Source organism: Episyrphus balteatus, chromosome 2 (assembly GCF_945859705.1).
Source record: "Episyrphus balteatus chromosome 2, idEpiBalt1.1, whole genome shotgun sequence".
Lineage (NCBI taxonomy): Eukaryota > Metazoa > Arthropoda > Insecta > Diptera > Syrphidae > Episyrphus > Episyrphus balteatus.
The window spans coordinates 91,331,412-91,459,631 of NC_079135.1; the positions used below are offsets into that span (position 1 = coordinate 91,331,412).

General features: G+C 31.8%; 1 protein-coding gene and 1 long non-coding RNA gene across 2 annotated transcripts; both read right to left on the minus strand.

Annotated features, from left to right (window-relative positions):
• Positions 1-38,624: 38,624 nt before the first annotated feature.
• Positions 38,625-115,864, minus strand: LOC129910605 (uncharacterized). Its single transcript, XR_008771527.1, has 3 exons — positions 115,778-115,864; positions 38,869-38,940; positions 38,625-38,807 (listed from the first exon to the last, which is right to left on the minus strand). It is a non-coding gene; the product is annotated as an uncharacterized LOC129910605 (long non-coding RNA).
• LOC129910604 (segmentation protein Runt) lies at positions 74,087-78,515 on the minus strand. The gene is made up of 3 exons (XM_055988040.1): positions 77,419-78,515; positions 76,921-77,064; positions 74,087-75,646 (listed from the first exon to the last, which is right to left on the minus strand). Exons 1-3 carry the CDS (start codon positions 77,975-77,977, stop codon positions 74,829-74,831), a joined length of 1,521 nt encoding a protein of 506 aa, XP_055844015.1. The 5' UTR covers positions 77,978-78,515; the 3' UTR covers positions 74,087-74,828.
• Positions 115,865-128,220: the final 12,356 nt, after the last annotated feature.

Consider the following 128,220-nt stretch of genomic DNA (forward strand, 5'->3'; position numbering starts at 1 on the left):
GGAACACTGAAAATATTAACTTTCGTAAAAGTACGAAAGTATTGTTTGTTTGTTGGCCCAACGAAACTTTCGAAAATACATAATTTTTCGTAAAATGAAAACGTTGCATACAGTTTTTCTCCCTCTTTAGAGCCCAAAAATCTATTCTAATGAAAAGATTAATCACTTAACGAAAAATTTCATACTCATTTTAACAAAAACAACAAAAATGTTATTAAGAAGAATTGTTTCGTTACTTGATCAAAATTTCAATAAAATAACGAAAAAATTCATCAACTTATAAAATTTAATTTTAATTAACGAAAATCAGTTTATGAAAATTTTTCATAGACTTAGGTAATGAAATTCTACATCGGCTTATGAAAAAATACGCCAGTTAACGAAAATAAATCGTTGCCTTACCCAAAAAATCATAAAAACACTTTGTACTTTCGTTTCTTGTGTGCATTTCTGGCAGTCGCAGTCACAGTTTATAGACCTAGACCTATCAAAATTAATTAAATTTTCGTTATCTCAACGAATTTTTACCGGCTTCCAAAAAGGAGGAGGTTTTCTATTCGTCTGTATTTTTTTTTTTGTTTGTTACCGCATAACTTTGGACTGAGTGAACCAATTTTGATAATTCTTTTTGTATTGGATAGCTGTTCACTTTTTGCCATAGGAACTATTGTAAAAACCATAAAACCCAGTTTTGATCCATGGAAGTCGGATTTGTTTTTTTTGCTAAAAATGATTATTTCGTTGTATTTACGTAAGGATTTGGTTCAGTGAACATATATAACATTAATCCAAAATTTCCACTTCCCTCTTTTTCCGTCAATAGTTTTTTTTTTTTTTTTTTAATTATTTTCATTGGCTCAAATAGGTTTTCGACGATAATGACGAAGTTTAACTTCAAAATAATTTCATAACATTCTGTGCCCCGAAAGCTAAACGTACGCTTCTCATATTTCATTAATTTTAAAAGACATTGACCTTGCGGTTGCACCATAAAAAAAATTTTCAACAGTCTTAAAAATTGCAATATTAAATTAAACTAATTATTTAATTCAACAAGAAATTTAGAAGCCAGCAAAATAGGTATACAATACATTTCTCTTATACATTTTAAAGGTTTTCCTTTAATCTTTCTCATATAAAAACTGCCTTTTTTAATCAGGCTGACTACAAAGTGAAAATCTCAATTTAATGTCATAATTAGCTACTTAATTTAACACTGCTAGGTGCGGGAGTTCTTTTTTGCTGTTGAAAGTCTCAAAAGGCTTGAATAAACTATAGACATCGGGTTTGTGTTCAGTTATATATATGTACCTCAGCTTTATACAGTAGTGGTTACCCACAAATCCCAACGCAAAAATTTGAACGTATACCTACCTACTTAATTTTCATAAAGGACATAAAATTTAAAAAAAAAAACCCATTTGACACGGTTAAAACGCAAAATATGAAAAAAAGACCTAATGAGGCAAGTGCACATTTTCATATCTTTCACCGAATCCCCCCAACAACGTATACGAGTTATAATATAGTTTCAGCAAAACGAAAAATAAACCGACACGTTAAAAAGAATTACCACTCTCCTACATGCTGAACATACACTCACACACAATGGGTCCATACGCGCAGAACCATATTAACATCAATGGCGTCACGTGTGTTTAACGACCAACAAGGATTTCATATCCTTTTTTTTTTTTTTTGCGTGTTATATTATTTTAACTCCCCAGAAATACCAAACCCCACAGCAGGGTGCCACTGTACACATTTATTTCATCCTTAAGTAGGCAATGTGGGTGTAGAAGTGCATTGTCCTGGGCCAACAACTGTTCGCCAGTTTTTATTTTTATATCAACCAGCCACATTTCGATCGTCTTTTTAAATCATCATTTTTACGCATTTCAAAACCAGGAAAGGTGGCCCATGACTCAAGTGGTTAGGTTACACGGAGTCTCATCATTTCGTTAAAAATGTCCTTTTGATTTATGAAATTAATATAAAGTTCCATCAATTGGGAAAAAGGACTTTTTCTCTTTGAGAGGTTTTGGTGTATTCCTTGACTTACACTTTTTGAGAATTAATTTAAATTATTGAAATCGGCTTTGTAACTCTTCGAGGAATTCACAAAATTAATTGCATCCTTTTTGACGAATATCCTTTTCTTTTTTTTGTTAATTTTTTCTTACAAAGCAATTTCCTGCATATCAGGAATTTTGTATTGGACAAGTGGTAGCTAGCACATTATCAAGTGTCCCGAATTTACATACATCCATATATTTTTAGTCCTTTTTTAGTGTCCCTTTGTATTGGGATATACGGTTTCAGAAGAATTCTTTCGGGTATATTTGCCAGTGAAAACAGAAATCCAATAAGTGAAAATCGGATTTAACCAAAGTCGTCATGAGTTTCGGTGCGGTGACAATGTGGCACACACTATTTGTGTACCTATACGGTGAACAAGCACACACAGTGAAATAATGCATTTTAGCCACCTCTATTGACCCTTTCTTCGGCATTGGTTCACATCCCCAAAGCAAACTAGAGTGAGGCGGAAAGTCCCGCATGTTGATGGGTGATACAATACACTTCATAGTGAAACCGAATACCAAAAAATCCTCTGGCAAACAACAAACAATTTTCAATTGAGTTTCACAGTGTTTTTGGGGACGAATATATCCTGCGGTGTTTGGGATTGGTATTGGGACATTGGGAATGAGAGGAGTGGTAGGTTCCAGGAAGAAATGCCAGTAAAACAAATCCCATATCCAGTGAAGGATTTTTTTTGTTAATTTTTTCAAAAAAACAAAAAAGTACACAAGAACACCAAAATTCAGTTACCTCTTTGCGTGCTGCATATATTTTGGATTGTATAGTAGGTAGAGGTTCTGGTTATATGATAGTGATGCAATAGTAGCAATTGCTGCACACATCATTCTATTCCACACACTGTCAGCGTCGGCGGCGGTGATGGTGGCGATGGACAAAAAAAAATAGGATCAAATGGAAATTGGTACAATCAGGATCAGGCGAAACTGCATTGGATTTGTTGTGGGGGAGAGGTGGGTATTTTTTGTATAGGGTATTGTTGTTGTTGCTGTTGTTAGAGAGAGGATAGAAACCGGAGGCACACAACTAAGCCAGAAATTTGATAAACTACTCGCAAACAATCTCGAAACGATTCTCTTCAACACATTTCACAAAAATTGGTGGCACTCGTGAAGTTGTTGCAGCGTGTTAGGAATGGCGGCAGTAGTGGCGGTAAGGGTGAGCGACTTTGAAGGACTCTGGATATATTGGACATAACAAAAAAAAAAATAGTCGAGATTAATTGACATATACGAAGTGCATTTGTTATCTAGGGTTGCCAATATTGGAGTTAAAATCAATACAAAATGTTCGATAAAGTAACGAGAATTTCAGCAAAATACACTTGAGTTGAGTCTTTCAAGACATTACATGAAAGCGCATCTTCTACTTTGAAATCTTTCTGAAAACCGAAAGCTTGTGAAATGATTCCCCAGAATTTGACGGAATTAAGCGATCTTTTGGAATCTCATATTTTTTTTCCAAATCAACACCACAAATGGCTCCTTGTTTGCATGCGGACAAAACGTTACTATGGTCAGCCATAACTTCGAGGTATTAAAGGCTACACAGCTGCACCATGATCGAAAATTTCTATTCCGCCGCACTACTGCCGCCTCACAGCCGCACCATGATTAAAAACTTCAATTCCGCCGTAGCACCGCCGAACCTCTGTACTACCATTTTCAAAAACGACTATTCCACCGCACCACCACCAAACCAAAGCCGCACCATGTTCAGAAATTAGATACTATTCCGCCGCACTGCCACCACACCGAGTCGAGTGGTTAAGCCGTATTGCTAATTCAAAGTGCTCTGCAGACTCGGGTTTGAATCTTTGGTATTAGTTTTCGATTTTTTTTGATTTTTCAGTCTAAAATTATTTATCCTGGTGCGCCCAAATTTTACATATAAAATGAAGGTATGCGGCAGTGCCTCAACGGTGCACAGTGTGAGAGTTCACAGAATTTAATTCAAAAAATGATTTTTCTCTATTGATGTCAAAATTGGTTTTTCTTTAAGCTTAAATATTGTAAAAAGTGATTACAAAAGTACTTTTAAGTGGTAATCATGTAACAAAAAAAAAACAGCATTGCAGTTGCAGTTAACGATTTTTATTCTTTCGTGCTTGTTTAAATAAAAGTTTTATTTATTTTATATTGTTTAAAAATCAAGATTCAAGAAAATCAGTGAATTTTCATTTCACAGGGTGTTTTAGTTTTTTGGTTTGGTGATTGGAATTAAAAAAAAATGTGTTTTTTTTTTTATTTTCTTACATTTATAAGAGCAAAACATTAGTTATTTCACGTTATTCCGCTTTGAAACAGTATTCACTTAAAAGCTTGACTTATTATCTATCAAGAATCACTAAAATTTGGCACCCCAATTATGTTATAATATTTTTTTTTTTCGATTTTTCTAAGTGACTATTCAACAAAAAGGAACTTTTTTTTATATCACAGGGTGTTTAAAAAACAATAGGCTAGTGAATTTCATTTACAAATAGTTATAACAGAAATACAGGGTGTTCGAATCCAAAATTTAGAGTAAGAGAAAAAAAAAAACTAAGTAATAATAATTAAAAAAGAAAACTACCAAGGCATAAAAAAATATTTTATCGAAAAAAGGGTGTTTCAGTAATAATAAAAAAATTTAAATAATTTCAATTTTTTTTTTTAGTTTTCATAACGTTTATCGATATTTAAACAGGGTTTTCATGTTTGCATAAATAAGTTAATAATCAAGTACTTTGATGGAATTTTTGGTCATTTATAATTTGTTTCTTAAACAATGTGCTGATTTCTGAAGAAAGAATAAATTTATTTATAGCAACTATAAGAACGCTTTGTTAAAAAAAATTTAGTGAAATATGGGCTAAAATCGGTCGAAACTTTGGAAGCTTGAAATTCACATACTTTTCCCGACTCATTAAGAATTTAAGACTACTGTAAATAGTCTAAAAAGAAATCATTTTTCCATATTGTGATAACAGACCCTCATAAGATAAAACAAAAAAGAATTTGATGAGTCCTGCAAAAAAGGCAAAAAAACCCAATGTTACCAGCTAACCTTTATCTAGTTTTAGAACGACGTTTATCAAAAAATTGGCTAATTATTTATAGTTATAAATATTACCAAGAAAAATGAATAAAAAGCTTTCTGCGCGAAATTAATTTTTTAAGACGGTCTATCAAAGTGCCTTAAACGTGCACTTTTAAAGCTCTGTAAATAAAAAATGTGTGTAAATATGTTACTAATCGTACTTCTACTCATTATTGTACTTATTTTTTTATAATGTTATAAAAAAAAAATGGTAATTTTTTTTTGTGACCGTATACAGTACTTTTTAAAATGAGTCCACCGAAAGGCAAAAAACTTGTACTTTCAGGGCTCTGTACGTAAAAAATTTGACGAGATATTTAAATCATTGTTATTATATTTCATAATTGATATATTTATAATTAATCTTGCAAAAAAAGAATTCTCAAAAAGTAAAACTTGTAAGCGCTATTAATTTAATTCCGCTAAATGAGCGAATTCCCACACTGTGCGGCGGTGGTGCGGCTGTTGTGCGGCCGGCGGCATTTTTCCCTTTAAAATTTAATTTTTATTATTATTTGTTGAATGTTCAATTCATTAAATCTTTATTTTTATTCGGGAAAGAAACTGCAAAACTGTATTAAACTAGCTGTAGATCGGGATACAAAGAAGAGGAAAGAAGATTTAATAACTGTTTCGACAGTTTACTGTTGGAATTGAATATCAAGGTTAAAAATATTTCATTAGTTCTAGTAACTCTTCTTTGACAACTCTGATATGGCTTCACAGAGTATAGCTAGCTGGCCAATAAAACATCTTGTATGGTGGCTAAAAGTTTGATTCACAAAGAAAGCAAACAAACAAAAACGAAAAATCTTGGAAAAACAACAACCAGAAACAAAAAAAAAGCTTTGCAATCGAAAACAGCCAACTAAATTCCGGTAGTTGTGATGTGCATAGAAAAAAATTTTTAAGTCTCTTCCTCGAAATCGTATTTTTGTTTTTTGTTTTTTTTTTCATTTTTGTTTTATAAAGTCCGGACCTTGGTGATTCTTTTTGGGTGAACGTAAACAAAAAACTGATATAAACCCAGCAAAATCAAACAATTCGGATTAAAAGCGTTCGGGCGAAAGTCCAGTGCTGCTGTTCGACTCTCACTACTCGTTTAAAATTCTGTGATGTTCTTCTCTTCTATGCAGAGCAACGGAACTACATGCATGCTTCGACACCATCAATAAAAATGTAGGCATGCATTCATAACGACGTGTCCTTTTCGGCTTTGCCCTCTCTAACCTAACCTAGCTACCAGCTAGACCAGCTTTGTGAAGGCGGATTCTGTGAAAACTGATGTGCACTCAGTGGATTTTTTTTTCTTCTATTTTTTTAAGTTTAGTTTAGTTTTTTTTTTTTTTATTTTCTATGCTAGCTATCCTGTATTTTTATCCTCTTTCTATATGTGCGGACTTTGTCCTTGCATATAGCAGAGCCGTTTATCATGCAGTCAGATAATAGTTGTTAGTATCCTGACCATATAAGTTTGAGTGCGGGTACACCACACATTGGGAACGTATACACAGGTTACAAGTTGACGATCTCTATAAGTTTTTTTTATTTTCAGTTTCTGTGTACACAAAAAAAGGACACAGAAAAAATGTGAAAGACTATAGAGTGTCCTCTGGCACTCTAGAAAAAGGAGCTGAAATGTTGGTTGTTTAGGTGAACAAAAAAACTGATGGAATTTTTAGGTATCTGCATATATTCGCCTCTGTAGTCTGTTAATTCTGCAAAAAAATTGAAAAAAAAAAAAAATGTAGGGGTTGGGAAAGGATATGAACACAAACGGAAGGAGGCCGGATATCGTGAATATTGTGCACACAAAATGTCACACAGATACTCCACACTAATATGCTCGAGTACATCTCAATAAAGTACATCAGTTCAGATTTAGATAAAAGGTTTTTTTTTTTGGGGTATTTTGGTTCGGATGTGCGAATATCTAATCCAAATACTCTATTGGTGCTTACTTCTCTAAAAAAAAGTGAAATAGATGGAATTAAAAATATCAATTAATTAATTATATTTTCCGAAAACTAAAAAAAATGTGTTGAAGATTGCGAAGCAATGAAGCTTGCTTTTTGACAAATGTAATTAAAAGCCACACAAAAAATGGCTATTGGCTAATGTTCAATGGTATAAGAGTTTGAATATTAATATCCATTTTATCTAACAAAATGTTTTGGATTTCAACTGCTGTAATAAACAACTGCAAAGTAATATTAATAAAAAAAAACAGTATAAAATTAAAAAAAAAAAGTATTAATTTGTCCCCGTTAGTTTAAAAGGTTAAGTTATTGCTATCAAATTTTTTTCTGAGCGTATTTTAAGGTTCTGTGACAGAAGTTAGTTAAATTTTTTACATTCTGACTAAAATATCCAAACCTTAGAAATGAAATAGAAAAATATGTACATAGTGAGTTAATTTTTTTTTAATATTCATTTTTTTCGGAAGAGACATTTTTGCTGGTGGTAGAACTTATTTCCACAAAAAAGGTGACATACTCTTTTTCAACTTACCTACCCTAATTTAAATTCGTACTATTGTCACAAATATGGGTTCTTGGCCAAAATAGTCAAAATAAAATTCACGACTGAAGTCGCACGTACCTACTTTCTCTTATGTTAAAAATTACTCTAATGTTAAAGCTTTTTACTCAACAAAATTAGGGAAAATTTAAAATTTGATGTTTTTAAGGAATTACATAAGTAGTGAAAAAAATCTGTTTTTATATAATTGACTAAACACAGCTTTAAATGATCTTTTACACTAACCGAAGTATGTCAGTTGATCTTGTATAAAAAAGAATTAAAAAAAAAAATTACAAAGGTAATTTCTTATAATATCAAAATTGATATTTTAATTGTTGGACGACTTTTGTCACTCAAAAATTTTAATTTGATAGCACTGTTATAATCAAATTTTTCAAAAAAAAATTCGTATGCCATTTTGAAGAAATAATTAATTTACACATAAAAATGAAATTTCAAAATTTTTCACTAACACATTTTCAAAAAATTGATTTTTTCAAAAATTTGGAATATTTTTTAAAAACCCAAAAATGTGTTTTTTGAAAATTTTCTAAAATTTTAATATTTCTTTTACCTAAACGCTTTCGTACAAAAATTTTCGTTGAAACTGGGTTAGTCGTGTACGAGATATTCAGAAGGGATCGGGTCAAAATTCTGGCTTCAAAATTCTGCTTTTTTAACGAAAATTCTGTTTTTCAAAATTCTGTTTTTTTCTATTCTGCTTTTCAAAATTCTGCCAGCATTATACTTGAACAAAAAAATTCTGCCAATTCTGTTTTTTTTTTTATAGCATATGCGCTGACTTAAGAAAAATACACCTCATTAATGTAATTCAACATTGGTACTTTCCTAAATTTTTTTGTTTAAGTGTCGCAAATATTTTTTAAAATGCATAAACTGACTTTATTTCAAATAAAATCTATAACTTATTAGAACCGAGGTTGTTTGATACAAAATATTCTTTTTCTTATTCCAATTTTTGAATATTCATCTTTATTTGATAAATTAAAAAAATTTGAATTATTTTCGGAAATGTTTAGTATTAAAATCATTTTCTTAAATTTATTCATTTATAAAACAAAAATTAATATGCATTTAAAGAATGACAAATTATGTAGGTAAGTAATCAAATAAGCAGAAAATTTTTCAAGAAGATGATTTTACAGAATTTTGCAAAAAATTAAAAAAGGGTTTAATTTCTGCAGAATTTTGAAAAACAGAATTTTGAAAAGCAGAATTTTGAAAGCAGAATTTTGTAAAGCAGAATTTTGACCCCAACCCATTCAGAAACAAAAAAAAAAAAAAAACCTTCTATGGCAGGTACCGTTAATAACAGTACAAAAAATATTTTTTTCATTTCAAAAGTTGGCTCTTATGTTATGAATCAAAATCGTGAGAGCCGTTTTTGAAAAAAAATTACTTTTCTATTTCCGTTATATGGCAGGTACCGTTAGTTTTGGTCTTAAAAACAAATTTGAATTTCTCTTCTAGGGAATCACTCAAAAGTGTTTACTGCCAATTTTCAAGAAAATCGCTCCAGTAGTTTAGGCTGAAGCTCGTGGTACATACAGACAGACAGAATTGTCAGACCCAATTTTTTGGCATTCTCCATTATTGTAATATCATGTAAAATTGTTATCTCAAGTTCAATTTTTTTTTTCGGAATCCTAAACTTGCTCTATGTCTATAGTATAACTATATCGCAAGTAAAATGCACCAAACGATAGGTAATTTTGTACTGAATCATGAAATTACAATTTTTGACATTTGACAAGTTGGGCTCCAAAAATTGCAATATTCAGAATATTAACGATCCAACACTCGATATTTGTATGAAACGAAATGATTTTTTTTGTTGACAGTTGGTGAGGTCTTAGCCAAAATATTCCATTTTAAAAATCTAAACCATTTCAAAAATAATACAACACGCTCAACAAGCCAAAAATAAAAACAAACATAAACACAAGTATACCTAGGAGTATATTATGTGTTAAGTGAAACAAATACGTGTTATCAGTCAGTACCGTGGTTGATAAGAGAAATAATAAGATGTTAGAAATATTTAAAGCCTGAAAAAAATAATAAAAAAAAAAAATAAGTTAAGAGCTTGTATTCACTTGGGCGTATACTTACTATTTTGGTTATTTTTTTCAATGAACAACTTTCTAAGACATGAACTGCGTTTTCGTCCTCATCATAAAAACCTCTGTGTTTGTACTGTAATTGTTTTCGTTGGTATGAATACAAACTAGCATTCAATTTTTACTTGCGATATAGGTAGGTCTATATATCAAGTTATGTATTTGTACAAAAAAAAAGTTGAGATAACATTTTTCCATGACATTACGATGGTAGAGAATGCCAAAAAAGTGGGTCCCGGAAATCCGTCTGTCTGTCTGTCTGTAAACGAAGCTACAGCCTAAACGGATAGACCGATTGATGTCAAACTTGGTATGTAGCGTTATTTGGCGACTCTTCAGAGGGGTTTTTGGAATTAATTTTTTTGGACCAAAAATAACGGTACTTGTCATATACGGATTTTCGTAAAATTGAAATATCTCGAAAACGGCTCCAACGATTTTGTTTAAAAAATTCAAATGTTAGTTTTAAGCTAAGGTCTACCTTTTAATGAAATTTTTTTTTTTGAAAATCATTATTAATGGTACCTGCCATAGAACCGTTTTTTTTTTTTTTTTTTTTCAAATCCGATTATCTCCGAAACTGTTTATTCGATTTCAACCAAACTTTTTGTGAAGAAGCATTTATATAATTTAAATATGTATAAACCAATAATGAAATTTTCAAAAAAAATAATTTTTGGATTTTTAAAAAAATTTCGAAAATTTTTTTTTGAAAAATCAAATTTTCGAAAACGGGACATTGAATTTTTTTTGAAATTTTGGTGTTAGATGCTATTTAGTGATTTCTATAAAATGGCATACCAATCTATTTTAAAACTTTTTTCCCAAAAAATTATTTATAAAAAATTAGTTTTTTAAAAAACGAGATTTTGAAATTTTTTTTTGCATTTTAGCATCTTAATATATCAATCAAAACTGCATACTTGTTTTGGAGGCAATTTGATTTCAGCTTTTATTTTATTGTTTTAAAAAACGAATTTTATTTTTTTTTCCAAATTTCTATATAAAAAGTCTTAAAAATTTAAGCAACTTTAACTCTAAGAGCAAGTTCGTGCGACCCAGTCGTGCATTTTATTTCCTGTAGCAATAGCAAGTACTGCAAAAAATTCCATTTGCTATTTCGATAAACTTGAACATTTCATCTTCTTTGACTTTTATTAAGCAGTTTTTGAGATTTAATACTAAGAGACTTTGGTAACATTTTGAATAAAAGTGCCCTTGACAACCATTACAGCCTCGTTAAACTGACTGAGACTGAGTGGGAAACAACTAGTGACTTTGGAAGACAGGTTAAAATAAATGTGATTTAAAAAATATATTAACAATTAAATACATTAAGTGTTGAAGCTGTTAAATACTTCGTTTAGTGAATAGTACACAAGTGATGTAACTGTGGCACACCCGTTACAATGTATAATACCCCTCGGTAAAACTTAACTTTCTAATAAAAATCATATAGAAACTACTTTTTGTTGACTTCCACTACTTAAGTGTTAAATACAAGAAACCAATGTTTTACAAATTCAAACTTAAATAATTTTTGACTCAGAAATTGATTTGGATTTTTTGCAATCTGTTATTAGTGTCGAGCCAAAGGTCTGTAAAATTTTTTGTCTGGTGTGAACGAGATGTGAAACAGCTAAAACATTTTCGATCAACTAATTTTATCATTAAAATAAAAAAAAAATATCATTTATTTTCATTTTGAAGCTTTCCCTTTGTTTTAGATTTAAGATAATCCAAATTGCATTCCCATCTCAATATCAACAAAGTATATTAATTTTCCTAAAATAGCTTGGAACCCGAACTTGTATCTATCCTCACTTAAAAATGATTTACATTCAACTTATGAACCATGAATCAAACGATTTATCCTGTCAAGAATATTATTTTCGTCTGCTAATATAAAATTTGTTATATTAAAACACAAAATACTCTTAAAAATAGTCATCCCATTCAGCCAACACACCGAAACGATCCAAAAATAAGGGGGACTTGGAGGGATTAACTTAATCGACATTTTAACAAATGACAAATAAAACTCTTAAGCACTTTCCAGTTCTTCGGTGCAAAGTCATTACGTGCCTCTCGTCCGTGTTTTTAATCACAACAACTGGATAAGTAGGTATACCAAGAACAGCAATGCTTCCACCATCCACAGGAACACACAATCGAGATGTCGCGTGCTCAACACTCTTCAACCCAGATGTGCCAAGAGTCACCTTAAAAGTGGCTCCTTAAGTGGAGTGTTCCATAAACGACGTCAACTCAACCGTGAAGTGTTTTTTTTTTTTCTGAGATTCCAAGACCCGCCAGCTTAACCCGTGCATTAACACAAAATATGCCATAAAGAGACCCGAGAACAGGCGGTATTTTTAGCTCTTTCGATTTCAAGAGTTGGCACCATAAAAACCCTCTTTCTACCCCCTTCAATTTTTGGTTTGGTGCGTGGGTGTTTTTGTAGTTGTTTGTGTGAGATGTGGACAAAGTTTTTATCCATCGACATTTTTGTGCGTGAAAACGAAAATTGCATTTCCCTTTGATTCATTGTTCTTCGGCGGCCCAGGTTTCCTGGATTTTTTTATTTTGTTGTTTTGGTTTTTTAATGTTTGCACGCTTTGAATCCAATAATCGATTTCCCGGATATGCTACTGGCGTGAATTGCAATCATTGGTCTGCGTGATGTGGAATGGTTTGGTTATGTTGGGAGCAATATATAGGGAGTAAAGGGGGAGAAGAGGTCAACACCATGACGCCAAACTGTGGCCGCATAGGAAACCGCCCACAAAAAATGCAACCAACACCAACCACACACTATATATCGCGCCGCTACAAAAAAAAAAACAAACGCCACAAAAACATATCGAAGTTGTTTGACTATCTGTGGGAGTGTATGGGTGTGTTGAAAATGTTTTTTTTTTTTGCTTTTTTTGTGTTTTTGTCCACAAAAATCAACAATGCAAGGAAATTTATGTGTATATCGTTTTTTTTTTTGTCATACGAACGTGATATTATGGACTCTTGTTGACTTTCGATGCTGGCAAACACTCAATCAAACAAAAAGACCTTTGATATGGAAAACTGACAGTGTCTACGAGATAGAACTTCAAAATACTAAAAACGACTTCTTGAAAATTTTTGAGAGCCGTATGATTTTAGGCCATTTGAATTTTTTTAAAATCAAAAACTGTGTTACTAGGTTCTATCAGTTAAAGTCCATCTTAGATTTTTTTGAAATTTAATCGATTTAAAAACTTTTTTTTCGGGAGCGGGTCATAATTCTACTTGTCAAAATTCTGTACGACAAAATTATGTGGGGTCAAAATACTGTAAGACCATAATTCTGTGTGTCATTATACTGTAAATACAAAATTCTGTACGTCAAAATACTGCATGAACAAAATACTGACATGCAAAATTCTGTTTTGTAAAATTCTTTACGGCAAAATACTGTATTTTCAATACAGTATTTTTCAAAAAATTTAATTTGATATAATAATATCTACATAATACTAATTTTGAATATAATTGTGTTGTTTTTATTGACAGTAAAGGCGTAATTATATATAAACATAATTTGGAACCAAGTTAAAAAATGGAAACTTTCTTTATTTTTTGATCCAGTTAACTGTTTCATTAAAATTGTTTACCTATATTGTTTTCTTCTATATATATTCTTATAGAAATAAAATCAATAATTTGATCGATTTTCATCATTTTTTTAAAATGTAATTCTAAATTTTTGGCGGTTGGTGAGGGTATAATTCATTAATCAAATCAAATTGTGTTTTCATAAAAGAGAGGAAGAGAAATTGAAAAGAGAAAGTAAGAAAGAGTAAACAAAAAATTACTATAATACATTAATAAAAATTTTAATTTACCAAAAAAAGACGAGAGAATTCAATAAATTGTTTAAGAGGTAAAATTAAGTGAACGAAAAGAATTAAATAAGTGTAGAGTTTTGTTTTATCTCTCCATTTCCTAATAAGGTACCTAGATTATGTACATTAATCAGCATTAGAAGCTTACCTCCTTATTAAGTTCATCTTTTGGAAAGTCATACCTAATAAAACCACTTTTAAATAAATTTGTACATATTTCAAAGTTGTTTGATAATGTAAAAAAGTGCGCGCGCACTTTTTTACATTTTCAAAATGATATTTATTACAGCATTTTTACAGAATTTAGATATACAGAATTTTGATGTACAGAATTTTGAAATACAGTATTTTGAACAACCAGAATTTTACTATACAGAATTTTGACTTTCAGAATTTTGCTCGTACATCATTTTGTAAATGCAGAATTTTGACATACAGTATTTTGGCAAACAATATTTTGAATACGTAATTTTGCAACATACAGAATTTCGACCTAAACCCTTAATTTTATTTTGCAGTAGGTAATATAATTATGTTGTGAAGAAACATAAAAACAAATTTTCAAAAAAAATTTATTTTTTTAAAAATCAAAAAATGGGGTTTTCAAAAAATTTTAATTTAATGGCTGCTCTAAGAAAAATTGTTTAGGTATAGAATGTTTACTCCCATATAGAAATTTTTCTTGGAAATTGTTTAGGTTATTTACAAGAAATATAGTGCAAGAAAATTGATTTATGATAAAGTAACTTTAATAACACTATCAAAAAAAAGAGGTTGTCTGTAAAGCCGGTTTACGGACGATTATTTTACGTAACGTCGTAAGAAAACAAGTTGTGTGCTTTTATAATGAGTCAATTGAAGCGTTTATTTATTTCAAACAATCATAATTTACAACAAAAAGCTAAAAAAAATTACCTTTTTTATTTTCTCATTATATTAATTTTTTTTATTTTAAAAGCTTACAAAAAAATTATACCATTAAAAAGCTAAATAATTAAACCATTTTTACATTTTTAAAATGCGCAAAAAGTATTAAATTTTTTTTTTAAACAATCATTTCTTATGAAAAAAGTGAAAAAATCATTTCCCATTAAAAAAATAAAAACTCACCCAAAAATACCCCAAAATAAGTAGGTGCTTTTCAAAAACTCATATTTCGAAACACAGAGACTAAAAAAAAATCCGTATCAGACCCTTAATTTTTTTTTATTATCTTTCGAATGACATTTTTCAAATTGTCAAAAAAAATTCCCCTACCTATAATCACTACTTTGTCAAAGGTCTACCTCATGTTTTAGTTTTAGAAAGCCATTAATAGCTTGGTTTTGAAATTTTTTAAAATTTTTTCAATACCATTGTCAGTCTTGCAATAAATTTATCTGTTGATTAAAAAAAATTCAACTCTTTACATTGTCTAGTTTAGAAAATAGCCAATTTTTTTAAATTTTGTTTTACCCCTATTTACCCTATTAAAAGATGGAATTTTTTAAAATCCTTCAAATGTATTTAACTTTGGGTTATTATCTTTCAAATAAGCTATAGAAGATCTTTGTATCTCTAATAGTTTTTTTTTTTTAATTTTGAATTGAAATTTTTGCCGCACTGCTAAAGTGCGAGAGTGCAACGGTAGAAAATGGCGTCACTTTCTTGTGGTGGCTGCCTTGAATCTTGAATTTTTGCAATGATGCCTGATTCACAATATTGCGAGACGACGAGACGAAAGCGTTGCGGGAATAAAATTGATACCTATACCTAGTTTTCGATGTTTGGCCAAATAATTTCGCATTCTTCTATTTCCTGTCAAAAATAGACAATTACCAAAAAAATCTTAATATACATATTACCAAATGGCTTACGATTTAAATGACCAATTTAAAATCTCGTCTCGTCGTCTCGCAATATTGTAAATCTGGCATGACTGAAAGTCGAAAAAAAGGATTTTTGCCGCTACATTCAGATTTTGGAGGTGAATAGAAATTGGTACATATACCATTTCGTAATCAGTTTGAGAAGCCATATTAAACGTGATGGGTCTCCACCCGAGTATTTTTTTAGTATTAATCGTATGGCTGGTACCTCTACCAAAAATCATTTTTTTCTCCACTTTAAGTCAGCAAGTAATCAACAATGTTACGCATACGCCACAGTGACCCAACGTTTTTTTTTTCAAATTAAATGGCTAAATAGTGAACTGTTGTTGAAAATTTAATGACCGTTAAAACATCAAAGTTAAGTCAAAATTTTACAAGTAGGGGGTCTTATGTCTCGAGGACCTTACGTACCAATATACCTTTCAAGAAAAAAATGAATGTAGTTTTTTTTACAACTAAAGACAGTTGAACCAATAACATGAAATCTTTGCAATATCAAGCTGAATATTTTCTGACATCTTCGGTCTCCAACATATGTAGAAATTGAAATATAGGGAAAAAATGGGTAAAATGAATAATAGAGAGGTTTAAAATTAATTAACTAATATTAGCTTTCTGGAAATCAATACAAAAATATGATCTTTTTCACATTAAGAACAATGCTACACAATATGAATACAGTTATCTTACTTAAGCTTAATTTGAAGTCCAAAAATTTAACTTTTAGTCAGTCACACGTTTTGTCATACACACGTGTTAAATTCATCTCACACCAATACATTCGATTCCTTATTTTGCTTAAATCAAATTCTGAAACCCTTTTCTTTTTTCATCCTTAAAATGAAGGTACGAAACCTCATTTCCGAGTTTTTGGAAAAGAATTATTTTTTCTAATTGACCAATTGATTGCAAATCCCTTTCCATATGTGTACATTTCCATCCCCAATATAACATCAATTATATATTTCGCAACAAATCTACACAAAAAATAAAAAAAAAATCGAAAAAAAAAACAAGAGCAACTCAACAAATCAAAGCCAATAAATTGCCACTTTAAATCTAAAAGAGGTCATCCCCATTTGAATTCCAACACCGATAAAGAGATCTATATGTGTACCGAACGAACCACCACACCACCTATAACAAGTGGCTTCAGTTCCAAAGCCTGTCCCATAGCGATCCCAAAAAAACCCAAAGAGCTAACTGGCCAACCGACACCACCAGCAACAGTATACCATCACCATTACCTCCACCGGCACCCAGGCACACCGGGCAGAGGCACACAATCAAAACCTCGAATGAAATGAAAGCTCTATATCCCACGCCAAGCCAAGCCGAGCCAAGCTAAGGGAATTTACAAGCATCAGAAGCAGGCAAAGGACATTTGGTAATTCATTAAGTTACGGAAGTTGAACTTGGATCTGCAATTTCCCAGGACGAGCTACCAATTATAGCTTTTAAACTCACTTTTCTGGGTGTTCTTCTGGTATAGAAGAGACAGAGAGAAAAACCGGTCTGTCGGACGGACGGACGGACACTTCTATGGCCGAAGGCTGTCCCATAAATTGAAATCGCAACGCTTCACCAGCTCCAAGCCGTGTGTTACACTTCTTTTTTATCTATTTTTTTCCCTGTGTTCTGTTTTGCTGTAGTTGTTTTCTTGTGTCGTGTCGTGTATAGTTGGCACTTTAGAAGGACCAAAGTGGCGCACCCACCATTAACGGAATTGAGCCGGAGTGTATAAACCACCTTGGATACGGTCTACCTGCGACCTGACCCGATGATGATGATGATGATGCCAACAACTCTCCCACTGATCCCAATCAACTATGCATATTTATTGGCCCACATACGGTGAAATATTTCCTGGAGCATACAGAAAAAGCAACTAAAAGGGGGGGTAGCCATCACAGAAACTTTGGTCCATTTGGTCGTTCTGCATCCGTCTGTCTGTTTGTTCATCCATTAATCTTCTCGGAGGCGTAATAGGAAGTTGCATAGTGTCTCGTTATACACTCCTGGGTACATTTGTTGATTTGTGTGAACCAAAGTGTCTTGTTGTATAGCCTTTTGAGTGCTCCCCGTCTATAAATGTGAGGATCTTTGTCCCTCATTCGTCGTCGTCGTCATCTCGTTTCTCGTCGACAACCACCGCACTGTGGATGGATGTGGAACAAAAGGCATACGAAATGAATTCAAGCACGACGCATTGCCAACGAAATGGACCTCCACTGTAGTCAACTTTCTCTCTCTCTCACTCTGTCTCTCTATGACGGAGGATAACGATATGATGGGACAACGAAACTGACTACGGTGGCGGCCGAAGTATACCGGTACCGTTGATGACTACGACGACGACGACAACAACAACGACGACGTCGACAAATAACTAACAAGCCAATTTCTGGCCAGAAAGTCTGGGGTGCTAATGTGGCCATATTTCGAGGGAATGGACATAATAATCGTGCAGTTGGAAGGTTTATTGCTGGGTTAAGTCCCATGTTCCGCTTGCTGGGATGCTCTTTTTACCCTTGAGTGGCGATGGAATTAAACCTTTGGCACCATCATCGTCGTCGTCGTTCACAACGTATGTAGGAGCAAAAATGATAAAGAGAGGGTTGGATGAATGGACTTGGCCAATCTCTGGACAAGGAGTTGAGTGTTTTGTTTTTATGTTTTATTTGGGGCAGGCGTTCAACAAGACTAATTGAATTTTTGTGTGCTATAAGCGGTGTGTGCTTGGGTTGAGTATAGGTCGAGACTTTTTGGCTAAATCACTGAACGAAATTCATTAAAATCATATAACATGTGTTAATATAAATGTTGGCCTTCCTTCCGGTTAGAATTGGATTTTAATGGTTTGCAATGGGTTTTATCGTCAGGATTTTTTTAATTGATTTCCTTATCTTTTTTAACAAAAGTCAAAACTTATTTAAAAAAAAAAAAATCATGTGTGCTATTCACAAGTGGTTGAAGTGAAACCTTAAAAATCATTAAAAAAAAAAAAAAAACGAAAAAATATAACTTTTTTTTATTCCATCACTTTTTTTTTATATAACAACCTACAATAAATTTTATACCATCTGAAAGCTTATTGTTTCAGCTCAAAATATTTATATCGACCATGTCTATACAACATCTACAAAAAGAGCTAGAATTTTTTTTAACCCAATTAGTTTTCATAAAAAATGCAAAACAATCAATCTCTTTTCTCCTCTAACGCCATTAAATCCATTTTTTAAATGACAACCTATAATACATTTTATATCATTATTATTTCACCTTTTATATCATATTTCTATAGGTATTTTAAAAGCCAACGATGTCTAAATTTCAAACTGAGATTACGGATTACTGCTGGTTGGTCATCGGCAACAAATCTTCACAGGTGTTTTGAGGTATTTTTCAAGTTTTTCAATTAAAGATTATATATTTTGTAGAGCACGTACCGTTATGTGTGATATATTAAATGAAAGGTAATATTATCAGCATGCGTATTAAAGTTAAATAAATTTGTTATGTGCTCTAGATTAAAAGATATAACGTGTTTAAAAATTCATTCATCTATCTATTAAAACAAAAAAGTAATGATCATTTAATTTTTCGTGTCGCTTTTTCGTTTCATCTTGTTTCAAATCACTACGATACTAAAGAAGTTTTCACTTCAAAAAATTTCGTTTTAATTTTAGCTTTTATAAGAGGCTTTTACTCTTGATAACTATACTAAAACTAAGGTTTTGATCTAAAGCTTTTCCGTATGGAAATTCGTTCTTATAGATTACTGCTTGGAGCTACCTAAACCGAATTGGTTAAGGTTGTTCTTTCATAAGGTGAACTATGATATACCTTTATTTAATTATCAAATCAGTGCCATACCTTGATTTCGTTATTGAATCTGAAAAATTACCTTTCTTTTTTAAATTTGATAGCGATCTTACCAACATTTTCGAAGAAAGCAAAAAGCTAACATTATTTTACAAGAATCAAAATCAAACAAGCTCTAAATCGATGGTGCTCTTGAAATCATGAGAGCAATCTAAGCGGAACTTCTCATAATCAAATAAATTTCGAATCAAATTTTTGTATTTATTAAAGAGAGCCGATTTGCATCACTCATTTGTACAGAATATGACAATTAATAAACAAAAATTCCAAGTACTTCGACTATACTTGGATAATCTTGGATTTCCATCTTTGAAAATTCGACCCTACAACTATGTTATTAAAAAAAAGTCAGTCAATTTCAATAAAAGTTTGGGTCACTGTGGTGTATGCGTAACTTTTTTTTGTTGAAAATCTTTATTTAAATTTATTGAGTAATTAATAGAACGAAAATTGTTGATTAACCTTCAAATAATTTCAATTGGTCATTAGATCAAGCTTACAAATTGTAAAAGAATAATACTATACTTGTTGTGGCTTAAGAGGTTGTAGTATTTTTTTCCTATAGAAGGAAGAGTTTAAGTAGCCTTAAAATAAAATATTTAAAAATTACACGGTGTTACAAAAATGAGGTTTCAAAATATACGCGGGCGGAGACCTATCAGGTTTTGTAGAGCTAATCGCACTGATTACGAAACGGTATTTGAAAATCCCCTAACACCCCCAAAATCTGAAGTCAAGGGCAAAAAACGGTTTTTTGGACCTTCACCCATTGAAAAAATTCTAGCTTCGACAATTTTTTATTCATTTTCGATTTTTTTACAGTTTCTGATAGAAGATAAATATACCTTTACAACAATGTATAAAACATGTAACTCGGTTAAACCACTTAGAATTTATAAGCTGTCAAAGTTCAAAAATTCCATTTTTTAGGTCATTTGCCCAACTTCGGCATCAATTTAAAGTATATGTTTTCAAAACAACATGCTATTTAAAAAATATATTCATAAACAATATCTATTTCCCAATCAATCGAGGTATTTTTTATGAAAATCACTCCAAAATTGGCTGAGAAAAAAAATTTTTTCGATTTCAACCCAGATACAGAAATTCGAACTTTTAGGTATAGAACAAAAATGTTGTTTCGGCACGTGGTAGGATAACCTGGACGCCAGGATTTGATAACGGATTTTTGTAGAGGAGCTCAATACAAACATTTTTTTTCTTTGGAAGGGGGGTCTATCTCCCCCCGTTTAGGTGGGAGGGGCAGTTTTCTAAAAAAAAATTATCAAAATAAAAAAAAATTATTAAAAAAACAACGGCAACACTTACAGTAATAAATGATACCATTTCCGAAAGGAAAAATTGTACATTTGATTCTAATTTTTAAATCAATATAATATAACCAATAGTTTTTGAAATAATCGATTTCAAAGTTAAAAATAGGCGAAAAAAAATTTTTAAAAACTCATTTAATACTATTTTTGTCCAGACTAAAATCGAAACAGCTTCGTTAGACCCTTGTGGAAGTAAAATTGTTACTTGGGCCGTTCTTATAGATTACTGTTTGGAGCTACCTAAAACGAATTGGTTAAGGTTGTTCTTTCATAAGGTGAACCATGCCATACCTTTATTTCGTTATCAAATCAGTGTCATACCTTGATTTCGTTATTGAATCTGGAAAATTGCCATTCTTTTTTAAATTTGATGGCGATCTTACCAACATTTTCGAAGAAAGCAAAAAACTAACATTATTTTACAACGATCAAAATCAAACAAGCTCTAAATCGAAGGTGCTCTTGAAGTCATGAGAGCAATCTCATAATCAAATAAATTTCGAATCAAGTTTTTGTATTTATCAAAGAGTCGGTAAAGATCTACCGTCGATAGAAATACTCCAGTTAATCAAATACCTAAAAAGTATCAAACTGGAGACTGTACTGTAAGTAGTTAATTGCAGCCAAATTTGGGGGCACAATAGACCTTTAAGGTCGCAGTGCAACTTTCCCCCACAACACATTCATTCATTCATTCATTCATTTATCAAAGAGAGCCGATTTGAATCACTCATTTGTACAGAATATGACAATTTATAAACAAAAATTCCAAGTACTTCGACTATACTTGGATAATCTTAGATTTCCACCTTTGAAAATTCGACCCTACAACTATGTTATTTAAAAAAAAGTCAGTCAATTTCAATAAAAGTTTGGGTCACTGTGGTGTATGCGTAACTTTTTTTTTGTTGAAAATCTTTATTTAAATTATTGAGTAATTAATAGAACGAAAATTGTTGATTAACCTTCAAATAATTTCAATTGGTCATTAGATCAAGCTTACAAATTGTAAAAGAATAATACTATACTTGTTGTGGCTTAAGAGGTTGTAGTATTTTTTTCCTATAGAAGGAAGAGTTTAAGTAGCCTTAAAATAAAACATTTAAAAATTACACATGTTACAAAAATGAGGTTTCAAAATATACGCGGGCGGAGACCTATCAGGTTTTGTAGAGCTAATCGCACTGATTACGAAACGGTATTTGAAAATCCCCTAACACCCCCAAAATCTGAAGTCAAGGGCAAAAAACGGTTTTTTGGACCTTCACCCATTGAAAAAATTCTAGCTTCGACAATTTTTTACCCATTTTCGATTTTTTTACAGTTTCTGATAGAAGATAAATATACCTTTACAACAATGTATACAACATGTAACTCGGTTAAACCACTTAGAATTTATAAGCTGTCAAAGTTCAAAAATTCCATTTTTTTCGTCATTTGCCCAACTTCGGCATCAATTTAAAGTATATGTTTTCAAAACAATATGCTATTTAAAAAATATATTCATAAACAATATCTATTTCCCAATCAATTGAGGTATTTTTTATGAAAATCACTCCAAAATTGGCTGAGAAAAAAAATTTTTTCGATTTCAACCCAGATACAGAAATTCGAACTTTTAGGTATAGAACAAAAATGTTGTTTCGGCACGTAGTAGGATAACCTGGACGCCAGGATTTGATAACGGATTTTTGTAGAGGAGCTCAATACAAACATTTTTTTTCTTTGGAAGGGGGGTCTATCTCCCCCCGTTTAGGTGGGAGGGGCAGTTTTCTAAAAAAAAATTATCAAAATAAAAAAAAATTATTTAAAAACAACGGCAACACTTACAGTAATAAATGATACCATTTCCGAAAGGAAAAATTGTACATTTGATTCTAATTTTTAAATCAATATAATATAACCAATAGTTTTTGAAATAATCGATTTCAAAGTTAAAAATAGGCGAAACAAAATTTTTAAAAACTCATTTAATACTATTTTTGTCCAGACTAAAATCGAAACAGCTTCGTTAGACCCTTGTGGAAGTAAAATTGTTACTTGGGCCGTTCTTATAGATTACTGTTTGGAGCTACCTAAACCGAATTGGTTAAGGTTGTTCTTTCATAAGGTGAACCATGCCATACCTTTATTTCGTTATCAAATCAGTGTCATACCTTGATTTCGTTATTGAATCTGGAAAATTGCCTTTCTTTTTTAAATTTGATGGCGATCTTACCAACATTTTCGAAGAAAGCAAAAAGCTAACATTATTTTACAACGATCAAAATCAAACAAGCTCTAAATCGAAGGTGCTCTTGAAATCATGAGAGCAATCTCATAATCAAATAAATTTCGAATCAAGTTTTTGTATTTATCAAAGAGAGCCGATTTGAATCACTCATTTGTACAGAATATGAGAATTTATAAACAAAAATTCCAAGTACTTCGACTATACTTGGATAATCTTAGATTTCCACCTTTGAAAATTCGACCCTACAACTATGTTATTTAAAAAAAAGTCAGTCAATTTCAATAAAAGTTTGGGTCACTGTGGTGTATGCGTAACTTTTTTTTTTGTTGAAAATCTTTATTTAAATTATTGAGTAATTAATAGAACGAAATTGTTGATTAACCTTCAAATAATTCAATTGGTCATTAGATCAAGCTTACAAATTGTAAAAGAATAATACTATACTTTTTGTGGCTTAAAGGGTTGCAGTATTTTTTTCCTATAGAAGAAAGAGTTTAAGTGGCCTTAAAATAAAACATTTAAAAATTATTACGGCATCCCAGGATTGAAGTGATCTGATCGACAAAAACAAGTTTTGAGAAAAAAAATTTTTAAATTTGAACATGCTACAAATCTTTTATAACAAAATAAATCTGAAACATTAAACTAGGTATGTATTAAGTTATAATATTTTTATTTTTTACTTGCGATATAGGTACTTTAGGGCAAATTTAATACATTGATGCAATTGTTGCTTAATCTGGACTCCAAAAGTACTAGTTTTTTTCGTACAAAATCACATCATTATCATTATTATGTAATTCTTTGCTCAATAAATAGTCCAGTCAAAGCGTCATTTGACCTTGCGCACAGAGGCACTGTCAGTTTTTATTTCATGGATCGATAGGGCTATATTTAAAAGGCTTAAACCTTATTTCTCACCACCTGATCATTCTTTTTAGCGAAGTTATTCACAAAAATTTGGGATATTTTACTTCTAAGCTAATATCTTTGCTCCAGTTCGTCGTATACTAAAAAATAAACATACATTCTCTTTCTTATAATATTTTCTATCGTTGTATGCAGCGCTGCCACCCCAGAGATAATTGAGCGCAGTATATTTCAAGAAAAGGCGCAGTAGATTGCAATATACCGCAGTAGATTTTTAAATATACAAACAACATTCAAATCACAGAAATATATTTTGCTACAACACAAATTAAATGAAATGCACGACTGGGGTCGCATGTACTTGCTCTTATGGTAAAAGAAGATCTTATCTTAAAGCTTTTTATGAAAAAATGAGGCAAAATTATAATAAGATTTAATTAAACTATTTCCCATTATGTAAAAAAGTACATAATATCTGTTTTTATAATTAATAAAACACCGTTTTTAAGGGTTTTGGTTACAAAACGAAGTATGCTTTCTGATTTCTTGTATGAAAAGGAATTTTGAGAAAAAAATTTTGAAAATCGTTAGAGCCATTTTTTTAAAAAATAATTTTTTATATATAAAAACTTTCTAACATTAAAAAAAAAGTTGGCATGCCATTTTGAAGAAATAATTAATTTACATTAAAAACAAAATTTCGAATCATTTCAAAAACCCGTTTTCAAAAAATTGATTTTTCAAAAAAAAATTTTGAAATATTTCTTAAAAATCCAAAAACGTGTTTTTTGAAAATTTTAACATTTTAATATTACGGTTAACTAAACGCTTTAGTATGAAAATTTTAGTTGAAATCGAGTTAGTCTTGTAATAGATATTTTGAAACCAAAGAAACGGTTCTATGGCAGGTACCGCTAGTAACCTTCCAAAAAAATATTTTTTTTAATCAAAAGTTGGGTCTTGTTTGTAAAATTATAGACAAAATTTTTTATCAAAATCGTTAGAACCGTTTTCGAGTTATTTGATATAACTTGAACAATTTCTATGGAAGGTACACTTTCTAAGTGAGATATAAAAAAACAAAAAAAAACAACTTTCAGAATTCTATAAAAATCATCTGAACCAAATTTGAATAAAATCCGTCCACGCGTTTAGGCTGTGGAAATGTGTACAGATGGACGTACAGACGCACAGACGCATAGACGCACGGACGCACAGACGCACGGACGGAATTGCGAGACCCACTTTTTCAGAATTCTCCATCATCGTAATGTTGGTTTTGATTAAAACCTCAAATTTTTTTCCGACACGAAACCAATACTTGCCCTATAGAGCAAGTAAAAATGAGCTCAACAGTAAAAAATACAAAACAGCTCTATCTTCGGTTCCACGTCGTTTCACATCATTTTGTTGGCCCGAAACAGGGGCGGACTGGCCCACCGGGCATTCTGGATTTTTCCCGGTAGGCCCTCGGGCAAGAAAACATTTCTTAAAAGCACTTGAAATTCAATTTTTAAATTCACTCACGTCATGCTTCAAATCGGTTTCTGGCCTTTTTAGTCAGTATAAATCTATTGTGCCCCTTATGGATCTTTCGAGACCTATAGAATTATGTTTGTGAGCCCCCTATGTATGTTTCGAGGCCCACAGAATTATGTTTGCGGCATTTAAGTCAACGTAGGCCTCCTATGGATCTTAATGGGCCTACCGAATTCTGGTTGTGGGCCCCCTATGGATTTTCAAAGGGCCCCATATGGATATTTCGAGGCCAACAGAATCATGTTTATGGCGTTTAAGTCAATGAAGGCCTCCTATGGATCTTTAGGGGCCTACCGAATTCTGTTTGTGGGTCCCCTATGGATTTTCAGGGGGCCCCATATGGATCTTTCAAGGCCCACAGAATTATCTTTGTGGCCTTTAAGTCAATGAAGGCCTCCTATAGATCTTTAGAGGCCTACCGAATTCTGTTTGTGGGCCCCCTATGGATTTTCAGGGGGCCCCATATGGATCTTTCGAGGCCCACAGAATCATGTTTATGGCGTTTAAGTCAATGAAGGCCTCCTATGGATCTTTAGGGGCCTACCGAATTCTGTTTGTGGGCCCCCTATGGATTTTCAGGGGGCCCCATATGGATCTATCAAGGCCCACAGAATCATGTTTATGGAAGGCCTCCTATGGATCTTTAGGGGCCTACCTAATTCTGTTTGTGGGCCCCATATGGATCTTTCGAGGCCCACTGAATCATGTTTATGGCGTTTAAGTCAATGAAGGCCTCCTATGGATCTTTAGGGGCCTACCGAATTCTGTTTGTGAGCCCCCTATGGATTTTCAGGGGGCCCCATATGGATCTTTCGAGGCCCACAGAATCATGTTTATGGAAGGCCTCCTATGGATCTTTAGGGGCCTAACTAATTCTGTTTGTGGGCCCCACATGGATCTTTCGAGGCCCACTGAATCATGTTTATGGAAGGCCTTCTATGGATCTTTAGGGGCCTACCGAATTCTGTTTGTGGGCCCCCTATGGATTTTCAGGGGGCCCCATATGGATCGTGCGAGGCCCACAAAATCATGTTTATGGCGTTTAAGTCAATGAAGGTCTCCTATGGATCTTTAGGGGCCTACTAAATTCTGTTTGTGGGCCCCCTATTAATTTTTAGGGGGCCCCATATGGATCTTTCGAGGCCCACAGAATCATGTTTATGGAAGGCCTCCTATGGATCTTTCGAGGCCCACAGAATTATCTTTATGGCCTATAAGTCAATGAAGGCCTCCTATGTATCTTTGGAGGCCTACCGAATTCTGTTTGGGGGCCCTATATGAATCTTTCGAGGCAAAAAACAAAAAACAACAAAAACCTTATCTGTATAGATTTTTGAAAAATCCAGATAATTAAGCCTGAACTACATCAAAACACAAAGTCAAAAAAGTACAAAAAAGTAAAAACAATGTTTTTTCTTCTTCCCCCTAGTAGTTTGTTTGTATATCTCTCTTTCATTTTAAAAAAGTATTCGATTCAAAAAGTTTGAACAAGACCAAGCTTCCAATTTTCACAAAGTTGTAAAAACAAATACACTCAAACAATATTTTATATCCTCTCCGTAAGGTAGCTCTTCGATCACATAATTCCTGTCATTTTGCGAAAAAAAAAGCTCTTTTGACAAACAATTGAAATTTCAAATACAGTCGATTCCCTATAAGTCGTACTTCCTTTAGGTCAAATTTTTCTCTAACTCAAATTTTTTTACCGTTTTTAATGAACCCGCCTGCAGCAAAAAGATTAAATAAATTCCTCTTAGTCGAATTTCCCTCTAACTCGAACCAATTTTCGTGTCCTGTGACAATTCGACTTATATGGAGTTGACAAAAAGTTTGAACAAGACCAAGCTTCCAATTTTCACAAAGTTTTAAAAACAAATACACTCAAACAATATTTTATATCCTTTCCGTAAGGTAGCTCTTCGATCACATAATTCCTGTCATTTTGCGAAAAAAAAGCTCTTTTGACAAACAATTGAAATTTCAAATACAGTCGATTCCCTATAAGTCGTACTTCCTTTAGGTCAAATTTTTCTCTAACTCAAATTTTTTTACCGTTTTTAATGAACCCGCCTGCAGCAAAAAGATTAAATAAATTCCTCTTAGTCGAATTTCCCTCTAACTCGAACCAATTTTCGTGTCCTGTGACAATTCGACTTATATGGTTTATGTTTACTTTTAAAAATTTTTTTTTTTTGAAATTTCAAAACTTCAAAAACAAAAGAGCTCTTTTAGTTAATTTTTTTCCAATAGATGTCAGGTAAATATACATGTGATTTTTATATTTTGAGCTTTTTTTACTTCTTTGTACTTTTTTGACTTTGTGTTTTGATGTAGTTCAGGCTTTATCCAGATTTTACTTTCTCTCGATAAAAACAGTGGTGCCAAGGTACTTTATCTGTTGTGTTAAGCCTGAACTACATCAAAACACAAAGTCAAAAAAGTACAAAAAAGTAAACACGATGTTTTTTCTTCTTCCCCCTAGTAGCTTGTTTGTATATCTCTCTTTCATTTTAAAAAAGTATTCGGTTCAAAAAGCTTGAACAAGACCAAGCTTTCGATTTTCACAAAGTTTTAAAAACAAATACACTGAAACAATATTTTATATCCTTTCCGTAGTTCCTGTCATTTTCCGAAAAAAAAAAGCTCTTTTGACAAACAATTGAATTTCAAGTACATTCGATTCCCTATAAGTCGTACTGTATCACTAACGATTCTCGAGCTACTTGTATTGTTTCAACCGTCCTTTGCTTCAACAGTACCTAATCTCCCCTAATTAGAGATTTAGGTGACAAAATATGAAATAAAAGTAACAAATTGAGTTTTTAAAAAATATTGAACTCTTAATTGATTTGCAGCAAAAAATATTTTGATTTATTAATTATTTCTTATTATTAAAAATTGTTTTAGTGAAAGAATTGTAAAAAACAAAAATCTATTATGAGCGGAGAGAGCAAAATACAGTTGCAAAGTCGGCACTTTTCGAAATTTCGCAAAAACTGCATTAAATCGAAAACCGTAAGAATTTGAGATGAACAAGTTACCAAGTTCTGATAGTCCTAAAGATAGCCTATCAGCATATTTCGTTTGATCCATTACTTTTGGGAAACCCTGTGTATACAAAATATTTACCAAATTTTTAGCAAACACGAGTTGTGGTATAATTACGGTGACCATATTTCTGGGAGCAAAACCCGGGACAGAAAACATTATAAAATCGTAATAGAATGCATAGATAAAGTTGCTTAGAACTCACAAAAATATTTTTAATTTAATTTTATAAGAATTTTAATATCAATTTAAAAAATGATATAAAATTTAATTAATTTATCGAAGTACCTAATTTACCGGATCAGTAAAAGGTACTGTTAGTAACTGTTAAAAATATTATTTTTTTTTGTGAAAATCGTGAAGTGTTGTTTATTTTATATACATATATCATATCATATATATTATATCATTTTATTTTAAAAGATTTTGAAATTGTGAAATCTTAAATTTTAATTTAACTTTTAACATGTAATTAAAAGTTTTGAAATTTTAAAGGGTTCATTATTCAAAAAACTTTTTCTTGTGAAGCTTTAACATGACAAACAAAAGCACTGCATAAATTCACGAAAACTTTTAAAAACAAATGCTTTTATTTGAAAAAATAAATGATTTTTAGCATTTACATTTTCCAAACTTGGTCAATTAATTAAAAGTAGGTACAATTAATAAAAAGGACTATCACCGACTAATTTCTATAAGTCGGTTAATGTGGTTGCAGTCCTCGTAAAATGCTACATGTTCCGAAAAAATAGATAAAACGTCCTTAACAATTATTCCTGACAGACCAACCCCTTATATTTTAGAAAAAGAAGGTGCAATAAAGACGAGAGTTAATAAAACATCAAGCTCTTCAAATGTCTCTGTAAAAAATATTTCTAATATTTTTTATTTATATTAAGAACAAACATACATTTTGAAAAAAAGAGCTTGTTTCTAATTATTTTTCGACCACTGTATATAAAAAAACAATTTCTGCATATCAACTTTTATTTTTAAATATTTCGAGTAAGTAAATAATTATGTAAGTATTTTGTGGCCCTTTTCCTAAAAGTCCCGGAAGGCCCTTTGACTCCCAGTCCGCCCCTGGCCCGAAATCTTATTAGGTATTGCGATTTTAACTTTTCACTAGTAGCCAAAATATAACTGAGCAAAAAGATGTCGGCAGCTTCTCAAATTACCTGAAAAAGAGTTAAAAATACGGCTTGTTTCCCGAACATGAACAACTTTTCGGCCGGAACTCACAAGTAACAAGTGAAATTCAATTTTTCGTTTGGAATTTTGTTCACGCAAAACTCGCATTTTAATTTTTTAGTGAATACATTTAGAGTGAGTGAACGTGTCTCAGTATTTAAAATTTTGAAATGGACAACAATCAAACTTTGGTTAGGAACTATTAAAATTGTTAAAAGGGGAGTAGATTCGTTTTGCTGCGCAGTAGATTTTCATTTGAGCTAAAACGCAGTAGATCTACTGCTAAAGGAGTAAGGTGGCAGCCCTGGTTGTATGTAATTTCATTGTATTTAAGTGAGTTACTCCAAAATGGCAGTCAGTTAAAGTCAAATTCTAGTTGTTAAAAACACACAGAAAAAAAACAACTCTTTATCGGTGCGAAAACACCCAAAAATATCGTTTTTTGATAATAACTCAGCTTCAGGATGTCCTACAGTAAAAAATAAAGCAATTAATTGTTCGTTATAACATTTTCTATCGATTTAGTGCGCATTCTTTTTGTTTAAACAAATAAAAAATAAATAATATTAAGTCGAAATCGTTCTTTTGTTTAGCAAATTTTTTTTTTGAATTTTCTTACGGATTAATACTTTCTTAAAATTATAATAACTTGGCTTCCGTGAGTCATAGAGAGCTAATTTTTATTTAAAATGTTGATAAGTTGAAGGAGTATTTTATTTTAATAGCCACTACTTGCACCGTTTGCAAAATAATAAGGCAAGAATTTGCTAAACAAAAAAAAAAACGATTTCGACTTAATATTATTTATTTTTTATTTGTAACTCCGCTAAAAAGAATGATCAGGTGGTGAGAAATTGGGTTTAAGCCTTTTAAATATACCCGTATCGATCCATGAAATAAAAACTGACAGTGCCTCAGTGAGCAAGGTTAGGTCCTTTTTTCCGACCCTTTGACTGGAGTAAAATACCTACTTCTTAGCTTGTCCCTCCCTACAAACAATTTTGCTTCTATAAAGCTTTATAGAAGCAACGGTAGCATCTATAAAGCTTTATAGAAGCAAAATTGTTAGTTGGGCTTGCCTTGTCAAAAACCTATTTCTAAATTTTTGATACTGTTATGATTTAAAAAGTTAACAAATTAAGTTATTTTAATTTTTCTATTTTAGGTTCCATTAAGGAGAAAAAAATCTCACACAACAGCTAGAAGCCTTTATTTCAAAATCATCATAATTCTATGCATACCTCTTCTTCAGATATACCCTATCCTGGCCTACTAACAAAGACCATTTAAGTTAATTATCCAAGCGAAATACTGCTAAAGCCCACTATTTCCAACGACAATCCTAATCCCCCCCCCCCCCCCCCCCCCCCCCAAAACGTATTAAGATCCCATTAATGCACCACAAAAACCACCCGTGTCTATAGCGGGGGAAGTGGATCAGGTGAAATCAGTGCCTTTTTTTGTAGAGAGGTTTGGAGAATGGAGGAGATAGGAAGATAGGGTGCGGTAGTCATTAAATTGTAACTAAGCTTATTTATCGCTAGCGACCACCATTATAACCACCAGCCGGCCAACCGGCATACTACCTTTTACCTCTTGCTTAGTGGTGGTATGTGCTCTGATACTAAATATAAACATATATACGGGTGCTATGCTGGCCAAAAGTAAAGTTTCCTCCGCGAAGGCTATACGAAGCGATTATCCCCGGATAAAAAGTGTTTCAACGTCAGTATATAGTGTTTAGTATAGTTGTTGTGCTTTAAGGTTTTAGAGGGTATTGGGTGGACCGAAAGCAGGAGATTAGAATATGTCCGTCGTTAAGTGGATTCCGGTTTTTGGCCGTTTCGTAAACCAAATGAACAAAACTACGAAACTATGGAAGCGTAAAGGCTGTGTCGCTGTCTCACAATAAAGTTTTATATACTTTTTAACGTTTCGCTGGACTTGTGGCATTATCTGAGATTCAAATTGTACCCGTTTATAGGAGCCGTATATAGTCAAGTTGGGTTGGTGGGTTGTTGGTGGTTATCGTGACCATGTGGCATATGGGTGAGTGTGCTTACCACTTGCAAAAGTGGGTAGAGACGGGAACGGGGCTACCATCTAAATCTCATTAAGTGTTGCCTGTGTTGTTGGTTGGATAACTATACCTAACTTTGTGAGTATTAATGTCGTTCTTTGGTCAACATTAAGTGGCAATTTTTGTAAGACACGTTTTGATTTGTGTTGCGTGACTTTTAGATGACAGTAAGATTTTAACTTGGAGGCGCGAAGTTGGTAAGATTGTGGCTGGAACTTAAGCGTTGGTTAAGTTGTCTATGAACAAAACACGCAATGTTCAACTTAACGTTATTTAAAGCTACTTTGAATTTGAATTATACACGAAACGTAAATTGTTGGATGAGGTCAATAGTCAAAACTTTTTAGAACATGTAGGTACTTTAAAAATCATGGCCAAAAAAATTACTTAACAAACAAAGGGTATTTGCGGTCGTTATAAACAATTATCTCGCAGAAATATTTCCATTGATGCTTTAAAACGCTTTCTCGATATAAGCCTTTTGGTAAGAATCAGGTAACTTACCTATGTTAGTATCACGGCCTTTCACTGGTAAGTATCACAGTTGTCTTGGCAAGTATCTGGTAGGTATCACTGGTTTTTAATGTAAGTATCACAGGTTGTCTTATCTAGTAACACGGATCGCTTGCGAAGTATCACGGGTTGCCTTGGCTTGTATCTCGGATTGTACGTTTTAGTGTTATGAGCTGGCCCGGATAAAACATCGGGCTTCCCAGTAAGTATCACTAGTTTCCTTGGCTAGTATCACAGGCTGCGCTAGTTAATAGTACATGCTTCCCCGGTAAGTATCACAAGTTGTCTTTGTAAGTATCATAGCTAGCCTTCATTAGTATCACAGGCCTCACTGATGAGTATCACAGACTGAAATAGTATGTATCACAAGCTGCCTTGGTAAGTATCACGGACTGCACTATTATTTATTATAGGAAAATAAGTTGCATTGGTAAATATCACAGGTTGCCTTAGTAAGTATCACAAGCTGCACTGGTTGCTTTAGTTACTATCACGGGTTGCCCGATAATTATCACGAGTTGCACCATAAAGTATGACTTGCATCCCTGGTTGGTAGGTATCAAAGGTTGTTTTAATAAGTATCACAGGTTGCTTTGGTAACTATCACGAGTAACACGGGTTGAATTAGTAAGTATTTTGGGCTGCCCCGGTAAGTATCACAAGTGATCATGATGATCTTGCCCAGATTGCACTCATAAGTATCACAGGCTGCCTTAGTTATTATAGTGAACTGCATTGCTAAGTATCACAGACTGCACTGGAAGGTATCACATGTTGAAGGTATCAACATATTACGGCCACATATTAGGTGTTTAGTTTTAAGTAGGGACAGTCGGGGTGGCACAAAAAAAAAAAAAAAAAAAAAAAAACAAAAACAAAAAAAAAATACAAAAAAATACAAAAAAATATAAAAAAATAAAAAAAAAAAAAACAAAAAAAACTAAATACAAAAAATACAAAAAAAACAAAAAAATACAAAATTGCTTGCTGTGGCTGTTCTAGTTTTTAAGTAGTTTTTTAAGTAGTTTTAATTAGTTTGTAAGTAGTTTTAATTAGTTTGTAAGTTTTTAAAATAAGAAAAAAAAATGATAAGATTCCAAGTTTTTTTTTAAATTATTTCTTGGTGAAAAATAAAAACCATTGAAATATTAGTAGATAGTTTTAAGTTGATGAAAAATAAAAATAAATTAAAAAAAAAAAAAAAAAAACATATTACCGCCATCCCAATAAGTATCAAAGATTACCTTGGTGCGTATCACAGGCTGTACTGGTAAGTATCACGATCCCCGAAAGTATCACAAGTGCTGAAAATTATAGTTTGTATATCCTAAGATATCTGCTTCTGATTGTAAGAAAAAAAAAATATTTCGATTGTTAGTAATTCAGCAACCAGACGTGCAAGAAACTTTTGGTTTTCAGTTAGGAATAGAGCTTAAAGAGGCCTTTCTTTCGGTGTATAACTCAATGGATTAAGGGGAAATTTTTAAAAATGCCTATTTTTTAGGCAAGGGGTTAACCTTGATTTGTCTAAATATCACAGAATTAAGCTAGTATCACAGGCTGCACTGGTAAGTATCACAGGTTGTCTTGATAAGTTTTATTAGAAAAATTTTAATTATAACCCTCTTAGCTCACATATTTCCGTTCCCACATCCGCCATTAAAGTGGAAACAAAACAAAAAAGAACTTCAACCATTGATGTTGATATGTATGAATTCCCTGAAGGGATATGACAAACCATTGAAATCATCTGCTCTATTAGTATTTTATTGAAAAGTTCCCCCAAGCTAAAACACAAAATACAAAAAAAAGAAAAAATAAGATCTCGAAAAAAAAAAACCGTTTGTAAACTGAAAAACGGATAAAATGTAAAATCCTCCAAAAGCATTTGGTCAAAAATGCCTAAGGCTTCTGAGTCCTATATATCCTTGGATGAAACATTATCGAAAATATATAAACCTATTGCTTGTGTGTATTATATGAGTATATCCTTAGGCTAAAACACTCTCACCCTGCAAACAACCCAGCGTAAAAGACTCACCGAAGCACTAAATTCAATGAAACCTAAAGGACTTTTTTCCATCTACTTGTATGTTTCATGTATCCTTTTTTTTTCAATATGGATTTTCTAATACACTGTAAAAAGATGCTTAAGTGGGCACAAAAGTCATATTGTTGCCACTTGTCACCATCACCACCTCCTTCCGTTGCCAATGCTACTTGAGTAAATTTAAAATTTCCCGCTCGAGCCCCCAGCCTTGAGCAGAGGGTAGTTAAAAACATATAATTCTTTTTATATACTCAAACACCAAGGACTCCACTTATGACTCCATGTTTTTTTTCTTTCGTTTTTACATACGGTAAAAAAGGACAAAGAAATCCGCCATTTGTGTTGCTAATCACCTGCGTTATTTTATTTTTTATTTTTTTTTGTCAAACGACTTGCCACAGTGAGACTTAGAAGCAGCAGGAGTTTACAATTAAGGATGTTAATTTTTAGCACACATGTCATGTTGATAAATAATTATTAATGTGTGCGCTCGGGTTCTATGTGGTAGGGTGGGTGGAATAGAATGTCTTATATATTTAAGTACCAAACAGCTCCTGTGTTATCTCTTTACTTTCTGGCAAATTATAATTTAATCTTTGAACGTGTGCTTGTGCTTGAAAAAGGATCAAATTCTGATGCCAAAGATACTAAAATCTAAGCAAACGCAAATCGATTAAAACATACTCTGCAATAAGACGTCGTCACACACAAACACACACACACAGTCTCTTTGATAGAAAGACATGTGTTTTAATGGGCCACAAATATGCCACAGTCGTAAGGTGTGTACAGATACCGTTTTTAGACAGGAATTGGGGTTGAATTGATGCTTGATGCTGGGGATATATGCGGATGCTGATGCTTCTGTGCCATTATGCAGTAGCGCAATTATGTTCAAGTGCGCGCGGAGTCTTTTACACACAAAACAACGACAAACGAAACGAACGACACAGAAAGAATTGTTTTATGAAAAACAAGAAAGAATGAAAAAAAAAAAAAAATATTAAGTGAAACATAGCTTCACTTACACTTCGTTGTGTTAAAGGATCAAAGTGGCGTAAAGTGCTGCAATTAAGGAAATTGCAAATTAATTTTTAATGAATTTTATGTGGCCGTATTTTACTTAAATTCCTCTTCCATGAAGTGTGAGTTCCTTTTTTTTTTGTTTTGTGTGTATGCGTGTGTTGGTGTGGGTGAGATAACGCATTAATGAAATTGTTTCGAGCTTAAAACCAGGATCAGAGTTTGGTTTCTACTATAATTTGTATATAGATACAAAGGTAATGAAACAAGGGTTAATAAGATCCTTCATTTTGTTAATGCAATTTTTACTTGCGATGTATGTAGGTAGCTTTGTACTTGTACATACTTATTTTTAGTTCTATAAATCTAGTTCTGCGTTTTTAAAAATAAGTTGAGATAGCAGTCAAACATGAAATTACGATGATAGAACAGGCGAAAAAAGCTTGTGCCTCAAGGTCGTCTTTCTATCCGTTTGTTTAAAAAGCTACAGCCTAAATTTTGGTATGTGGCAATTTTTAGAGATTGTGCAGAGAGATTTTTGGGATAAATTTTTAGGACCAAAAATAACTAAAATTGTCATGTACAAATTTTAGAAAATGTAAATTTTCACAAAAACAAAACAAAACAAATGGTAGGTAAAAAAAAAAACAATCATTTGATGACAAATTTAAAAAAAAATCATTATTAAGCGTACCTACCTGCCATAAAATAGTTTTTTTAATTCTGACTTTTTCCCAAACACTTATTCAAAGTCGTCTATATACATACACATGTATTATGTATAAGCTTTTTGACGGGATAACGTCTTATAAATCGATGAACCATGGCAGCTACCACAAAAAAGTGACGCCATTTTCTAACGTTACACTCTCGCACTTTCGCAGTGCGGCAAAAAACTTCAATTAAAAATTAAAAATAAATTATTAGAGATACAAAAATCTTCTATAGCTTATTTGAAAGATAATAACCTAAAGCTCAATTCAAATGAAGGATTTTTAAAAATTTCGTCATTTAATAGGGTAAACAGGGGTCAAACGGAAAGATGAAATTTGGGCTAAAATCTAAACGCGAAGTCGTAGAGAATTGATTTTGCCATAGATAGATGAGATTAATTTAAGAATAACTGCATTTAAGAAAAAAATGTAAAAACATTTGAAACTAAGCTATAACGTTTCGTTGTACACGTGTTGGGGCTATGACAAAATGATGATTTTGGGTAAAGGAAATTTTTTTTGACAATTCTAAAGAAGCCAGGTGAAAGATGAGAGAAAACAAAATTAGACGCCTGATACGGATTTTTTTTGCAACACTCTGCGTTTTGAAATATGAATTTTTGAAAAACACCTTGTTTTTAGGGGTATTTTTGGGTAATTTTTGATGTAGGTTTTGGCCTTATGCATACATGTGCAAAAACTTAGAATCGTTTAGAGAGTTTTGACTGAATAACGGAAGAAACAAGTTTTTAAAAAACATGTTTTTTGACCGTTTTTAACCGATTTTCATCGTTTTATATTTTTATCTTTTTTTCTTTAATAGATACAGGAATAAAGTATATGGAATAATGATAGACCATGACTACGACTATATGTGTGCAAAGTTTCAATCATTTTCGTAAACACAATTTTGAGATAACGGTAAAATAAAATTTTAGAATTCAACAGGATATAACTTTTGACCAAGAGCAGATAGAAAGAAATACAATTACCTTTCATTTGGTATATCGCACATAACGGTAGACTAACTAAAAGCTACACAATGTTAAATCAAGAAACTTGCGAAAAACCTCAAAACACCAGTGGAGATATGTTGCCCCCCGAACAGCCACCAGTGTGGGAAGTACCGTAATCTCAGTCTGGAAATAAGATATAGTTGACTTTAAAAAATTCTAACTTCTCTTGTAAGCATCTTTGAAATGAGATTGATACGTCATATGAAAGGTAAAATAATAAGCTTTCACATGGTATATATTTTTGATAGGTTTTCGAACAAAAAAATTGATAAAATAGAGTGAGGACATAAAAATAAATGTTTTTTTTTTTGCTTTTTTTAATTAAATTTGATCGAGTTCAAAAAATTCTAGCTCTTTTTGTAGATGTCTCATAGATCTTATCGATATATATATTTTGAGCTAAGACAATAAGACGTTGGCTTTGATTTTAAATACGAAAACAAAATTCTGAAAACTCATTAGATCACAGTGCTTCCAAGCTCATGACAATCCATATAAACTTGAAGTAAATAAAAGAATAGAAAGATTGCATTCAGCTGTACCTACACCTACATGTTAAAGGGTTCCAATAGGTACTGAAAATGCAATCTTCCCTTTTGACTTGGCATATTTTTCGTCCTGTCAATCATTCCATCAATGCATCCATTCAAGCCGTCTCTCTACATCAGCCATCAATCAATTAATAACATTACATACCCGAAAAGGGTGGTTGAGCCGCGCCACAGCGGTAGCACTAGGTACATAAATATATGCAATCATGCTTGATGGTGCTCTAGATCTTTCAAACCGAAATTGACAGCCCAGAGTGTTGTAAGTTGTAACACATCAGCTATACTATAGGAAAAGGTATATTGCAAGGACTTTACTATGTCTCCCACCTACAGCCACATACCATTTATAAAATCCTCTATAGCAAACAAACAACGACCTGGGGAACAAAACACGAATTCAAAAAAAAAAAAAAAGAAAAAGGAAGAATTTAAAAAAAAGCCTTTTTCTATACATAACTCTTCCGTGTTCCATCAGAGCGCATAGCAGAGTTAACCACTCGACAACTTTACATTTATTCATATATATCCACATATATAAAGGTATAGTAGAGATATATTAAATTTACAGTAGTGCACATTGGATGGAAATGTCCTTGAGTGTTTTGGAGGGAAGTCCTCCCAAAGCCATTAACCAACAGGGTGCCAATTACCTACCTACCCTGCCTGGCACAATGCAATAAAAGCAAATTTATCCTTCGCTACCACCGCCGACATGCTGGCCGTGTTCGAGGTACATTTATTTACATATACCGAGCATGCAGTTCACAGTACCGTTATTCACATGCCACCAAATAAAAAAGGGTTGCATCTATTTTTCACTCTCTTTTTTCTTTTCCCTTCCGTCGTCGTCTCCTTTACTCTTCGACCATTTTATATATGGGGTCCAAAAATATAATAACAATTTGTCTATCGTCGTTGTTGAAACAAAAGGACTCTCTTCACACAATAATATTTTTTATTTTTTTTTTCGTCATTTTTCCTAAGTAAACACGTTCTGTTTGGATAATGGTACCGCTACGTGACATGCAAATCAGCCAGTTCGTCCTTCCAAAAATGAAACAACGAAACAAGTTGCAATAAAAACCCTTTCTTTTTGGTCACAAAAATGACTTTTATGGTCAATATGTATATGCTTGCTATCACTCCTCAAATCTCTTCCTTCTTCCAGGACGAAAAAAAGGATAATGTCGGGTGTTACTCATTTTCATTAAAATGTACCTACCCGATCCTTGTTTTGCATTGAACTCATTTAGATGACTGATTTAGGTACTCGTTTAGAATCCTGCCGGTTCTTCTAAAACGAAAAAGAGTTGAATATCCTTCAAAATCACACGGTTAAAAATTTAAATAACAATGAACAAACACAGCTGGAAATATGGTCGACGAAGGATATTCATAACGTTCGCGTTTCTTTATTTCAAATGTTGATTGTTATCCCTATTTTGGTTTTGTTTTAAAAGTTACAGTTCACCCCTACTTAATCCTGGTTGAGATGCACAATATAATTCCATTGTCCATTTGTCGGTTACCGCCTTGTGTTGAATTTACTATTCACTCTTTTGTTTTACCAGTAGACTGTCAATAAAACTCTCCCAAGAAGAGAAGAACCAACAAAAAAAAAAAGGATTAACTGCAACTTGGAAACTGATCCTATAAAGCGGAACAAATATTGTTCTATTTGGTAGGAATTTTTTCCCGTTCATAATAATTGAGGGCACACGATCGAGCAGGTATCTGAAAAAGGATCCTTTTCCTGGGAATGCATATATTCGGTGTAGTTTTTCCAAACAAAAAATATTTTCAAAATTAAATTTTGTCGTGGGAGTGGATGTTTAGTATACGGATTAACCCTTTTTCTAGCAAATTATTTTCGTAGGCGGAGGTGTATATGTCCTTGTTTAAAAAGATATCCTATTTCTTTTGAGGGACAATTTATTAATGTTTTGCGAATATAACAAAAACTGTGTGTGTTTGTGTATGTCATCGGGGATATCAATTAACCCTTTCGTTAAATGGGTAAATATTTGAAAATTCAATTAGCCAATGGTTGGGATTAGGCTGTCACGACCGACTACAGCGACGATTGGTATTATAATGGTGATTAGAAATAATCCTATTATGCTCGTATATGTTTAGAAATTACTATTGTTAAATGTATCCAGTGGAGAGGTGAGGATAAATGAGAAGGATGTGTGTGTATTTTGTCATTTTGTGTGATGGACATTCGCCAAGGAAATGTTTAGGAAAATAAAGAATTTGAAATTATTTGATTTCTTTAATTCAATTTGATTAGAATTCAGATTTTATTTAGGTCAAGACTTATTAAAGACGTAAGAAGTTTTTGGAAAATTAATTAAGCGGATAATAATTTTTAATTTGGTTTAATAAAGCAACTTTCCAAAAAAATAGAGACTCAAGAAAAATACGACCGTAACAATATCATACTTTTACTATGCTAATGCCAAAGTTCATGTTTTTACTCATTTTCAAAGTCAAACTGTTTTAATAAATAGATCCCCATTTGTTTTCTTAATTTGAACTGACATTAAACGATTTGCCTTTTTTAGTGTCTTTAATAAATCAAGCTGGAGCAATTCGATAGAAATATGAAAGTCAAAATCATTCAATACTTACTACAAGAAAATGTTAAGTTTAAAAAAAAAAATACTGGACCAAAATCAAGGCTTGCATACATTTCGAATTTAGTGGCTGACTGCATAATGTACATACGTGTAAAATTACACTGGTTTACAAGGGTTTTGTTGGCGAAACAAAAATATACGTTTCGGAAGGTTTTCGGTGTGCTGAACTCAGAAACCGTTAGAAAACGCAAAAAAACGTTTTTTTGTGTTCTTCGGACCTTATTCTTTTTTATAAGGAAAATTGTTTGAGCATATCTAGTAACAGTTACTAGAAGAACTGTTTTCCATCTTTCGATACCTGTTTAAATGTTTTCAATATCTTTTGTATTGCCCGAGATATCTTAAAATGAAGTAAGTGGGTTTGGCTTCATATATCATAAAGGAGATGATGGCGTTATAAAATTTAAAAAATACCAAACAACTGAGTATATCTGGGGCAGTAAAAAAGATATCGGAATGAATTAAACAGATTTAAAAAGGTGGAAAATAGTTCTTATAAAAACCGTTACTAAATATGCTCAAACAATTTTCCTTATGTAAAAGAATAAGGTCCGAAGAACTGCATTTTCTAACGGTAATATTTCAAAAACGGGAGCTGATTAATTTTTTTTGACTTCGGATTCGGGTTCAGCATACCGAAAACCTTCAGAAATGTATATTTTTGTTACGGCAACAAAAAAAAGTTTAATTTTGTTAACCATCAGTGTTATTATACATTTTCATTAAAAAAATTTGAAATAACCATATCAACAAAATCGAACAACTTATTTTTCACAAAAATAGCTTTTATTAACGATTTTGATAAAATAAAAAAGATGTTGGGCTTCGGAAACCAATTTTTTTGATCGGATCGATGATTTTTTTTTTTTGAAATTTAGTTTTTTATGTGTCAACTAAGTTCTTAAGAATGAGATGTAGTTTTTTTATTTTTTTAATTATTATTATTTGTATTAAATAAAAATAATTTAAAAAAAAACAGCTCCAATAATGTTTAAATTTTGTTTTTATAAATTTTTTTTTATACCTGGAATTAAATTGTATACTTCTTTAAACTTTAGAGGATACAAGAATTTAAAACCAAATGCCTACACAATTTTTTAACATTTTTAATAAAATTACTTAAAAATTAGTCTTAGTTTTTACTATACAAATCTTTCAAAAAAAAATTGACTATAAGAATATATACATGCGGCCCAATCCCGCATTTTATTTTATTACTTTACCTACTACATTTATAAAATCTATAATCGATATAGATTAAAATTTTAATATCAACCATGTTTCATGTGTCTTTCACTTTGCATAAATAAAATAGTCTAAACATTTTTTTAAACTCATCAATATTTATGCTGTTTTATTGAAAAAAAAAGAGTGTGTGTACACATGTACACTCGACTGAAGTTATACTTCTCATTCAGTATATGTAAATGAATTTCATTTGATATTTTTAATTTCTATTATTAAATTAATTAATCCACACTTCGTTTTTTACATTTTTATCAAGTGAACAATAAATTAATTCTTTCATCCTCCTTGCGTCCATGTTGTTTTCAATTTTATCTGTGAACTTTACTCATGTTGTGCGGTTCAGAACGTACTATATATGGTTAACTCATTTGAACTGAGCTGAAAGTGAGCTGAGCTGATGGTTGAGCTGAGCTGTTGGGTGAGCTAAGGTAAAGTGAGCTGAGCTGAGCTGTGATGGGTGAGAGGATACATTGATTTTTATTTGGAAAGTATAATGAAATATGAAGATATTTTAAACTTTTATAAAACACCATAGCTTAAGATGTTTGGTTCTAGTTATTAATGGAATTATTTTAACACATAGATATTTTTATAAATAAGACAGATAATTTTTCGTGATCTTTTCTCTTGGTGTTTTTGATAGTAAATATATTTCTATTTTTTTAGTAAAATATTTCTTTTTTTATCATAAAAAAAAAATTCCGGTAGAATCCGGTTTTTCGACTTTTTTCTTGAAAGTTGGGGTAAATTTTTTTTTCGAAAAATTCCCGAATCTTTAAACGCTCCTGGAAGCTAAACCGCTTTAGAGCAAATTTTTGGGAGTGATGCCAAATGATAGCTTGTGTCATGGGCCTACGCTTTGCACATTATCAGATTTTTAAAAAATCGCCTTCCATGTTAAACCACCACATCATGCCTTTTTTTCAGAATCGCGCCTATTTCTTTTTTACTTTTAAGTTCTCCCGGTTTGAGAACGCGTGGACCTACAGGAATGGGAGTTGTACCCAAATGTAGGTTAGAGTCCCCGCTATCTTTTGGCATCAAAAATTTTATTTTCATTTTCTTCAAAATTCCGTGATATAGGCGTTGGAACGCTTTGATCTAGAGACAGGGGAGTGGTGCCATATGAAAGCTTATATTCTCAGCTAGCCGATAGTGGTATAATCCGGTTTTTCGATTTTTTTCAAAATTCCGAGAAATTCGCGTTTGAAAGTTGGGGTAAAATTTTTTTTCGAAAAATCCCCGAATCTTTGAACGCTCCTGGAAGCTAAACCGCTTGAGAGCAATTTTTGGGAGTGATGCCAAATGATAGCTTGTGTCATGGGCCTACGCTTTGCACATTCTCAGATTTTTAAAAAATCATCTTCCATGTTAAACCGCCACATCATACCTATTTTTTCAGAATCGGGCTTAACTTTTTTTTTACCTTTAAGTTCACCCGGTTTGAGAACGCGTGCACCTACAGGGATGGGAGTTGTACCCAAATGTAGGTTAGAGTCCTCGCTACCTTTTGGCATCAACAAATTTTTTTTCATTTTTTTCAAAATTCCGAGATATAGGCGTTGGAAGTTGGGGCGCTCACTTTCAGCTCAGCTCACTTTCAGCTCAGCTCAAATGAGCTTAGCTATGGTACCTAGCTCAAATTTGAGCTGAGCTGAAATGTGAGCTTTTTGCAACCCTGGCAACTTGCCACATGGAAATTACCATATGCAACTTGCCACACGCAACTTGCCACATGCAACTTGCCACACACAACTTGCCACATACAACTTGCCACATGCAACTTGCCACATACGACTTGCCACATGCAACTTGCCACATGAAACATGTAACTTGCAACGTGTTGTGTGTTTTATGTTTGCCGTACTACGGCGTACTGCATTTTTAAATACTAAAGTACTGCCTACTCTAAAGGTGAAACGACAGCCCTGCTACCCAGGGTGATCGCGTCATAATCCCTTTGACATTCTTGTCAAAAAGTAAATTTTCATACCCACCCTCCCATAAGAAGTATAACTTCAATAAAATAAATTTTCATTACAAGATAGAGTTTTTAATAAGCACTTCATTTTTTATTATCAAAATAAAAATGGCATTTACTAAAAATTTTAAAAATGAAAAAACCGTTCTATGAGATACACCGTTTATAATTATAACTTTTTTCCTTTAAAGATAGATCTTATCTTAAAGGTGCATTTTTTTTAACAAAATCATAAGTACTATAGTTTTATTTTTGGTCTTAATAAATTGATTCCAAAAACCGCTAGTGAAAGACTCAAAATAACTCAACGAACTAAATTAGAAGTAAATCGATTTATCCATGGAGGCTGTTGCTCCGTATACAGATCGAAAGACTATCTGAAAACTGACTGACAGAAAGACACACAGAATTGCGAGACAAACAATTCTCCATCATTGTTATCTCATATCTGATTATTATCTCGAGTTCTAAGAAGTTCTAATAAAAAAAAAAAAATTAGTTCAAGTATTTTTTATTAAATTTTTGGAGGACAAATTTGGAGCAAATTTCCAATATCCATATAAGAATACACTGGTCAACAAGATTTTTGCCACAAGAACAAAAGTATACTTTTCAAAAGGTTTTTGAATCTGAAGTCAGATAATTTGTATTGGCCTCCGTTTTTGACATATTACCGTTGGAAAATACCAAAAAATTCCATTTTGGCTATTCTCGAGGTTATGTTTTTATGTGGGGTAATTCATTATGAATAAGTTTGCAACGGTGCCTATAAAAACTGGTTTTATTCTTCCAAAAAATGTTTAAATCTTTTCGATATCTCTTTTATTGCCTGAGATATTTTTTTTTTATAACGGTTATATTTCATGAACGAAGGCTAATAGAATTTTTCTGATTGCGGATTCGAGTTCAGCAACCCAAAAACCTTTAAAAGGATATATTTTGGTTCTTGTGGCAAAAATTCTGTGACCAGGGACTTAAACTTTAGATTCAGTTTAGTTTCTCTTTGGCTTATTAACTGATCTCTTGCTAGATCTCTAGCAATAAAAGAAATATCGGGAAAATTTAAACAGTTTTTGAAAGAAGAATATCTTTTCCTATAATCACTGTTACAAATTTGTTTATAATGCATTACTCCACATAAAACCAGAAACTCGAAAACAGCCAAAATGACGTTTTTTTAGCATTTTATAGCGGTAATATTTTAAAAACAGAGGCCAATCAAATTTGTTTGACTTCAGATTCGAGTTCAGCACTTTAAAAACCTCTAGAAAAAAATATCTTGGTTCTTGTGGCAAAAGAAAAGTTCAATTTTGTTGACCAGTGATATTTTTGATTTTTAATCACTTTAAGTTCTAAGATTTCTTTATCAGCATATTTAAATAACACATAAAAGTATAATTTAGGAATGCCGTATCTTAATTTAAACTTCTTTGTTTAGTCTTCATCCTTTATAAAATATTCTTTTCTTGTATATTCTTCTATTTTCACCTGCTTAATATGAACTTAAATCATTCTAAAAGAAGACTATCAGAAATGCTTTAGAATTCTTAACTCCTTCTTTAATTAATTATATGCTACTTCTGCAGTATGTATTGCATACAAACACCAGACAGAACCACAAAAAAAAAATCGAAGAAAAATCGGATCGTAAAAATTGAAAACAAGCCCTCATTCGCACCTCCAAATGCGCCACAAAGCATTCACTTTTATTATCACCCACATCATCATTGCGAGTTCAAAGGCACAATAAGGACAATAAAAGTGCCCAAAACGTTTGTGGATTCAAAAAACCCCAACTTGCAATATATCCGTCCAATTCTTTTGTACGCGATTCTGGTTAAACGAAAAAAAATGCATCCTGAGTCAATATAGCATGGATAACAAATGAAACAGTACTCCAGAACAGAAAACAAAACAACAACAACAAAAAAAAAAAAAAACCTTAACAAGTTGTAAATGTGTCCTTCCCAGTATCTACTGTGGGGCATGTTACCATTGCACCGTTCTCGTGTATAAAAGAAGAAAAGTCCAAAAAAATATTCTTTTCATTTCCATGCAAATATCCGGAAGCAGATACACATCATCATCATGCATCCAGTATCCCAGCATCATAGTCATCATCATTGTCATATACTCGTCATCAACATAGTATCTCCAGAGCTGGGGCTAGACAAATTTAATATTCACTACAAACGAGGAGCGAGAGAGCCTACAAAAACCAACAAAGTCCATCCAGATCCCCACATCATATGCAATAGAAAGGGACTCACATCAACCAGATCCACAAATAACAGAAAAAGAAAAAAACAAGAAATCAGGAGCCAGAGCAGGAGAAGAGGAGAATATGCATGGATCCTTGCATCAACGAATTGCTGCTGGTGTGTGCACTTTATGTGCCCGCAGAAATATCCTTTGATTCGTGAGAGGATTTCCATTTATTGCTGCAGCGCTAAAGAGCCCCATCATGATGCATATGGATGGGATAGGGATAGTCAATCCGGCGCGAAGGATATTTTTTTTTACAGTCTTCTTCGTTTTTTGGGGATTTTTATTCCTTTCCTTATGGTCGCCGCATCATTCAGAATCACATTTTGACAGGCGAATCCACCAAATTGAGTGAGAGACATCCTGCCGGCACACACAGGAGTGTGTTTTTTGTGAATTGTAAATGGACATGCCGCGGATGAGAGGACCGAGAGGACGTTGCACTTTATTTTTAACCATCATATCATCTCCCTATCTCCTACAAAAACACACATACAGATAGACTTTTATAGTGGAATCTGTGAATTTGCTTTTTATTATAAAAATCAGAAAGGCTCTGATCCGTACACAAAATGGGGTCATCCTCATTGGTGTGGTGACCAACGGCGGCAGCAGCAGTGCGATGCAGTTCAGGATTGTTGCACTGTGATGACGAGTGAAAAACACAATCCATATAAGGATCCTTAAGCTCGCTTCATTGTTATGGCTTGACAACTGGACTCTCTGTATGGATATGGGGAAGTGAATGTGGTGCATTATATGGTTTTTGGAACTTTTAACCCTCGCAGGCTTAAGTTTGTTTTGGTTTACTTTTTTTTTTTTTTGCAGTTATACTCTCGTAGATGCATATTTAAGTTTTTGTTCATATGATGTGATGCTCTGTGCAATGGATGATGCTTTTCACGATGCATAGGCATCAGCTCCTTGGGTCTGGGGAAGGATAAGGGCTTTTGTAGTGGGTATAGCTTGAGGGTATTCGAAACAAAAAAAACTGTTTGCTATGGAAATTTGTCTGGTTTAGCACTCAATTGATTTTTTTGCTTCTGCCCAGTTAAGCCATGACACGTTTTTTGGGGATATGAGGGAATTGACGGATCAAGTGTATATGCATTGGTGGTTGCATTTAATTTCTGTAAATGTGGTTCGTTGATTTCTAAAAAATGGATTGGTGGATTAGTCTTCTTAATGGTTTTAAACCAAGTTGTTTGGTTGAAATGAATATATTACCTTGGTAACAATAGTTAACCTATTCACTTATGAACTTTCTTGGCTCTTTTACCTATAAATAGCACTAACGATCAATTCAAGTCACGTGAGACAAACAAATTGAGTCAGGTTTTGTGGAGTATTGTTGAAAAAGAAATGAATAGGTATTATATAATCCTTTTTAACAAAAAAAAAAAAAAAAAAAATTGTATGCATCCGAACTTAAAATATTATATATGTTTCTCATGGATGCCATAGTCAAACCTGGACCAAATTAAATAAAAAATCAAATTAAATACAAAAAGAATCATCAAAATCGGTTCATGCAGTCGAAAACTATGAGGTTACAGAAAGTAAGGATACGGTGGTGTATACGTAATTTTTTTGTTGAAAAAAATAAAATAAAATAGAATTTCTATTGTGGACAAATTAATCGATAAAATTAGTTTGTGTGACCCTTTTCTGGTCTTTTAATTAATATTTTAACTGATTGTTATATAGGGGAAGTGGGGGCAAGACCGCCTATGGGGGCAAGACGGTTTTTGAACTATGTTGTATGAAAAAATATTAAATTCGTAGGACTTTTAATATAAAATGAATGGCTTCTGGTAAGATCGATTATGTCTGTAAGTATGAGCAAGTTTATTTGAAATCCCGAAAAGTTATAGTAAATTTTGTGATTTTGAATCAAATCGTCATGTTTTGTGTGAAAAGACATTTGTAGGTACTTTTTTAAATGAAATATTTAAAAGTCTTAACTTTTTCTTTTTTTTGTAATAAAAGTTGGGAACCGATGAAAATATAGCATACGTTTGTGATTATTGCAAAAAGAAAGATTAAAACGGTTTTATTATCAACAGAAGTTGATAGGGCGGTCTTGCCCCCATGTGAACAAAAAATTCGAGTATTAGTTTTTTAAACAAGTTTTATCTTTTAATGAAACAACAATTTGACTGATTTTAACGAAATCATTTCAACAAATATTTATTTTTAATATAATTTAATATAAATCAGAAAAAAAATAATTTTTGGATATTGAAATCCTTTTTTTGAAAAATCGAATTTTCGAAAACTGGACATTGTTTTTTAAATTTTGGTTTAAGATGCTGATTAGTGATTTCTACAAAATGACATATCAATTTTATTATATTTTTATATCAATTTTATTTGAAACCTTTTTTTTCCAAAAAATAATTTATAAAAAATTATTTTTTCAAAAAACGGCTGTAATGATTTTGTTTTTTTTTTTTTTTAAATGAATCTTAATAAAAAAAAAATGAAATAACATACCTGCTCGTTTTGGATTTTAATATTATCTTAAGTGTTGTTTTATTCCGTCGTGTGGTAAGAATAAGAACTTGGTTTTTTAAAGTCACTTATACACATTTTTTTAATGAAACCAATTTCAACGAAAACTTTTGTACAAAAACCTTATTTTTAAAACTTAGAACTTAGAGCAAAATTCGAAAAAAAATCATCGAAAAAATTTATTTTTTTTTTAAACCTTTTCTTAAAATTTTAATTTTTAGTCTCGATTTATAATTTGTTTTTTATGACACACAAATTTTTGTATTGAAAATTTTTATAAATAGCTAAAGATTAAAATGTTTTTTCTTTAAATTCTTTATTACACAAGAAACTAAATAGCAAACTAGTTTTGTTTGTTAAAACACAATTTAAAAAGTGTTTATGTGATTTTAACAACTTTTTCCATTAGAAGAAAACGTGCGACCCATTCGTGCATTTTAATTTCAACTTTCTAATTTCTTTAGATTTCAAGAAATCAAAAAATATGTATACAAACTTTTCGTCTCAAAACATATTTTTCCCCATTTTGTTTTAAAAAGTTCGGCTCATCAGTAAGATGCTCTTACACCCTTCTAAGACAAAAAATCTTTACTTGATGATTTATATGCACATACATTAACTACAACGAATATGCATAATGTACTGTTAACAGTATTATTTTTTTTTTATGTTTTATGTTTTTATCTTCTTTATATCAGGCAGATCATGGCTATTATTGTTTTTTTGTGTGTGAATTTAATATTTTCCTAGTAAAATATAGCTAACATTTAATATTCGCTATTGAAAAAGCAAAAATTTCAACTAATTATATAAGTTTTACGTAAAATCAAAAGGTCACGGTGGCGTATACGTAACTTTTTTTCTATCGAAATTTTATACAAGAAAATGATTAAATCTAGCCTTTTTGATGAACCATTTAAATTTTATAAAATTCCAAACTAAAAAACACAATCTTTCCCATGTAAATCATATGGGAAATAGAAATTTGCGATGCGGCGGTACTTAATGTTAATATTAAGGGCTTAAACTTTTACAGTATTTTTTTTTCGTCGTTTTCAACAATATTTTCGGTAATACTTTGAACAAAAAAAAAAAATGTTTTTTTTTGAATCAGTCTAATTTACAAGGCATACAACTTTCCAAAAATTGTTAAAAATAAATATAAAATTCTCAAAAAGTCTGCAAGCTTAAACTTACAACAGCTGACAAATTATCGTAAACATTCCTTCTTAAATATTTAATATTTTTTTTTATACAAAATTTAGCATTCATGATGTCACTTGACAATTGGAATTTATCACCGTATGAAATAATTTATTCACAGCTCGGCAGGTAGTCAGAGAAATGGCAATGATAAAGTAGAAAATGAAGTATTTATTATTTGAAGGACCACTCATTCAATCTTAATAAAAATGTGAATATAATTCTCTTCCTTTTTGTGGGTATATTTTCTTTTCCTTTGAATAATCTCATTTTCGTTTTTTTGTTTTGTTCTAATAAATGAGAGAAATCACTAGAAAAATGGTTTTCTCTCTTGATAACATGGCAACCAACCTGTTGGCATAGTGACATGGCAAATTAAAAAAAAAAAAGGATATAAAAGATCCTTGTGTGTGTATACTAACTAACTATGAAAAGATATATGCAAAAAAAAGGGACTTTCTATGACAGCATTAAATGCGTATGTGAATCAAATTTAAAGTGGACATACAATACTCCATCAGCATATATTGTATGTGCATGGGTGGACAAATAAGGTAAAAAAAGGTTTGTGTCCAGAGGAGATTTTAACAAACACCAAGTGAATATTCCTGCAAAAAAAAAAATGAAAAAAAGAAAGAAAAAGGACCCAAGTGATTCTTCTTAAAAGTGAAATAAAAATAGATGTTTTTTTATATTCTGTCGAAGGAATGTCATGTAAAAAAATTTTCCTTTATGGTGTAAAATTGCACGAGAAATAAAAAAACAGGGGAAAAAAGAAAAAAAAATACGAGATAGGATTACAAGAATTTAATTTATTATTTTTAATTAGAGATTTTTGCTCTGAATTTATGACGAACATACTTGGAATGGAGAAACAACACGCTTTTTAAGCTAATTTTTCCTTCTAGTTCTTTCTAGCTAGAGAAGTTAATATTGACTGAAAGGATGATGAATGCATCATTTGTTCAAAGTTTATTCACCGAATGAAATATAATATGCAATACATAATACAAAAATTACAAATATTTCTAACTGGATTCAATTTGAATTATGCCATGAACAGCGCTGCCACCCCAGAGATAATTGAGCGCAGTATATTTCAAGAAAAAGCGCAGTAGATTGCAAATTACCGCAGTAGATTTTTGAATATCTTCTTCTTCCTTTTTCTCGGCGCTGTTATGATCTCGATGTCGAGGGGATCATAACTATCCCACGTAACTGCTTCACACTAGTGATCCGCCTGTGGGGTTCGCCGGGTTGACCTCAGAAATCGGCGGCAAGCCTCCCGGTTTTGTATTGTTCCATTTCTAAGGCCAACTGAATGCTGGTGGTTTTGCATTTGCTTGTACCAGGAGTTTTTAGGCCTACCTTTCTTTCTATTTCGTGTTGGAACGTTGTATGATATTGCTTTTTTGACGGGGTTCTCAGGATCTCTCCTTTGAACATGGCAATACCAACTGAGTCGGTCGTGTTCAATTTTTTGGGAGATGGTGTTTTTAACATGAAGGCTTCCTCGGATCTTCGTACTTCTAATTCTATCAAGCTTTGTTACTCCTGCTGTCATACGAAGCATCTTCATCTTCATAGATTTTTGAATATACAAACAAAATTCAAATCACAGAAATATATTTTGCTACAACACAAATTAAAAAATTAGCTCAACAGTAAAAAATACAAAACAGCCGAAATCTTAACAGGTATTGCGAGTTTTATTTTTCACCAGTAGCCAAAATAAAACTGAGCAAAATGATGTCGGTAACTTCTCAAATTACCTGTAAAAGAGTTAAAAATACGGCTACACGGAGAAAAAATAAGGTGTGAACCACCTTATTTCTGGTACATTTAACTTTAATGTAAAGTTAAAATAGGGATGACTCCCCAATAAAATGAAATTTACCTTACTTTTCTAGTAAATTTATAGCTTATGATTAACTTTACAGTAAAGCCTTTTTTGTATGAATTCCTAATAGAAATAACTAGAAAGTTAGGTACATATTTTACCTTACTATAAGGCCGAAAATATTGATTTTTAAAGTAAATTGAACTTCTGTATATGGAAGGTATATAATTTAATTAAAGATTGGATCAAATAAAGTCAATTTCATTTTTATTGATGACATTTTTCTAAATAAAATTGTATGCATCTATCTTACAAAAATTAATTAAAATAAAAAAAGGTTTGTTATTATTGAAAAACATAACTGGGTAACATGTACTTAATCCTCAAAGCCATTTAGGAGTAAGTACGTATGACCCTGTTATATTTTCCAATAATAACAAAAATCACCTTTTTTATTTTAATTAATTTTTGCAAGATAAATGCATAAGATTTTATTTAGGCAAATATCATATAAATATCATAAATAAATAAATATCATATAAATAAAAATGAAATTGACTTTATTTGATCCAATTGTTTGCGAATGAATTTAATTATCCCGCACTCGCCACCTTAAAAGCTTTAACAAAAAAATCATCCAACACAAATGGAGAACAAATGGCGCACTTTTCAATGACAGCTTTAAGAGTCATTGTAGGGTTGGGGTCAAAATTCTGCCGGGGTCAAAATTCTTTTGTCAAAATTCTGCTTTCAAAATTCTGCTTTACAAAATTCTGCTTTCAAAATTCTGCTTTTCAAAATTCAGTTTTTCAAAATTCTGTTTTTCAAAATTCTGCTTTTCATAATTCTGCTTTTCAAAATTCTGTAAAAAATAATAGCGCGCGCTTTTAAACATTTTCCAAACCCTTTTTTAATTTTTTGCCGAATTCTGTAAAATCATCTTTTTCAAAAATTATCTTCTTATTTGATTACTTACCTACATAATTTGTCATTTTTTAAATGCGAATTAATTTTTGTTTTATAAATGAATAAATTTGAAAATATTAAGAAAAGGTTTTTAATATTAAACATTTCCGAAAATAACTAAAAATTTATTAATTTATCAAATAAAGATGAATATTCAAAAATTTGAATAAGAAAAGGAATATACAACATCGGTTCCAATTAGTATACATTACATATTTTATTTGAAAGAAAGTCAAGGTATATGCATTTCAAAAAATATTTGCGACACTTAAATAAAAAAATTTAGGAAAGCACCAATGTTGAATTACATTAATGAGGTGTATTTTTCTTTAGCCAGCGCATATGCTATAAAAAAAAAATAGAATTAGCAGAATTTTTTTTGTTCAAATATAATGCTGGCAGAATTTTGAAAAGCAGAATTTTAAAAATCAGAATTTTGAAAAACAGAATGGAAAAAAAGCAGAATTTTGAAAAACAGAATTTTCGCTGAAAAAGCAGAATTTTGAAAAGCAGAATTTTGAAGCCAGAATTTTGACCCGATCCCGTCATTGTATCGAGGGCACTGATCTCTATTGGGGAAAATTCCTAGAATTCAGTATTATTATTACCTTAGTGTAAGGTAAAACTTATTCATAGAATAGTTAAAATTGTAAATATGTTTTACTAGAATCTTAAAGTGAAAAGATTCAGACACTTTTTTGGTTGAAGGTATATTTGACTCTACGTAAAGAAAATATTGCTACTCGTAATGTATATACTACTTTAATTTGTTCACCATAATTTGCTTGTAAAAATTACTTTACGGATCCAAGAAATGTTCAATACGTAAGGTAAATTTTACTTAAAATCTAGGGCTTTTTACTTTAATTACCTTACTAGTCATATGGAGTATAAAATACTAGATTCATTTTTCTCCGTGTAGTATCCGGAACATGAACAACTTTTCGCCCGGAACTCACAAGTAACAAGTGAAATTCAATTTTTCGTTTGGAATTTTACTCACGATAGGGCTGCATTTGAATTTTTTAGTGAATACATTTAGAGTGAGTGAACGTGGCTCAGTATTTAAAATTTTGAAATGGACAACAATCAAACTTTGGTTAGGTACTGTTAAAATTTATAAAAGGGGAGTAGATTCGTTTTGCTGCGCAGTAGATTTTCATTTGAGCTAAAACGCAGTAGATCTACTGCTAAAGGAGTAAGGTGGCAGCCCTGGCCATGAATCAAATTGATTTTGCTACAATTTTAGTACTGAAAGTAGACCCGTAATCACTGGCCTAATGAAATTTTTTAATTTTTCAGAACCGCCAGTTAATATAGATTTTTTAAAGAATTTTTTTTATTAATTCCGATAAACAAATTGGTAGGTATTGAGGTGAAACTTTCTTTTCTCAGTCCACTAAACCCATCATAGGGAGTCATGGGTCACAACTCACAAATATCTGTATCTGTTGATACAATTTTCCCTGTGATGAATTGCGCTTTGATATGAGCTGTCCATGATGACTTGTCCAACGATTAACTTTGCAGAAAATGTCCATGAAAGGCATGATTTGTGGTTTTACTCAACAATTGGATTATTGGAAGAATTTTGAGGATCTATTAACAGTCTTGAAACATTATCAAGACTTCAATCCATAATAGTTTTATCTGAGAAACGACACGACACCTGAAAGTTTTTGATTTTTACATTAAAGTAACTCATTGTTCATATCCAATCTGGAGGCTCAGAGTCGAAAGCAATTAAAGGAGCTTTTTCAAGCTCGTAAAACAACTCCCATTAATTCTTTGAGAGGAGTTAATTGGTAAAAACCATACACCAGCTTGTTTGTACAATTTATTTGGTGAGATGACCGATAAGAAACTTGGTATAGTTCAGCTAAAGAAATGAGCTTCTCAGAATTCGGGTAGTAAAATAGGTACACGGAGAAAAAGAAGGCACCTTAAAATACCTTAAATCACACCTTCTCAAAATTCACTTTTATTCTGAAAATTTGAACTTCATTTCGAGGTGAATTTTCACCTTGAAAAATAAATAATAAAAAATTATAGTCAGGCAGTTTATCATGCTTATTTCCAACAGTGAGATAGGCTGGATGGTAAAGTACTCGCATAGTGACCCAACAGTTATAGGTTCGATAACCAGTCGCCTCAAGTAGCACAAAAGTCTAAGATACACCAAAATATTTGGTGTATTTTTTGCACTTTCGTGATATGCATTTTGAATATAAAAAATACACCATTTTCTCGTATAAAATAAACTCCGGTGGTTAAAAAAATATACCGATTTTGGTGTATAAATGGCACTAGTGGTATATTAAATGATCTGTTTTTGGTGAAAATTATCCCTTTGAAATTGAAAAATACACAATAAATCTATGGATAAAATACACCATTTAAATTATTCTGATTTAAAATTTGAACCAAAGTTTATTTTTTATCTCAAACAGTTTGATGAATTCTAATTCACACCATTTCTTATGAAATAAATGAAAATGAATTTTTATTCACTTTCATAATATTGCCATAAGAAACCAATGGTTAAATATGATTTTGTTTGCCAAATTTTAAAACGAAACACATTCTATCTACTAATTTTAGATGCTACCCCCTCTAAAAATCGAGCGCCTCAAAAATGTCAGTGAATTATGATTTTTTTTTCGATTTTAAGAATCCATTTTTCAAAAATTATAATTTTTGTGTTGTTTTACATTTTTTTAAGAAAAGTTATTTTATAATGAATCGAAAAAACTAAGAATGCGGGACTATTAGGTCGATAAATATACTATTTTAATAAAATAATTAATCGCTGTCTTCTATTTTTAAATTGCGTCCATTGAAAAATATGGCGTCTCCCACATATGCATTTTGGTGAATTTTATGTCCACAGGGTGTGCTTCCTACACCAAACAGAGTGTACAAAATAAACCGTTTTGGTTGATTTCAGAATCAAATAATTTTATGCACCATTAATGGTATATTATAAAAACAACTGAATATCGGTGTATTTTTTGCACGGAATCTCAAAAAAAAGTTGAAATTTTGTACAGAAAAGACAGTGGTATAATTTTTATACCACTAATTTTGAGAAATACACCATATTTTTTCAATTTTCTCAATTTTACACCAAAATTAATGAATTTACACCAATTTATACACAAGTGTTCTACTTGAGGCTGCCCCTGTTTTTGTTTTTTTATTTAAAATATTTCCACATAAAATTAGTTAATTTAAAACGGAGGTCATTTTGGCAAAAACCATGCAGAATTCCGCTTAGTTTAATGTAAAATTCACTCGTTTTTACCGACTTCCAAAAAAAAGGAGGCATTCAATGCGTCTTTATTTTTTTTTAAATTTATTTTTTTATGTTTGTTACCGCATAACTTTGGACTATGTGAACCAATTTTAATAATTCTTTTTCGTTGTGGTTACAGAAACTTTGAAAAATACCATAAAACCCAGTTTTGATCCATGGAAGTCGGTTTTGTTTTTTGATAAAAATTATTATTAGTTTTCGGAACATCGTGCAAAATATTTTGTCAATTTCCAATTGTGAAGCCCTTTAACCTTTTTCTAATAGCATGAGCTTCAGAAGTAAAGAATCGGAGAAATTGTTAATATCTTCTTTATAAGCTCTTATGGCGGGATTGGATGGATTTATTTTTATTAATTGAGTTCTTTTACTGCTTCCTTGAATAAGATACCCTCCTTTGGTAGGTTGAGTTTGTGTTCAGTTGTTCAAATAGCTAACGAATTATTTGTTTCTTCTATTTTTTTCGATTGCAAGGTTGTCGGATCGAACTTTAAAGTTCTTTTTCAGCAAAGCTTTAGTAGCCTTACGAGGGGTTGGTATGGTAGGTATATGTAGTTGATGATTTTCTAAGACTTTGAGTCACACTTATCATTATACGTGGCTGTAAGCTTCCTATAACATCAAACGCTCACTTCGCAAAAATCGACCAAATTTAAAAAGCTGTATTTCGGGAATTATTGGGTCAGCAAGAAGAATTTTTGAGTTCAAATTGTGAAAGATTTTAGAACGTATCGTATGGCGGAGCTTTAGTCAAAAAGTTGATATCACCAATATATTTGTATTGTAATTTTTTGAGAGTTTTAATAAAGATTTGCAGTCCTTTCAAAGGCTCTTTAAGAATTAAATTTCTTGTACTGCATCTCTATTTAGGTAAGTATGCATACAAACCAAAACCTACCTCATTTTAACTTGTGCTAAACAATTGTATATTTGTGAGTTTGAACGGTACCTATTCTTTCATTCCTTTTATACAAAGGTTTCATTCGGTTCCTATATACGCTTTTAGTTTTTGACCTCATTCATTGGAAAAACCCCGAACATACCTATATTTATACTCTCATATACAATACCGCCGCCGCGTTGCACCTATAGGTTCCAATTACTTTTATTCATTGCACCGCGATTTCGCTGATTGCATCGGAGCTTCGGGTATAAGGATGCATCATTATCATCATCATCATACACATCACAGAGAGAGAATCTCCGTCGTTGGCCGTTAGAATTCGTTAATTATCCTGTCAATAGGATTCGACGAAATTTGGTTGCCTTGACCACATGCGCGGTATTGGCATCCGTGATGCACATCTTTCCTAGGATAGAAAAACACCGACAACATCATTGCATGCATCCTCTCCTATACCAAGAGAGTCCGCAGTCCATCGCTCCAAATGCTATACACCTATAACATTTGTAGACCACATTAAGGGTTCACCAACGTAGACTGTTGCTGGAGCGCTGAGAACAGCTGACGCGTAATGGCAAGTGATTCGATAGGTCTTCAATGGGTGAATATATGCAGCTTTGGTGGTCGGTTGGTATAGTTACGGGTCAAACCGGGTTGGGCGCCACCATTCGGCGTGTAATGGAACTAACGCGTATTTTTCCTTTTCCCACCTTTTCTACGTATATATGTATGATGTTGATGATGATGATGCGTTGGAGGAACCACCTAGATATGTTAAGTCCCTGGAGGAAGAGTTGCATCGTCACAGGATGCAGGAAACCACGATGATATCGGTCGAGCCATGTGGTAAAATACCAAAAAGTTGCAACACTCTTCTTCTCTCTATATCTCCCAGTCCCGTTGCATGTCCCGATTTCTACAAAATAAAAAAGTTCTCTGTTCATCGTCGTTTGCACTGAAAAATGGTTGTTTCCAGAGGAGTGTGGAAAAAGGGGGGGCTTTTATTTTTCCGTTTAAGCCAGAGGTGTGTGGTGGAGGCGAGAGTATACACTTGAAACGCGGCCAAGCCAACCTATCAGCGCGTAGACTTTTTAGTGGTAATGGCGATGGCGATGCATCATCAACGTGTGTTTCGCATTTGGCAAATGTGGAAGTGATAGGATTCGGTGCCTGTTTCCAACCTCAATTTCCCAAATGAATTTTAATTAAATGCGTCGAGGATTTGTTGTGTATCTATGTGTGTAACTATATGGATAGAAAATATACATACAGAGAGTTTGGATCCTGATATGATGCTATTGTGCTATTCCACTGCACTGAAGGGCATATGATGACCCAGGTGATCTGAGTAAGGGTAGGTACCTACTCGTATATATATTGTTTCTGCTGTATATTGGATGGAGCATCAGTAGGACAAAAACAATGGCAAAGCTATATAGCCATGTACTAGAGGCAAAATGTTAACAAAAAAAAAAAATCGTACCCAATTGCTTTGAATTTTATCGTGGATGCATTCGATTTTCCATCCGGGTCTCTAATGATGAGGTAAGGTAGGTATAGATACATTTATGCGGGTGTATGTATACCTATTTTCACTTATACATTATGTCGAAAAGTTTAGTTCTACATAAATTTATTTGGATGCTTTAGAAATGAGATGAGACCGAATATTAGAGGTAGTGTAGGGATGTATTAGGTTTTTAGCTTAAAATAACGCAAGATTTTAGTGAATTATAGTTAACTCTTAAATAATTTCACGGTGTAACACTCAAAATATACGCGGGCGGAAACCTATCAGGTTTTGTAGAGCTAGTCGCACTGAATACGAAACGGTATTTGAAAATCCCCTAACACCCCCAAAATCTGGAGTTACAGAAATTCGAACTTTTAGGTATAGAACAAAAATGTTGTTTCGGCACGTAGTAGGATAAGTTGGGCGCCAAGATTTGATGAAGGGTTTTTGTAGAGGAGCTCAATACAAACATTTTTTTTCTTTGGGACAATTTTTTACCCATTTTCGATTTGCCCAACTTCGGCATCAATTTAAAGTATATGTTTTCAAAACAACATGCACTTTAAAAAATATATTCTAAAACTATATCTATTTCCCAATTAATCGAGGTATTTTTTATGAAAATCACTTCAAAATTGGCTTAGAAAAAAAAATTTTTCGATTTCAACCCAGATACAGAAATTCGAACTTTTAGGTATAGAACAAAAATGTTGTTTCGGCACGTAGTAGGATAAGTTGGGCGCCAGGATTTGATGAAGGGTTTTTGTAGAGGAGCTCAATACAAAAATTTTTTTCTTTGGGAGGGGGGTCTATCTCCCCCCGTTTAGGTGGGAGGGGCATTTTTCTAGAAAAAAAAATTATCAAAGTAAAAAAAATTATTAAAAACAACGGCAACACTAACAGTAATAAATGATACCATTTCCAAAAGGCAAAATTGTTTGATTCTAGTTTTTAAATCAATATAATATTACCAATAGTTTTTGAAATAATCGATTTCAAAGTTAAAAATAGGGGAAAAAAAAATTTTTAAAACTCATTTTATACTATTTATGTCCAGACTGTGAATTTAAGTAAATAAATTACTTAAACAGAAAACTGCCTCAATTAATTTCTTATCGAACAGTGAAAACTATATATTTCTATGTCTTCTAGGTTTTGAGAAAATTGAAAAATAAAAACAAATAAAAACAAAAAATATTTTGAAAAAAGAAAAATCTGATAAAATAATTTTTCAATTTTCCCAAAAACTAGAAGACATAGAAACATATAGTTTTCACGGTTCGATAAGGAATCAATTGCGGCAATTTTCTGTGTGAGTAAGTTTTTTTTACTAAAATTCACAGTCTGGACAAAAATAGTATAAAATGAGTTTAAAAATTTTTTGTTCGCCTATTTTTAACTTTGAAATCGATTATTTCAAAAACTATTGGTTATATTATATTGATTTAAAAATTAAAATCAAATGTACAATATTGCTTTCGGAAATTGTATCATTTATTACTGTAAGTGTTGCCGTTGTTTTTAAATAATTATTTTTTATTTTGATAATTTTTTTTTAGAAAAATGCCTCTCCTACCTAAACGGGGAGAGATAGACCCCCCTTCCAAAGATAAAAATGTTTGTATTGAGCTCCTTTACAAAAACCCGTTATCAAATCCTGGCGCCCAAGTTATCCTACTACGTGCCGAAACAACATTTTTGTTCTATACCTTAAAGTTCGAATTTCTGTATCTGGGTTGAAATCGAAAAATTTTTTTTTCTAAGCCAATTTTGAAGTGATTTTCATAAAAAATACCTCGATTAATTGGGAAATAAATATAGTATTAGAATATATTTTTTAAATAGCATATTTTTATGAAAACATATACTTTAAATTGATGCCGAAGTTGGGCAAATGACAAAAAAAATTGAATTTTTGAACTTTGACATCTTATCAATTCTAAGTGGTTTAACCGAGTTACATGTTTTATACATTGTTAAAAAGGTATATTTATCTTCTATCAGAAACTGTAAAAAACTGTGAAAATGGGTAAAAAATTGTCGAAGCTAGAATTTTTTCAATGGGTGAAGGTCCAAAAAATCGTTTTTTGCCCGTAACTCCAGATTTTGGGGGTGTTAGGGGATTTTCAAATACCGTTTCGTATTCAGTGCGACTAGCTCTACAAAACCTGATAGGTCTCCCCCCGCGTATATTTTGAGTGTTACACCGTGTAATTTTATCAGAACGGCAATCTTTTTTTTTTTTTCTGAAAAATATTTAAATTTTTGTATAGAAAAAATATTTTTGTAAGAAAAAAACCTTTCTATCGATTTTATTTTCTTATATTATCTGTTATCAAAATATTTGTGTTATCAAAATATCAGAAAAAAAAAATATATATGAAATGTTTCCTAAGCTCACAGTACTCTACAATTTTAAGAATATTATTTAATAAAAAAACACCGTTTTTTTTTTTACTTGCTTATTGTTAAAAAATCAACAAAAAATGTTACACACTTCAGTTATTTTGCTTTTCTATTTGCCTTTTATCATTTTTAAGCTTTATTTATTTGCTAAGTTTAATGTATACTGAAAAAAAACGTAAGGTCTCAATTAAATTTTTTTTTAACAAACAGCAATTGTTTATTCATAACAAAATAATCATAAAATTTTTAATTACCGAGATTAAAAAAATATTTGTAAAACATAAATTGTACGGAATTGTAAGATTAAACAAAAGTTTACATACATAATCTTTTTAGTATCATTACGTCAAGTAAAAATTAAAAAAAAATAAAATATCATACAGACTTCTTATTAAAATGCATACTCACTATCCATTTTCTTAAGGGGTATAAATTTCATTGTGACATTTTTTAAAACTTATAAGCGTGCAGAAGACATTTCAATAATAAGATTTCAAAACAGAAATACAATCGACTATTTGTAGAGAGTCGTGAGAAAAAAATAGGTACATATTTTGAAATACCTGTAATTTTGACTAAATCTCATACAAAACCTACATTTTTCTCTTAAACAATGAATTTAGTTCTGCTGATTGGAATAGTTCATTGTTTTCAAATTCGCCGAAAACTGCTACCGTTCATGGCTCTATTATAAAAATCATACTGTTCCATCACTTCCTTGATCATAAATCTATGCATTTCCACGCGACATTCTAAATATAATTTTTTTTTTTTTGTTTTGTTTCCCAACAGCAACACAGGGGGGCTCAAGAAACCCTAACCTAGATAGTCCAAGAAAAATAACACACAAACTTCCCAAAAACAATTCATTCTCTAAAAACTCTCTGGTGGCAATTAAATTCAAGGACATTCACTATATTTTCAGTGGCTTGTGTACCTCAATTTCATTTATGACTTAATTGCATTTACATTGTTTTCGAAGGTGCGTTTTGGTTGGTGTAACGAACCTTCTTTTTCGTCGGTATTTTTTCGGACGCGTTCTTTCTTTCTAAACACATCTACCACGCACCACACAATTTTGTAGGTAGCAACCGATCGCTAGAATATTTGTTTAACAAAACAATTGTTCTCATTTACCCAAGGAAAGAGAGGACTTATATGAGACATCAGACAAACAGGATAACAAAAAAAAAAAGAAGAACAAAATATTGTTCAATTGGAAAAATAGATACCCAAAGACTGACTTCCACAGAAATGCAAGGTGCTAAAAGGGCAAAAAGAGCGTGTCTATTTCTATATTACCTACTACCGGGTCTTATGCATAATTTTCTGGAATTCTAGCGTGTGCATGTCATAAATACTTTGTATCTCGAAAGATCCTTATTTTCAGTTGCGACATGAAAAGTCTTTAGAGTTGCCAGCGGGAGACCTGTTCTTCAAGTTGCCTATTAGAAGACCATGTTTCCATCAAGATAAAGAAAAACACAGTCCTGATGACAGAATTAAAGCGTTAAATTAAAGAAATGAAACGAATTTTGTATGAAGAATCTTCTATAAGGACTCTTTTTTAAGGAGTCCTTATTTCAAGACAAAGGACTCAATAAAAATTGATAGAAAAAATGAAAAAAACAAACAACCACAAAACACTTGATGAAAGTATTAAAAGCTCTTAACTAACAACGACAAAAAGCAATCATCCGATAGGGTCCTTTGATATAATAGTCCCCCCCCCCACTTTTCTTAGTTTCTTTTCAATCCTTGATTGATGCTCAATTAATTTTGCACTGACAAAATCATTTCAACAAAAATTCCCCGAAAGGATTAAAAACCATTGTTCCAACATGGCAAATCAATCCCCAATGACAAGACCAACAAAATGTCTCTCCTTCTTCCTTCGATAGCCAGTCGCCGCTTACCATCGCATATCAATACTGAAGAAGAATGGGTTAAAGCCGATTGAGACAATGGATGGAAAACAGAAAACGAAAAAGTGACAATATACCTTTGGGTCTTATGGACTACGACGAAAACGATGATTGTATTTGACAAGGCTCCCAGCCAAAGTAGAGGCCAATTAAAGGAGTCCCCCTGCCCCCATTCTTCGCCCCTACTTCGAATCATCTACCTTGAAAGAAGAAATTCCAATACCGGTAATTATCGGAACCACTTTTTTGTGTTATGTCCTCTGTCACCTTCTTTATCGTCCATCTGAATATTTTCGTATTTGAATATTGTCAATGGAAATTGTGAGGAGGGGGGGGGCGAATTGAATAAACGAAGTTGGAGATTGTGAAGCTTGTTCGTTGATTGAACCAAATATTCAGAGAGATTATGTGTGCCAACACGAATCGCTGGACTTCATTAGTCTCCCAGTGCCGCAATGGAGATGTTGGAGTTTATTCAGAGGTGGGGTTTCAAGGACCACTATGGACTTGTTGGAAGGTGTATTATGCCAATGCCAATTGATGCTGTACCATAACGCAATCGTTTGCACAATTTTGATGGTGATCATCCCAAAGTCCATACACTATGGAATTTCCTCTTCCTCTGATGGTGGTGGAGAGAGAGAGTTAACATAACTTGAGTTTGCAATGACTCGACGTATAGCTTGTCGTCATCGTCATCAACCAAATGCGGGGATGTTGACAAATCAATTAGCAATCAACGCCGAAGTTCATTAGTAAAAAGGACATTCACTCGTTGGTTTTTGTGTTTTTTCTTTCTTTTTTTCGTTTTTTTTTTCTGTTATTTATTCTGAAAATGGTTTCTTGTCATGGACAACAGAACCTAGTTGAAGTATCGTAGTCGTCGATGACATAGACAGGACGTTATTTTGTAAAATTTTAATTTCCAAAAGATCAACAACCTATTCGCCTCTGTCGGTGTGCGGCATTGATGGAGGTTAACTCTTTTGTCTTGTTTGACAAATACAAGCAAAGGCATTTTGACTCCTGCTAATTAAGTTTATTCAAATGAAATTAATTTAGTTGACTTTTTTTAATCTTTTTAAATACATATTTGAAAAACAAAAATTTTTTTTTTTTTAATGCTCTACCAAGGACTCTTATGTGGTTCATTTGTTGAGGTTTTTGCTTTTTTTTTTTGCTATTTTTTGTTAACACTGACGAGACTATTTGACTATTATTCAAAGCTTACCTATATGTTAAAAATTCAAGTTCAAAGCGATTACCTTACCTACCTACAATGTAATCGGAATTGTGGTTTGAAGGGATATTGGATTTCTCTATTTTTTTTTTTTTTTTGGTTTTTATGTAATAGTGAGAGTTTGAAGGACTCAACACGTGCTCGCGGTTAATGCGGTTGACGGATGAAGTTGACGGCAGGAAATTTTGTTCCTTTTTTTTCGTCGGTGATTCTTTGTGGTAATTTTGGTAAGTGATAAGCTTAAAAGTATGAGGGTGCTGAAAATAATTAAGAAAACTGAAAAAAAAAACTGTTCTGGGTTAAAAACCAGCAGCCACTATGTCAGTGAGACTCAGTGTCGTATTGGAAAGCCTTGAATTTTGTGGGAGATTTTGGAAAAACAAAACAACCACACTGATGTCTGACCGCAAAGCAATACTGCCAGTTAATTATAAATTTACTATGGAAATTGTTGGCAATTAAAATACATTACTGTGGAGATTCAATGTTAAATTTATTGAAAAAAGAGGTTGATTGCTAGTTTTTGATTATGTATAAAAGTTTAAAGCACTTGAAAGGTTCCAAAAATTATTCACAATAGATATAATTTGGTAGCCATAGGCTTTGTCATCCATACGTTTTGTTAATAATAATAAGAGAGAAATTAGTTAATTTGTTGATATAATCCTAACATTTGTTGATTTTAAACGTTATGAAAGTTTTTATCTTGTATGGACTTAGTGAAGCAGTAATAGTAATAGTAATAGTGTTTCTATTAGAGCGTGTAACCCCCACGTTTTTCTACAAGCTACAAAGCTGCATAGTTAAAAAAGTGTTAGGCTTCTGGACAGTAATTCTTACAAAGATAGTCGGATTTTATTTAAGTAGAGAAATAGAAAGGTATAAAAAACCACTTTTTTTGGTAAGGGACAGTTTTTGTTCATTTCGGAAACGAGTAATTGTTGATGAAGTTGTTGAACCTTCGTCAGAGAAGACTGACAACCATGATCTTAAGCTTTCAGAGGTAATGGCTGGATTAAAGTCGGTCAAAATAATTAATAATATTGGTGTCTTTTTGCTGAGGTTGGTATTTTTCCAAATGACCAAAAATTGAGGAAACAATTATAGTAGTAAGAATGTTAAGTAATTTTGATACAAAAACATATGAAACCACCTCGTCATCAAGTAATAGGCATACCTTCACTTATTTCAAATGACACTCTTGTGGTAAGTTGGCAAGAAAAAGTCAGTCAATTTATTGGCAGCGTTGTTGGCTGATTGCTATATATCTAAATCTACTGATTCTTGTTTTTCTTCTTATTCAGTTGAAAACTGACGGAACTATAGTATTTGCAATGTTTTAAGGTCTAAAAAAATCGTTTTTTGCAGAGATACCCAGAAGGAGATGATAAACTTCTGACGTCATACTGGTTTGTCTTCAAGCTCGAATTGATACTTTTGGCTAAGTATGCGTCCCGTTTCTGCTTGAACCTCGTAAGTACATTTTTTTAAAAGATTTAATTTTCTGTTAAACATTGCTCTAAAACTTACAAAAATAATAGATACAAAGGTTCAAGTGCAGAAACAACTTAATCAGTATGTCTTAAACATAAATTGATTTCCCTTAGTTCAATTCATATTTCTAACTTTACGTGTCAACCTCTCTACTTACAGGTTACAGTATGTGGCCACAAGATTATGACCGATAAAAATTTTCACAAATTTGTGACGCTTAAAACTAATTTTATTTTATTTTTTCTGTACAGTTATTATTTTTACAGCTTTCTACTACAACTCTATGAGTGTCACGTCCTTTCTAAGTAAGAACAATTAAAGAATAAACAGCAACAGACTTGGTAATTTTCCGGGGATGAATTTCACAAATAACGCTCTTTGAGGATTCTTAGCGAAATGCTGCAGAAAATCTTATACCAATTTGTGGAATAGCTTAGTGGTGAGGGGCTGAAATATTACAAGCACACTGGGGAAAAAATAAATTGAAGTTGAAACGTCGTTGTTTCAAAGATGAACTACTTTGATTTAATGTGACTTTAAGATACGAAATCAACAAAAATTAACATTTTTTCCATCTTCAACACAAAATCATTCCGAATTATAGTTAAATCAATGTGGTTTTCATTGATTTTATGTTTTTTTATGGTGGCTTTTCAGGTAAAAACAGAGTTCCTGAAAGAATAAAGGTATTTTGCAACAAAACGAAAACACACGATATACCTATTGAAAAAATCGTTATCAATTTTTTTGATTATGCCTCTTTAAAAAAAAAAATTCGTAGTGGAATAATATTTTATACAACCGTAATAATACTGTACTGTACAGAAAAAACAAAATAAAATTTGTTTTTATCATTCTAGTTAATCATCATGTGGCCACCTACTGTACATAAAAATAATTTCAAATATGCTCATCATGCTGATTTTTGGTGTATTATTTCTCAAAGATTGAATTTCACGGTTTTGACTTTTCAACTTCCATATCTGAAGTAGCACATCTTTTACATAAATTTTGGTTGTATGAGTGACTTTCATAAATTAACAATATCTATCGATTTCTATATCAATTTTTGTTACTATCATTTTTTATTCAGAAAATAACTACTATTACAGCAACTGTTACAAACTCATTACCTCGCGTCTCGATAGCAATATTTAATAAGTAATTAAAGCGCATGTTAAAATTATTCCTTTTGGCCGTTAAACTTAAATTATTGTTCTTCCATTACCACTGTTCAAAGGAGTCAATTGAATCGATGATACAGAACAGTATAGCGTTCTGAGCAAGGCAATCCCTCGAAACCCTCTTTTCCACAAAAAATTTTCTTACTTCTATAATCCTATCTTTTTCACAGTAAATTATATCGTTTCATACACGACCTTATAATATTAATTGGTGAAGTCTATTGAATTTGAACATTTGTTCATATTTCCCGAAATTCAATAGATAGCTCTGAAACTGTCCCCTGGTCTTTCTTAGATTTTTTTTTCAGTGCTTTGAATATTTAAGTCAGTTTTGGGCAACTATGTATGCATGCTCTACCCTAAAATACTTGAAAAATAGCACTTCTCAAAAAATAGATAAGGCACATTTTTTGGCATATACGAAGTTTTTTGAAAATTGTTTATGTAGATATTATGTGGTTGTAGAAATTTCATAATATTTCATATTATGAAAACATTTTCTATTAGACCCACGTCTAATTAACAAAAAATAAAAAAAAAATAAAAAAAGGTCACCTCATATTGCTCACTTAATTTCTTAGTTAATTTCCAATAGGCGAATTTTTCAATAAATATTGAACTTTAACACAAACTTATGAAGTAGTCCAGTCAGATTGAAGCTTTGTTAGGACCGAACTTTCTCAGTTTTCTTAAAAAAAAAAATGTCAGACAACTTGTGTAGAAGTATAATCATCAGGACATGGTGTTGGATTTTGTGTCTCTTTTTCATTGCCAGGAGGTGTCTGTCTTATGCAAGCCACAGATTTCCGGCAACTGAAAAGTATCGATAACTATTCCTATATCAATTATCTTATTTCTGACATTGAAAAGGTCAGGTGTATTCTTCCACTAACTTACTTCAATGGCACCAAAGTATTTCAATTTTTAAGCTATTGTTATAAGTTTTCAGTCAGAACTCAAAGCCATTATTATAACTTCGCAAAATTTAGTTTTCTCATTCAGCATAAAACCATGCAACTTCAAATAAAAATATTTGATAGAATTTCGACCAGAACGGTTACACATCAAATTAAATTCTCAGTCGCTGTCATAGATAAGTTTACGTCCTGAAATATTCATTCAGAATTCACATATAACTCCTTTCTCATCAACTGATACAGTGAAACCCATTACCAATTCATTTCCAGTGAATTTGCAAAACCAATCTGAAATACCGCCTGTCTGCCGCAAGTCAACGTTCAAACTTCTCATTAAGGAAAAAAAATAACACTACTTGAATCAAGTTCTGGCCAGTGACCTCTAGACAATGTGTACAAATACAAAAAAAAAAAAAATTAAACAAAAAGAAAACACAACAAGAAGAAAGCTCTTTCGCGTAATACAAGTTTTCGCTTTTTACATCGACATCTTTAATGCATTGCCATATCTCTACACTATATTCTCTGGCTCATGGCTCTGGTTCCTGGAACCTGGCACTCACGTCCATCTGTCCATTCCATATCAGCCTTATGGTCGCCATATCCACATTGACACTACACTACTCTACTCTACCCCATTCCGCATGGCCAAGCCAAAAACCATGCAATGCATTTTTCAGCCAACCATAATGCTGCACATTCTCCATGCTGCGGCTAACCTCCTCCTGAATAACACACACTTCCCACAAGTCCACACCACCACGATCATCATCAAGCCCCCCTCCCTTCTACCATTCTACCAGTTCCGTACAGCCGTGATGCTGATGGCTACACCAGCTCCACAAGGACTAAAAAAGACAAAGTGTCGTCCACTTGCCACTTTAGCTCTTTTGACAACGACACAGAGATGTGTTGTTGAGGCACATTAAGTGCCAAAATATAATAATTATATTGCAACAGCATACACACATGCAATATCACACCAAAAAAGCAACAACGACAACAATAAAAAAAAGAAAAAATAATAATAAAAGTCCTGCCTCAAAACAACGAGTAAATAAATTTGAGAAATGGCCAAAATTGCTTATACTACACAACACACACTCTTGGTTGTTGTCCTGGATGGAAATGGCGGTGGTGGTGGCGGGAGAGTATAAAGTATAATGGTGGCCACTCGCATATGAGCCTGGCATACATACTCGTTCTGAGACTGATGGTAGTGTGGTGGAGGCACCGCATATACTCAATCCAATGAAACGAAACAACACAAAACCTAGTGCCGCCATTGTGATTGACGTTGAGATGCCCACAGAAGTGCATTAGCTTTTATGCACGCCAGACTTCATCCAACATTTAGTTTATTGCAAATGCCACCGAAGCAACGAGTAGCACCGAGAGCTCTGAGGAAGCATCAGCAAAGGCATGATGGCTGCAAGTTGCTCTCCATTTCAATCAAAACCCCTTATAGCTTGGCCGGACCCGAACCGGGGACCAGGACCGGAACGTTTGTGTGTTTGTTTCCTCCAATGTTATTCACGCGTGTCTGGTACTTTACCACTATCCTTTTTCTCCCACGATAGGCTGCTGTGAGGAATAGGAGAGATTGGGTAAAATATGGGCTCCTGAACGAGGTGGGCCCTACCCTAAAATCATTTAGAAGAGTTTTTCTCGAAAAACGGTTAAGGGCTAGTCAATCGAAGAAGCCCGGAAAGTCTAACTGACTAAGAATTTACAAGTCCACGGATTATCCAGAACGAGTGGGGCCCTACGCTAAGAACGTTCAGAAGCATTGTCTCCAAAAAAAACGGTTAAAGGCTAGCCAATCGGAAAACCCTACTGACTAAGACTTAACAACTCCAAGGACTTTAATCGAGTAAAAATGGAATTCCGCCGCACATAACCGCTGCACCACGTCCGGAGCACTTTTTGACCACCGCAACACCGCTGCACCACGTCTGCACCATTTTAAAAATTTCTAAACCGCCGCACCACCGCTTCACCACGTCCGCACCATTTCATTTTGAAAAAAAAAGAAAAAAACATGAACAAAATTTGGTGCACCACGACAGCACTACTTCTCTTTTATCGTGCTTATACAAATGTTTAAGTCGTCTTCAAAGTTATTTTGACTAAAGCAACAAATTGTCAGTTCGTACAAACATGACTTGGTGTTCGAGTGGTTAAAGCGTTGGACTTCTAATTGAAAGTGCTCTGGATACTCTAGTTTGAATCTCCTTCTCGTGCGTCAGTAGTTTTATTTTTATTTTTCAATAATCCAAAATTATGTATCGTGGTGCAGCGAATTTTGCATACAAAATGAAATGGTGCGGACGTGGTGCAGTGGTGATGCGGAGGTGGTGCACCGAATTTTTCATTCAAAATGAAATAATGCGGACATGGTGCAGTCATGGTGCAGCAGTGGTTTGCCGAAATTTTCCACTAAATGGCGGTGGTGCAGCTGTGGTGCGGTGGTCAAGATTTTTCAATTTCTATTTTTACTCGGGAATACAAAAGCATCTTCCCTGACCCCAATGAACATACAAATTCAGCCCTGTTCCAACGTTTACCACTTCAACAAGAGTTTTTATGTTTGGCTGTTTTTCCGGAAGCCCACCCTCTCCCCTCTCCAACGCCATGGACGAAGAAATTCGAGTAGCAATGCAAATTTTTAGCGATTTTCGCTTCAACCCACTCACAGTTAGCGGCCGTTGTGCAACAATTCACTTCTATCAACCGGACATCTCTTATCCTGGAGCCAAAAATATTCCTCCACCTCGATACATTGCATTTGTTGAATCAAGCGATTTTCCAATGCAATAAAAAGTAAAACACAAAAAAAAAATACTGAAAAAAAACAAAGTCAAAGCTATATCAACTTTAATGCTGAGGAGTTTCACATTGGTGGATATCATAGGAGGATATTGTGAGTATCGTAACCGCCACTATCTATGCCACACCGTACACCACCACTGTTGCCACCACCACCGTCAGCCGCGCTGAGCCACAAAAATAACAAGGAATAGTGAAAACACGCTTGGCAGTCAGTCCAGTCCAGGTCCACATGAATTGTCTATGTTTACTCTTTTCGGTAGTAGCTATAAACGTTTCGAGAATCGAACGAAAGTTCGGAAGGTAAAAAACTTTTTTGGAATAAAGGCTCAATAAATCTGCCAAAGCATGTCCTCTTCAGCTTGAACTGCGAATCAGAGAGGCAATTTCGCGCAGGATATACACACTTTTCGGCGGACATACCATCGGACAATGGAGAGACAAAAAAAATACCTACTTCTGGAATAGAAAGCCAAGCAGGACTCGCACTCACGGATAGCCACTACTATAGAACTTGGGTTTCTATTGATTGCAGCAACTCATGTATAAAATAATGGTTCAATATTTACCCTCCATTGTTGGGTGAACGATGCATATGATGGTTGATGGTGGGTGTCCGCGGGAAAGGAGGAGAGGGTAGGTACTTGAAAATTGAACTACTTTTACGAAACTAGAGGGTTAACCAAGTTGCGTTTGGAGTGAATGGATCTGAATTGTCGTGGATATGAGATGAGATTTTGCGTTCGTATGATGAGTGTGCCAGCCCTTTTAGTGATTTGCGTGATGCAGATTTTTATTTCGTGATGAAATCTGATGAATTTTATCAAAAATAAACGAAATTTTAAGGTACAGTATCCCAGACAAGAAACAAAAAAAATATGATATGATTTCTTATGTTATGACTTCCATTCAAAAAATCAATAAATTTATACCTAACTAAGTAGGGTAGAGTTGCCTATTTGCGGCCGTCCCCAGTTTCCGGCCACCTTTAGGAAAATCATTATAACTAGTGATTTCTTAGGCTTTATTCCAAAATGTAGCTCTTATGCTGTTCATTTATATGTATGAACAGCATAAGAGCGAGTTTTAAATCAATTTTCCAATAAATGTTAAATATATCAGATGTTAAGTTATCCTTGTGTTATTTTTTTTCTGCCATTTACCTTTTTATTGAAGAAAAAATCGAGATGCAACACAGTTTACAAAAAAAAAAAAAAAAAACGTCAAGGCCAAAAATTTTTTTCAAGCTAAGAGTTCAATGTACAAAAATACCTTTAATTAAAAAAAAAAAAAAACTATTTATTGACATTTATTTCCATTGTTTTTTCTTACATTCTGCAGTGAAGTTGTTTACCTACCACACCTAACAGTTAAGAGGTAAGGTGTTTATTTACGTTGGGTTAATTGATGGCCAATGGACAAAAAATACAATTTGTGAAATTTTAATTTAATGCAAAAACTTATTTGTATGCAAGGTAGCTGTCTAATAATAATTAATTTGATGAGGAGGGGGGGAGGAAAATATAATAATATATGTATTTTTTTTAAACTGAAGCTATGCCCTTACACTTTAAAAACAGTTCAATATGCTAGTCAAAAGACACAAATTTATACAAATCTTAAAAAAAGTATATATTTATTGCAAATACAAAAGTTTTTCATTAAAAAAAAATTTTCAGCAAACCAAACATTTTCATACATTTTAGTTGACATAGAATGGTTATACTTTAATCTATTATAAAATAACATTTGCACCAATATGTTTGGAATGATATTTCTATATTTAAGACAGTTTAAACAGAAAGTGATCAAAACCAAACAACTGCGTTACTTTACTGCAAATCTCAGTTTTATTTGTAAAATCATATAATTAAGCTCTCTGATATTCCTATTTTAAACTTTAGGAACAACGTAAGTCTCCTATAAAATTAAATCACAGAAAAATTAATTTCAATTAAATATTCTTGCGTTACTAAGATAAACCACAATGTTACCGTGATTTGTAAACAATTCGATCCTAATTTGGGTTTTAAACTTGTAAAAGTAAATAATGTTAATTTTATAACTCAATGTACTTTTTTTTCAAGAAAAATGAAATTCAAGAAAAGGGATATTTTTTTAGGCACTAAAAAGTATTTTGGCCCATAAAAATTAAATTATTAATTAAACGGAGTTCGATACAACCCAAATCCAATTTGTTGTTGTTTTTTTTTTAATTTATTTTAAAGAAAAATCAATTAAAATCATTTTTTTTTATCAACGTTAATGTTTTGTTTAACAAGTCAATAATAATATTAAAAACTTTTTACTGAAGAAACTTGTAGGTACCTACGGACAGTTCCTTTAAAAGTTAATTAATACTTAAAAGATCATCATGCTCTTTTTTACCTGTTGCAAAATATCCCAAGTACAGGTATCATAAAGTATAGGGAAAGGGCTTTTGGAAAAATGAACTATCTTTGAGTTTGTTTTTTAATTATTTGTTCATTAAAAGAATACAAAATAAAAAAGGTTTTTTTAACCAAATACCTACAATATTAAAATTTTAAAAAAGGGTTATTTTTTTTTTCTACCAATAAATTTTTTAACTAACCTTAAAGTTGGGCTCTTACAGCAGAATATTTTTTTTTTTTAGAATAAACCCAAGAATTACTTCTTAAATTTCCCTTGAAATATTAAAAGACAATTTGTAGTGTATCGCAATTAAAAAGCTAGATATCCGGATGCATGCGAACGACAACTATTTTGCAGAAAAAAAAGTCCACAAAAATCTCCACTTTGCAAGTCGCGATTTTCAAAGTCAAACCGCAATTTTGGGATATACCAAAATTAGCAAAAATAGACAATGGTATTGTGTTTACTGTATAATACATACGAAACGTTACATAATGTTAACATCAAGTCAATTTGAAGTCTCTAAAAGAAAATAAAACATCTGTCAAACCGTATTTTCACAACAGCAGTAAAATTACAACCAAAAAACCTTTAAAAGTTATTTTATTGTTTCCAAATGTAGCTTTAAAGTTGTAATATCAAAACAATGGCCCGTATGCATAAAAAATTGTAAATACGAAATGTGGATAAAAATCGTTCATACTTTACAATTTTTCATGTATAAGCATTTACTATTTTTTATACATATGACCCAATGTAGATAATGAAAAACTGGTATTTTTTTAGGGAGGTAGGAATTTAAGTAAATGTAGGTAACTAAAACACATCCTTGTACAGCCCCGGAATAAGTGTTAAAAGTCTAATTTTTTGTTTCAATATTTGTTTGGAAATGAAAAAATGTGTTCCAAAATTATCTACATATGTTTATGCATCTCCTACAAAATTCTGAGTTAACATGAAAATCTCTGAAGTTGACAAAATTTGTATTTATAGTAAGTTAATTGCCGGCTGCCGCATACCTACTTGATTGTAGTTAAGTCAGCCTTTTGTATTGCTTTGGTTTAAACCTTATCCTACAAATATCTCAATTTAAATTTCAAACCTTCTTAAAATTATGACATGAGTATTATACTTTATACTGACGCAATGTTAATTTTCTCCTATTGTTGTTGACATCTATCTAGTAAATAAATAAAAGAATTTGTCTCAAGTCCATCTCCAAACTTATCGCTACAACTTTGCACCCCGTTATTGATCAAAACGCTCTAAAATGTCATTTTGATGTGTAAACTATAATTGACTTCCCAAATCACCAAGCCATCAAGACATCATTTTCCAGACGACAATCAGCAAAAAAATAAATTAAAAACAAAAATAAATAATTTTTTTTGTAAAAATTGTTTGTATTTTTTTTTTCTATAAATTATTCTTAAATAACAAAACTTATAAACTAATAACTTTTATACATTGTTTTTCAATTTTTATATACAGTGTGAGTTTTTTTTTTTTTACATAATTTTCTTTTTCATTACCAACAAAATATAAATAATTTTCTTTCTCTCTATTTTTTTCATTTGAACTATTGTTTGTTTTATTTACAATATTGGAAAATAATATAAAAAAAAAATAAATAATTTTAAAGTTTAGAATTTAATTGTTTGTTATTGTTGGAAATAAATCAATTTTTTTTCAAATATAGGTAGGTACTTTTCGTTTTACATAAATGTGCGTTTTTCTGTAATTTTAATTTCTTGAAATTTATATATAGATTTAGCATTTCTTCAAATTGAAACCTTTTAAACGATTTCATGGAAAAATCATTGAATCCAATGTTTTGAAATGCGCGACGGGAATCTGTTTTTTCATTCCATTCATTTATATTCAGTTTCACCATCATCCCTTAAATTAATTCCCTCTTCAACCCCTTACACCACTATTATCACAATTATTTTTATCCATCGTTTTCATCATCACATTTTTTTTTGTTTTTGGTTGTTTTTTAGCTTCTGTTTGTTAAATTTTGTGTTGGTTACAAAAGTTTATCAATTTTTTAACTTCACGGAAAAAAAATCGAAAACACCACCACACCATCAAAAATCTCGACTCCATAGCGACACTTTCTCATCTAAAGATGAGAGATTTCCTAGAAATCATTCTTCTTTTCATCCATCTTTTGTCCATTAATAGTTTCCATATTTTCTGGCTCAAGAAAACTTAACTGGGGCTGTGTTCGCAAAGTCGACACGACACTACCACACTCTCACTTTGTTCGCCTGCTCTGCATTAAAAATCGTGTCACATTAACAGTAACAGAATTATGCGTGAGTTGCAGCGGATTATAACTGTGCATGGGATTTTTCTAAAAAATCCATTTGCGGAATTTTGTGTCTTCTTGAGGCGGTCCTCAGTATGGTCTCCAGACCGTCTTCTGGGCGGAAATTGTCGCTGATTTGAATTTAGTTTCCGGTGAGGTGGGTGACGATTTCGTTGCCGGAATTGTGATCGATGATTCATGGAAGATTGGCTTCATTGCCGATGGTGCTTTCAGGTCACAACGTAGACGAAGCGATGATTGTTGAATGGTGCTTAGCGGACTGCTGCGTGTTGAATCGATAGATTTGTCAAGATCCTCCTGAGAGCAAAGCCTTTCATCCATTGATTGTAATTTGGGACGGAGAATTGGAATGAATGCCGATTTGACGACATCAATTTGCTCATCATCCGAATCGTCTGAGGATTGTTCATGCAGTGAACTCGTCTCCAGGGATGTGTTCAATTTCGCCGAAATACTGTGGTTCGTTGATGGGGGGCTTGATGATGATGGACGAGAGGATGCCGGCGATATGTGTGCTGGACTAATGTGTTCGGTGGATCCATGACTGTTAAGGGATGTGTTCAAAGGATTGATGCCATGTGGTGGTAGACCATTACGAACACGTAATCCTGGGAAATTGTATGGCAGGAATGGTTGGCCAGGTCCGAAGGGGAATTGTGGCAGGTAGGCGGCATTGGCACTCTGTGCTGATCCAGGTGATGGTATCATGCCATTTGGACCGGACATTGGTGGCAAGCCGGGTGGGGTATTTGGTGGTTGATGGTGGAAGTCGTTGGGGCCATTACCGCCGCCGCCGCCGGCATGTGGTGGTGGTGGTGGGGGGCCTTGTGGACCCGCTGATGGCGGAAGACCAGTTTGAGGCACTGCTGTTGGCAAAGTTGGGGATCCTGAAATTAATAAAAATAAAAAAATGGAGTTAGTTAAATGAATTATATTTTTTTTTGTTTTAATGAGTAAAAGAGGAAAATAACTTGGGAATTGGAGAAGGAAGGTTTTTATGTTTTTTTTTTTTTTCTTGCTTAGACTACTTTCAGCGTTTCTTTTAAAAATTAATTGAATGTTGCTTACTTAGAAAATACAATTCTTCATTGAATTTTCATTCAAAAACACTAGTTTTACTTTAAAAACTGCGTTTTTAAGTTAGAAACACTTATTTTTCAATGAGTTTTGATTAAAAAAAGACCATGGTGATTTCGAAAACTGAAAAACTTAATTTTTAAATGAACTTAAATACAAAAACAATATTTTAAACTTAGAAAACACAAACTAAACTAAATTTCGATACAAAAACAGCGTTTTCAACCTATTAAACACATTTGTTGGTTGAATTTTTATACAAAAATACCGTTTTGACTTGAAAACCACCGTTTCTAACCTTAAAAACATAATTCTTAACTAAATTTTAATTCAAAAACCCGATTTTTACTTTGAAAACAAAATTAATATCTGAAAAGAATACTGTTGAAAGTTCAAAAACAGCATTTTTAAGGTTAAGTTTGTTTAAAACTGTTAAAAAAAATTAAGACAAGACTACGAAAAAATTTTGAAAATCACTTAAAATGCAGAATCGAATGAAAATTTGTTCGAAACATAAAAAAACAGAAGAAAGAACTAAATGGACGAAAAAAAACCGCGGAATCGAATGAAAAACAACCCATTAAAACTGTCTTTTGTGGTGAATTTAAGATGGTTTGAGGTATTTACTCGAATTTTTTGCTTTCATTGTAATCTTTCGATTTGAAATGTATAAATGAATGAATTGTCAGCGAGGGATGCATTTAAATGGGGTGGTTTTATATAGATTTTCTAATGTTTTTTTGTGTTGTTTTTTGTTTGAATAAAAAAAAAACAACCCTTATGTTGGAATTGCTATTAAAATCAAACAAAAACAAAAAAACCAAACATACGCAATCCGTAGAAGGGGTTTTAAAAGTACTATAACTCGCGTGTTTTTCACCCCCAATTTATATGAAAAAAACTTTAGATATGTTTGTTTTTCTCGCTTCGATTTTTAATTGAAATCACTCGAAAATAAATTTCAAATGTGAAAAAAGTTGAATGTGTTTTGGATAAACAAAAAAAAAAAAGGACAAAGAAGGATGTTTGGAAAATAATCACAAAAAAAAAAATATATATATAGAAAATGATTTAAATGACTAACCTTTAGCTAGTGAAGGATGATGTACTGCAGCCGCCGCTTGATGACGAAAATAATCCGCATATCCATATGTCATATAGGCTGCATCTAACCATGCAGGATTCAACATAAATGGGTTGAATGCACCAGGATGAGGATATCCATAATCTAAAAAAAGTAAAGAGAAAATGATTTTCGATTTAGTAAAACATGTGGTTTGAGTGAGAGATATGCGGCAGATTGATGCCGTCGTTATTATAAAAGTTGGGATTTTTTTTTTTTTTTTTAATTTCTTTTGATTTTATAGCAACATCGGCGCCACAATGTTTGTGTTATTTTGTATGCAGGAGTAATAAGAGAGATATAATAAAAAAAAGGGCAAGTTAATGTATTTTTTTAATTTTTGTTTACACAACTCTTGAACTGCATACAAAAAAAACACACACATTTGGTTGCAATAAAATCAGAGGAGAATAAAACCCATAAATATTTTTTTTAAGCATTTTTTTTGAATATACTCACTTTGTTTGGATCTTGGCTCCCTTGGACCATCAACGGTCACTTTAATAGCTTTTGTATATGAGGCAGTTTGTACAGGATATGTGGCAATTGTAATAGTCAATGAAAATGACTTTCCACGACCACTTCTGCCAACAAAACGCAAATCATTGAATTTTGCAACTTGATTTTTCATTATCGCCGTACAATTTCTCAATTCGCCGCAGTAATTTTCATCATTTCCACATTTGATTGTTACTAATGTGCCATCTTGGACATCATCCAGAGCAATAACTTTAAATGCACCCGGAAGTGATTTGTTGCTGCGCCAATGATTTGGCAACGCTGAACACAATATGGAAGGAGATCCTGTTTGGGCTAATTCGCCGTGATATTCTTGGAGCATTTCGTGGAGGCTGGCAAACATGTCGGTCATTGATGGGGGCATTTTGGCAGCAGCAGGTGATGATGAATTATTAGTATCCTGACAGGTTGTGTCGTTATTGTTATTATTTCGATGATGGGGGGAATTGTTGGAGGTGGGGGGTGCTACAACAACTGTTGGTCCTTGTGGTAAATGCATTTTTGTAATTTTATTTTTTTGTGTTTTTGATCAAAAAGTGTTAAGTTAGAAGGATTAATCCTTGATATCCTTTTTTGGTTCACACTATTTCACTTTGTTCTCACTTAAAAGGTAAAATATCCTTTTTTTATAAAAAATTTGAATTTTTCACAACTTTGTTCACTGATTGTAGTCGTATAGTATCCGTTATGAAGATCGTTTTTTCTCCGTTATGTACCGCACTCCGTGACGTTCAAAAACTGAATGTCAAAAACACGTTCAAAAATTTTCCTCTCTCGTATTTTTCTTAAAATAAAATATATCCAACCGATATCGAGAATATAAATTCTTTTTTATATATGTGTGTGTGTATTAGATAGACAGGTATAACTCAAAAAAAAAAGTATCTTTTAAGTTTAAGTATCTCGCGCTGATGGTTATTTTTATAAAATTCTATGTTCCTATCGCGTAAAAGTCTCAGAGCGAACTGACTCAATCTTGTCGATCGACGGAGGTTTTTCTATTTTAGAGCCCTCTCGAATGGAAAGTAGCAGCACAATTCTATCTACCTACCTACAACAACAACAATAATAAAAAAAAAAAAACACACGACAACACGATATGACGATGACAACGACGACGGACGGTCACCAGGCAATGTGCCTGTGCCACACAACCAACCACCATTACCAATACCACTATCATTCAAAAAATAGCTACCACACTACCGCGCACACAACCGCAGGAAAAAATTCAATGCCCGCTACCACCACCATTTCGTCTCTCACTTTGTCATCATGGGAGTAAAAGAAATAGCAAATGACATACAACAAGAAAAAAAATAATAAAAATGTTTTTCACCTTTTTTCCATCCATCTACACAGATTTCTGTGTGTTACCCTTGCCGCTCGCACACAAATACATTTACACAATTTTTCCATTTTTCCATGAATTTTTTCTCATTTTTATTACTTTTTCCCTTAAAAAAAAAAATCAGCAAAAAAAAAAAAAAAAAACACCCTCCTTTGAGCCTTTTTTTGTTGGACGAGCTATGAGCGAGCACCCAAACCAATACCCATACAGTAGCATAATACAAAAAAGGACACACTCACTGTATGTTGAGTGAATGAAGTATTCTATACCTACCTGACTCGAGCCAATTGCTAGTTGTGTCCTGTATGTCCTGTATGATGATGAAACGCGTGCGGATTAGGGGGTAAGTAGGTAGTTGAACTGAGTATAAAAAAAATTTTATTTATTTTTTTACCCCCGTTCTGCCCCCTGTATACTTTGAAAGAGAAAAATTCTCCTAAAAAAAAAACAACATTTAAAATAAAACTCCAGAGAAAGAGATATCTTGGAAGCCAAACACAAAAAATCATTACTTTTTTGTAAAAGTTTTTCTTCGTCCTTTGACTTTCTTTTCGTCCTTTATGGGAAACATGGAGTAGAAAAATCTCTCTTAAGAAATAAATAAATACAAAAAAAAGAAAAGCTCCAATGAAAAAAAAAATTCGTCCTTCGTCCTTTTCATTTGCACTCGCATAGCAAATCGCGCGAATATCCTGTCACATCTCATACATTTCATACAAATCTGTCATTGCTTCTAGTTTTTTTTTTAATACTTCTCCTTTAAGCATCCCATTCAGAATTTCAAGGGTTGTTTTGGTGGTGAATTACCATTGGATCCTGTGTGTATCAGTTTTTTTTTTTTTTTATTTTTTGTTATTTGTCCTTGTTTGTTGGTATGCCAACAAAAATATACCACAATCGTTTGCTGTGGTGTAGCTCACTCACAGTCGTTGAACAACCCGAGGACGAGCTGGAACCACTATCATCCTAGGAGAGGACTATTCTCTATACCCAGTATAGATGATGGTGCACCACAGTGGCTACAGCTATCATCATAGATATCCTCTTCCATCCCTTGTTTATTCCCGGAAAGAGAAAGAGAGAGAAAATTGTTCCTTGCATCATCATCATCAATGGATTTTCGATATTTCATTGATATATTTTCTTCTTCTCGACTCTATACTCAAAATCCAACCAAGCTGATATATATTTTCTGGTCAAGAGAAATGGTTTTTCTTTAGCCAATTTTCCAAATTGATATCATAAAAGGGGAGAGACACAGACAGAGAGTGAATCCTTTTTGGGAAGTTTTGTGAATTTTCTTAACCAGAAAAAGCAAAGATCTTATAAATCAGCCCTCTTTACCTTGTTGAACCCCCTTTAATCAGAGGGTGTAAATTAGTTTGGAAAATATATTCTCCAATTTTATGTGTGTGAATATATTTATTTTCGTGTTTGTGTGTGTGTCTGTATTTGCTTTTGTATGTGTGTTAGTATAGGGTTTTTTTTTTTTTTTTTTGTTGGGGAGAGGACCTATATTTTCTATGCATTGTGGTTGGTTGAAATGGAAAATTGTTTTCTCAACCACAGACGTCTTGAAAGGCAGCCACAATTTTCGGGTCACACACAACATGTATAAATATAGAAAGATGTATAGATAAATATATGAAAATGCCCTCTCTTTTGCATTTTCTAGGTGGATACTAGGTACGTGTAGATATGGAAAAAGTGGAGGTTTTTTCTTATGGTAGGTGTTCTTTACTCACATCAAATGCCAAATGCGGACTCATTTGGGGACTATACACGACTACGACCAATAATACAGATTTGGGGGTTTGGTTTTTTGTTTTGAGGTTGGCACCTGTTTTTGTGGTATTTGCTTGTGCGTGAATTAATTTTTTTTTTTTTAGATTTAATATAGGTGACTAGAGCTGTAATGGGTATTCAAGGTGCATTAAAGATACTTTAGGATCTCAGATAGATAATTTTGTATAGGGAATCTAGATGTTTTAGGAGAAAGAGGTTAATTAAAAAGGTAATTTATAAATGATTTTAAATTGTTGCTTAGGATTCATCTGTTTAGTAATCTAAAAATGTAATGTTTAAAATAGATGCGGGTAATATGGCCTACTAATAGCTAAGCTACTTGTTTAAAAATGATACAAATGATGAATGGCCCGATATGACCACCTACAAATTGTTATGTCCATTTTTATGCCCATTTTTATGCAAAGATGAATAGTTTTTCAACATAATAAGTATTTTTATAGCGAAACCCTGTTAAAAATAATAATACGCTAGTAAAATTTGGCACTGTGGCTTCATTTGGCATAATTTAGCCTATATTTATTTTTCGCATGAAAAGGTACTTTTTGAGACAAAAGGGAGAACATGGAACTTCGGTAAATGTGTTGCTTTTTTGTATTATTACCAACATCAAAAATGTTTACCTACACCGAAAAAAAAGACAAATATCAATTTAAAATTTTTTAAATAACAAATTAACATTTTTCAAATATCAGCCAAAAATGCTGTATAAAATGTGTTTTAGGATATTTAAAATGTGTTTTATGATATTTAAAATTTTAAAACAATATTTTTATTATCAGGATGATATTTAAATGTCACATTTTGGAAATTTTTTTTGATATTTTATTATCATTTTTTTCATATAAATTTCTCATTCCAAATTTATTGAAAAATATTAAATAAAAAATTCTTAATGTGTACTAATTTAAAGACGTATTGTGTTTTTTTCGAAGTAAAATGTATGATTTACTGAGAAAATTTGATCGGCAATAAAATTTTACATCACATAGTTTGGGAAAAAATAACAAAAACAATTATATCACCTATAATAGAAAAAATAATATCACCACTATTTTGTAAAGAATATTCACTTTCAGTAATGTTTGGAAAAAAGAAAGAAAATACTTAAAATAGTAAAAATAATAAAAAAGAAAAAGAAAGAAATATCATTATAATAAACTAAAACGTAAAATCTAGTCAACATTGATATTTTAATTGTCAAAGTGAAATTTTCACTATCCACCTAAAATTAAAAAATGTCAAAATGATATGATAAAATATCAAAATTGATATTTTAATTGTCACTCAAAAATGTTAATTTGATAGCTGTTATTATCAATTTTTTTTTTCGGTGTATTCAAATAAAAAGGGTTTTTTTCGAGTCAAATGGAAATTTTTTTTCGACATTTCGTCACGTGAGTTCTTATTTGTCCTATAAACCAAAAACTTAACTTTTCAGGAGAGCGTTTTTAAACTTTAAAGTGGTGGTTTACTTATTTTTTTGAGACTAATCACAGTGATTTGTATGTTTTTTTTGAAAGATTAGATATTTCCGAACCATACATAAAGCAGTCATGCATGGTTTGGTTTTTCAATATTGATTTAATTGAGTTTTTAAGAAAAGTAGTAAAATGGACATAGGATACCTGTCCATACAGTTACAGACACATGAAAAAGAAAAGCTAAAAATTTTTTCTCCAGTGGAATTTGTATTGGATATAGGACACAAAAACAGAAAAAATAGGAAACCAAATATTTTTATTGAAATTGAAACTCAAAACATTCTTTATTTGAGTTTAAAAAAATAAACGAAAATATTATATACAAGGGCTTTAGTTTAGAGACAACTCAATCAATATGTCCTAAACATATGTAACTTGATTTCCTTTTGTTCAATTCATATTTGTAATTTCAAGAAAAAAGTATATTTCTTTGAAGAACTGAACAAAAATTGCTGTGTAGATACGCGGTTCATGCAGAAACGGGACGATATGGATGAGGTCCTTCATTTTTTCATTAGAGATGGTTACCTTAGCATTAAGCAACGATACTTTTGGCACTGCAATGACTTCAAAATTTGACTATTTTGCCTCTTCCTAGGGGGAGCTATTATGAGGATGTTAGTCATTTTGTGTGAAAAATATGACATCATTGGATAAAGGACATTTAAGCACAAATTTTGCATAATTATAAAGCCAGTATATGTCCTACTGCATACAAAAACTTATATAGGACAAATAAGCATAAAATTCATCGAAACAATTTGGTCTATAGGACTAAATCAGAGATAGGACGATTCTGATTTCAGCAATCGAATGAGCGTGGTCGAAAATATAAGATGGCATCCATAACTCATTTTCGTCGAAAATGGTCTTGTGGGACAAATGAGAACTCAAGTGACGATTTGAATACATTTTTTAAACGACTTTTACCTTGTTTTGGGAGACTTTACACCTGAAATTGGAAGTTTTTCATTCATTTTTGTAAGAGCAATTAGTAAGAGTGCGTTGATCATTTTAAGCCTTATAGCAAATGGCGCCCAACACTTTAGATTAAACATGCGAATTGGGTTAAATATTTAGCGAAGGATAAACTTTTGACATTTATGTGTGTGGCCAAACGTCAAAATTCAAGGTAACTTAACTTTCGTAAAGTGTGTCAACTTCAATACAAAAGAATAAGAAAAATTAAAAGACAAATTCAAACAAAATGTATGTATATTCTCTATCTTCTAGTACCATGGTACTGACAAAAAATTTTATCTTGATTGTTTAAATCAAAGGTAATGTAAATGTACTTTCCGTAAAAAATTAATAAAAAGTTGTTAATATGTACTTTTAAAATTGCAAAAAGGCATTTAACAACAAAAAAAAAAAATTAAAAATAAAAATAACTAGGTAACCATGCCCCGGTATAATTTTTTCGAAAAAATTTAGAGTTTAAGCTAATTGAGAAGGATTTTTCCCTTTACTATGAAGATCGAAAGTACATCTCCCTTTTATCGCAGTTTAATGATTTTTTCGGCCTATTTTTTTATTCAAAAATACTTGTTACATAGTTAAATAGTAGCAATAAAATGAATGCATTTTCGTTAACAATTTTTGAAAACTTGCTAAAAAATAACTATAGTTACTTTTAAGATATCTTTGTTTCCATCACTTTATTTCGACAATATACCAAAAGAACAAAAAATTATTAAAAGCATTTCTAACATCTATAACATTCGATTTGCATAATTTTACTCAATAGTGTTCTATTTCTCTGGCCATGGCTGTACGTTTTCCGTTAACAAATATAAAATAGTTTTAAGACCAAATCATGTTATATGGACCATTTAAATCATATATGGAAGAGAAAATGAGTTTTGGATTATTTGACTATTAACCCTCTGTAGGCACACCTCATTTTTGCGAATTTGGTTTATACTTTTTCATGTCGCCAGAACTTTTTTCGATCTCACTACTTTATAGAGAATCATATATGAAATTGATGTAGAATATTCCGAGGAATTCGAATATTGTATTCACAATTAAAAAAAAATTATTTTCGCCCTTATAAAGAGAAAATTTCACCTATGACGCGCAATTGAAAAAAATTAATGCTCTCCTTTTATTTAAGAATTTTTTTAACTGTCACCACTGTCATTCTATGTTATTAAGTACTTTGTGAAACATTTTAACCCTTAATTTATTTTCTCAAAGAAGAAGCAATTACATACCTACAAATGCCAACTCAACACAAGTATAAACCATTAACCACACTAAATTTAATAACTGGTTAGGTACTGGAAAAATTCTTAATAATTTCTCCCAAAATTATCAATAACTCTAATATATAATATTACGATATTGTTTACTAATGTTGACCCACGTCATTAAAATTTTCCAAAAAGAAGGTGTTACCGTTATATTTTTAATCCCCCAGGTAGTTATAAAAAAAAATCCGAAAAACTTCAACCTTTTTTTAACATCAGGGAGAATTCGCCCAAAAATAACATTCATTGCGAATAACTGCTATCCATTATACGGATACGGTTGGCGAAATTTTTCCTGTTTATTTGCATGTGGCTGGAGGTGCAATAAAAGTTTACGTACCGTTTTTTTGTTATATCTACCTGAATCTATTCTATACCTACCCACTTTACTGGTGTCGTTGGTCATTCGTGATATATTGTGTGATTTTTATTTTATTGTTTGTTGGGTCATAAAAGTTTTTGGTTTGGTTTATTCAGATGATTAAGATTTTTGCAACAAAAACTATAAAATCCTTTTTATTGATGGTGTATACATAACCAAACTTTATAAATATTTACCTGCTAAATTGATGGAATTTAGAATGGGGGTGTGTATTTTGAATACCTGTACTGTATACACTATATAATTTTTAATCTTTTTATGAAACAACCTACAAACATGCTAATATTTTTATCACTAGATTTTTATTATTTTTTAAATTAGTTAAAGGTTTTGAAATTCTTGGAAAACTTATTTTTATTTTTTTTTTTGTTTTTCGAAAAACAAACTTCTAATTATTATTTTTGGTACTAATTTTAACTCTGGGTTAACTTTCGAAGAAATGGAAATTTAATGGGTAAAATACCCTTTATTTTGTTTGGTGTCAACTAATAAAATTACTGCTGAATAAACAAATGATTTTCTGACGTCAAAAATGTGTATTTAAAATGACAAACATGTGGTTTTATCATATGAACTCGGTTTTTTGCTGAGCAAATATTCTCAATAAAATATGAATGAAGGTTTGTTTATATTAATTCTATTTCAAGATTAGGTAAGTCAAGTTTACTGACACAAAATTGGGTATGTTTATGATTTTGAAAATAATGTTGATTGTTAACAAAATTAACACCTGTTTCGAACAAGCCTTTATCTGCTAAAAATTTTCGTTTAATATTTTCGGAAACATTCTGATAAAAGCTTTTAAAAACACGGTTTTTATAGCCTCTGGTTATCAATGCCATAAAGTTTGGCATTGCTTATAGACGACTTACGTGAATGCTTGAGAAATTGTTTTCTTTTCATTCGTAATAGGAGTTTCAGTTCAAATGTTTTTTTTTTTTTGGAAAATCTACCATTTAAAGATTTGAAAAATTTCAATTTGTCAAAACTCTTCTGAATTCATAATGAAAGCATAATGAACTTTTGAGTTCCCTTCCCTATTATCTTAGGCTTAAAATCTTATGTTCAAGAAAATCATAGGTATTCTTTAAAACTATATTTACAAATGGCAACGAATTCTTTTCAAAATCATCAATCGACTTAGGTATATTCTTATTTCAAGAGATTTTAAAAAATATGATTGCTGCCAATCGTGTGCCTTGTTGATCAGCTTCAAATAAAGCTAGAAAAAGTCGAAATTATTCAGGAGCAATATTATTTAATTTCTTATCAGGCTTTTAGTGGAAAAAATTTGAAAATTAATGTAGATCAAAAAGGTGATGTAGACTCGATTTTATAGGTACATATATAAGGTCATCATGTTTTTTTTTTTTCATAATATCGAGACTGCACTTCATGACAAGCTTTTGCCCTTAATTTTCACCCAATTTTTGTAGGCAATTAGAAAACTTTTAGATTCTTGGTAATTATCGACAAGGTGTTGCCATTATTTCAATAATATCGAAATGAAAATTGTACTTATTTTTTGCAAGAAATTTTTATAATTTTTTTGTATATTCTTAAAATGTTGAGGAAACCTCGTAGTACCTACCAGTACAATGGAACAATTAAATAAAGAAAAAACCGAACGGAATAAAAATGTTAAAGCTTTGTGTCTTTTAGCAGAAAAACCTTTAACAATCGACGCATTAAAAACAATTGAACCTTTCTGGTTTTAAGAAAAACAAAAATAATGTCGTTAGTTGATTATATGATTGGTTTTAAACAAGGTCAAGTAAGGTCTTGAAGAAAAATTGATAACCTTTATTTCCACCCTCTTGTTTTAGCTACATGAATTTCGAAAAGTTAGAACAACAGGAGAACATAATGCCATAATTAACAACGTGGCCAATACGGACCACCAGTTAGTCTGTTCAAAAAATGTTTAAACGATTTATTTTATCGGTTGTACTAATGCGCAACATCTTAAACTTACTTAACTGAAGTTTAAATAATCAGGATGTAGAAGTAAATGTAGAACGCGTCAGTGAGAAGCTTGTGATTTATTATTATTGAATTTCCATGCGAGGGCAATATGGACCAAGCAAATTATATGCAACGGAATATGTCAACCAATACATGAAAAAAACTATTAAGTTATTGAAAAAATTCGACTATTATTGTACCGAAAACAACTTCAAGAGACCGCCCGATGTAAATGATTGTGTTGCTCCACCTTTTACTTAGACTTGGTGATCCATATTACCCCTTAACTTTGGTTTTTGAATTACTTTCTTATTTAGCTATATTTTGGTAGGAAATTTTGTACAAAGTTAATTAATTTTTCTATTTTTACATTGTTTTTAAATTTTTTCTTCAAAGAATGAACTTAAATTTTTTTTATTATGGACTAGTGGTCCATATTTGCTTTCCTTACTAAACAGAAAGAAAAGTAGCAGCTCAGACTAGCTACTTCAAGCTTAAAACACCATTTCGCAGTAACCTAATATGTTACTGATTGGTTCCTATAAGGAACCTACTCCATAAAATCAAATTGGTCCATGTACTTCGTGCATTATTTTGCCTACTCTCCTGTAATTTGCCCGAAATTGCTTTACAAAAACAACATCAGAAACTTAATTCTTCCGATTCCGATCTTCCGACTGATCTTACCTAAAATAATGTGCTTCATCCTCCCCTAAAATATTTAACCTATTTCCACTCAAATAACAAAAATATTTACCACACTTGCTCAAACTAAATTCACCTCTTTGAGTGACCTACACACATACAAAATCACACACACACACACAAACGACAAATATACTCCGCCTTCGCATGATGATCTTTATTTTCTTGAAAAGAAAAGTATTTTTTTCATTTCCCCACTTTCCAGTGGTTTTCCATGTCGTTTTTTTTTTCTACATTTGTTCCGCTCCGTTACTCACCCTTATGAAACAAGGAGAAAAAAAAAGAAATATCCATTTTGTTGTTGTTGTTGTTGGTAGTATTTCTCTCTCTGGTTTGTAATTTTTTCCCATTTCTGTGGTGTGGTGGGTAATTTTTTCTTCTTTTTTTTTGTCAGAAAACCCATGTGTAGTGGTTTTCTCCTTTCTCCCTCTGTTTTATAGACAGAAATATAAGTCACTATAGGCAATCAAACACACACACACACAAATATAATGTTGAAAATAAGAAAAAAAACAAGGAGAACAGAACTTCCATTGAGTGAATGGCTGTGATGTGTGTGGTGACACCCCCATCCATGAGTTTTTCTGGCCGCAACTGAACAACCCTGTGGATGCCCACAAGAAGTGGAAGTAAAATGTGATTATAGAGGACAGAGCCAACTACACTACCGTTATCGTGTGGCGCGTGTGGTGGGTATATCGTCAAGATGTCCATTTTTTCCAACCCTTAGTTGATATGCCGCATCGATTGGAATCAAGAGTAACTTTTGGTAAAGTATAGAGACCTTACCAACGACGACGACTAGAAAAATAAGCAAACAGAGAGTATACAAAAATTATATTCTTCCAAAAAGAAAATACAAAACAAAATAAAAAGAAAAAAAAAAAAAAACAACCAAGAGAGAGATCCATGCGCGCGCCATATTGTTTTATAATGTTTTTGATTTTCTATTTTTTTTTTCTCTGTGTTTTTGTGTACTTTAAGGTTTGACGCTTTGGAGGGTGGTGAATTGATGTGAATATATGGGGGTTGAGGTGGTTGGTTTTTGCGTTTTCTGTGTTTAACCAGAATTGGTATAGAGTGGAATTCCCTGGGAGAATTTCTATGAAGAACGGAAGTCGAAGCGCAATAAATAGGGGTTGAGTTGAGAGGAGTGGAGTAGTAGCAGCATTTGAGAAATAAGAAGAATAAGAGAGACAGAGCGTTCAATTTTGTTTGAAAAAGTGGTTCTCTTGAACTAAATACCTTTTTTGGTTATGGTATGGCTAACGGTTCTAATAACGACGACCAGTTATATGCGGCTCTTCGAGTGTATGTTTCTTGGTTTTTAGATGTGGCCAAGGCTGAACTGCGCTTAGCAAAAAAAAAAAATACTTATATTGGGGGTTGTTTTCTTTGTTTTTTTTTTGGGTTTTTTGAATGCTCCATTGACAGAGTAAAGGCGGTGAATAAAGAAGATGAGAGTTATTTATGGAGTTAGAAGAATTCTCAGTTAACACATAAAGAGATGTGTTGGAAAGATTGACAGATTGAACGAATGGTGGTTTTGATAAAAAATTGTGTTCTCTTAAATGGTAGAGGTGATCCAACTACGCTTTTCTATATTAGGTATTCTGTTAAGTAAGTAAAAATAGGATATTGACCCAATCTCTTAGATAAATGCAGTAGGTACCTATTTGAAAAAAAAAACACGGTTGAGCTAATTGAAAAGTTAAAAATTCGATAGTGGCACCCCCAAATGCTAATTTTTCTTTCCAACCTGCCTGGTTCAATTGCCGAAGGTTAGCCCTAGATTTTTTTTTCGCAAGCCCACCATTAGTAATTAAATTATATAGGAATTAATTTTTTTTGCGGCAAAAAAATAATTTTGTTTCAGTGTGAAAATTGTTGGTTTTGGAATGTGTTTCGTTTGTCGAATGTAAACCCAGAATAGCCCAATTAAGTTTTACATTATTTCACCATTTTTTCAAAAGATACAATAACAAACTTTTGTTCATAGGTAAGTATCAGAAAACGAAAAATAATGATTTTTTTTTCCTATGAAAAAGTCGTTAGTTAAAAACAGTGTTTTATTTGCCCAAGGTTAGCCCAGAATAGCCCAACTTTCATTTTCACTATATTACCCTCAGTTTAAAAATTATAGAAGCATTTTTTTTATTCACCACAAAAAAGTACGCATACACCACAGTGACCTTTTTTTGTTAGCCCACAATTAGTTCAAAAATTATGACAAAAAAAACTTTTTTCAAATTACCAACATCACAAAAAGTGATTAAATTCGTTGGAATTACCATGGTTAGTTGAGAAAAAGTGTAAAGAGGACAATTTTTACACTGATAAAAAAAAAAACAAATTTTGACTTTTGAGAGGTTAATTATATGAAAAAAGTTTTTTTTTTTATAATAATTTTTGAACTAATTAAGGGCTCACAAAAAAGTGATGTAACTTGTTGGTTAGTACAAAAAAGGTCTAAAAAGTTCTGTTTGTGTACTGAAAACGAAATCACTTCACACCATTTTATATTTGCTGTTTCTTTTGAAAGAAGTTTGGATAGATAGTACTTAGCTAAGCATATAGCTTTTCTAGGTCCTTATAATGGCAAACCAAAAAAATCAATGATTTTTACACTTGAAAAAATATTTGTATGTTACCTATGGTTTTTAAGGTGAAATTAAACAAATCAACTTAAGCTTCTTAACAGGAATGTTATGTGGATTACATTCAATCAAGTAAAAAAAAAAAATAACATTTGAGGCGCAATCCAAGCACCAGTAGATTTAATTTTTCTAAATTATACATTTTAAAAAGGTCACTGTGGTGTATGCGTACTTTTTGTGTGTGGTGAATAAAAACTAATTCTTCTATACCTAATTTTTAAACTAAGCGTAGGATAGCGAAAATAAAAGCTGGGCTATCCTGGGCGTTGGGCGTTGGACAAACAAAAACGAACCGCAGTGCAAAACCAACAATTTTTACATTATAACTTTTAAGGTTTTCACTAAATAAATACGAAAAATTATTTTTTGTGAATTTTGAGGTGAACAAAAAAAAAAATTCCGTTATAATTTTAGAACTAAGGGCGGGCTAGCGAAAAAAATTTTACTTGGGCTATCCTGGGCTAACCTGGGCTAACCTTAGGCAATCGATCCAGGCAGGTTTGAACAAAAAAATTAGCATTTAGAGCGGGGGTGCCAACAAATTTCAGTTGTTCCCCACTCAAAAATTGGTTGCATATCGTCGGTGAAACCAGAAAAGTGTGTAACTCCATTTTAGCAAATTTTATAGGAGAGCAAAAAAACCTCATTGTTTTGAAGGCATTTGTATGAGTTTCCATTTTCTTATTTGCTAATAAAATAAAAAATATTGACTTTGAGGGGATTCCCAGTTTGAGGAACGGCAGATATCAGGTTTTGCTAACAGATGGCATTCAAATCTAATTTTCAGAAAATTTGGAGTTACACACTTTTCTGGTTTCACCGACGATATGTGTTTTGTATTACACACGTGAAATTTCAGCTTTTTAAATGAAATGTACTCTTGTTTTGATTTATCAAGTGAATTAAGTTATGATGTGGTAAAGTTTTTCATAAGAAACCAATTGTTAAGCGGGGATCGGGTCAAAATTCTGGCTTCAAAATTCTGCTTTTCAAAATTCTGCTTTTTTAACGAAAATTCTGTTTTTCAAAATTCTGCTTTTTTTCTATTCTGCTTTTCAAAATTCTGCTTTTTAAAATTCTGCTTTTCAAAATTCTGCCAGCATTATACTTGAACAAAAAAAATTCTGCCAATTCTGCTTTTTTTTATGGCATATGCGCTGACTAAAGAAAAATACACCTCATTAATGTAATTCAACATTGGTACTTTCCTAAATTTTTTTTTAGTAAGTGTCGCAAATATTTTTATAAAATCTATAACTTATTGGAACAGATGTTGTTTGATACAAGATATTCCTTTTCTTATTCAAATTTTTGAATATTCATCTTTATTTGACAAATAAAAAATTTGAATTATTTTCGGAAATGTTTAGTATTAAAAACCTTATCTTTATATTTTCAAATTTATTCATTTATAAAACAAAAATTAATATGCACTCAAAGAATGCAAATTATGTAGCTAAGTTATCAAATAAGCAGATCATTTTTCAAGAAGATGATTTTACAGAATTTAGCAAAAAATTAAAAAAGGGTTTGGAAAATGTTAAAAAGCGCGCGCTTTTTAACATTTTCCAAACAGTTTTTTAATTTTTTGCAGAATTTTGAAAAACAGAATTATGAAAAGCAGAATTTTGAAAAACAGAATTTTGAAAAACAGAATTTTGAGAAGCAGAATTTTGAAAGCAGAATTTTGTAAAGCAGAATTTTGAAAGCAGAATTTTGACAAAAGAATTTTGACCCCGGCAGAATTTTGACCCCAACCCTGTTAAGCGATATTTTCACAGATAATAATTTTTGTTCATTTAAATTCGTCTGTAAGTATTTTTTGCTTAAAGTTAAAACAAAACAGAATTAATCAATGAAATACGAGCTAGTGACTCAAAGCCAAAGAAACATGAAAATCATTTACTTGGTTGTCGGGAACATGCGTGCTTATCATGTTTGAGCCAAATTCCAACCTCAAGACAAGTCCTAATACGATATAATCAGATACTAATAACATAGGCTAAAACTTTTATATGGTTTATTTTTTTGCCTTATAACGTGGACCACACTAATAAACATATACATATGTATATACAGGAAGTGCTATTGATGTCAAATAAGTAACACTTTTCACTCCTATTCAAATCATAAAAAAGCCAATATTTTGCAGTTTGGAGAACTTGCAAATCATCATTGAACAGGTCCTTTTCTTCCCATCCAATGATAACCGTAATCTTCATCAGCCAATCTTAAAATTCGTGTCCTTTGTGGGCTGGAGCGTCATCTTGTTCGTAATATGAAGTAGCAAATTGAATCAGTGAAATATCCTGGATTGTATCTGGTAAATCATATTGGAGAACCTCCATCAATTAATATTAGCAATAAAATCTAAAAAAAAAACGGGCCATATTAAGCACACAAAATCACACTTTTTAAATAATTGTTGTTAATAGGTCTTAAACAGAAATAATAAATTTTTAATTCGTACCCATTTTTGACTAAAGCAAAAACCACACATTTTTTTAGAGATTTTACTTGGTGCAGATTTTCCCAAATATCATAAAATCTATAAGTTTTCTGGCAAAACTTGTGAGCAACATTTTTGGTCATTATTATTTTCTTCATTTGAATAAATTCATAAAACACTATGTTTAGTTTATAACCTATTTATCGAAGAAAATCGGCCCCAAAGTCAAAAATAATTATTATCATAGTTAAGAAAAACATAATTCCATTTAAAAATTAATATCTGAGCAATAAAAAAGATAATAACATCTTTTAAATGCAGGTACAAAGAATAGCATTTCTTCTAAAAATAAAGACATTAATGAAGTTATCATCATATAAGTATTAACGGAGTTATTAACATTAACATGAGTAAAGGCATACCAAAGTAAGCGTTTTCTTAAATCATCGCTAAAGGGTACCAACTTCGCAGAAAGAGAGTTACTGTACAACATTTTTACTTGCGATATAGGTACTATATATCAAGTTATGCATTCGTACAAAAAAAAAAAGTTGAGATAACATTTTTCCATGACATTACGATGGTAGACAATGCCAAAAAAGTGGGTCCCGGAAGTCCGTCTGTCTGTCTGTCTGTCTGTCTGTCAGTCTGTCTGTCTGTCTGTCTGTATAAGGAGCTACAGCCTAAACGGATGAACCGATTAATGTCAAACTTGGTATGTAGCGTTATTTGGCGACTCTCCAGAGGGGTTTTTGGAATTAATTTTTTTGGACCAAAAATAACGGTACTTGTCATATACCGATTTTAGTAAAATTGAAATATCTCGAAAACGGCTCCAACGATTTTGTTTAAAAAATTCAAATGTTAGTTTTAAGCTAAAGTCTATCTTTCAATAGAAAAAATTTTTTTTGAAAATCATTATTAACGGTACCTGCCATAGAACCGTTTTTTTCAAATCCGATTATCTCCGAAACTGCTTATTCGATTTCAACGAAACTTTTTGTGAAGAAGCATTTATATAATTTAAATATAAGCCAAAAATAAAATTTTGAAAAAAATAATTTTTGGATTTTAAAAAAAAATTTGAAAATTTTTTTTTGAAAAATCAAATTTTCGAAAACGGGACATTGAACTTTTTTGAAATTTTGTTTTTAGATGTTGATTAGTGATTTCTACCAAATGGCATACTAATTTTATTTTAAAACTTTTTTTCCAAAAAAATATTTAAAAAAAATTAGTTTTTTAAAAAACGGCTCTAACGATTTTGAAAATTTTTTTTCTAAAAATGCATGTTAATATATCAATCAAAACTGCATACTTGTTTTGGAGGGCAATTTAATTTCAGATTTTATTTTATTTTTTTTCAAAAACGAATTTTGTTTTTTTTTCCAAATTTCTATATAAAAAGTCTTAAAAATTTAAGCAACTTTAACTCTAAGAGCAAGTTCGTGCGACCCAGTCGTGCATTTTATTTTTCTTAGAATATACCAAAGAATCATTCCTCAAAATCTTCTTATCTCATTCCGGGACACCCTGTATACATATAATATACATTAAGGGGGGAAATCCCTCCAGACGATACCTTTTTCACTATTTGTTTATGAAAAACTGAAAGCACTTATTGAAATTTGGAAAAAGACAAGATATTACTGACATTATTAAGAATTGAAAAAAAAATTTCTAAATGAAAAAATAACAAAATGGCGGCTCTGGAGCCTTTCAAAGTTGACGCCTCTAGTTTGCGCCGTGCAATGTACAGGTCCAGGAAATCATCTTAAATCAAAAAGGAAATTTTTTTCCGTTAGATGATATTAGTACGCATTGCATGAACCTAAATTTATTTTTTTTTTAATGAAAAATAAAAATTAGAAATCAAAAAAACGAAAAAAAACATGTTTTTTTTTACAAAGAAGTAGTTAAAAAAAATATTTACTGTACAAATTTTATTCAACTTTTAGGTTCATGTTGTGGCCAATGATTTAAGGAGTAATTTTCTTCAAATTTCAAGTCGATAGCTTCATTAGTTTTTGAGTTACATTGCACGGGTTTAAACTTGCGTTTAAAGTTTTCGTTTTCGTACTATAGTAGGTTCGGAGCGCATTGGTTTCGGGACTATCTAGGCACTTTTGAGGCTTCATTTAAGGCTAAGACCACTGAAAATAGTTTCTTCAAAAAAAAAAAATAATGCAAAAATAAAAAATTCCGGAGGGATTTCCCCCCTTAAAATATTAGTAAATGTAGTTTGTAGAAATTCGTTGTAGTTGATGATGTGGTGATGGTTGGTCCGGTTCATAGTCTGAGCGGTACGGTTTTATGATTTTTAAAGTCTGGGTGTACAGTTGTAAAATTGAATTTAGGTATTTTAGTAGGTGGGTATCCAGTTTCCAGTTTCCAGTTTTTGCAGTTTGTAGGAATACATGGGAAAAATTTGTCATAAAAAGAAATTTTTATGAATTTTTTATCAGTTTAGATGGAAAATTCTAAGTTGGGTAGATATGTTATTGAAAATTTCTATTTAAAAGAAATAGATAGCTAGTAGAAAACTTTTAACATAAATTTTTGTTTAATCATATAATTTTCTTATTTAATCAATTAATCAAAGACTTTAATTCTTCCCAGAATCACATAAACACGATAAGCTTCTTTTTTAAATAAAATCTTTAAATTTACTTCAAGCCTATCAATTCTGTGATAAACCTTTCATTATAGAACAGATTCATAGCACTGAAACTTTTCCCATGGACACAAAAATTTTGGTTCACCATAAAATACAAAAAAAAATTTAGATATAAATAAATAAACAAATTAGATTCCTTCACTGATTTACGCACTTCTTTGTCTTTAAACATCCTTTCCCTTTCGAATATACCAACCATCCAAAAAAAAACTCAACATTTCTTAGATTCATCCTAGAAAATGTGTAAATCCTTGCGATTAATATTCCTGTAGCTCTTAGCAGTTTCTATATACCAACCAATCACCCAAAAACATAAATTATTCTCATTTTCTTATGTCTTTCACTTTGAGTCGTTCCTCGTTCGTATAGGATTAGCGACAACTCTTCTAGAATATCCTTTTATCCCTAAACCAACTCATTCAGTCGACACCTCATCATTAATTCAAACCAAAGAATTAAAACAATTTTCGGAAAACTTTCGCCCAACACGATTAACCATTACCAACACCTCGTTGTGTGTTCGTTTTGTGTCTCGTGTGTTTATAAATGGTGTTCGAAGCCTCCCATCGTAAGGACATAAAGGGATGCTCATTGACTCCTTGAGTGAACACAGTAGTTATATAAAATTGAATTAGTCCTTTATCCTTTACCTAAAAATGGAGACTTTTAGAGGTTTAGGTAGGTTATGGGAAAGGGTTGGAAAGTGACAGTCTCGAAAGCAAAACACATGCCTCGTATTGTGTCTTTGCCAGTGCAGGATATTTCTTCTAAAAGATGCCATTTATCTCACCATAAGATATCGTCCTTCTTTAATGTTTCATATAGATGGGTATATGGGCCGGGACAAATTGATGGGCTTTATAGACCCACCACCCGTTCTCTTCCGCTTGTTAAATAAAAAGAATATTTCGTTCATGTTATGTGTATAGCGAGAAAGCTACATAAGAACAAAAAAGGGTTGCCTCGGAATAAACGGGAAAATGCCAAAAATTGATCCCGAACGCATATTATGTGTCGCGTGGAGACTGGTAATGTCGTGTGTGTTTGCTTCGAATTCATCGCTCATTGAACATTTTTGTTTGTCAGGGAAGGAAGAAACAAACATTCTTTATATAGGATGATGATACATGAAAGCATGCAAAGGGTTGAATAAGTGTGCTCGGGAAGATGAAAAATTATGCTGGATTGTCTCCACAGATCCAGACAAATATATCACCGAGTATTTTTGGCTTTATTTTAATCAAGACAAAGTGAATTATTTATAGAAATGAATATAGCAAAATTTGTACCATCTATATTTATATATCCATACAGTATCTACAGATTTAGTTATAAAAAGTTCAAATTTGGGTATGTATTATAACGGTGGCGGCAGTGTCTTAGTGTTGCCATTAAAATGTTTTGAAAAATCTGCAGAAACGACGAAAAAAAATCTGCAATGCAGATTTCTTAAAATTTGGGAGACTCGATTTCAAAAAAATTTGCGTGTCAAAAATTTGAAATTGTTAAATTTGTATCAATAGCTTTTTCCCTGGAAGTGTTCATTAATAATTGTATTGTTAGGCTTTTTCCTCTATAAAATCAAAATCGAACTGAGTTTTGTTACAATTTGCATTTGAGAAAATGAAATCAAGAAGAAAAAATACAGAACGTTATGAACAAACTCCAGCTAATTTGAAAACTAAAGTTAAATAATTACCATTTTACTAGATTTTTTGAAATAAGGTCCATTTTCATTATTGAAACATTAAGTTTCAGTTGCAGATAAAATCTGAACTGCAGATCTATGGTTCTCAAAAGTCTGGGAATGTGTTGAAAATCTGCAAAATGCAGATAAATCTGCACTATTTGCAACACTGAGTGTCTACCTAGTCAAGGTACTAGTAAGTAACGTTAAAAAATCTGTAAGTTCTTTGAGAGTTGAATTTTTTTTGTTGATTTTTTTAAGACCATTCAAAAAATCTCGAACTTACAGGTCTTATAGGCATGCGTGTGCAAAAAATTATGTATATTTGAGCCTAGGTATATTTGAGCGCTTTTTTTTGCCCCAAATTGTTTGATCGTTTTCAACCGTTTTTATTAATATTTTTTTTAATTTAATCATAGGTTCGATAAATTATATTTTAAGCGAAATAGATAATGTACAAAATTGCAATCATTTTCATATCCAGAATATTAAAGTTTGGTTTTGTGTACGTTCGCTAACTGGCCACACCGGCTGACTTATTTTCTTATTTTTTTTTTTTTATCAAAAAGGCATAAGAGGAGAAGGTTTAAGGCAAAAAAATTTAAGATTTTATAGGATAAATAGGGGTAACACGACATTGAAAAAAGAGGCTATTTTCTAAACGGTAAGTCGTAAACAGTTGACTTTTTTTTAAATGATAGACAAATTTATTCAATAGTTAAAAAAGGTATTGAAAAAAATCAAAAAAAAATTTCAAAACCAAGTTGTGAAGGTTTTTTTGCAGTCATAGACCTTCGACAAAAGACTAATTAGAGGTACGCAAAATTTTTCACAGAAATTTGAGTTACACCATGAGAAAGATATTAAAAAAAAATTAGGGGTCTAAAACGGATTTTTTTTATAGGCCCTGTATTTTGAAGTAAAAATTTTTGAAAAAACAACCTGATTTTTAGGGACATTTTTGAGTAGTCTTTTATTTTTTTGGACTTTTTTAAAGTCTGCAAAAAACTTATAGGAAATATAGGTTTCAATCATGCGCATGTATGTACAAAATTTTAAATTTTTAAATTGATTTTTGACCGAATAACGGGGAAAACAATTTTTTTTTGTCCCAAGTTTTTTGTCCGTTTATAACAGTTTTTTATTTTTATCTTTTTTTCTTCAATAGATAAATGAATAAAATTTTCAGTGTAGATAGATAATGGGCAAGACTATATTTGTACAAAGTTTCAATTAATTTTGTAATGACAAATTTTAAATAACGATAAAATAAAACTCTATTTTTCAACATATTACATCTTTTGATCTGGAGCTTATAAAAATTTGATTTATTTTTATTGAGCATCCTGATAATATTACCTTTCATTTGATAACACATTTTAAGCGTGAGAAAATAAAATTATATGTTTTTTTTTTGCTTTTTATATATATTAAAGTTTGGTTTTTTGTACGTTCGCTAACCGGCCACACCGGCTAACTTTTTTTGCTTATTTTTTTTTTTAAATCAAAGGGGAATAAGAGTAGAAGGTTTTAGTCTAAAAAATTAATGATTTTATAGGTTAAATAGGAATTACACGACATTGAAAATAGAGGCTATTTTCTAAACGGTAAGTTGTAGAGAGTTGAATTTTTTTTAAATGATAGATAAATTTATTGTAAGGTTGAAAAAGGTATTGCAAAAATTCTAAAAAAATTTCAAAACTAAGTTGTGAAGGATATTGTGCAGTGAAAACATGTGGTAGAACGTCGACAAAAGGCTTATATAAGGTAGGGAAAATTTTTTACGGAAACTTGAGTTACACGATTGGAAAGATACTTAGAAAAAAATTTAGGCGTCTTATACGGATATTTTTCATAGGCCCTGGATTTTGAAATTTGAATTTTTGAAAAACAACTAATTTTTAGGGACATTTTTGAGTAGTTTTTAATTTTTTTTTGTAATTTTTAGAGCCCCCGCACACTACAGACTTTCTATCGGCCGATAGTTTAGTCGGGTTGGGCTCCTAGTGTGCGCACAGGCAGCCGACTAAACAATCGGGTCGCTAGGAAATATTTTAGTTTGAAGGCAATTGTGTAGCAAAACAAACTTTTTTTTCGATCAAACAAACTTTTTGATCGGCCGATACTTAATCGTTGTAGTGTGCGCACTTTCATACATTTTCATTCTTATTAAAAGACCGACTAAACTGTCGGCCGATAGAAAGTTTGTAGTGTGCGGGGGCTCTTATAAGCCTCCAAAAAATCTCAAGCTTATAAGAAATATAGGCTTTAGTCATGCGCAAGCATTTACAAATTTTTAAATTCTAAAATGATTTTTGACCGAATAACGGGAAAAACAAGTTTTTTTGTCCCAAGTTTTTTGGCCATTTTTAACATAGGCCATATTTTTCATAGGCTACTTTTGCTAAAAGTTTAAAAGTGAATATTTTTAAACTCATTTTACGAACTTTTCAAGTTTTGATTCCCTTTTCATTTAAAATGTTAACTAATTATAGAGTCGAAAATTAAAAATAAATACAAAAAATGGCGGAACGAAGTCCGCTGGGTCAGCTATTATTATATAATAACACTACAAGTTGAACAATCTTAAATTCAAAAAGTCCTAACCACCAAACGTCAGTGAGAGAAGTTTCTACTGTAATCTCGGTTTTAATATGACTTTAAGAAATTGTAACTTTTTTGCAGGCGTAGTACATTTATGACTGACGCATATAAAATTAAAACTGAAATAATAAGCTTTCCGGTTATATACATATATATTAAATTTATTTAAGGACTGGGTCGCACGTACTTGCTCTTGCAGTTCAAAGCACTTTTATGTTATTTTACTAGTAGATTTTAAGAGCTGTCTCTATATAAATTTGAAAGAAATTTTATTGATGTTGGGGAAGAGCTGACATTTAGGGCAAATTTTTTTATATGAAAAAACAAAATTTTTTATTACACTTTCTAAGCGACATATAAAAAAAAAACATAAATAAACCAACCTTCAGAATTCCATACAAAAATGGACACACGGTTGATGAAAGGAATTTTTTTTGTTGTTGTTTTTTATGAAAACTGATTGCCTTCCATTCATTCAATTTCAGCTAATATAAAATTTGGTAGGTTGTCAGTTAAAAACATTGACCAAATATTGTGCGAAGAGAAATATTAAGTTTTTTGCTTTTTTCATGAAAAATTAGTGAAAATCATTTATTAAAGGTAAGTACTCTTTTACTGAACATTTGGACTTGAAAATAGATTTATTCCTTAGAAAAAGTTTTTGCTTTAAAATGGTATATTTTTTTGTAAAATTTTCATATACCTAAAATATTTGAGAAAATATTGAAAAATAAAGGAAGTTATTATTACATTTTTTTTTATATGATTTGCTTCAAAAATTTACCTAGTCCATTTTTTTCTACAAAACGTAAAGATATAAATAAAGTTTTAATATTTAGCTTAAATATTATATTATTATGAGGTGGTATTATTTTTTTTTTAATACAGTGGACTCCCTCTATGTCGAACTTTGACGGCACATAAAAATTGGTTCTAGTCAGAGAAGATCGACTTAGAGGGAGTCGATTGTAATTTATTTTAATGTGCAAAAAATGACAAAAAACTAAATTTTAAATCATTTTTTTTTATCTAAAGCACACAACCTGTTTTTTTTTTTTGTTGTTGATAAATATTCGGAATAAAGACAATGAATGACTTTATAAAAATTGAACCAATTTCCATATCTACCAGTCTTTTACCACGAACCAACCATCTACAACAAAATCTTCGGTTACCCATTTGAAAGGACTTTATTGATGTATCAATAAAATTCAAACTAAAAGAATTGAAATATACGCACAATCAAAGCGTGACCCATTTTTTTTTTTAACTTTCTTTTTGATATCCTATTTGTTCTTGTATTTCACATTCTAAGAACTCAAATACCAACTTGCATTTTTGAACTAAGGCGACACAAGTCTGAAGGTCATTCGGTAGTAATTATATTTAAATTACAGTGCCATCAAAGCCATCCTTCCGGAATCCTTTTCATCTAAGTGACAATAACAATTCACCTTAAAACAAAACCTTATATAGCGCGGTGTTCATTGTTCTATCCTCAAGTCAACCCATTATTATATATTTGTCCAAAACAGTCAACACCCCTTTCGGTGCTATACCTAATCCTTTTTAGGTCGTTTTCAATCCCAATATAATAGAGCCAAATATTCCACCTCCCTATCCTCGTGCCTAATAATAATAAATTGTAGGTGGATTCAATGTTGGTCCTAAAACTGACACAATGTCAACCAAAAGGATTTTCCTAGATTTTCGCAAATATATAGATTTTTTTTGCATATAAAACGTCGAGCGCATCAAATGCGCATACCAAACACAATTTCGTGTACAATTTAATCCTAAATATTTTTCTAAATATTTGTAACAGTAAATCCTTGTTTAAGGATGCTTATACCTAGTTTTTGTTTTGTTTTTGATTTTTATTTTGAAAAATGACAACCAAAGGAGGTTCCATGGGGGTTGTCATGTTTGTGAATCATAAAAGTCGATTTTGTTATACTTTTTTTTGGACGGTGTCACTCAGGTAGGAATGGTTGCACAAATCCTTGATGTGGTATACATTTCTGTGCACTCGCAACTCTTCGCAAACCAAACACCCACTTAACCTGTACACACAACCAGAACAGGTTAAGTGGGTGAATTTTTGTGAATATAGTGAGTGTTCGTTCAGATTTGTTGTAGTATTTTTTTTGTTTTATTTCGTCCTTGTTGTTGGTAATAAAATTTCAAGCGACAGGAGGCGTGAGCAGGACATCAATCAAGTGACCAGACCGCCACCGATTGCCACCAGAAATCTTTGTTATTGACTGTTACTACCACTATGTCAGCCATAGAGCGAACGACTACTCTGTCCACCTATGTATCTGGAAACTGGAATGTGACCATAGTGACCGGGATCATAGATATATATACGAACACCAAACAAAGAAACGGGCTTTTCATAAATCCACCAGGGTTTTGGCAGCAATAAAAAACACCTTGGTCGCATCACGAGTGCTAAAGTTGATTTTTATACTCTCGCACACATTTTTATACGAAAATGTAGTTCTTTTTTGTCACGACGTGAACGCGATATTGTATGTTTGCAGGACCTTCATATTGTGGCACTGGACAGGACATCGGTACAGGACACACCACCACTCTGCGCGTTGATTTGGATTTTTTTTTGTTTGTGTTTGTTCTCGAACAACAACCGCTCTGTTTTTATGATGTGGCAATATTTTTGTGTTGATTTCTGTTTTATTTTTTTGTTGTCCTGGATGTTTTCTTCTTTTTATTTTGTCCTTTGCGCGCATCGTCGCCACCGTAAAATGCAAATGCATCTCTAAGGACCTTTTTTATGGGATTTCTTTTTTTTTTGGCACACAATAAAAAAAAAAATTATAACATTAAGAGCATATATCCATAAATAAAAATCCAGTGGATGACCGAAAATTGACCGTTGTTTTGCCGGCAGTTAATTTTTAGACAACACACACATAAAACACAATGGTTCTATTATATTTATTTTTTTTTGTTTTGCTAAAAATATGCAAAAATATTTTACATCACCATCAGGAGTCTATCTAGTTCCTAGGAAAGGACATTGTATGCAAGAGAGAGAGTGATCTATATTTTTGCTCTTGTTTTTCTTCTTTTTTTTTCAAATTTCGTAGAATACATTTTTTTGTTGGATGAATGTTATTATTGCGAAGTTCTTGAAAAAAATTTGTATTTTTCGCGCTGTTGGCTGGTTCGTTTTTGATGGTTTATGGTTACCTAGAGCTAATTTTTATATGGAAATCCGTAAAAATACACACAAAAGTAGTTTTTGGATGGTGTAATAAAAAATATCAAAATGACAATGCAAAATCCAATTTGTTTTAATGATATACAAAGCAATTCATTTGAAATTGTATTTATTTTTAAAGAAACAAATTCAACTAAGGATATTGTTTTCGTCGAAAGGACATTTTTCTTTTGTGTTGAAAGTTTGTTTTTTAACGCTCTAGTTTGGTTGAGAAGACTAATTTTTATGATATTTGCCAAAAAAATATAAAAACTCTCATCTATCAATAGACGATTCCAGGGAAGAACTTTAAACAATGTTACAATTTTTTTTGTATACCTTTGACCTAATAAAATTTTTAGGGATTTTCGATATTTACAAAAAAATGCCAATATTTGTTTTTTGGTTCTTTTTATACTTTTTATTTAGGACAAATTCAGGAATCGTAAAAAATCTAACTCGGGGTACCTAGCAATCAAACTTGACCCCTGTTTGACATTCTATCTGGCTATTTGGCCATTTCTTTCTCCATCTATCAGGTCAATATTAGTATGCGGAAAACCTTTGAATACCGACCAACTTTTTAGAAAGTCTGCCCCTTGTTAGTTTACACAACAATGTTTTTTATTAGGTTAAGTGTCAAAAGCTGGAAACAAGTCTCAATTTTGATAGTCAAGTTGTTATTTAAATTATTTTGACTTTCTTTGATGAAAAATTATACACTAGCCCAAAAAATTAAGGGAACACAAAAAAAAACGTGATTTTTTTAGTGATTTTCGATAGGCTGTATGTCAGTAAAAAATGATCGCATTATGACAAAATAAAAAGCATGTAAAAGCTCTATTCTTCTTGTTTTAGGATTAAATGTTAAAATATTTTCTTTCTAACGGTAAAATAACTAAATCGTTGGAACTGTTAAAAAACAAAAATTTTCCAATTTTTGTTTGTTTTTACTTTTCTCTTAAGAAAGTGGGAAAATTTTTTCTGATAAAATGATTATTATTTTTAGAAAGGCTATTTATTTGGCTTTAAGATTCATTTTGTTTCAAACTTCTACGATTTTTTTTAACTGCAATATCAGTCATCAAACCAAAAACCCTTAATTTTGACTTTGACTATCAATATCTCAACAACGGATCACTGTACAGAATATTCAAGGACACATTTAAAAATTTCATTCAATTCTCTACAAAGAAATTAATTGCTTTGTTAAACAAATTGTTTTCTTATTTTTTATATCAATTAAGAAAAGCTATCAAAATATACATTTTTACGGTTTTTTAGAAAATTTACCGCTATTTAATTTCTTTGGGTGATAAGATTAAACTGGGGCTTAATTATTGAAGTTTAATATACCTGAAATTAATATGCCAAGTTTCAGACTTATTCATCAAGCAGTTTTTCTGTTGTGAGGGTTTGAATTTTTGAGATGAAGTAAAACACCATATTTCTGCAGGTCTAAATGACTTACTTCTTTGAACTTTTTTATGAGCCAAATCATATTGTTTTGAGTTTATTTGAACATTTTATTGATAAATATCGTTTAAGTTTTAGATAAACCAAGAAAAAACAAAAAAAAATTCAAAATTAGGAAAAACATCCAAAAATGGTATAAAAAGCTTTTTTTCAAAATTTAACTTTTTTGAAAACTTTTAATTTTTCCTTGGTTACCCAAATAACAATTTAACTTTTATATTGTTCAATGCAAACTATTTTTTGACTTGTGTAAGAAGAAGGACAGGTCTTATGTAAATCGTTTTAGCGGACATTACCGAATTTCCTCCAGACCATCCTTCGCAGTATATCCACAAGCTGATAGCTTTTGAAACATTTTAGCGAGGCTATAGCTTCTTTAAGGAAACGATCACTTGCTTTGGATGTTATAATAAGGGCTTATAGAGGTTGTTATAAGATGTTGAATTTATGAATAAAAAAAAATTATTGAATTTTCTATTTTTTTTTTCTTTTTAATTATAACAATTTAGTTTTTTCTTCTTTCTTGGCCATTGAAACGGGTGATCTGTTATTATGAAATCGTAAGAATTTTATTTTAATTCGAAAAGAACACATTTTTTTAATTTCACATTTGGCCCGGTCAGGAATCGATCCCACGTACCTCTGCAAATTTTTCTCTCGAATCCACTACAGAAATTGCATACTTTTACTTACAAGAAGAAAATATTGCATACTTAAAAGATAAACACAATGCTAAGTATGAAAAAAAGAACCTCTTGGAACAGTTCTTATGGAGGCCTTCTGTCACTTAAAAATACGAGGCTTTCTTAGAACGGTTCAAAAAGGTCTTAAAAGGGTCTTCTTTTACTAAAATTTACAAGGCCTCTTCTAAACACTTCTAGGAAGTCTTAAGGAGACTTCCTTTCTATCCTAAATGGTTGACTTGTGTAATCAAGCCTCAAACTAAACCTTTACAAGGTATAGCTTGTCGAATCGAAAAAATTTGATCTTATGCAAGCCAAATTGTTACTTGAGTACTGTTGTAAAATTTACGCAAGTATCACAAATTTCAATTTCTATTATCTTTACAAGAAAGATCTGAAAAAAAGCAGTTGCTAGACTTCGTTTTTCATCATCGTCTCTTTAAATCACACAAACAAAAAAATTATGCACATGAATGCACACCACTAGCCAACCAGCTTAATAGGATTACTTATATTTTTTAACATTTGATTTAAAAGGGCTAAGAATTATTTGGTTTTCTATTTAAGTTAAATATATTAATATAACGCACTCTACCTTAAAAAAAATTCCCAAGATTTGTTTGTGTAAAATTATTCAATATTCTAGTCCTGCTGAGACTATTTATAAAGTATTCGCATGATAAAATTTTTGCATGAACACCCTACTATTGTCTAATTCAAAATAACAATAAAAAACTTCCCCTCACTAATTATTAAGACTGCTCTTACGCTCTTCCGCATTTATGATTTCTCTTGGGAATTATTGTTTATTTAACAAAAACAAACCCTCTAAGAGTTCATTTCTATTTTCAGAATTGCGATATTGAATATTATCTAAGCAAAAACAGTAAAAAAAAACATCCCTACATTCTAATAACTTCATGCAAAATGCGAATATTTCATGGGCCCTAAATATCAGATTTCCGGGGAAATATAGGCAAAAAACTCTAGTTTCGGTTAAAAATTGATCCCTGAACCATTTGGTTATTGCATAATAGTTAAAAAGTCAGTAGATAATATAACGCGTGGTGGTAAAAAATAAAGAAATGACAAGGATAATTTTTTTTAAATTTTTATATCCTTTCTCAAAAATGCACTCTTTGTTTGAAAAAAAAGGCATCGGTGGTTATTACGTAAAACAAAAATAAGGAGAATTCTCGGGTTGAGGTAATTTAGTTTCTTTTTTATTGCTATTTTTTGTATAGTGCAATAAAATAATGTTGCGCACTTTTTACCAACCAAGGACAATTGTTAAGTTCTGAATGCAAGACGCGATGAACATTATTTTTTTTAGAAAAGATAAAAAGAAATGAACGCGGTAATGAGTTTTTGCTTGCGGTTATTTGCAAAAATACCCAACAATATTGCAAAAGGTTTGGGTGTTTTATTTTTATGTATTCATATGCAGCAGACTTTTCTAACGAACTTATGATAAATTTAGAACCAAAAATGTACTACTTATAGGTTAGGTAAAGAAGAATTTTGCTCAATTCGGAAAACAAAAGCTAAGCAAGCATTACTGCAGATTATAATAGGTAAGCAATGGTGTCGGAACTGGACCCGGAGTCAGTGGAAATGGAATAACTGCCAAGAGTTGATCAATTTTGAACTTTAACTTACGAAACTTTTTGACGTTTATTATTTTTGACATGAAAATAAAAAGGCGTACTTTTTGAAAATCGTTCAACAAAATTTTGACAGCTTTTCCTCCTTCCTAAGATTTTCATTGTTTTCCTGCAGTTAAACGTACAACTAAAACCATCAACGCATTGACACTCTGACGTAAAAATGATTTTGAAATTTTTCACAAGGGTACCGCGTGATCGTCAAAAGCTATTTTTTTTGGTGAAGTCAGAGAGCCTACGCATTGACCGATTTCTTTAACCGTCTTATTTTAGGTTTAATCTTTTTGAATTTATTTCTAAAAAAAAGTCAAAAATCAAAAAAGTTGTCCATTATATTTTTTTGCAACGTAGTAATATTAATTAAGTTTAATCTTTATTAAATTCATGATCTTTCATTGACTCCCTGCAGATGAAATTTTAAAGAATTAAATTCTAATTGAGGAGTGAATAAACAAAAGGCCGTATTTCCATCTTAACAAATTTTATTCAAAAATTGCAAAAAAATTGTGACTTTTTATCCCGAGCAAAACAAAAGCTTTTGCAGTGTTTCTTCAATATGGTTTATGTATTTATTATTATTAGAAACGTGTAGGAAAGTATATATATTTTTATTTATAAATATCTTGTTACGGTTATTTTTAACACGTTATTGAGAAACACCTCTGATGGGGATGGACTATTACGAGTTCAACTCTCAAAAGCTAAACTTTGCAACGTATAGCAACAAAACATTTCATATCTGAGCATTATATCAAAATAATGGCATCACGCCTTCACATTCATATCCGAAAATAAAGAAAATAAAATCTCCAAAACCATCATTATTGACACGTGTGGCGCTGGGCGCGTCTATAATTTTTTTTTTTCTTCACATTTTGGTTCTTTATAATAGAACACTTCTTCCCTCTTCAAATATCACTCTTCGCACTTAAACGACAAAAGTTTTCAATGTCAAAAAGTTCTATAGGAACAAAGTGTTGCAAAACCAAGTCAATATGAGTATTATCGCCAGGAATTCATGCCTACACTTGAGGCTGAAACATCACGTTTGGATGAAACTACGCATATAAGAGAAACATCCTGCGAAGGACATTAATCGTTTCTATAACTACCCGAGTTCCTGAGTGAAAAAAAACTGTGTATATAACAATGAAATCTTAATCTGAGATCAAAGAATATAGAAATGGTTGGTGTCTCGTCTCTAATAAGCTAAAAACTTACCCAGGCGCTGATATCGGATAAGAATTCAGAGGGTGAGATATTGACACGAGGCCAAAATGCATCGGCCAACGGATATGACATCAGCCCTCATATTTGTTTCAAAATATACAAAACTATATGCTGACTGTATTTCTATAAAAAAAAAAATAAAATAAGAGAAACTGTCAACTATATATGACAAAGCGGGTTCGGGTCGATAAGGATATACAATTATTTATCAGCCAGCATCATAATCATTTTCATCATCATCGCGCACAGCTAACGAAATCCGATTAGTGCAGCGCGCGGTCCGCCCCACTTGCTCTGGTGGCGATTCTCATTAAAACTAACTAAATCCAACGAGGCGATATGACCAGCCGAGCCGGTGGTGATGGTGTGCGGCCATCATATCGCCCTCCGAGCCACCCGCTGGCCGTCCAAAATGACACCCAGCCTTAAGGGAGACTGTAGATAGGCCAGCGGAATCACCCACATCCATGTCTGGTTTCGAATGTATAGAAACAGGGCAGGAGGCATCAATCTATATGACAACACATTTTGTTGACATTTTAATTAATACCCGGGTAGCGGCCGCCCGAGCCACATACCGCTGCCATTACTCTATACCGGCCTACAGCAGCCATTTGGAAATAAATAGATGGTGTTATTGGTGATTATATAGAATTTGTATCTTTTTCTATTTGATTTTTTTTTTGTGAAATTATTTTCGTTGCCGTATATTTATGTTTCCATATGAGTACTTTACCCTTCATCCATTTGCGCCTATTTTTGCATGTTGTCGGTTTTTTGGATTTCACTAAATGGGAGGAAATATGATGACAAAATGTGGTGATTTGAATCGAAAATGTATAAAAAGAGTTATTCTCTCCCATAATGTAAAACAATTCCACACAGTAATTACAGATTAGCACAAAAAAGCATCTATCAAAAATGTTGTATCTATATTCGTATAGATATTTTTCAGTCAAAAACAATGTGAAACCGACAAAAGCGGCATAACCTCTTTTAGCTTCTTTTTTCAGATTGAAGCTATTAAATTTTTGCACAAAAATATACATATAAAACATTTTTAACGATGTAACAATGTTTGTTTAAGGGGCCTCACACAAGATAGAGGCTTGTGTGTTATTCTGCGTTTGTTTTGATCTTTTGGCGGCATGAGTTTTTATGTGCTGCATCATCCGCATCGCATTCATTTAATAATTAATGCTGCGCCATATGAGAAATCTAGAATTTTAAGATGAAAGTAGATTGATTGTTGATTTTGCATCAAGTATTTTGCATGCATGTGAAAATATCAGAGGAAATATTGTTTTTTTTTTTCTCTTTGAAGAAACTTTGTTCCCACGCATTTTGTACCTATATTTTTGAATTTTGAATTTATGGACATATGAAAAGATTTTCAAAACTAAATAAATGCACGATTAGTGACTAGTCACCCTCCCCATTTATGAAAACATACAGATTTTTTCAACGTTGTAAAACAAACTTTTTATGCTCCAGAATTAAATAAATAATCTTTTTCTCACATTTTCTCTACTTATTTTTTTTTTTTTTTTTTAGAGCGAAAACATGTTATTTTGTTTTGAAAATCGGTTTAAAATTGATTACGTTCTTTAAAATTATAAGGTCTGACAAGAATTGTTTTACATTAAAAATTTCGTCAAAATGTGACGAAAATTTATTTTTGACATTCTTTAGTTTGTAGAATCGGGTTTTTTTCTACCAAAATCACCATATTTCATAATTTTATTTGGAAATGTCCGAAAGTCTACTTTGAAATAGGAAAAAAAAAAAAAAACTGATTGAAAATTAATGAAGCTAGAATTTTTACAAAGAATTTCGTAGTCTAAGAGCAAGGAGCAGATTTCTTGCGTGAGAGGTAACCGATTCATATGAATGTCAGAGGTAGCGTGGGTAATGGTGATGACGAATACCTTAGTCTGCCTGCATTTATTTGGGCCGTTGGTTGTGGAGAAAAAGCGCATCAAAAGTACCATTTTTCTGAAAATCGATTTAGTGAGGGTAACCACTTAAAATTTATTGATAACCAACGCCACATACTCACTGATAACAAATATACCAATGGCAGACATTTTAAGTGCGGCCAAAGCCCCGGCAGACTGTCCCGAAAATGCGTTTTTTTTGGCGTTTTTAGACTTTGGGGTAACCACCTAAAATTAATCGCATCCTATAGCGGTGGACTCCCTGATAACAAAAATACCCATGGCAGACATTTTGAGTGTGGCCAAACCCTCGGCAGACGGTTTTGAAAATGCAGTTTTTCTGAAAATGTATTTATTTTACTTTTTCACATAACTCGCGTATTATTGGACCTAGCAGAAAAAATTGTATAGCAATCTTAAATATAATTGAATTTCCTACAGAATATGTTAAATAAGTTTTTTCGATTAAACCTTCGGTTTAAGAGTTAGGGTGGTTTTTTTGAAGCAAGTCAAAGGGTAATTTTCTTATTTTCGTCATATCTCTTTTATTTGAGCTTTTTTTAAAAATTAATTTGAAGTAAAAGTTGTAGATCTTTTTATTACCTTCATTTATTACACTAACGGTTTTTCGATTTGACAGACCGTTTTCGATCTGTAGGAAAAAAACTTCAAAAAGTTTGCAATTTTTTATATAGCTTTTTCCTATATAAAAAATTGCAATGTTTTTGCCCCTCCCCGCCTAAAACTATACAATTTTTGTCTTGCCTGAGTGCAACCTACACGCCTAGGTTTTTTGTTACATCTATTGCAAATTACCCTGTAATATGTAGAACCTTTTTCCTATATAAAAAATTGCAAACTTTTTGAAGTTTTTTTCCTTTGCTAAGACCAATAATACGCGAGTTATGTGAAAAAGTAAAATAAATACATTTTCAGAAAAACTGCATTTTCAAAACCGTCTGCCGAGGGTTTGGCCACACTCAAAATGTCTGCCATGGGTATTTTTGTTATCAGGGAGTCCACCGCTACAGAATGCGACTAATTTCAAGTGGTTACCCTAAATAAATCAATTTTCAGAAAAACTGCATTTTCAAAACCGTCTGCCGGGGGTTTGGCCACACTCAAAATGTCTGCCATGTATGTTTTTGTTATCAGGGAGTCCACCGCTACAGAATGCGACTAATTTCAAGTGGTTACCCTAAATAAATCAATTTTCAGAAAAACTGCATTTTCAAAACCGTCTGCCGAGGGTTTAGCCACACTCAAAATGTCTGCCATGGGTATTTTTGTTATCAGGGAGTCCACCGCTATAGGATGCGATTAATTTTAGGTGGTTACCCCAAAGTCTAAAAACGCCAAAAAAAACGCATTTTCGGGACAGTCTGCCGGGGCTTTGGCCGCACTTAAAATGTCTGCCATTGGTATATTTGTTATCAGTGAGTATGTGGCGTTGGTTATCAATAAATTTTAAGTGGGTACCCTCACTAAATCGATTTTCAGAAAAATGGTACTTTTGATGCGCTTTTTCTCCACAACCAACGGCCCAAATAAATGCAGGCAGACTAAGGTATTCGTCATCACCATTACCCACGCTACCTCTGACATTCATATGAATCGGTTACCTCTCACGCAAGAAATCTGCTCCCGGCTCTCGGTCTATCGGTTTCTTGCATCTGAATCCAAGTTTCACCATTTTCAAAAAAGCAAAATTTAGGCTGGTCCCCGTGAAATAGCTATAACCCCAGCCAATAAATTTAGAGGTAAAGGTTATACACACAAGTCGTTGTTGATCATTCAAAGCCTTCAATATAATTTGAGAAATTTTCTTGAAAGCAAAGAGCGGTTGATAACGCCACCATTTAAAACATATCCCATACTTTGGCGGACATTTTGTGGGAGTACAAAAAAAAAACCTAATCTCAAAAATTGCAACTAATTTTTTAATTAACTACTTATTTCTTGCGCAAACAAAAAATGTGTCGCTCGCAATCGCATGGTTCTTGAGTTGTAAAACTTTCCGTTTAAATAGATCTGAAAGTTAGTTGACAAAATCTGGCCTCCAAAGCTGAAATCTTTAAATTCTCTTAAACTAAACTTCGATTTTGTAGCCTCAACAGTTTTTTGTTTTCTAAATTTCGATAAAGTTATACTAAAGTTAGCGGATGAAAATAAGAAAATTATTATTTTTATTTATGTCCAAAATTGCAGCTAATTAAATTCTAATTTGCTATGCAAAAATAAATTTTGTAGCTCCTTTGGGTAATTTTATATTTCAACTAGCTGACACGGCGGACTTCGTTACCTACGCTTCTTCTGCTATTTACTTCCAATTTTGGAGTGTGTCAATCTTTTCCAAAAAAAATCGGGTCACAATATCAAATACAGGTCTTTATAAATAAAAGAATGTGTTTTTTGAGTTCTATTGATCGCATTATCAAGATTATGTATGAAAATAGATGTTGCCTGATTCTTAGACTTGCCCGATGTACCCACATAATTTCAAAAAATTGTTAAAAAAATACATACAAAATTTTTTTGTTCGACCACCCCAAATAATTTGGTGGTATAAAAATAGATGTTGGCCGATTTTAGACCTACCCGATATGCCTACAAAATTTCATAAAAATCATTTCAATAAAATATAGAAATTTTTTTGGTTGGACCACCCTTACCATTTTATCATAAGTGAAAATTCATGTTGGTCGAATGGCCGATTCTCAGACTTACCGACATACACAAAAAATTTCGAAAGGATCGTTCCAAGAAGATATAAAAAAATTTGGCTGGACCACCCTAACGATTTAGAGGTATGAAAAATAGATGTTGACCGATTCTCAGACCTATCCGATATGGTGTACAAAATTTCATAAAAATCAGTCCAGCCGTTTCCGAGGAGTCTGGTAACAAACACTGCGACATGAGATTTTTATATACATTATGTATGTATTAGAAGATTTTAAATTTAAAAATTGCACTTTCAATTTGCTGAGGCTAGTGGAGAAATTTTGAAAAAAAAAGTTTTAATTTTTCTTATGTCAGTAATGTAATAGGTATAGCTTTTCAAAGGTTTTTGTCAAGGTTTTTTTCTTAATAAAAGTTCAAAATCCAAAAAAATGTGAATTTTATTTTATTTTGCAGAAGTTTTTAGCTTGATTAATTTTCTTGTTGTCAATTTTTTTTTTTTTCAAAAACAAATTTCAAATTTGTGTTTCTTTTCTAGAAACTGTAGATTGAAAACAAAAGTTGCTGGGCTGCGCAGAAACTAATGTTGTTTGTTGTTAAAAAGTGAAATTCCAGTTCGATGCATCAAAGTTTGTATAAATCGGTTTTTAAATTTTGTTAATTTTAAATTTAATTTTAATCGACATTAAATCAACAAAGTTAAAAAAATAAAATGCACGACTGGGTCGCACGTACTTGCTCTTGTAGTTCACAGTATCTTTATCTTAAATATCTATTGGAAATTTAAGATTTTATAGAAAAAAAAATCAAAAAAAAAAAATCAAAAGTTTAAAAATTAAATTAAAAATTTTTTTTTTTCAAAAATGTTTTTAAAAATATTTTTTTTTAACATTTTATACCTAATGGTCTCTGTAAATTTTAAATAAAATAACTAATGCTTTGATAAAATATATGAACTTAAAAAATATGTCAATTTTCGAAAAACGGCAACGCCATATTTCCATTCTCCGCATTTTTTGAGAAAAACTAAAAACGCAGTTTTGTTGGAATCAATAAGAGTATTCCGCACACCAAATTTGATCAAAATCGTTAGGGCCGTTTTTGAGAAATTTGCAATACCTCGAAAACGTTATGTGGGAGGTATGCGTTAAAATGGAGATATTAAAAAAATAAAAAAAAACGGGTCTAGGGAATTACGTAAAAATCATCTGTACCAAGTTTCAAGCAAATCCATCCATCCGTTTAGGCCCTAGCTCGATGTACAGATGGACGCACAGACGCACAGACCGACGGACGGCATGACGAAAAAAACTTTTTTGATCTTCTCCATCATCGTAATGTTGGTTTTGATTAAAACCTCGATTTTTTTTTTCTACACGAAACCAATACTTGCCCTATAGAGCAAGTAAAAATTGAAATAGTTTACAAAAAAGTGATTTTTTATTAAATTAAGAAATTAGGTTCAAAATGAAAATTCAAAAATGATTTTAGTTGTAAGATTAAGGTTCCTTAAACTTAAATTCAAGCTGTGTAAGATGTTTCGTAGGTTTAAAGTCAGTTTAAAAAAGAAACCAGTTCCAATTGTCATTATATTCAAACGAATTTTAGCATCTCAATTCCCAGATAAAGTACCATTTCAATTGCACAGCATGAATTTATATTGAGAACTTACTTAGCAGCAAAAATATCATCAAGGTGGTCTACCATATTACCTTGCCCTACACAAAGCAATTCTTTTGTGAGAATAAATGACTTTTTGAGTTTTTTTTAAACTCATAATTAAGCCACATGCCAACAAATAGTAAACAAAAAAAAAAAAAAATACTAGAAAACTCTTCCGACCAAAAAGGGAAGGTAAGTACCTACTCGAAAGGTGAATGGAAAATTGGTTCACATTTTTATGTCACAACAATTTCCATTCAAGTGCATTATTTAAATTCACAATAATTAGAAAAAAAGAACAATACAACAATTCACTCACACACACTCAAAAAACGACTGAATAAATATCTCAAAAAGGATTCGTGTTTTCTTAAACTCAGCATGATCCATGATTTTTTCAATGGCGCATACGCCACATCGCATTAAACATCACCACCGGGGTGCAATGAAAACCCTTCACAGAACTAAATCAAAAATACTCAAAGTAGAACAAAAAAAAAGAAATTTCCTTCTAGATAGATAGAGAGAGAATGAAAATATTGAATGAAATTCCCTCCAGGATATCCATTCAGAATTATTACCACACATTCACACAACATAGAGTCATCACTGCGAGCAAGTCCTTTTGCCATTGCATCTGCACACAAAAACACAACAGGACAATTTCCAAAATCAAAAGGAAGGAAGAAAAAAATATATATTTCGAAAAAAAAACTTTTGTGACCATTTCATCAGAAATGATATATGAACAATTTCCTAAACGAAGAAGAAGTCCTGCCAGCCAGGATCATCTATTCGACCCCCAGCATTGACAACATAATTTTACGAGTGCATCTCGACAGATTGTCGCTTCTGCTAAACCATCTACTCAAACATGCGTTCGCAGCAATTCATTCATACAAAACACCCTAACAGAAGGGCAAAAAAAAGGAGCATTTGACATTTTCATTACACGCTCAAAACTGGGTGAAGGACATTAAGCCAGGGCAAAGTATTATTTGCAAACAAAAAAAAAATTGTCATTTTTGGTTTGCCCGAATAACACAAGGCAACCAATATTATCAGAACACGCTTCGAGAGAAAAAAAACATAATCAATTCATCAACACCCTGTCGTATCCTTTTTAATTGAATTGCAAGGAAATAACAATAACAATTGAAGGTCCTTTTTGCTATATAGGTGGTAGAAATCTATTATTTTGTTGGGTTATGGTTTGAAAACATCCGCACCCCAGTTTACCGGTTTTGGATTTCTTTTTGTTTTTTTCAATATTTCTATTCGAAATGACAGTAAACGAAACTCGAGAGTTGAGAGTTTTTGCGGAGGACCTCACAAAACTTGCGTCATTATTTCAACTCTAATAGCATCATTAGAACGAATTCGCAATGTGACATTTTTATAAGTATGTGCGAAATAATGAAAACTGATTGATTTCCTTATGGCAGTTTTATATTCTGAATGATTCACTCACAAAAGGTTATTCGGATTTGAAGTCCTTGGAGATGGGTTTCTCTGGGGATGTTTAGGGGTTTGTTGGAAAATATTTTGATTCCCTGATGATGGTTGAGTTAGAATTCAATCACAGATGTTGTCATTAATTTTGCAAGGATTTTGTAAAAAAAAAAAAAAAAATGAACAACTGTTGGAAGTGCATGTACTTTTGTATATCCAGCAGTAAAATCTATTAATTTGGAAAAATGATAAATTAATGGATACTTACAAACTGAAAGAAGATTTTAATTGAAATTCAAACTCTGTTGGCAAAATTTGTAAGACTTTTAATTTATTTATGTCGTTTATAAAAATTTTTTGGCTGCCGCTTAGTTAAAAATAACTTCGAAGACGACTTAAACATTTGAATAAATTAGACCCGTTTGCAGAGGAAAAAGGTAGGGAATAAAAGTTTATGTTCAACATAAATTACACTGTGTAGGGTAAGCGGGGGTACATTTGACACCGGGGCACATTTGACTTTGCGTTTTTTGGTATGATCGTGCCCTTAATTAACAATAGTTTGGATGAAGAAAGAAGCTTAGTTTGATTTAAAGAAATTTTGCGAAATTTCGCAATCTTTCATTAACTTTTCGCGAAGTTTTCGTGTTTTCTGTATTTCTGATCTAATTTTTGACCACCGGTATGTAAGCGATTTCTGAACCTAATAAAACAGTTTTTTTTTTTAATGGTGAATCAATATTTTGATAGCACTAAGCTTAAAATTAAGTAAATTAAAACCAGCTTTGTAAAAAAATAGTATTAGTTATTGAAAAAAAGAAAAACAGGTCTGTGGCTTCTTCGGGGCACCTTTGATTTTTGCAATGTGGGCACAGTTTTACGTTGATTTTGGGGAATTATATATTAAATAAATTATTTAAAAATAAATCGACATCGATTAATTTTGATTAAGATTTAAATGGAGAGATTTTTTGAAATATTTTATGGTTTTTTGTTTTTTTCTTTTTTTTCGTTATATTGTTTAGTAGATTGTTTAAAACCAAAAATGTATTTTTTTTTCTAATTAAACAATAGACAAGCAAGATTCGCTGATAGTTTTAAAAATATAATGCACACGATGTGGGGTTTAATCCACCATTGTCAAATGTACCCCTTTTAAAGTCAAATGTGCCCTGGTCCCGGGGCACTTTTGACAAAATGACTTTTTTTAGAAAACATTATTTTTTTAAATGTTGTAATATGGTAAAACAAAAAAAATTTACTGTTAGTATAATCTTGAATAGTCAATAAATCAAATACAAAACAAAACATTGGAAAAAATTAACAGTTTTCGAAAATACAGACCTTTAAAAACTAAGTGTCAAATGTACCCCCTTCTACCCTAACACTCAAAATATACGCGAGCGGATACCTATCACGTTTTGTAGAGCTAGTATTTAAAAAGTTCCTAACACACCCAAAATCTGGAGTCAGGGGCAAAAAACGGTTTTTTGGACCTTCAAAAAATTCTAGCTTCGTCAAATTTTTACCCATTTTTGATTTTGTTATAGTCTAATAGAAGATAATTATGACTTTTCAAAAATGTATAAAACATGTGATTCGGTTAAGGCGCACCTAGAATTTATAAGCTGTCAAAGTTCAAAAAATCCATTTTTTACGTCATTTGCCCAACTTCGACATATTATGTTTTCAAAACAACACGCTATTTTAAAAATATATTTCAAAATAATTTTTATTAATGCGATTTAAATATAAAAATTAAAGGCCTGATAGATAATTCTCAATTTTTTGACAAAGAAATTTTGACAACGTTCGGAAGATATTTCCTTATTAGATATGTGTATTATTAGATGTGTAAGGCATTTTTGTAGTTTTGAGATAAATGCATTTTACTGAAAAAGGAAAGAGTTGAGAATTGTATATGTGTTCAGTTTCAAAAGTTATTTTTAACAACTTGTAGTAGGAAATGTAGATATTTTATTTTACCCAATCTAATATATATTAAAGTTTGGTTTTGTGTACGTTCGCTAACCGGCCACACCGGCTGGCTTATTTTCTTATTTTTTTTTTTTTTAAATCAAAGAGGCATAAGAGGAGAAGGCTTAAGGCAAAACAAAATTTAAGATTTTATAGGGTAAATAGGTGTAACACGATTTAAAAAAAGAAGCTATTTTCTAAACGGTAAGTCGTAAAGAGTTGGTTTTTTTTAAATTATAGACAAATTTATTGTAGGTATAGTTAAAAAAAAAGTTTTGAAAAAATTTAAAAAAAAATTCAAAACCAAGTTATGAAGGTTTTTTTGCAGTTATAGACCTTCGACAAAAGACTAATTACAGGTAAGCAAAATTTTGCACACAAATTTGAGTTACACCATTAGAAAGATATTAAAAAAAAAATTAGGGGTCTAAAACGGATTTTTTTCATAGGCCCTGTATTTTGAAATACAAATTTTTGAAAAACAACTAATTTTTAGGGACATTTTTGAGTAGTCTTTTATTTTTTTGGAATTTTTAAAAGTCTGCAGAAAATCTCAAACTTATAGGATATATAGGTTTTAATCATTTTTAAAAGTTTAAAAGTGAATATTTTTAAACTCATTTTATGAACTTTTCAAGTTTTGATCCTCTTTTTCATTTGAAAATTAACTACAGAGTTGAAAATTAGAAATAAATACAAGAAATGGTAATAGTAATAATATAGTAAAAAAAATGTTTATTTTTAATTCCTAGTGTTAGAAAAAAATGCAATTTTCTATTAGGGGATACAGGGGAGTAATATCGTTGTGCTCATCTTCATTGACTATTTTGAGCCACTTGGAATTGGAAATGCCATGTTTTTAGTTACTATATAAATGAGGAATTGTTTCAGGAAGTCAAATATATATCCTTAACTCAATTTTGGATTTTTGGCTCATACGCCCTTTTTGCTTATTACGGCAGAATAGTAAACTGCGTCATTAGCCAGAAGAAAAAAGTACCGCGTACTTGCCCTAATTTTGAATTTTCAAAACTGACACAAAGTAAGAAAAACATTGAAATTAGTACTGGAACTTTTTAAGTTTTTGAAACTGTCATAGTGAAACAATCATTTGGTCGAAGCAGTGTCGCGAAATAAAACTGAAGCTTAAGCGTCCATCGGATCAAAAACAGTCTATGATGTTCTCAAAAACTGTTTCAGCTTGCTCTTTATTAGTTTTCAACTTAACACTCATTCGAAGGAGTCATAGAACGAACATTACTCGCAAAATCTTTCTTCCGAAGCAACAAAGCGTTCGTCTGGTAAAACGTAGCAGAATTGTCAAGATTTCTTTTGAATTATAAGGTGTGGTAGTCAATAGCTTGAAATGAAAAGTTTTTGCCTTGTTGCGTATTCCATTTGCCTAATTTTTATATTAAAATTTCCAAAAAAAAATTTAAATGTCAAATTTTCGTTTGCTAGATTTACATTGTTTGTTCCTTACTAGAATCCTTACTTCACATTGGGCAGTAACGCTTCCGACAAGGTAACCATCAAGAATGAGAATTTATCTTAACCGCTTCTTAGCTCTAAGAAACTACAATTACGCACCTTTGAGATCTTCTAAGTTACATAATAACCCAAAAAGTAGAAAAGTTGTTAACGTTTTACCCTCAGCTTGTATTTTTATTTTTCTTCCCCTGATAGATTCGGTTTGGTAGATATGCCCAATAAAAAGTGTTAAAGGCTCAAACAATGATAATTACCATGTACCTACAAAGGTACTCGAGTAGTGCATAATAACTTTTATGGTGGCGTTTAAATTACCATTTCCGGATGGTTAATTGTGAAGCGTACAGAAGAATAATTTCATTAAACGTTGACGACGTCGACGCTCTCAATGAACAACTTCAAAAAACAAGAACAACAAATAAAAAAAAAGTCCTAATCAACCTTATGGCTAGCCACTTATCAACCAACCGTCCGATGTTTTATTGCACAAAACAACAAACACAAAAAACCGACCAAATCGACCAATAGGGAGAGAAATTAACATGTCTCCTTGTTATTCCTTTTTTTTTTTGTTGTGTTTCATTTTTTTTTTTGCTGCTTCAAAAACAATTTTCCACTTTTTGACCCTCAGTATTTTTCGTCATCGATCGTCGTCATCACATCCAACGCAACGGAACGGACTCCAATTTGAATTGAAGTGCGCACCCATTATTCTGTTTGTTACGTTTTGTTTTTTATATAACCAACGAACGGTCGTGGGTATTAAAAAATTCGTATACATTTTTACCCTCCTGTCCAACTCTAATACCTTCCGCTTTGCAGTTGTTCTTCTGTCACGTTCACATTCATTTGTGTAGGTATATAAGTTCAATGCTATTTTAATACTTTTCCGCATGGACAACCAAAATCCTGGTGTACCTGATCCTACTCATATGTGTGTTACCCAATATCCCAGTCAGAATCTATAATTGTATAGTGTGTATCCTTCGGAATCAGATAAAACGCATTGTTTGTTTTTTTTTTGTTGTACTTTGTTGTTGTTGCGTACCTACAACCATCCTCGAATTCATCCTGTCTGTCAAAGGAGGAATTATGACAAAAGGGGGATGCTGGTGATGATGATAGGTCGACGTGCTGATGAAATGTATCAATTTAACAAGGACCAAAAAGAGATAATCACAGATTTGCACTTAAGAAGAACGAAATAATATAAATGTAGGTATATAGACATTATATAGGGACCGAAGGACCATACTCAAAGGACTCTCTTGCCTTGTTGAATTGTTAGTAGCGCCAAATAATCCCATTCCCCGTGTGAATTCTGTGCTACCGTTCGTTGTTGTGAAAGAGGATAACAAAAGGATGCCTTACTTGATCCTTATCGAAGAGAGGGCACGCATTTCATAATTCATGTGATGATATGTTCCTTCTTCCTTCCTGGTCGTGTTGGTTTCCCTGATTCTTTTGCATAATGCCATTACTCTTACCTGTGATGTGATGCATTATATCAACAAAATAAAAAACAAAACCCATAAGGAAGAAGGAAGACAAAAAAGAAGAAATTTTACTTCTGTTATATCCTTGTTGTAGGTAAGGACCTTATCTGAATCTGATGATATATTTTAAAATTCCGCTCGTTATCCTTATTGAAGATCTGTGCTGTGTAATTTTATATCGTTGATGTGACGCGCGAGACACATCCCTTAAATTGAAAAAACAGCGGTCCCCGTGGTAGTGATGATTGTATGGAATGGTGGCAGTGGCCGGGGGTAAAATCAAGGCGTAATGGAAAATTGAAGTCCTTATTATAAGCTTGTTGTTTTTATTTTAAATTCCTCTTCCTGTTTTTTTTTTTTTTGATGTGAAGAGGGTTTTTTTGTTGGTTGGTAGTTGTTGGCATTGGCTTCTTGTTTTGGGTCATTTGCGTTTCTTTTGTCGGTTGTTTTTTTTTTTTTATATGTCATTGTGTCTCATGTTGACAGTTTGTATCATTTTTTTTTTTCTTTTCGAGGATTACTACATTTGGCAATTCAGACACAAGACTATTGTTAAAGTTTTTACCTCTCCAATTTGATTTAGGGATATGTTTTATGTGAAATGAAATTGTATATTTTTTTCGCGGTAATTTATTCACCGTGATTTGGGTATACAGATAAATTGAGGAAAGTGAAAGGTTCCCTAAGGACTTTTCATCAAATGGATTTTTTTTTGACTATTTTTAAAACGGGACATTTTTGGTTGATGGGAATAAATTGTAGAAAATATTGTTTTTTTTTTTTTTTTTTTTTTTGAGTACCTACCTACCCTCTACTTAAAGCAATGAATTAGAGGAAATGTTTATTGGTAATGATTTAATGGTTTGGAAATATAGTTATTATAGAGTTAGGCAAATGATTGTTACTATTTTGTATAGGTACCTTTTATATTTTGAAAATGATTAATGTGATTTGACAGTGTGACGCTAATGTTTGTTGTAGGTTGAAGCGAATGTATGGAAGAACTGGAAAAAAAGTTGTTAAATTTTAATATTTCGTACTTCACTGGGGAACAGTATTGTTAAGCTACACAAAAAAATTCAGTCTGATCGGTTAAAAACTGTAGGAATTAGTTGGTGGCCGACGGAAGAACAGGAGTTTGTGATCATCCTGAACAACGCTTACTACATTCAATCAAGTAAAATTTTTGAGTTAAATAAATCACATTTGAGGTGCAGTGCCAACACCAGTGGATTTACTTTTTCCAAAATTAGGGATATATTAAAAGGGTCACTGTGGTGTATGCGTACTATTTTTTTTTTTTTTTTAATAAAATAATTTAATACAAAAGAATGCTTCTATAATTTTAAAACTAAGAGTAGGATAGCGAAAATAAAAGTCGGGCTACTTTGGGCTAACATTGGGCAAACAAACCACGGTTTTTCACAGGAAACAACAAAAAAAAAATCATAATTTTTTCGGTTTCTGATAGGAAATTGTATCTTTTGAAAAAATGTTGAAATAAAGAAAAAAAAAAAATTTGGCCTATCCTGAGCTAACGTTGGACAAACGAAACACAGTACAAAATCAACTATTTTTACACTGAATAAACACAATTATTTTTTGCAGAGACCAGAAATAACAGTCAACCTTTATGGAAAAGGTCAACCTTTAACCGTTTTCGCTGAAAATAATGTCAAGAATATGTCAAGAATGTCCTTATATTGCAAAAATAAGTATGAAAAGGATGGTTTTTCTAAGTTTATGTATTAAATAATGTATGAACTAAATAGAATCTCAAAGTTCTTTAGACCCAAGATTATATCTCCTTTCGTTTAAAGTAAAATCTAAAGACGAAAGCACAACCAATGCAATTTCGAATATTTCAGGAGACCGATGTTCTAATATCTAAGTCAAAGCGTTCAGCTTCCAGAAGTGTTTTCGCCCGCCCAACTTCAAGCGGTTATATCTCGGAATTTTGGAAAAAAAAAAAAATGAAATGATGCCGAAAGGTAACGGGGACTCTAACCTACATTTGGGTACAACTCCCATCCCTGTAGGTGCACGCGTTCTCAAACCGGGAGAACTTTAACGTAAAAAAAAGTTAAGCCCGATTCTGAAAAAATAGGCATGATGTTGCGGTTTAACATGGAAGATGATTTTTTTTAAATCTGATAATGTGCAAAGCGTAGGCCCATGACACAAGCTATCATTTGACATCACTCCCAAAAATTGCTCTCAAGCGGTTTAGCTTTCAGGAGCGTTCAAAGATTCGGGGATTTTTCGAAAAAAAATTTTACCCCAACTTTCAAACGCGATTTTCTCGGAATTTTGAAAAAAATCGAGAAACCAGATTATACCACTATCGGGTAGAATATGGCACCACTCCCATGTCTCTAGGAATTGATACATTTGCAGATGAGATTTATTTTTTTTCTCTCAGCGATAAATCTCACTGGTTGACCGAAACAAAAAAAAAAAATGCAAAATAAAGGTTTCTTTCAGACCTTGACCGAAATTTTTCTTTTTTAAAAATAAAGGTTATTTATTGACCTTTATTGAAAATGGCGACAAATAAGAGTTATTAAGGAACCTTTCAAAAAGTTGAGATTTATTTCTGATCTCTGATTTTTTTGTGATTTTTTAGGTGAACAAAATAGTTACGAAGTCACATTTTCACTCGAAAAAAAATCATAATTACTTTCATTTTTCGAAATGAAAACATGTGATCATGCTAGAAAAGAAGGAACTCCGATTGTTTTTGGATGCTTTTTATAGTCCAATACTTTTTTTTGACGGCATCAAGGGCTTCTGATTATGCGTCGCCTGTCCAGGACATCTTATATCTTAATAAATAGTGAAAATGTGAAAGTAAATATAAAATGACACTTTATACCATTTTAACCGAGAGCTAAGTAGTCCATTTTACTGAAATAGAATAGTTCTAGGTTAACTTGTTTCAGTAATTAATAAGAAATACTTCATTAGCTTTTTTTATTTATAACACTGGTTTACAAGGGTTTTGTTGCCGAAACAAAAATATACTTTTCTGAAGGTTTTTGTTGTGCTGAACTCGAATCCGAAGTCAAAAACAACTAATCGGCTCCCGTTTTTTGAGTTATTACCATTAGAAAATGCAAAAATACGTTTTTTTGAATTCTTCGGACCTTATTCTTTTGTATAAAGAAAATTGTTTGAGTAACGGTTTCTATAAGAACTGTTTTCCATCTTTCGACACCTATTTAAATCTTTTCAATATCTTTTATATTGCCCGAGATATCTCAATGATTTAAACAGATGTAAAAAGGTGGTAAATAGTACTTATTAAAACCGTTAATAAATATGCTCAAAAAATTTTTCTTATATAAAAGAATAAGGTCCGAAGTACTGCATTTTCTAACTGTAATATTTCAAAAACGGGAGCTGATTAATTTTTTTTGACTTTAGATTCGAGTTCAGCATACCGAAAACCTTCAGAAAAGTATATTTTTGTTTCGGCAACAAAAAAAAAAGTTTAATTTTGTTAACCAGTGTAATTAATTGTTTTTTATAGAGTTTTTTTTAAAGAAATAAAAAATGTGAACAAAGTTTTAGTGGGTCTCCTTTTTGAAAAAAAGATTGCCCAGCAAAATAACATAATAACATTGTCTTATAACATTTTTCCCTAACACAAAAAACTAGCCGTAGGTACTACAAAAATCGCAAAATGGTTAAAAATGAAATGGAGGGCAAAGCTATACACAGGTGACTTTATGCGAAATGGGAGGCTTGGTTTTTACTAATTTTGTTTCATTTTTGAGTGCAAAAAACTTTAAAAATTTTCTTTCGATAAATGTAAGTAACCACTTCATTTAATTTAGATTATAGGTATTCTTTTAAATTAGCTTCATAAGTCTTACTTTGAAAATCAACTAAACGCTTTTTGGTTTTTTTAAAAATGGTCTTATTTTCAATTTTTATTATATTATTATAATGCGAGATACAGTTAACTCTCTACCGCGATTTTGAGGCCTTCCTATTGTTAATTGAGTAAAAATTCACTTCCAATCGTGCGTAGGTTAAATTTTTCAATGTTTTTCATTAGTAAATTTTCCAATATTTGTGTTCCGATGAAAACAAATACTATTTGGAGTCTCAGATGTGGGTGGTTTAATTCACAAGAATTGAGAAGTAGTGCTGCCGTAATAACTCAAATTGACGTAGGTAAGGTATCCCAACTAACATTTCAGCTTTGGTTAAGGTATAACAAAAGCTATATTTCAGCTTCTTTTAAACTTTAGTAAGGTTGTTGGGCATGGAAAAATGAGAACGTTATACAAGTTTGACCCTCTATAAGGATCTTAAACGAAGCTTTACCGAAGCTCTACCGAAGCTTTGAGATTTGACAGATAGCTTCGGAAGAGCTTGTATAGCTCTTTAATAAATGTCTTATCGAAATTTAAAAAAAAAAACTATAAAAACAAAAGAGAATTCTTTTGTAACTGGTTTTAAATCATGAATTTTATCTTTTGATCTGATATTATTATATAACATTCCATTCGTTTTTAGTATACCTGTTAATAATAATTTTAAAAGTATATAATTTTTTACCACAACCAAGGAATCGAACTTCGTATCTGCTTGGTGGTAGTCCACCACTCTACCAACTCGGCCATCCTAGTATATTTAAAAACTTAATCAGTTCAAATAGCAAATGTCCGAGCTAAATTATTCAATGTCAAAACCAAAAAGTGTCCGAGCTAGATTATTTAATATCAAAAACAAAAATCGAATACAAAACCTTGTAATTTCTGTAAAGCTTCTATAAATTCATTAAACAGGCTTATAAGAAAAACAATCTTTCTTCGTTTAAGTTTCTTTAATACTATTTAAACAACTTATTAGAAGTTGTTAAACAAGTCCGAACTTCTATAAGAACTTAAATTCTGAAGAAAGCTCAATACAAGCTGTATACAAAGTAGAACTTGCGAGATTTCAATTTACAGAAGCTGTTGTGCTAGTTGTGATCTTTATTTAGAGTATTTTTAGACAAATTCTTTTTTTTTCAGCTGTTAAATTTTTATGTTTTTTTTTTTAATATTTTGAAGTAATGATATGTAAGCAGAGTAATGAATTTTTAAACACTACATTTATTTTGGTAGTAAGGTTGTTTTTTTTTTAAATTGTGGGTTTTTCAACAAACGGTTAAAATTAAACAAATAAAATTGTAAATGCAAGTACATTTAAAAATTGTTTACTGATACTTAAAAACCAAAATTTTCCGAAAATGAAAGTTCCGTACGTGACTCTCATTAAGTAAAGCCTGTGTTACCATGAGCAAATTTGAATATTGCTCATTTTATTCTTTAAAATCTGATACTGCATTGTTGCAATGTTTAAATATTCGAATATTTTGGATCTAGATATTGCTATTTGGTACCCACTCGACGAAATCTGTTTTTCCATTTCATTCCACACAATTTTCCATTTTCCTTTACAAGCTTTGGTTAGAGATTATTTTTTTCTATTAAAAATACCAACCATCACCCAACCACTAGCGTGCATCAAAGGATCTTCATTCAAATTCATCAGTCCCCTTTCTATATCCTTATACGCGAAGGCAACCATTAAAGACAAGCCAAACACAATCAATAGCATTAAACGCCCATATATGCCTTTAAAAAAAGCCTTCTTCGGAGGCATCATTCACAAAAAAAATATATCCTTACAAAATGCATAGAAAAAAAAAATAAATTTGAAAGAATTACATTCAGTTCGATTTATTCTATATACTCCAGGACAAATGTCGAAGAAAAGAAGCACCAAACATACACAACACATTGTCATATAGTCATATAGCAGCAGTCGAATCAGGCAGATGATATCACCATCAAAGTCAATTGTCTGGAAAAACGAAATAAATTTTCAAAAAATAAAAAAAAAGAAGAAAGAAAGGACTCGTACGTTGAACAAAGTCTTCATCTTAACTTATCATGTCTTATGTTTTGTTTTCCCTTCTAAAGAAGAGCGAAATAGCTACTTAGGCGCGATGATCTATGTAATGGGCTCTTATAATAGCTCAAGTGAAAGTATTTTTATTTTATGTATTTTTGTTTGTTGTTTTTTTTTTTTTTTTTTTTGTTCGTGAATCATAATTATGACAAAATGAAGTACGTAATGTATAAAATGTCTGTTCGTATTGATCCGTAATTAAATTTTATTCTACCAAAACGATAAGTTTACGGGTTAGAAGGAAATAAAAGATCACATAACTTTCTTTTTACCAATCATGAAAACGAACATGTTTGACGTAAATACCGAAATCAATTTATGTTCCAGGAAGGATATAAATTTTTTATGTGATCTATATATATAAAAGAAAGTCGTGTTAGTTACACCATTTATAACTCAAGAACGGCAGAACAGATTTGGCTGAAAATTGGTAGGGAGGTAGCTTAGAGCCAGGAGACGGACATAGGATACTTTTTATCCCGTTCGACAGCGTTCCCGTGTGACAAACAAGAAAAACATAATTCCGCCATCAGGCCAAATGACAATCGGTGTGTCCGGTAAGTTGGTCAATGTGAACCCCCCTAATCAGACTTGGAATAACAAAACGCAAATTACAGCTATGTAATTGACGTAAAATGACAGCTATGTAATGACGTTTTGATATTTTTGATTTTTGATATTTGATATTTGTAAGAAATCAATATTAAAACTATTTCTATTAAATAAATAATTAACAAGTGGATTGAAGTGAAGTGAAGTTTAATTAATAATGCCCTAGGTCCCTATAATTTAAAAAAAAATTGAAATGAAATGAAATACCTACATATAAATATCTAATATGTATATAAAAATCTCATGTCGCAGTGTTTGTTATCAAACTCCTCCGAAACGGCTGGACTGATTTTTATGAAATTTTATACACATATCGGGTAGGTCTGAGAATCGGCCAACATCTATTTTATATACCTCTATCTATATATCTATCTATACTATCTTTTCGAAATTTGTTGTGTATGTCGGGAAGTCTGAGAATCGGCCATTCGACCAACATGAGTTTTCATAATGATAAAATGGTTAGGGTGGTCCAACCAAAAAAATTTCCTTATTTTATTGAAATGATTTTTATGAAATTTTGTAGGTATATCGGGTACGTCTAAAATCGGCCAACATCTATTTTTATACCACTAAATAGTTAGGGTGTTCCAACCAAAAACTTTTTTATGTATTTTTTTAACGATTTTTATGAAATTTTGTGGATGCATCGGGCAAGTCTAAAAATCGGCAAAAATCTATTTTCATACCATAAATGGTTAGCGTGGTCCACTCAAAATTTTTTTTACGATTTTTTCAAGTCCTGGATTTATATTGTTTTCAAGGGGTTCAAAAAAGTTAGTTTTCCAACTCATACGAATAGCCTAAATTCTTAATACTTCATATTCTAAATACAGGAACTTTAGGCCTACAAACACCAATCTTGATAATGCTATCAATAGAACTCAAAAAACACATTCTTTTATTTTTTATAAAGACCTGTATTTGATATTGTGAACCGATTTTTTTTTGGAAAAGATTAACACACTCCAAAATTGGAAGTAAATATCAGAAGAGGCGTAACGAAGTCCGCCGGGTCAGCTAGTTTCTAATAAAGGAAGTAACAACTTTTAAAACAATAGTTAGGTACATAAGTCGACCTTTGAAATATAGACCTTTGAAATTTAGACTACAAATATCAAAACTACTGGTGACGAAACCCAACCCGGGCGCCATTTTGTGAATA

Excerpts from the sequence above, each read along its gene's own strand:
- LOC129910604 (XM_055988040.1), bottom strand. The coding sequence starts at position 77,977 with ATGCATTTACCACAAGGACCAACAGTTGTTGTAGCACCCCCCACCTCC. Across the intron at positions 77,065-77,418 it reads GGAGCCAAGATCCAAACAAA|ATTATGGATATCCTCATCCT; the intron begins GTGAGTATATTC and ends TACTTTTTTTAG. Across the intron at positions 75,647-76,920 it reads TCATCCTTCACTAGCTAAAG|GATCCCCAACTTTGCCAACA; the intron begins GTTAGTCATTTA and ends TATTAATTTCAG.